General features: G+C 37.9%; 3 protein-coding genes across 9 annotated transcripts; 2 read left to right on the top strand and 1 right to left on the bottom strand.

The window, feature by feature from the left end:
* Positions 1-56,639: 56,639 nt before the first annotated feature.
* On the top strand, positions 56,640-101,783 carry RXFP1 (relaxin family peptide receptor 1; the record flags this gene model as incomplete). Its single annotated transcript, XM_080633547.1, has 18 exons — positions 56,640-56,688; positions 71,509-71,664; positions 83,077-83,181; positions 84,576-84,681; positions 85,960-86,031; positions 87,647-87,718; positions 88,794-88,865; positions 89,638-89,709; positions 90,361-90,435; positions 90,706-90,777; positions 91,705-91,776; positions 92,518-92,589; positions 93,790-93,861; positions 96,393-96,464; positions 96,698-96,927; positions 98,237-98,647; positions 99,146-99,364; positions 101,491-101,783. 18 exons carry the CDS (start codon positions 56,640-56,642, stop codon positions 101,781-101,783), a joined length of 2,292 nt encoding a protein of 763 aa, XP_080489673.1.
* Positions 101,784-108,001: 6,218 nt separating this feature from the next.
* ETFDH (electron transfer flavoprotein dehydrogenase) lies at positions 108,002-125,074 on the top strand. The gene is made up of 11 exons (XM_080627776.1): positions 108,002-108,231; positions 109,098-109,179; positions 109,443-109,561; positions 109,860-109,937; positions 113,111-113,257; positions 114,980-115,120; positions 117,102-117,245; positions 121,817-121,985; positions 123,492-123,674; positions 124,040-124,261; positions 124,563-125,074. The coding sequence occupies exons 1-11, from the start codon at positions 108,010-108,012 to the stop codon at positions 124,724-124,726; spliced, it is 1,671 nt and encodes a 556-aa protein (XP_080483902.1). The 5' UTR covers positions 108,002-108,009; the 3' UTR covers positions 124,727-125,074.
* On the bottom strand, positions 121,645-140,054 carry PPID (peptidylprolyl isomerase D). 7 transcript variants are annotated; one of them, XM_080627718.1, is made up of 10 exons: positions 139,939-140,054; positions 138,037-138,177; positions 137,501-137,607; positions 134,569-134,757; positions 133,377-133,499; positions 131,658-131,764; positions 129,152-129,293; positions 126,377-126,463; positions 126,250-126,292; positions 121,645-121,761 (listed from the first exon to the last, which is right to left on the bottom strand). In XM_080627718.1, the coding sequence occupies exons 1-10, from the start codon at positions 140,021-140,023 to the stop codon at positions 121,739-121,741; spliced, it is 1,047 nt and encodes a 348-aa protein (XP_080483844.1). In that variant the 5' UTR covers positions 140,024-140,054; the 3' UTR covers positions 121,645-121,738. The 7 variants fall into 7 exon arrangements, with proteins under 7 accessions (XP_080483844.1, XP_080483842.1, XP_080483843.1 ...); XM_080627717.1 differs by lacking the exon at positions 121,645-121,761 and adding an exon at positions 125,239-125,713; XM_080627716.1 differs by having other exon boundaries at positions 126,250-126,463.
* Between the last annotated feature and the right edge of the window lie 4,125 nt (positions 140,055-144,179).

The following is a 144,179-nucleotide window of genomic DNA, read 5'->3' as shown; positions in this document are numbered from 1 at the left end:
CTTACTATAGTTTACTGCCTGATATACTCTTAACTTAGTGAGCAATAATCCATTCAATGGTTTATTGTGAATTTCACAAAAAGGAGGATAAGTGAACTACATACATGTATTCATGCATGTATGATCTTATGTCTTTGGTGATATCAAGCCATGCTATTTTTTAGTGGATCATGCCATTTGTTTTAAATTACTTTTATTCAGCAATTGCCAGTCTTGCTGCATCCCTGGCATCTCCTTTGTTTAAGGGAAATAGTGGTACCATCAAGATGGGCTGATCCAGTAATAGACTTCTGCCCCTGAATCAGGATTTCACTTGTGTTTCTCATAATGTGTGTCATGTTAATTGAAGGTGCTGCCACTGCCAAACTGTTTGCTACTAACTGACACCTCACAGCAAAACCAGTGGATAAGATTATGAGAGTTTTTTGTGTACTTACGGGCAAAAAGTCAGGTAGATTAAGTTGCTGTGAAAAGGTCACCTAACACAATTCTGGGAGCTGTGAATAGCACCTTAGTTTAGCACATTAAGAAGAGTATGTCTTTGCTACTTCTTATCCCTCAAACATTTCTCTCTTTTTATTTTCCTTTGGTGAGAAGATTTAGCTTTACTTTTTACCTGAAGATAAACTCTTTTCAAATATCTGTGGATTTACTATGCCCTGCTCGGCTTGCAAATGTACTTGCTGCTTGTCCTATTTAACATAATTTCCTTGCCTTTATAGACAGCATCTTGAATTTATTAGAAATTCAAAATCTTGATTGCTGTAAACACAATTTTGCATATGACTTTTTTTCTTTATTGGCTATGTCTTAGACAATATTTAGTATGCAATGACATACTGCTGCTTAGGGCTGCTTAAGGATGTGATGTGTAAAGTTTGGAGGTCTCTTTCCATCAATCTGATAACTGGAGCTGAAAATGCAAGAAAATATCTCTCCACTGAGCGTCCATGAAATACACCCCGACCAGGATTTGGAAAACTCTTAACATTTCTTTCATAAGGGAGAACCAAAGCATCATGGTTGGATTCCAGCAAATATATCTTTGTTCACCTAGAATACATAAAGAGCTGCTAAACCATGAAATTGCTTCTGAAAATTTAAAACAAAGAAAATACTTCAGCAAAACTATCCCCTCTGTCTTACATTAACTTGTTATGTCTTTGTATGTGTTGCTTGAAGCATTAACTTTTGGATTAATGACAACTTGCTGATGGAAAATTATTGAGAGTATCAAAATTTAGGGCTGCCATCAAAGCATTACAAAGAATGTCACAGATCCAAGTGGCTGAGTTGTGTATATATAAAGGTGTAAATATCAATGTCTGTGTATAGACATACAGAGATACACTCTAAATTAGATGCTCATGATTAAGAAAGATCTGGGAATTGTTGCAAGAAGCTGTCTGAAAATGTCAACACAGTCATTAGCAGCAGCTGAAAAAATGTTAGAGTGTTCAAAGTTACTAAACAGTAAATGGAGAAATGTCACTATGCCAGTGTACGGCTTCAGTTCACTGATCTCCAAAATTCATGTATAATAGATTTTTTTAAAGTCATAAAGATACAACATAGTCTTCTCTTGTACACAATAATTCCGTATTTAAATAGAACAGGACTCCTCAGCCTGAATTATAGAACCAAAATGTGAAACTGAATGCCAATACATTAATAATATGAAATACATAAGTAAGGAATGATTAGTCACTGCAGGTTATGATACAAGAACAATTGAACACACTGGAAAGTTATTAGATGGGGTTTGAAATACTAAGGAAAATGACTTTTTCAAAGAAAGCATAATCTGCATTTTGAAACTTATTCTCTGAAGATGTAGTATACATTGGATTATAAATAAATCTGTGACTACAGCTAGTCAGAGTGGACCTATGGCTCAGGCTTTTAAGCCACCCTAATAGAAACCTTTTAGACCCAGTCATAATCACTCAAAGACTAATATTTGCAGACTGCAGCTACTCGACTACGTATTCAGAACACTTGATATTGATTTCATTAAGATGGTCACATCTTTAATATAAAGATAAGATATCTTTATATTATACTTACTTACAAATACTTATTTTTATAATTTAAAATCTGTTTCTGTTGACTAAGAACATTAAAGTAATATTTTTATTAAATACTCTGAAATATCCGTTCTGACACAGAACCTCACACAACCAGAGACTAATTCTAACAGATGTGTGTAACTCAGACTGCACTGTGCCTAATAAAAATTACACTGTTTGATGACATTACATCTGATGTGGCTTCTGTCCTGCTTCTTTGCTGTGCAGTAAGAAATCCCTCCATGGAATCCGCATGTGATCTCTTAGCACAGGTGGGGAACACTTTTGATTAGGGGTAATTGTGTTTTTTCTGTAACTTCTTTCAAAATTTGTTACAATGGTTTGTGTTAATTGTGATGGTAAGCACAAGGAAGAGTATAAATCAAAAGGCGAAACTCCAGAAGGCAATAAAACAGAAAATACTAAAGAGAAATTATTAAGAAAAGCAGAAGGAACAAGCTAGTAGAAATGTGATGAGAAATATAAGCAGAGCATTCATGTAGGACTTCAAGTGGAAGGACAATGAGCTTTTAATTAAGATACAGGAGACAGGCAAGTAATTCAAGAAGTATGGATGACAGATCAGACCAAGAGGAAGATATTAATCTTTTCAGTACACTTGTAGTAATAAAATTAAAAAGCAACAAAGTTACAATAACAGTTTCTGATTACCCAAGGTAAGGGGACATTCAGCATATCAGCTTGAACCTGACATGTTGAATTGATTAGGCTTCTAATTTAGGAATTGTGTCATTTCATCATAACTGGGCTCAGATAACAACTCTGAATCTGTCTCTTCTAGCCTTGCACAGTGAAGTACGGGATGCTGAAAAGGGAAGAGCCTTTGTGCGTTTCTGCTGTCTGAGAATGCTTTCAGACATTGTGATATGTCACCAGCATATTTATTTTCCTAGTTACTAAAGTAATAATTCCATTATTTATCCTTGTGTCTATTCTGAGAAAAAAAAAAAAAAAAAAGAAAGAAAATGAACTCGGCACAAATTTCCATTGTGCTTTAGAATCTTCATTTAGAAATCTGTGGGCACTAAGGCTGGCTAATGATGTTTGACCCTGTTAGAGAAGGACATAGCAGAAAAGAAAAATAGTGGTTTAGTCCTCTTATGGCTATGTGAATGACTATTAGGAACAAAATTAATTGGTTTGGAAAACATGTTCTTGTATGCAACAGAAAATAGTAATTTGAAGATTCTTTTCCTGGTACAGTTCTTAACAAATAGTACTGAACTGATCCATATACCATCAATTATTGCTAAGGCAGTATCTCATGCAGCTCTCCTAACATTATCAGAAAAAAAGAAAAAGTAGTTATGGGGGAGAAGATACTTCTGTTGCTGGTGCTGTGATCCCAACTGCCCCTTTTATAAAGGTAGGGAAAGCTGTGCATGAGGAAAATGAAAGAACTGGCCTGTTTGCCAACTTACCTTATCTTTTAACTCAGGCTCTACTACTTCTGTATAAATTCTGTACTTCCGTGCCTGCTGAAGCCATTTCTGAGATTTTTAAACATTTAAGTCCAGGCCCATAGTCAGTTCCTGGAAACAGCAGGTACGTGCCTGTGGACCACACTGGTGCCAGTAGGAAGGGATTAGCTTTTTTTCCAGAATTTTGTCTTTCACTTTAAAATCAGATTTAAAGCACGCCCTTCAGCTGGAGAAGTTTCATAAGAGGAGCCCTGATCTGAATAGGCTGTGTGACAGGCACACCAGTGGATGAAATTGCAGCCTTTTGACAGTCTGTCCACAGAGACATTAATAAGGGAGACTAAGATGTGCCAGTCTTGACAGGGGAGAGAGTCAGATGGACAAAATGTATATACCTGACCTGTTCCTGCAGGGTGAACTGGACTGGGAAAAGGAAAAATTGTCTTCTAAGAGAGGATGCATTCAAACCAACTTGACTGACAAGAAGCAAGAGCTCAGTAATCTTAAATAATAACTGTGGTTTGGTCAGGAAAAGATAAAAACTCTCTCTCAGTAGCAGAGCTGCTTTAAATTATTAGGTAAAATATTCTTAATTGTGTCCATGACAGGGGGGTTGGAGCTAGATGACCTTCAGGTTCTTTCCAACCCAAACCATTCTGTGATTCTATGATTTAATTAGAGCAACAGAGTTTCTGTGGATGGAGACAGAAAGAAATGCTGGCCTGGGAATGGGCAGCTATGAACACTTCTCAGAGCATCCATTCAGAAAAGGTCAAGCCTCAGTGGGCCCTGTGTCTCCTGGTGGTCGGTTTCCGTGTTTCTCTGTGGTTACCACAACAACATAATTGTTTTGTTGTAGTTCACTAGGGAAACAGGTGACTTGCTCTCAGTAAATCCCGGTTATTCGACTTTTATTCTTTTATGTGTTAACATCCTCTCTTTCTTTTGATTATTTGAATGTTTTTGAAATTAAATTGAAGAAATAAACATTCAATGCACATTTTCGTTTAATTGTGCAGAGGAATACAGTAAGCAAGAACCCCAAAAATGCATCTCAGACAACCTCTTTGGATTACTCTTCAAGAATATGAAGGAAATTTCCACCTCATAATTATTATAGGTTATTTGCAACAGTTATTTTCAGATCTTTATTATGCAAAATAGAGGCTTGTCTTTTTTATGTTGGTAATATATCCTGAAGATGAACTTTTTTCTATTCTACCACTGTATATTTCCCTCCTCTCTTTTTTTAATAATTTCTCCAGGCCTTTGCTTTCTAGGGTATTAGTTTTAATTTTTTAGCCTCTGAAGTTCAAAGCTGCCATAAACCTCTAGATATCTCTACTCTTTCTTGCCTGAAAGGTCAAGTCAGTATGCCAACAGCATGCCGGTTGTCCACTCAAGCAAGAGGAGCTCAAATGAACCGTATATTAAATCTCATCTACTGATCTACATGTGGCACTATACAGATACAGATATTGGACCAACAAACCAATCTGATTTTAAATTGCAATCATTAGAAAAAAAGTGGTCATATCTTTGAACCTTATACCATCTCACTTTTTGCAGTTAGTATTGCTTGCTATACAAGAGTTAAATAATTTCTGCTATGAAAAGCAGTAAGAATGAAAAGACTTCTGAATAAAATCTTCATATTATCTTAGCAAAAATCTCAGAAACTAGCGATTTCTATAGCTTGCTGAGACTTTGGGATCGTTTTATGTCTTTTTTCGTTCTTTCCTCTCCTTGCTTTTTTACAGTGCCAGCAAATGTTGGCACAGGCATTTTTCCCAATCACTGGAACCTACTTCAGTTTAACACTTCTCCTTTATTGACAGGTTAATAGAACAGCCTTATACTGCTGTGGGGTCCAAAACATTGTGGTCCTTCTCCAATTGAATTATGCCAGCAGAAGTCATTAAAATTGAAAAGCTGGACCAGCAAAACTGTGTTTTTCTCAGCAGAGCTTACATAACCCATTTACCACATCGGTACAGTGTAACATCCTTAATACACCTTCATGTATACCAAGAGTGTTTTGCTACTGCAGTACCCAACTATGCTGGTGTGGTAAAGCACTACTAAAACTGAATACATTTGAGAACACAAATGCATACTATTTCTCAACCTTAAAAAGCCCTATGTGGACAGAACAATACACTCCATCGCGAGCGACTTAAGCAAGAGGCGTGTTTTCCCAGCTCTTTTTTCTATTTGTTGTCCTCATTTTAGCTCACAGAATTTTTATTTGTTCCCTATTAACATTATTGTTGTTATTGCTGTTGTTATTTATATTCATAGTTGTATTTTGAAGGCAAATTTGTTTCTGTAGAGGAGATTTCTGTCAAAGAGATTTTATCAACAGGACTAGTTGCTTTTTCTTCATGTTTTGAAACAAAGTCAGCTTTGAAAAAGTCTTATCACCCTACTAAAGATAATGTTGCAGACTGTTAAATCACAATCTGATTACTCAAAGCAGGTTAATTAATCTTCAAATGTATATTTAATCCCACATCCTATGCATTTCAGCACAGCTCAAGCATTAAGTACATTAGTCATTACTTTTCAGTAAAAGGTGAAATGAACAACATATAAGATTTGAGAGGTATAAATTTTAATCAAAAGTACATTAAAAATATATCATTTGGGATCTGCAAGGCTGAACCTCCAGATGACTGGCTTCATTACAGCATTGCTGAATGTTATTATTACTTGACAGCTGTTCTGTATCTGACATGAATGAGTTACTGGTCGCAGCTCATGTCAAGCTGACAAGTCTCTACCTAGTAATTACCACCGACTGCCACAAATCTGAAATTTACTTTGGCGATTCAGTCCACAGGACAAAGATCAAACTAAAGGCAGAGAGGCAAGACAAGTAGGCAGGACAGTGCGTGCTGTCTTTCCCTGTGACGCATTTTCTCTTTCAGAGCCAGTAACTCAGATTATTTTTAATTTTTTTGTTGAAAATTCACATAGAATTTTTTTCAGGGAACTTTGAAAACTCTTCAGCAGGAAGAGGGTAGATTTAGATCAGACATTAGGAGGAAGTTCTTTACTATGAGGGTGGTGAGGCACTGGCACAGGTTGCCCAGAGAAGCTGTGGCTGCCCCATCCCTGCAAGTGTTCAAGGCCAGGTTGGATGGGACTTTGAGCGGTCTGGTCTAGTGGGAGGTGTCCCTGCCTGTGGCAGAGGAGACGGAGCTAGATGAGCTTTAAGGTGCCTGCCAACTCTAACCTAATCCATTCCGTTCTATCTCTATTCAATTCACTTTAGCAAAGTGCATTGTATTAGATGTCCTTTACCAATATATCCATTTATTTTATCCATTTGCTTTAAACAGGGACATTTCTACTAATGCTTCTTCTTTTGTTGCATCTTATCATCTTTCTGCTATTTTAGAGAGATATTATCAGGTTTTTATTTTTAAAAGAACCAATTTATAAACCCTTGGTTTGAGTAGAGCAGCTGTTAAAAAGCATTTGTCTGGTTTTAAAAGTAAGTTACAAAGTACTTTCTTTCTCTTTACCATCTTTTTTAAAGTGTAGCAATTTTCTCTGCCACTTTAACTAATAACAGGAGTTTTTGTTTTTCAGCTTGATGACCTCCTGTATAAAAAGTCTGCTTTCAACTACTCCTCATTGTAACGAAATAACCTCCTAACAGTTTTCACAGAAACATGCTATGATGTAATTCCTTTTGGATTATGATTACCGTAAGAAACTATGAACAAAAAATGTCTCACAAGCAAAGCAGTAACTAAGCATGTTTTCTTTGTACAAATATAGTATATTTCAAATGTTTGTATGTGAAAGTTTTTCTTTAATAAGCATTGTACTACAAATGTATGACATTGGTGGAAGATGTGCTTGTCCTGAGAGCCAGGAGAATATTTAAATTCACCATTCACACAGCTATTCCTTAACATATGAGAGAAATGAGCTCTCTACATTGCCACCTGGAAAAGGTTTAATTAGATTAGCAGCCACCTGTAAAGCCAATTAGGCTATTAGTTATAAATAAGGCACCTGACAAACACAAGGTTTCTTTTTTTAACTCAAGATTTTATTTGTGGTGTAGTGCTGTGTTTAGGAAGATCGTTATTCACAGCCACCCATTAAAACAGGTTCTTTGGGTTCAGCTCTTGGAGATTTCACAAAGCTATGTGATGATTAGTAAGTATTATTTAGAAGATAATAGTAATTATTTGGGTTATATTGTATCAGTCCTTTTCTTTAGTTGGAAGACTGAGGTATTTTAGTTGTGATACCATGTCTAAAATATTGCTAAGAACCTTCTGTGTTTTACATACATATTGCGAAGAAGCTGAAAGCTGTCTGTATACCTACAATAAACAAAAAATCAGTGAATTCCCTTACTGACTTTTTACCATTGCTTCAAGAAGAAATCAGATCTTTCAGGGTACAGTCTGAGAATGCTTTTAGTTATTAAAGCTACTTAAGTTGGAAAAGGAGTTGCTGTTACATATTTATGATGTTTTCTTAAAAATAAAGAGAAAGATGAAAGCAAGAAAACCCATTATCTTTTACTAGAAGAGAATTAGGTTATTAATTATGAATTATAAAGCCTCTCTAAACTAGGAAGCTTGTGAGTCTGCTGAATTTACAGGGAGAATCTTCAGAAAGATATAATGGAAGAAAAGCTTTACACAAAGAGAATGGCCTTTGAGAAGGATGAATTAAACACAAGTTACAGAAATCATTTTTGGTTTCAGTCTGTGCTACTTATTTAAGGGGATATATTTGTCACGCAACTTGATTTTCTTTGCAGAACGCTCCTTCACAGTTTTAAAGAAGGAGAGACAGCTACTAGGCACAACCAATGTGCTGGTTGTCACAACATTTCTTAATATAGAGGCTTCATTTCTTTGTTTTCTGTCTAATCATGTACTTTCAAGTGTAAGTACTAGAAAATCTGGATTTTAAAAGCTAACAGCTTTTGTAACTACTGAGATCAAAGTATCATATAATTTGAGCAGGTGCACAAGATTGTATACATAAATCTTGGGCATTACTTGCCAACTCTTTTGGAAATGTTTATTTACGTGTTATGGAAAGATTGGTTGCCCCTTGTTCTAAAATACCTGGTGCTGTCCTCAGATGTGAATTTGATAAGATAGTGGTATAATTTAATTAGGTATTGATTTGGATGATCATATCTTATGGTCACTTGGCAGCATTCCTTCTTGGAAGCAATTTAACCTGCTTGATAAATTCTGTTCTCTATAATTGCTTGAAAATCTATTCTGTGAAAACATTCAGCTTTCCAAAGTTTAACTGGGGATGAGTCACAAAACATCCAAATCTGCCTTCGCTCCTATCGGAACATTGTCCACCACGTGTAATTGAAGTTTTTGCATGTGAATCTTCTTGTGACACAAGAAACAAATCCCTAAGATCAAGAGTTAACTCATCATTGTGGAAAGAATAAAGTTGACTCTGAGAAGGTAACCTCTAAAGTTGCATAGGAATTTTTACTGCAGCAATAAAATCCTCTGTAAGTGGAATTTGTTAAGAACAGAGGTGTTCAACATCTGGCAGAATTAAACCTTATGCTTATGATCTATTTTTATTTTTACAGGGTAAAGGAGCCTTTTTGTTTACAAATCAAAAGCTGGTTGCATCTAGAGGAGGTAAGTATGACTTCAAAACCCAATGGGAGCCACATAAGAATTTTTTTTTCTAGGAGTTGGATGTTAGATTTTTCTTGTGCATTTTAATTGTGCCTTTATTAACCGTACAGTAGCATCCCACAGTCCTCAGCTGTAAGCTCTTCTGGCACTATGTGGCAGTGTTCAGGAATCGCCTGATAGTACTGAAGTTAGGCTCAACTGAATGGAATAACTAGTTGTTACTATTGTTTGAGTCAGAATAAAAGGTTTAGAAAGAATTAGAAAGGCATCAACACTATACAGTGTTTAGTCAGTTTTTATGGGTATTTTTAGTTGCTGTGTTACCATATGGGATAATTTAAACAACAGCTTATTGCTGTGCTTAATCTGAGAGACCACTTAATTTCCAAATTAATTCCAACCACTTAATTGCCAAAATGAATGGTGACAAGGAAAACAAAAGTTGTGCATAAAATTAACAGTGAATAAAGAAAATTTTGGACAAATATGAAAAATCAAAAGTTATATTTGCATAGTTATAAAGCTACTTATTCTCACCTCTGTATTGGATTTATGTCTATGAAACTACATAAAAGCAATCAAGTCTCAGCAGTTGGAGTGTAACATCATTCAAAGTTTTTAAGCAGTTACAATGGAAATACTGGTGCCAACACAGCCAATATGTAAACATTGTCTGTGAGGGTAACCACAGGCTTCCTCTTCCATTGTTTAGTTCTAGCATACAGACCTATTTTTCAACAACATCAGTGTTGCTCTGCCAGACAATCAGTCAAATATTTCCTTTCAAAAGCATTTTCATTCTGTCCCTCCTCCTGTTATCAAATGAATAAACAAGTTTATCTTGTTTGTAGAGAATGAAGGTGCATTCTGTTCTGCTGGTTACCAAGAAATAAGGTACGGAAGAATCCTTCAAGCATCCCCTTTTTGGATGCAAGCCCAGGAATATGAGCACTGGTTAGGTCTCTGCCCTCTGTAGTACTTAAAAGCCAAGTTACCATTCAAGCCAATGGCTATTACTCTAAGACCATACTTTGAATGAATAAGAGGATAAAATGCCCCTGGTTCCATCCTGTGTACTGGCTGGAATATTGGCCTGGACTAAGCTGTTGCTATGTCATGAGGAGATTGTAGGTTAATGTCAGATACAAATTCTGGTATCCATACATCTAAGGCAATATTTTTACCTTTGTGTTTATGCATGTATGTAAGAGCCAACATTAAGAAGTTCTTTTTATCCTTTCTAAACTCTTGATAACACTACAGATAGAAGACTGTAGTAGTACTACGCAAAGAGAAGCACCAAACTCCAAACTTTTTTTTCTATATTTTATGCTTTTTGCATTTCCAAATCTCAGCACACACTAATATGAGTCTAAGAGTTATTAGACAAAAGTAATCTGATAACATCTGTTATCTTGCACAGCTATCTATATACCTTCTCTTTTTGATGCCAAATGTTTTAATCCAAACTTTTCTTAAGATTAGCAAATACAAAGTGTACAGCCTCATCCACTGCCCACCAAATCCTGACATAAGAGTTTAGTTCCACAGGCAACACAAACAATGCACACTTACTTGCTCTATTATTCTCTGTAGATAAAGTAGAAAAAGTATGTAATTTTATTCATATCTGCCTAAAAGCTGTACATAAAGGTGTCATTATTTAAGAATTCTGTGTTGCTCAGGGCATTTTAAGTGTGGGAACTTTTTTTAATCACTGATCTCAGCCTTTTTAATCAGTCTCAAGTGATTCAAATTACTCCTACTGGAAGTATACACAGGAGAGAGCACTTCAAATATTCAAGGATGTACTCCAGACCATAGGCTCTATACAAGTGCTTCTCAAAAGGCCACCTGGCTCTTTTTTAAGTGTAATAAATATTCAGTTGCTAACAAAATGTTACTTGGAGCATGCTCTTCCTCTGTGCTAGGTCATCTCTAGCTGAAGGGTGTCACTTTAACATCAACCAACAGTGTGCTCTCCTTGTAGTATGGTTAGTAAAATGGTCTCCGTGCAAGGAAAAACAAAAAGACTCACTGAGATCTTTTCCGCTCCCAGAACTTTTCGCTCAGCTTTGGCACAGAAAGAAAGCAGAAGTGTGCTGTTCCCAGTGACCAGTAGGTATTCTAAAGTACTTGTAGAAACTTGGAGGTCTGCTGGAGACGTCAGTAATGTAGATAGATCTTGTATTTTGCTGTAGCCGGAAGTGAAACTCCTATACTTTCAGTATTGGAAGATTTGGGTCATTTTGACAGATTTTGACTTAGTCAAAATATATCTTTAACTCAATATATTTCAACATAGTGACCAATAAAGATGCATGGCTAACCGATATAATGTGAAAAAACTGTGTTAACCCTGACCTTGATCATAATTCTAATCCAATTCATTCTAATTCAGGAATTGTGTAAGTCCTTGAGCTATGTGAAGTTATTCTTCACCTCTCCCAGGTGAAATTAGTACACATTTCCTTTAAATTTCTTAAGTCTTTTTTCAGGTTTCCAGATCCTTAATTATTATTGACAAGAATGGGAAAAATCCAAAAGGCCATGCATTAAAATGGAAGACTGGAACTCCAGTTACATTTCTACTGATTTGCTTAATGATCCATACAGTATGAATACTGCAACAGATAATGGAGCAAATTTTGTCAGTTCTTTTTCACATCTGCTTTTGCTTACCTTTACCTATAAGCTTTTCACTACATTAAGGAACACCTCTGAAAAGCACTTTGTAGTTCAATTACACATCCTTCAGATATGTTGCTTGGAAAGTTTTGTTGGTATGCAAATTCTGGCCTTCCATAAAGGGAATAAGAAAGATGCAAAATTTAAAATAGCATATATAATGAGAAAACAAACTCTTAATCAGCAGTTTAGTACATCAGAGAAATGTTTACTAGGCTAATGATCCAAAGAAGGCTCATTCAGGACATGCAGGTGCTCAACTAAAGCATAGTTTCACATTTTATCAATATATGCTAATTAAACCATTATTAAAGAGCACAGTCTTTAACTGATATCTAACCATTAATGTAAAACAAGAAAATATTTTCTTGCTTTCAAGAAACATAACTGAACTTGCCAGATAGATAAACTAAGCAGATCCACATCTGAGCCAAGCTGCTGGATCTTGTGTCTTATCTAATGCTGGAACTGATCCAATGCTATTTGCACAACTTTTGATTTACCAGTTGTTCCATAAGGGTATAAGTGTTTTACAAGATCGTTTCTACAGAAAAGATATATTCCTTGTTGCCAAAAAAACGTCAACAAAATAGGATTAAATTGCGTTAGACTCTACTAGAGTATTAAATGCTTTAGCCTTCTTCATTCTGTATGTGCGATACTAACAAAGACATCTGTTTTAGGAATGAGCCCTTAATGCAAGTCTTATTTTTGGTGCAGAGTTAGAATATTGATTGCTTTCCTGTTTTCAGCACTAGAGAAGGATCTTTTTAGGCATAGTCTGAGAAAACACTAAAGATGCAAAAACATGAAAGTAAAAAATAAAAACAAAAGAAACAAACAACCAGTGTTACCTACCAAGTATATTGATGGTTAATTAACTAACAAATGCATTATTTTAAATTTTTCTTCTGATACATCTAAGTTAGCCCCTTCTGCTTCAAGAAAACATGGATGCCACTGTTTGATATCACAGAGGAGAGAATATTGGCACCACTGTATTGGAGGATAAGGGTGAAAACAAAACCGAAGTTTGTGTATGTCTTGGGGTGTATTCCAGTCCACATAGGTTTCTCTGCTGAGTGGGTCTTTTTTGCATTTCAGTGTTTCCCTGAAGTGCATTTAGGAATGTCCTTAATGTCCATCATGTGACTATTTAAACATCTTCTCTTCTGAGGAAAGAACAATGTGTTTCAGTTTAGTGTTCTATGCTTAGGAGTTCTGGTTTTAGGCATTTGATTTGGTGGTGTTTGCTGTTGATTTGGTTTTCGGGGAGGGGAAGATGATTACCATCTTTGTCATCTTTCTATTATCTTTTTTTTTTTTTTTGACATCTTCTTTTAGTCATGCATCTGTTGGTCAAACACATCTTTCCTTCTTGTGAGTGGCTTTGCAGCATAGAAGTCAAAAGTAATCTAGTGGTTAAAGGGCAGGGGTACAGAAAGGAGGGAAAATAGAATAGCTGAAATCCTGTTAGCCTCCTCCTTTTCAATTAGACCTGCTGCAGTATAGCATGAGCACGATAGAGAAGCAAATCAAAGAAATAAGCCTTTCATTGTAACAAAAATTGGTAATGGTTTGATACATCTTTCTTTCCCAGAGAGGATACTTCCTTCTTCAGAACTCCTGAAATTGGATCTCTCATTCTATCACCATTACGATTTCTCTGGTGCTTTGCTTTAAAGGTTTTATTTCTTTAATTTTATGGAAGCCTTTGGAATGTATTCTTTCAGAAATGTTTGGGTTTTACCTGCCATCTTTCTCTATGTGTGTATGTAACTTCCTCTGGCATTGCTGAGGTAGAAATCTAAGTGTTTACATAAATGAAGCTGCGTTTAGTTTGAAAATATATAATCTACCAAACTTTCAAGTGATAAATATTTAAATTAATTAAAATAATTCAGCATTAAATATCCCCCGTTTTAAATAAAGCAGCACTGATGTTGCTTTGCAAATCTCTTTCCCTTGGTTGATAGGTTTTGAGGTGGTTTGTGCATTTCTTTTGGATAATCCAGGGTTGCCTTTTCCACTCTATAAAGGAAATTGCCGATGTCTTTTCTCCCACTCTTGGCAATGAAGAAATGTGGCTGGTTTCCATATTTTTTACATTTAAACAGCAAAATCTGTACTTACAATCACAACTCTAAATGAACTAGCAGTAACTAGAAGTGTACAATTTTAACCATGAATGTAAAATATAAGGAAACTCAAGCATATATGTTATAAAATGCACTAAGTGCGCTGGAAAAAATATAGTCACCCAGTTCCTAGTATAAATCAACATAACTTCATTATTTGCAACAATGCTGGATCAGCCCAGCTCACCTCATAGTATGAGCTCTAAAATATTTGTTGATAGTGCACTTTGTCCCCTGTTGGATCAGTGTTTTCAGAATGTATTTTCTAGTGTGAGAAGAGAGTAACACTGCTTTACGCAGGTGTTGATATGTACCCTTTAATGAAAGGAAAACACAGTATTCTCTTAGACTGAGATTTCTGGGAGATATTATTCCTGAATAACTAAAGGAAGTGAGAGGGAGGAATCCAAATTGTAAGCAAACTTGTGTTCTGAAAGGCTTTGTTACTGCTAATCTGATGAGAAATGTAAATTATAATGTCCTAGAATTGATTCCTAAATTATATGAATGTCAGCATGAAAATATGCAGTTTTGTTGGTCTTAAGGGTTTGGCTGCGCAGGCTAAATTAATTTTTGCAAACACAACAGTAAAATGTAAATCTTCTGAGGGAGGCCTTGTAATACCTAGAAGACAGCTTAATGCTTGTTTGTTTGTTTGTTTGTTTTTTCCTGGGACTATAAAATTTTAATGTTTGCAGGAGAATTTTCATTTTCGGTAGATAAATAACTGAGCATCGGTCAGATTCACACGGGACAGAAGCTACAGATTTTTTCCTTTCTTTGATCTGAGGGCTGGCTTAAGTCTGCTCAGATCCCATCTCACTTCAATTCATTTGATGACTGTTTTCAGCAAGCCCATTCTGAAGCTGAAGGCAGGTACAAATCAGTGATATGGTCATATCAAAGGGTCTGCATAAGACAGATCTGGAAGGTCATGGCATAGCACTGGCTGTGCTGGCTGCCTGCTTCCTTAGGAGTCTTCTAAACTGTGGAAAAACTCAAGAAGCAGAATAAACAATCTTCTGTTTTCCACCTGCCAGTACATAGATAATTAATCTTAGAAAAAATGGTTTGTGATCTGAAATATATGTTGTGGAGAAATCTGGAGAGGGACTTTTTACAGGGACATGTAGTGATGGGGCAAGGGGGAATAGCTTTAAACTGGAAGAGAGCAGGTTTAGATTAGATATTAGGAAGAAGAGTTTTACTGTGACAGTGGTGAGGCACTGACACAGGTTGCACAGAGTAACTGTATCTGCCCCATCCCTGGCAGTGTTCCAGGCGAGATTGGACAGAGCTTTGAGCAATCTGGTTTAATGGAAGGTGTCCCTGCCCATGGCAGGGTGTTGGAACTAGATGATCTTTAAGGTCAGTTCCAACACAAACCTTTCTACGATTGTATGCAATTCTTTTCAGTCCATGGACCATTTCAAAATCATCTGTGAGACATAACTGCTTGATAGTAGGCTTAAATTTTCTGTAAATGATTTACACCTTCTCTAGTTAGTACTCCACAAATCAAAAACTGTTGTACACTTCCATAGAGAGGTTTTGCGATGTGTGGAAGGGGAAATCTGCAGCACAAAGCTGTTGTTCACACGTGACTTGGGCTGCAGATACATGAACAGATGCGCTATTCTGAACAGCTATGTCAGAACAGTTTGGAAAAGTTAACCTAAAGGTTTGAGAATATTGCAAATATTCATCCCTTGAGAAATAAGGATAAAAAAGGAATAAACCAAATATTTTTCTTTAGGTTATTTTATTCCCTCCCTCTAAGCGGAGGCAAACAGTTTATTCTCTAGAGCACTGAAAGGCTAGTCACTTGGAAAAAAATGGAGATGTGAAGAATAGCTAAATAAATAGAGCTAAAAATGTTAGATGCCTGGGGATAAAGAAGATAACAAAGCAAATACTTCTGTGTTTTTCAAATTGATGGGTAGTGTGTCTTTGTGAAGACAAGTGTATTAGTTTAAATAATACCTTATCTTTTGTGTAACACGAATTGTCACTGGATGAAAAGGAAAAAAAAATCAATTCAGACATTGTGAAAAACTGTGACCAATATTCAGCTTTTTAGTGAGCCACTACAATTCAGCAGACTGAGTTCCCCTGCTGTTGGAAGGCACTCTCCCACGCGTGCCCAGCAACAGGCAGCACCAGCTAAACTCTTCCCAGAATTGCCGAATCATGAGAGTCCTGCATGAGAGGACACTCAGGAGGTTAATGGTAGAGCGTATTCAAAGGTTATTATACAATGCTATTCCTAACCATCTCACTGGGGTAGGAAAGGTAATTGGATCATTACACATAGGAACCTGTTTCAAAAAATACCTTTTCTCTCCATGGCAGCCTTGTCTGGGTCTTTCCTGAAACGTTAAAAGGAATGATTTTTGAAACTTGCTTAGAAATCCCCAGGATAGATTTTCACCTGAACATTGCAAAAGTATCAGCTGGAGACATTTAACGTGTAGTATTTCATCTGTAACTTAAGGGCAAGGGGCAAATGAAGACTTTTTCAAGGTATATAATAGAATTCCTGTTATCTAGTCTCAAATGTCTCTCGAGTAGATTACTGTAGTTGCTGAAGCTTTTGCTAGTGCTGGACACTGAAAATCAGTATGTATTTCACACATTTTGGATGTGGGGCCCAAGAATGATACAGTATTTCTAAATTCTGGTTGATCATTTCAGGAAGCTGATGTTCAAGTTTCTCTAGCAAAAAAATGCCTAGCATTAGAGCCTTGTGATTTGCGATATGCACTTGCTGTTGGTCTTGAAAAGTCTGGAGATTTGAGGGGTTTTATTTAAAAACAAAAAAAAAAAGGTTGCTTTTTAACTACTTTCTTTGTGCTATTTTTTTTGTGCTGCTCTCAGTCTCCATGACGCCCATGGCCAAAACACATAAAAATTTGGAGAAGCGTGTTTGCAGGAGTGCAAATTTGACCTCTGTGTTCTACTGCTAATTTTGTCACTTTCTAATCTACAGTTAAATGATTAGGAAACGCTTCCTTAGTTGTAAATACAAATTTAATGAAAGATGTTCTAAATCATGTTCTGATTATATACTCAAATCTGCTTTATAAGACTTGTTCCTGCTACACAGGAAAAGTCTGCTTTCATTCACTTGATTCTTACAAACCACTTAGTATTCCTACAAACCAGTTAGTGTTCCTGCAATCCAAGCTGATTCCAAGACACGCAGAAAGAGAATGGAGGTTTGGCTGCAGGCCACTACATGGCTGACAATGAAGCCATTTGAACAGAAAGATCCTTTTTCACATACTGCACTTTGTGATGGAAACCAGAATTGTTGCTTAGATGACCTGACCCTTTTCACAATTGGGCCCAATTTGGTTAACTTTGTCAAGGACTATACATCCTAGGACAGCGTGTCCTCCTGATTTGGTAAATGATCTGTCCTACATTTTAGAGGTTTCAGAGCAACCTTTTATTAAAACGCATACGTTCTGTATAATGTAACAACAGAACCGAGGCCAGTCCTGGCTCCCAAGGGATTTATCTACACTAGCTAAAAGTTATTTTCCCTCTACACTGTGTAACTGTTTCTTTTATTAAACTTATTAAAACCACTTTAAGCTTTGATGTTCTGCAGCTTTTTGGCTAATGTTTTCGCCAGATGTTATTCATCCTCCTAAAGAATATATTCCTTCAGAGAAGATAGTGACACTACTTAGTACTTTATTCTTGTTTAAGTGCATTTAGAATGCATCAAAGTGACAGAGCTGGAGATGATAGTCTGCTATCCATTTTATCCACAGGACAGAAAAGAGCAGAAAAGACAAAAACTAATCTTAGTTTTTGCTTGTACCTGTGAGATGGTGGTTTGTTCCTTATACTCTTGGTCCTTCTTACATCCTCCTTATCTGGAATCTTGGCTGGTGTCTTCTTCTCTTAGCATCAATTTAATGATGTATTGCTATGAATATCCTTGTATCTATTCTTGCTGTAAAAGTTTATCAGACAAATAGATTTTGTACAGGCAGGAAACTAATCACAGAGGATGATCCCTTTCATTCTTCTGTGGGCAGGCATAATCGAGAGGCTTCTAAGGAACTGATTTCAAAGTTGTTCCTGGTAAAGAAATCTGATATTCTGTGAGGCAAGGGTTCTACATTGAGCACCAAGACATTTTTGGAAGCAGTATGAATGCAGTCTGCAGAATTATTTCAATGATAAGATAAAAGTTTAGGCTTCATTGAAAAAACATTTGTCTGAATTTTAAGACCATCTTATGAAGAACATCTAAATAGTCTTCATTATAAAACCAATAAATGCAACTTCTTACTTTGGAGATATGCATAACATTTCTAGGTTTTATAGTTGTTGTGAGGATGATGTTGCAAATCTCCACATACAAATACAAAGAAATTCATTGTTTCTTCAGGCCAAGGGCCACTATTTTTGGTGGAAGACCTCACATGTGCTGCAGGGGTTTATGGCTGGTGAAAGAAATTGGATTTCGGTTGCCAAAGAACAAACTGCATGTTTAAGTGAACAAAATACACTGGTCTTGTGGTTAGATATCATATTCTCCTTTTCTACACCAAAACTGGCTACGTGCTTGTTCGTTGTCTCTGTTACAATTACAGATAACTAATAGTTAAAATGTGAAGCCATGTACTGTAGCACCTTTTTTTTTAGAGCACCAGATAGTTTTCAGGTGGGATAGATTTCACAACAGACTTCACTTCTCTTTAAAGCACTGTTAATAATACAGCAGCTTTGTAGGTTTAGACTAGCATTTTCCACTGCCCTCACTACACGAAACAGTGCTGCGTTATCACTTCCAGACGTATAGCAAGTTCTTCTTGACTACAATCCGTTTTCTCATCTCTGCCATTTCTAACAGATAGAGGGTTCTACAACCTTCTTTCCATCATGATTAGAAACTTTCTTCTTACATCTGTCCCAAAAATGCATATGACCAACATAAGCTCATTTATTCTTAAGACAGTACTGGTTTATAGTTCTTTCTCTTTAGTGTTTAATCCAGCAGATATATCTAGAGGCATTAAGTTTTTATTCCCTTTGGCCTTCATTTTTTCAATATTAAATTATCCCAGCTTCTTTTCTGTCCTATTATATGAATAGACTGTGTATCACTTCTATCTGTCCTAGTAGCCCTTGCACTGCCCTAGCCTTGCACTGACATTGCTTTAAAAATTATTGCCCAGAAAGCCAAGTTATTTCAGGTTATTATTTTTAATTTTGTGTTTTCAACATAAGTGAACTTTTGGTGGGGTGTGTGAACTGAGAAGTGGACAGCAGAGGATTACCAGTCCTAAACTGGACTCACTAATCTGGACAAGGAGGCAGGTCTGAGGGAAGCAGAGGGAACAAAGCAGCTGTCTAGAAGCTGAGTAAGGGAAACGCAGGTAACACTTCAGGTGCAGTAGAGGAGCTGCCAAACTGTGATGATGGAAAGAAGCTGTCCTGGTAGGTGGGTGGGTTTGTGTGTGTGTGTGAGTCAGTCAGAGAGAAGGTATCTAAGTGACCCGAAGCAAAGCCAGAAAATTTAACCAAAGTTACTTTCTGCTTGGAGTTTTTCCAGAGCTGAGCTATGACCCCAGAAAATACGAATCTCTTACAGTGTGTGGAGTGGCTCTATAAAGGTTATTGCAGAATGGGAGGGTAATGTGATGGGACAATATGGCTATGCGAAATAGCTTTTTAATGGCTAGTATACTTTAAAAATTGAAGTACACTCAAAACAACACATCTGAGAGGTTCCCGGTGGGGAGGAGAACTGAAACTGAGCATAAAGAGTTATTTGGTCTTGATGTTTAAGAAGTCAAAATGTGCTGCAAGTATTTTTTCTTAAGAATAACTCTAAAAAGAGTCAAAACATGTTTGATTGAGTCTAGTCTTAGTCTGTAGTGTCACAGCCAAATTCTAACTCTGGCTATTAACATCTGCATTTTCCCTGTAACCTGCACTAGAAGAAACAAACTTCCCAATTTGTCTTTAAGATCTTGTGGGCCTTCTTGAACTTTGCCACATAATTTGCCAAAGGTACACTGCTGAGGAACGGCTGATGTAATTAGTCCATGTTCCTTTGAGATGGAGGAAGAGATCTTTGGAAGTACAGGCATTATGTAAAATGTTATTTTCTTATCTTCAGGGTAAAAAACCTCCTTAAGGATTATTTATGTTTAGACCATTGATAAATCTACCCTTTAATTACCAGTATGTGATAAATTTGATCGTGTTCTAGACTTAGCCTGTTCAGTGGCTGTTTGTATTTCTGTAATTTATTTTGACATATTCCTATTACAAAAATATAACAATTTACATATAGGTGCCTACTTTTCTTAACTATGAGAGCTGCTGCTTGTAAACAGAGTGTTTTGATGGCTTCAAGTAAGATCTAGAGTTCTAACAAACACAGACCACAGTTTTGTGTATTTGTATTTTTCATCAGGGTGGACTTAATAGGAGACAGCATTCATGTAACTCTGGAAATGAATACCAGCATCTAAGTAACAAAAGCTGGGTATGAAGTGGCTGGGTTATGCTGACCTAAATTCATAATTAACAGCTCTCCATTTACAAAAATTATACTGGGCCTTCATCTTGACTTAGTTCTTCTAAATTGCTCTGTGGGAGTTTTGCTCTGTGGAGCAAAAAGAAATTGTAAGCTATATGGAATTCATGGAGGCAAATTTTTAGCCTTCACAAGAGATAATAAATGGATATAAGTTGGGGCAAATAACAAGAAATTTAGTTAATCCTCTGCCTCTTTCTCCCCTCCAGTCACTACCACCACCCCTGCCAGCTCTTCAGACTCAGTCTTTTTCCTGGCACTGCAATTGAAGGTGCAGCTTGGTCTTCTGCAAATGCATTCTAGATATGGTATGAAATTAGTTAGTATGCTAGAAAAGAAACAGACTGAATGAATGTGAAGCTCAGAAGTGTTGCCTGACTTCTGGCAGCTGTTGTACCTGCCCATAAGCCATGTGTGTGATGTCAGCTCTTTCCCTCTGTCAGCAGTGGATGCAGAACACATGGGAGGTGTTTCAACATCCCTGTGCCTGTTTCTCACAGCCCCAGTTGCCGTCAAGTTCATGTTGAGTATCTCTGCAGAGTATGCACCAGGTGTATTTTCTGATGCTTACCTTTTATGATGACATTGTCTGGGGATTCTTCTCTACCCACACTGTTGTTTGTGATCTGAGAACACTAACAGCCCTCAAACATTTGACCTTTTCTGCTTTTCATTTCTGAAGAGCTAACAACAAATACTTCTCTCATCTAAATACTTCTTTCCCAAGAATCTGTCTTCTTTTTTTCCAAAGAAAATAAACTGTTTTCTTACTTTATAAACTGCTCATAATTCTGACTGGTGTTCTTCTGAACTCTATATTTGTCCTTTTCTCTAAGAACACATTTCAAACTGGATGTTGCCTTAGCCAAGCAAGATCCCACCAGTATCAACTAGAGTAAAAGAATAACCCCTTTCTCATATGTTTATTAGTATACCCTGAAGTGTCATGTTGAGATTTGCCTTTCTTGTGACAACTTATCTGCTTTGAATTGTTTAGTTCACTATAACACCAAAATTATTTTCTGCTTTATGGCTCGTAATAAGTTATCTCCCCCTGCTTCATCTGTGCTTCTGTTTCCTTCTGAAGTGTAGCTTTTTGTCTTTGTGGCCTTCCAACGCAGACCATTTCTGGACTATCTGTCTGAGATATCAGTATCGTGTTGATCATCCTCTTTAAAGCTATTAAAAAAATGTTGCCTGTTTTCTCTCTCTCTAAACATGCACCTCTTTTGTTATTCAAAGTACTAAATAATGGTAAACATGCAAACTCTTCCTCCCATGGGACATCTAAGGGCAACTCATGTTTTCGTTCCTTTAGGATGAGGGGTATACAGTAACGTTGTCCAAATCTTTTCACTTGCTTACACAGTTCTTCTTGATATTCTTCTAAAGTCTTGCCACAAACAGGCTATAGCTACACTTGCCCCTTTCCATGGCAGGAAGAATGATGTATGAAACTTCATTAAGACATAATAATGTGTCATGAGTCATAATAATGACATAATGCAGAAGTAGAAATAAATTCTGGTAACAGTGAACAGGGAGGGGGGAGAAGCTTAATTTAAGCTTTGTCTTAGAAGCTGTTTTTTTATTGTACATTTTTGGTTTGGTGATTTCGTTTTTGTAAGAGTTAGGATATGTGATACTTAAAGTTATTAAGAATTAATGGAAGAAAATCAGATTACTGTGGATAATTTACTCTTTATGCAAACTTGTAGTTCAATATTTCATATCTCCTGTTTTCTGCTACATTTGCCAATAATTTTGTGAGTAATGGTAACACATAAGCACACGCTTGCAGCAGAGAGGTTGCACCAAGTGATGCTTTCTTGCTCCCTATGTAGAAATCATTTCTACATTTCCAGGAATTTCTTTTGGACAGTTCACTTATTTTCTTGTTTGAGATACAAAAACCAGTTCTACAGTGTTTTAATGAGGCCCTTATTTGAACAAATTCTTACTGCCTTCAGGATATTAGTGAACTATGAGACCTTACTGATTTTATGTTGGAGTCCATCAGCTGTGTGTTGAAGGCTGGTTTGTTCTGGTTCCTCAGCAGTCAACATCATAAACAATATTCACTGCAGCAGTGAATGGGGTTAAAGTGACCATCTATAAGTCCATGTAAGTGAAATCGTTATTTATCTATCAGAATTTGTACCAAATTAGCAGTAATTTTTGAGATCATAGCTGAAGGAAAAAAACATGGGTTTATGTATTCTGTCTTTCTAGAATGATTGTGACTGAAATCAAAAAGTTCAGACTTACATTTGACCAAAGAGGAACAAGCTTAATTTCATTGAATTAGAAAACTGGAGTTATTTAATTAATTCAGAATACTCATTCTCAACTGTTCAAAATCCTTCAAATAAAAACATAACTATCCTTTTACCTAATCCAGGTTTTTAAAAAGGAAAAGAAAAGCTCAAATACCTTAAACTTCACTGCCATTTCTGCTTTAACTGGAATTTAATGAGATCTCCCTCTCTACAGGAATTGTATTCCTCCCTCAATGAAACTAACAAGCAAGAGTTAGCATTTCATCTTGTTTGCTAATCAGTCATCAAGCAGTAATTTTTTCTCTAGCTGCTTAATTCTAAGTTTCACACTCACTATGCTGGACCTGATAATAAGAAAGTCCAGGTAATTTAATGTTACTTTTATCATTTTTGTGTGGTTGGCAATTTAATAACTAAAATAATCACATAAGAGTTCTTGCATTTAATGTCTCAGCTATAAAACTTTCCATTCTTTAATGGATTTAGAGGGCAGTGTGCTTTCTTGCACTTTGTCAAACTTTTCAGAGCAACACCACTTCATTTTCAAGAGTCTTAAACCACGAAAACGCCGTCATCTGCTTTCTTTCAAAACCATTTTATGGGTTTTTAACACAGAAGACAGTTTCTTGGAAAACTGAATATGCAGTGTTAGCCTGCTTTACCCTGTGAATGTTAGGGTCTAGCCTGAACTACATTATGATTAATGATGACTGTTATCTATTACCTTTGAAGGAGATTTGATCTTCTTGCCCTATATCTACTCTTTTCTTCCCCCAGAGAGAAGGGCTATGAGTATATATATATGGCATTAATGTCCTGCTTATGTGAATTATGTTCAGAATTTTGCTGCATGTCTACATATTACATAGTTCATTTGCTTAAGGCTGAAAATGTAGTTCTTCTATCCATTGCCTATCCTGTGTCATGAAATAAAACAGAATTTCCTTCCACTGGAAAATAAGTAGCTCTTTTATTGTGATTAATTGGAGGCAACAGAGCTGCTACTGAATATTGTGCATTGTTAAATAATACAATGTTGTTATTAGAGGTTTTAGAATAGTTTCTCAAAAAACAACATGCTGCATAATTCCGTTTGTATAGTAGCTCCCTCACATTCTTGAAATAGAGGAAATATGATGCTATTTTGGGTTATTTGAGCAATTATGCAAGGATCTGAAAGAGTTCTCTGAAAAGAGCATTTCCAAAAGGATTTGCTATTTCACAGCAACTCACACTCTCCCCAGCATGTTTTGACATGCCATTGAGTAAACAACCAAATCAGTACATTGTATGAAGATTAAAACCTTCTGAAGCAGTTGCTCAACAAATGGTATGGCTCAAGAAGACAGTTTGATCCCTAGCTGTACAGGAGAGCAGTGTTCTGTACAATAAAACTAATGAAAATAGCAAACAGCTAGAGACTGTAATAACAGGTATGTTACAAAATCAGTCAGGGAAGCGTATGTTATTGTTAAAAGTGACTGGGCAATTTCTACTGCAACGTGGAGGGTCAGCTCCTCCAAATCAGCGAAGCCATCCTGCTCACCAGACACAGTGCCAACTGGCTGGAAATGCCAGCTACACTCATCAGTATCTATTTTCTTTTGTCATGCACTAAAGGTTGTCAAGAATTTTTTACGTAGATCTCAGTTTAATTTGAAGATCACAAATCTGAATACAGTTGTGCTGGATTTATTTATTTATTTAATGTTATCCCATTGTTTCCATATTGAAGATTTCTGAAGCCATTTATGCAGAGAACCAAAAAAAGATGTGTTCCTTGTGCTTATGAGGTTTCACATGTTGCTCTCCTGTCATTTTTAGAAGAAGCCAGCCTGTTTCTCTGGGTGCAGTTGGTTTGCTCTGTGCGTTGGCATAAGGGAAATTAAGCCATCATCCTCCTTCATTTTCATTTTCTTTGGGACTGAAATCCGTTTTTCTTTTACAGGTACATCACAATGGATGTGAGAAACAGGAACTGAAACACAGGCTGCATTTTAAAATCCATTTGCTACTTTTTATTTTAATGTGTGATTTCTGAATACTTGGACTCTGAGTAGGGGAAGGAAAGAAAGGAAGGAACAAAAGGTATTAAGCTGTAAAACTTAACTAGTGTTCAGTCTGTGATGTTTCCTCAACGGGGGTGATGTAGGGGGAGGTGCTCATCTCCTTTCTCTGGTGACCAGCAACAGGACACAAGGAAATAATCTGAAACTACATCAGGGAAAGTTTGGATTGGATATTGGGAAAAGGTTCTTCACTTGAGAAGGTGTTTGGTCACTGGAACAGGTTCCCCAGGGAAGTGGTCATAACATCAACCCTGCCAGAGTCAAGGAGTATTTGGAAGATGTTCTTAGCTGGATGATTTAGCTTTAGGTACAGCCTTATAGCTCCCTTCCAAATTGAGATATTTTGTGATTTTGTATCTCACAAATAATTATAAGGCAAAATGAGTGTAGGAGAACCTTAGTAAATTACTAAAAACAGCTGAGAAAGAAAATGTCCCAAGTTTCTATCCTAAAATTATAATTCTCTGATTTTCTTTGACAACTACCATTGCACAAATGTGGTGGTCATATAAAAAAAGAAATTTATACAGTAATAACTTGGCTATAAATTCTAAGCTGAGCTCTCTCATCAAGAATTCTTCTTTATTTAGACATGTATCCTGGATATAGATTTCTTTCTATTCCTGAACATTACTCTTTCACAAAACTATGGCTTTGTAACTCTGTTGCAGTACATTCTAAGGATTGCTGCAGACAGCATCATGAGTACAGCATTTCCCACTGTTACCACCTTATTGGCACTCAGGATTTGTAAATCTATTATACAGGGACATGTCAAGATTGAAGCAAATAAATCATTCATTGATAGGCTTTGAGGATAATTTAAGAATTTTATTTATTTATGAAAGTTATATGATTAAATTTTGAGGGATTCAAAAATTAATCATTCCTTACTCACAAGGAAAAATCAATAAAGACACACAAAATATCTGTATATGTTCCTCACATCATTTCCCTTATCAGTTCTGATCATCTGAGACGGTTCAGTCATCAGAAGTCTCCTCTTCCATCTGTGAGCTGACAGAGACTCCCTTATCTTTCTGCAGCTGCAGTCTCTTGTCTGGTTTTACAGCTGTCTGTTGAGAAAATTATGCCTTGCTCTTTCATTCCCTGCCTAAGCATTTGAAACTAACATCTTTCCAAGTATTTAAAAACTTGAGATCCTCGAAATAATGGGACTTGAAATCCTGAATTAGCAGGCATCCTATTTGTCCTGTTTCCAAGGAAATACCATTGTTTTCTAAAGTCAGAGTAGACTGGACTGGTTTTCCTAATCCCAGTCATTCTGTTGTTCACATATATCCTTCTGACAAATGCCAGAGCCTTGGTGACCTTTCTCTTTCCCTGGTCTGAAAGAAATGTGACAACAAATGGTTGACATGACATGCATTAAGAAATAATGTATTCAAAAGGCTAACAGTTTAATATCCTCAAACAATTGATAAACTGCACACAGGTATTCTTTTTTACTGGGAACTCCTGCATATTAACTGTTTAGTCTTTTTTAAAGGGTATTCTGTTATCATGAGGAAAGAAACAGTTTTATTTTATTCCATGTTTAACTTAATTTTACAGTGAATTATCTTGGAAGAGACAATCAGTAGTTCCAAGTCCCTGCAAAAGAAAATAAGAAAAGATATTAAAATCATGTCTACAGCCTTTTAATGGGTAGATATAAATGTGCTAATCACTTTAGCTCCAAAACCATCCAAGCAAAGGCACATCAAGTAGTAGAGGTCCATAGGGCCTAGATAAAAGTCCTTTTCAAATATTCTGTTAGTCATGTATATGAATTTACATTCTAAAATAGGCTTAGATATGCACAAGAAAAATAGATTCAGCTCTGGGTTATTATCATGAAATATTGTGGCACATCTATTAATAGAAAGCAATTTTGATATCTATTTATCTAAAATCAGTACCTAAACACGTCAACTTTAACACAACACTAAACTGCATGGTTTAGTGGGTGTGGAGGGACTTGGTTTGTTCTTCTTTGCATCTTGGGGTGCTTTTGCAACATATAGGTGAATACTGGACTTCAAGAGAGCAGCCCTGAGGAGAAAGACTTGGGGTGTTAGTTGATGAGAGGCTCAACATGAGCCGGCAGTGTGCACTCACAGCCCAGAAAGCCAAGTGTATACTGGGCTGCATCAAAAGAAGCGTGACCAGCAGGTCAAGGGAGGTGATTCTCACCTTCTGCTCTGTTCTGTAATCCTATGTGGAGTACTGTGCTGAGCTCTGGGATCCCCAACATAATAAGATCATGGACCTGTTGAAGTGAGTCCAGCCACAAAGATGACTGGGGGCTGGAGCACCTCTCCTACAAAGACAGGCAGAGAGAGGTGGGCTTGTTCAGCCTGGGGAAGAGAAGGCAGGCTCTGTAAAGACCTTATAGCAGCCTTCCAGTGTGTACAGGGGGCCTTCAAGAGACCTGGAGAGAAACTTTTTACAAGGACAGGTAATGATAGTACAAGGGGGAATGGCTTTAAACTGAAGGAGGGTAGATTTAGATTAGATATTATGAATAAACTCTTTATTATGAGGGTGGTCAGACACTGGAACAAGTTGCCCAGAGAAATGTTGTTTTCTGGAAGTGTTCAAGGTCAGGTTGGACAGGGCTTTGAGCAACCTGGCCTACTGTGCGGTTTCCCTGCCCGTGGCAGGGGGGTTTGGAACTTGATGATCTTTAAGGTCCCTTCCAACCCAAACCATCCTATGATTATATCTCAATATTCAAGTTACCCATGACAAATATATGAAAGAAATCCCTCTGCCACACTCACTTTAACTTTTTTAATTAGCTTTTTTTTGTGGCTTCCTGATTTGATCTGAGTTCCTTCCAACACTGGATCTGCAATGCCCTGATAATCCTACAAATGCATCTGTATTGCAGTAATAGGAAGAATCTTTCTCTGCAGCTAAGTGCTACTTAAAAAATGAGGTTATACACACCTGAGATATGTGTTATAGTAAACCTGAGAATAATGAATTCATCCACTTATCACAAGTGCCTTTGAAGAACTTTGATGTAACAAGGATCTAACAGCTTAGTTTTGCTGTCTCTCTTTTGTTGTGCTGTAAATATTCAACCTCTTTACATTTTGTAGTCAGAGTCAAAATGGTATGTCTTGTCTTCCAGTCAGAATAGTATTTTTCTACTCTGAATAGAAAAGCTCCCAAATCATCTACAGAATTATTAGCACATGGCTTTTTCAATAGTGTCTGTAACAACACAGCTGGTTTGGTCATGAGAGCAGCCTCCCCTTCGCTTTCAGGTTTTGATGACATTTCGTGAGAAGACTCTTGGGGAAATTTTTTTAATTCATATGTAGGGAATGCCAGAAGGAAATTAACTTCAGTCAGTCTTGGTGCATGATCTCAAAACCTCACAAAAGTCATCCTCAAAGATAAGAAAGAATCATGCTCTGTAGCTGAAGACCAGCTTTAAAAAACTCTTTGCTGATTTTTTTTATATAATTTTAAATATTTTGGCTTTGTATTCCTTTTGACAATAAGAAAATGTAGCATGTAGTTGTTACTGGTTTAATGTGCCTATTGCCGACTAGCAAATGCTTCTGCTTTCCTTTTTTTATAATGCTATTTGAATACATATACGATTTCCCTCTATTCACTACTCCATTATATATTGCCATGCTATAAGCATTGCCGAGGGGACACTGTTAAGTAGTAATGTGCAAGTAGTAAGACATCTCCATGTCCCCTTAAGCCTTAGCCATAGTGCTATGATGTTACTGATTAAAAAAAAAACCTAGAACGGAAGCCTGAAAAAAAACCCTAAATGTTTCATTTATGATCTGCTATAGATTTCCCACATTCACGTCTACTGATTTAGAAGGAAGCTTTTGGGTTATCTGACCAAGACTTATGATTGTGCAGATAACTATCATAAAATCCATCCCAGACTCACTGGTTTTCATCTTAAAATCACTTTGGTTCCCTTATTCAAACTTACTTGGAAAGCTGTTCTAGAAACTCATTGCAGTGATGGATTGGTACCTTTCAAATAACACCGTAATATTTCTCTTTAAACTTTTTCATACCAGTTTTAACAATGTATTTGCATGTGAGTGTGGTCTGTTAGCTTAAACAGGTTTTTCCCACTTTCTCAGTCTCTCACAAGGACTTCCATTCCTGAACCATTACCAAGTATTCTCAGAAAGTAACCCACCTACTTTCTGCCTGTTGTTTATGAGGTTAATAAATAGGTTCCTTTTGCCTCTTTTCTCCTAAGGCAGGTTTTCTATTCTGCTGGAAATAGCATTCAGTGAAATGCTATTTGGAACTCGGAATAGCCTTCAGTGCATGAGAAGAACTCTGAACAGCACCGCCTATGACAGTGTTAATATTTTCCTGATATACTAAAAATAATACTTCTGAAGAAAAATGATAAATTTTTTTCAAGGCTGCACATTTCACTATTGATAAAGAAACTGTGTTTCTCTTGTACTTTGAAATGGTCAAAGTGTAGACAAGCTAAAATCAGCTGCAGTGGTATCATTGGGTTCACCTGGTTAAACATAGTTTAAAATTCTCTAAAGCCACACAGTTAATGGTTGGGGGAAAAAGAAACTTTTTTCATTTACCCAAATCCAAATAATTCTGCATTTGAATCTACTGACCAAAGAACTTCGTTGTGTTTTTTTGGATGGAATGACCTTAATTTCAGCCAAATTCAACATGATTTCGGTAGCTGTAGCTTATAGCATGCCTGAAATTGGCCACAGGTTTCTTTTGTGTTTCTGCGAAACTTTTGGTCAAGTTAACTTGTTTATATGTTCTGAAATGCTGAAACTATTGATAGAAAAGACAAGAGTCCTGATGCTGATGGGAGCAATGTTCTACTATGACTTTTTTTCCTAGAAAACCTTAGTACAAAATAAGTTAGCACTGCTATTGGGGGGGGGGGGGGAGAAGGAAAGGGGGAAATCTTGTGAGGTTATGTGATGCTGTTTTCTTCCAGAAAATCCTTTCATAAAAGCAACATGAAACCTGGGAGTTTCATACAACAGAGGAAATAGCAACTACTAATTTGTTCAACTTGTTAAATTTGCAGTTGGTCTTTTTTTTTAGACTCTAAGCTAAAGCTGCTTTTAGGAACTTTTAGATATTCTTCATTTTATTTATTATCATCTCTATCTTAAAATTATGTTACATTCCAACATGCAGCTTTAATCCACATATAAATCTCCTGGTCACCTCACGTAACTCTGGGCATACAAAGTTATTTTTGTATCTGTACCAGATGTAACAGTGTGTAACAAAACACATTGTCTCTAAAACAAAGCTTATAGGAAGGAAACAGAGCTTAAAAGAAAGTGGAGAATTATTAAAAGCATGAAGTACTGTGAATAAAGATGTGAAGTTTAGGTTCTAGGGGATAGAGGAGTAATAAGTAAAACAACCAAGAGGTAAATATGACAGATATAAGGTGCAGACAGTCATTTATGGAGTTCCAGGTTTGGACAAAATAGATGAAAATGCAATCAGGGATGATTTTGGCAAGAAAGTTTCAATGATAGGATAGATCTCACACCAACAAAGTTGGTATAATGCGATGTCATTTTGAAAGAAAATAGGGAAGAAGAGACTAATAGAAAATTTTTCAGTGTAAGTCATAAGCACAACAAACAGCTGAAGAGTAACAGAAGCGGGGCTTTTTCACTTCACAAGGAAGCATCTGGTGATTTTCACTTCACAAGGAAGGATCTCCACCTGTAAGAACAGGTGGAGTGACAAAGACAGAAGCACTGCTGGAGGAGGCAACATATTATACATGGGAAGTAATAGGCACACTGAGGAGATAGAATCACACCTCAAACATTGATTTGAAGAGGCCATTAGTGTAGGAGAAAACAATTTCAAGGTATAAATAACTATGAGGCCAAAATGGAATCAACAAGGTATGGACCCTGCCCATGGGAAGAAAAATACCTTCAGCCCTGGTGGCTGTGAGAGGAGTGCACCCCTCAAACCAAGCCATGGGCGCAGGTCCCAGAAGTGGAACAAACAGCAAGCAGGTCTTGTAGCTTTCTGGGACAGATGGTTCAGATCCTAAGAGCCTGCAGTTCATGCAGACCTGGGTGAGGGCACTGGCAGCTCTGTTTTCTGTACGTTATGCAAGCCCCTTCACAGAGGGTAAAAGGAAACTGGGGACTGGAGGGAAATACAAGAAAGGCAGGGACATGAAAACAAGAGCATACAAAAGGGACAGCAGAGGAGAATATGTAGGCACTGATAAAAAAAGAAAGAGAAATGTTACAGGAAAGAGAAAAATGGGTTAAAAATTAAGGGAGTAGAATAAGGAAAAAAAAGGGTTTAGGAAGTAACAGGTTTCAATGGTAGAGCATACTATTTCTGTAAATACTCCGAGAACTATAAGGGAGGTAAAAAGAACAGTCTGTATCTGGTGTTTGGGAGTGAGATGGAGCTGAATAAAAGGAAAATTAATCACTCATGAAAAGCAAATGTTTTATTGAAAGCACAGAGTTATAATAAATGGTTTAATTAAACATTGCTTGCTAGGTATCTTGTGCATGCAAGTCATGCAAACATCTTCCTTATCTGTAAGCCATTTTGTTAACCAATTATTAAGTTTTGACTGCTAGTTTCTGAGAGGTAATATTAAAAAGGGAATAAGAGGCATGTCTGCCATGTCGGTGCCAATGCTCTTTAAAGCTTAGCTGCTGACATTATAACTTGCAAGCTGGCCAAATGGCTGCTATGCCCATTCTTCTTGATTTTCCCTCCCTTCTCCCTATCCTTTTTAAGGTTAGCAATCACACAGCAAATAGACACAGCAGAAGGATTTGTTTATGGAGGCCACACTTCCATACCACCTCATTAGTTTCCATTCCTTCTGAGAATGTTCAGTAGATGCTGCAGAAGGTCAATATCTTCTAAGAATAGTTCAGTACTAGTCTGAATCCTCTGCTAATTGTTCTGTACCCTTAGTCATCCAACAAACAGCAAACCAGGTTGTTAGAGAGTGTTTTTTATTTTACCTTGGGAACTAGGGTGAATTTTGGAGTGAATATTGATTTTTACATGCCTAAGTCCCGCTTTCGAAATTCTGTATTGGGGGGGACACAAAAGATATAGATTCTAAACCCATTTATTCTTACTGTGCTGGCTTTGTCCTGCATTTCAAATCATTTTGCTAAAATACAACTGTTGAGGCATACAGTTTTTAATACTAAGCTTTCCCATCTTTTCAATGGGGTTGAGGGAAAAAGAAGAGAAAATTAAATAGTTATCTTCAAAGCACCTTGCACAGAGCCAGTATGTGACCTGAAACCTACTTTGGGGGAGCTGATGAATAAAAATTGCATCATTTGGTTAGTATTTATACTAATTTATACTAGTATTATCTATTGCTATAATAAAAATTGTTGAATTATATCGAGATCCTTGGGACAGTGAGAAGACCATGCAGCAAGCTCACTGCCCTGGACTTCAAGAGAGCAGACTTTGGCCTCTTCAGGAGCCTGCTTAGTAAGGTTCCATGGGATACAGCCCTAGAGGGCAGGGGGAGCCAAGACTGTTGGTTGTTATTCAAGGATCACCTGCTCCAAGCTCAGGAGTGTTGCATCCCAACTAGAAGGAAGTGCAGCAAGAGGGCCAGGAGACCTCCTTGGATGGATAAGGAGCTGCTCAGGAAAATTCAAAGGAAAAAAGAGGCTCATAGAAGGTGGAAGCAGGGACAGGCGGCCTGGGAAGAATACAGGGATGTTGTCCGGGAAGCTAGGGACCAGGTTAGGAAAGCTAAGGCCCAGTTAGAATTGAACTTGGCTAGGGATGTTAAGGATAACAGGAAGGGATTCTACAGGTATGTAGCGAATAAAAGACAGACTAGGGACAACACAGGCCCTCTCTGGAAGATATCTGGAGAACTGGCTACCCGGGATTTGGAGAAGGCTGAGGTTCTTAATGACTTCTTTGCCTCGGTCTTCACTGGCAAAGTCTCTGACCGCACCACCCAAGTCTTGGAAGGCGAACGCAGGGACTGTAAGAATGAAGACCCTAGGCCCACTGTGGGAGAGGATCTGGTTCGAGGCCATCTTAAAAACCTAAACGTACACAAGTCCATGGGACCTGACAACATCCATCCACGGGTCCTGAAGGAGCTGGCAAATGAAGTTGCTAAGCCACTGGCCATCATATTTGAAAAATCACGGCAGTCAGGTGAAGTTCCCGACGACTGGAAAAAGGGAAATATAACCCCCATTTTCAATAAGGGGAAAATGGATGACCCGGGGAATTACAGACCAGTCAGTCTCACCTCTGTGCCTGGCAAAATCTTGGAGCACATTCTCCTGGAAGGCATGCTAAGGCACATGAAAAATAAGGAGGTGGTTGGTGACAGCCAGCATGGCTTCACTAAGGGGAAATCCTGCCTGACCAATTTGGTGGCCTTCTATGATGGGGCTAAGAAACTGATGGACAGGGGTAGAGCAGTTGACGTCATCTACCTGGACTTGTGCAAAGCGTTTGACACTGTCCCACATGACATCCTTGTCTCTAAATTGGAGAGACATCAATTTGATGGGTGGACCACTCAGTGGATAAAGAACTGGCTGGATGGCTGCAAGCAAAGAGTTGTGGTCAATGGCTCGATGTCCGGCTGGAGACTGGTAACAAGTGGTGTCCTTCAGGGATCGGTGTTGGGACCGGTCTTGTTCAACATCTTTGTCGATGACATGGACAGTGGGATTGAGTGAGCCCTCAGCAAGTTTGCCCATGACACCAAGCTGTTTGGTTCGGTTGATACTCTGGAAGGAAGGAATGCCATCCAGAGAGATCCTGACACGCTTGTGAGGTGGGCTGATGCCAACCTGATGAAGTTTAACCATGCCAAGTGCAAGGTCCTACACCTGGGTCGGAGCAATCCCAGGCACAGCTACAGGTTGGGCAGAGAAGAGATTCAGAGCAGCCCTGCAGAGAAGGACCTGAGGGTGTTGGTCGATGAGAAAATGAACATGAGCCGGCTTCAGTGTGCGCTCGCAGCCCAGAAAGCCAACGGTATCCTGGGCTGCATCAAAAGGAGCGTGACCAGCAGGTCGAAGGAGGTGATCCTGCCCCTCTACTCTGCTCTCGTGAGACCTCACTTGGAGTATTGTGTGCAGTTCTGGTGTCCTCAACATTAAAAGGACATGGAACTGTTGGAACAAGTCCAGAGGAGGGCCACGAGGATGATCAGGGGACTGGAGCACCTCCCGTATGAAGACAGGCTGAGAAAGTTGGGGCTGTTCAGCCTGGAGAAGAGAAGGCTGCGTGGAGACCTCATAGCAGCCTTCCAGTATCTGAAAGGGGCCTACAAGGATGCTGGGGAGGGACTCTTCATCAGGGACTGTAGTGACAGGACAAGGGGTAACGGGTTCAAACTTAAACAGGGGAAGTTTAGATTGGATATAAGGAAGAAATTCTTTACTGAGAGGGTGGTGAGGCACTGGAATGGGTTGCCCAGGGAGGTTGTCAATGCTCCATCCTTGGCAGTGTTCAAGGCCAGGTTGGATGAGGCCTTGGGTGACATGGTTTAGTGTGGGGTGTCCCTGCCCATGGCAGGGGGGTTGGAACTGGATGATCTTGAGGTCCTTTCCAACCCTAAGTATTCTATGATTCTATATAAGGAGATATATGCAAATAAAGAATATAATGACAACATTTGGTATGTAGATGTTGTCATGACGTTGTTTTATGACCTGAAATCATAGTGTTATGCACTGTCCCATATGCCTAACTAGAAACATGTGAACAGCTCTGTAATACTTGAAGAACTCAGGACTTAAGGAACCAAGTAAACATTAGAATGTACATTATGCAAAAATATTTTCAAATGTTTGTTGCAACTCCCCATCTTTGTTAGCAGAGACATACTGTTAAGTGTTGACAAGCTAGACTTAGAAGCTGAAAGGAAATGAATGTCAGGAGAGAAAAATATTGCATTTTTTTTGTCCCAACCATAATAAAGCAATCATTGAGGATATAATTCTTCAAAATATGATTAAACCTTTTCTATGGAGTCAGTTAAGTTCATTCAGATGAATCTTCCATTCCAAACATGCCTTTAATGTGCCTGAATACTTTTGGCTGAGGAGCTTGGTATTCTGTTCACTCTTGCACCAAATAAAGCATAAATCATAACTATCTCTTTATATTGGAAGTCTTCATGACTTACAACTACTATATTCTATTAAAAAGTGAAGCGGATGTAAGTGCTAAATGATATTCAAAGTGCCAAACAACATTCGAGTCAGGTGTGTCTCAATCAACACACCTGACAGAGACAGTAGTGTGAATCTCATGCTAAGATTTCTTGGTTCACTTCACAGACTCATATAGACATCGGACCATCATTATAAAAATTACCATAACAGAGGCTGTCATTTTAGTGCACAAGCAAACCCTTTGTTAGTTACAAGGTGAAAGATTTTTGCCTTTCTCAGTCCCAGGACCAAAAACTGCATACTTCACAGCAATCCATGTGCTTGTGTGATATACAAGAAACTGGCAAAAAGTCTGTTTGTTTGGGTTTGGTTTTTTTTCCTCTCTGGTTGTAAGAACAAAGGAGAAGGGGTAAAGAAAGTTTGGAAATTTAAGGATTTTAAGTCTTACTGTAGATAGGAAAAGGTTATTGCTTGAAGGATACTTTCTACATGGCTAGTGTGGTAGAGAGAAACATCGCTGAAAACAAAGATGAGCCCTATTCAGCTAGACTGGCAAGATGCTAATCCATTTGTGTGCTGATAAGGAAAATAAAAACCAAGTCCATTATCAACAAAGGAAATACTATGGAAAGAAAAAGATGGAACAAGCTGAGAAAATAAGAGAAGGTGTCTGTGTAAGCTAATCTTATTGAGTATGCTCTTACAACTGAGAAAGGCATTTCATTGGTTTAGGGGAAGTTGGCACTAGTTAAACAATGCTGCTGTGCACTGAAAATGATGGTGTGTCCCCAGAAGAAAAAAGAGAAAGCTTATGGACAATGCTAAATGATGCTCATGAGTGCAAGGAACTTCCTAGCAGGTAGCTAGACATTCAGGGGAAAATGGAAAGGACAGGGTTTCTTTATCTTGTCTGATTTCAATCTCTTGAATTAGTCAGAAAAGGTTCAGAGACATTAAACAGAATTTCTTGGATATGCAAGTGGAAGGAGCTTTACTTTTCCTGGCAAACTTCATGTTAATTATAAGAAAAAGTTTGGGGACTGAAAATCTCTGAATGGTTTAGTGAGAAGGTTATGATGACCCATTAAGGAAAAGTTTTGCAAGTCTGTCTGCGTTAATCATTGAACTGTTTATTTCTGTTCTCTTTGATTTTAATGATATATTAACACATTCTATAGCGCTGTGGGATATGTATTTTTCACATGCTACTTCAGGGAAGTGATTTAAGGGAATATCTGAAATCAAAATTCCTGTGTAAATCAATGACCTTCATCTCCTGTGCCTTTACATAAATTAAATTATTAAATAAACATAATATACTTTGAAATCTGGCAAAACCAAGGATAGGACTAACTTACAGATGGGTAGTTCATAAGTTCAAACCAGAAGTCTTCCTTTTCACATGTTATGATAACAAGCTTTGAACATATAGTGTCTATATGCAAACTTGCCAATGCCTGAGTTGAGATACAGGAAATCAGTCTTCTTTCCTTCTTTCACTTTGAAGCCATGTTTAGGTATTAGATTATTAACCCTTTCTCATTACCAGTGTTTCATACATTACTAAGCTATGTTGCCTGAAAACAAAATTAATTGAACCATCTAGTACAAACATACATATCGTTGCTATAAAAATAACTGATTTGGGATAATTGTGAGCATTCTTTCAATAGGCCAGGATAGTATCTTCTGGAAAAGGTATTCATCATTGCTATTCACCAGTGAGGTATGGGGAGGAAACAGAAGCACCTCAGCTAAATAAAATAACAAATGTGGCTTTGATAGCTACCACTGGACCTATCACAAGCATATCTCTGTGACATAGTGTAGGTCTGTGAAAAAATACTCCTTTGGAAAACGTGCTCCTTTTATTCTAATCACTTACAAAGAATTATCTTCTTAGGTATCTTCTACACTATATAAATTTGTCTAGCAAAATGTAAACATATGAGTATCTTCAAATAGGATTCTGAAACATGGCTTGAATTTTTGTTACCCGAAGCAGATGGTAGAAAAACAGTTGATGTGACTATCAACCATAAGCACAAGGCTTTGAGGTAGGTCTTTTTGTGTACTGATCCTAGTGGCTTTTCCACAAAATGCATGTTACCTCCTGTGAAAGTTTTAGGGAGTAGTGTGGGAGATCAACTTCCTTAGCTCTGTATGAAACAGCTGCTACTTGCCATCATGAATGCAATAAGCACAATTTTACTAAGGACCCGTTCAGTATTCGCCATTCAGCCTATGGTGGCCGAGTAATCTTACAGGAACAAAGACTTCTTGAGGATGTAGTTACATTACTATACAAAATGTTAGGTGATAAGTGTAGGTACATAATAAAGGCAAAATCAAACATTTTTCGAAGCATCAACCACTGTTCAGATATCAGACAAAGAAAATACAGCAAAGTTAATGAAAATTAACATAATTACTTCAGACCTAACAACATTCAAACCAAGACAGTGCAATTATCAGATGCTCAATATTCCTGGTTCATTATCTTTCTTTTTAATTAATCTCTATTACCAGAAATTACTCTGTTTAAAGTACATTCTGCTGTAAGACACTGTGCATTAAACAGTTATTAAATATCTAAAACTAGGAGATAGCCACTAAAACACATGAATGGACACTAATGACAAAGCAGCCACTGTCCAGACAATATAACACAAAAACTATTGCAAGGAATGCCAGGGTCACACTGAGAAAATACTGATCAGAAAATGATTTCCTTCAGTCCTTTCCCTTGCTAAGAGTTGTCAATATAATTATTCTTCCCCAATGGTTTTGCTTTACATGTAAGTAAACAAGAAGTGTGCAAAAAGCGGTTTAAAAAGGCCTTGCTTTCTAATGCCTTAACTTTGTATTGAAGTCCTACATGGATTTGGGATTTTGCATCCTTTGTTTTGTGTCTCCTGTGTGGTCTGAGATAATTTAATTACTTCTATGTCAAGGAAAGGATATGTTGCTGTTATTTAACATACACTTTCAACTAAGCACAAGAATACTGTATTTGAGAACTCTGACATACTAAACATTTGAAGACAACTCTTAGGGTAGGTGTCCTCTTTCTAGACATTAACCTCACTGCCCAGATTAAAGAAATGCTAAATTAGCTTAATAGCATGGACTTTTACTCAAAACAATAATAAAAAGAAGAGGTAGAGGTTTTAATACTTTACCATAAGTATTGAAATTTTTAGGAATGGAAAAGGAATAGGATTGTGAAATTCAAGTAAAGTTTAAAAAAAAAGAAAAGTTTACATTCATTTGGAAGATAAATTGCATTAAAAAGATATTTTTCTTGCTATCAGTGTGACGTAGATATTTATATCAGATATTCTGTGAAAATGAATTTGTTAACATTTTTAAAATGATTAGTATTTAGCACGAGATGCTGATTTTTCTTTTTTTTACCATTGCCAGTTAATATTTTATTTGGAATTTAGTATATCTTTTTATAAACCATATTGTCAGTGTTTTTATTGTGATAACAGGCTCAAACACATTGTATTCTTTATTTATGAAACAACTAAATATTCTATGATTCCCTATTAAAAACAGTGCAACTACATGATTTTATTTATTTATTTTTTTTATTTATTTAAATGCTAAAATCCTGGAACAATCTTAAAATGTTTTGGGTTTTTTTCTCTCACTTTCTCTAGTGTGAGCAGAGTAGTCATGTAGCCCGTGGAGCTACTACCACTATGCCCAGCAGCTGAATCACACACAGGGATTTGAAGCACAGCCCTCAAGAGAGAATCACGGTGAATTGATTTTTGATCAATAAGAAAATCTATTGAATACGTGGAGGCAAGAAGAAAGTATATTAATTAAGAAGATCCTGTAATCTTGTACCAAGGAGTCTTTTATTGTTTCTTTAGGATACTTATTATTATGACATTTTAAAAGAAAATAAACCTAAAGGGAAATTAATTAACTCCTTATAATATTGGATGGTTATAATTCTAGAAAGACAGCAAAACAAAATCAAAGTTATTTCACATCTCTGCCAGAAACAGATGTAAGTCTACAGTAACAGTATGTAAGTCTAAGTTCATTAAGTCTGGAAAAATGATGAATGGATCAATAAACACTGATTCCCCATCTCTATCAGTGCTGACTGTCCAGTATACCTGAAAGAGAGACAACATAGTGATTTTTAATGGCTTTTCCTCAGTCTCAGAATGAATTGGCTGAGGAAAACATTTGCCCAGGACAGTGCTGGGCTTTTTAAAGAGTCCAGAACAAATCTATTTTTCCAGTTCTGCAACTTTGTATTATTCCAAACCTAAGTGCTAGCTAGAATTTCATGCTGCCAAATCTGATTGCAGGATTGAAGTCATAATTGTTTAACTTTCCTCACAGAAGTATTGCACAAGATGTAATCTTTTTCATTCATCTATCTCTTACACTTAAATTGTGTATTCCACGAAAAGAGAAAGAAAAGAAAAAATTCAAATCTCCAGAGAACTCACTATAGCTCTTTAACCTAAAAATTTCCACTGCTATGTCACAGTAGTTCATGGCATTTTTCACCTGCAGACCCAAATATTGTTTCAAGCAAACCCTAATACTATTGCTATGTCAGGTTATCATGGGAAGCGTTTGCCACCAGTTTGAGAGTGACTCCTTCTTTCCCCTGCTTTTCTTTCTCTTCATTTACACACGGGAACCCAACAAGGAGCTGAATAGCAAACTAGCATAAAACATGTGCACCTGCTCAGAGTGGCTTTTGCACAGGTCCTGGAGGACACTGCGCATTTGTTGTGAGAAATGGATCATGCCAGGACATATGTTGCACTGTAGAGGACACACAAAGAGGGACATCTGCCTGGGAGACTCTGCTCCATCTCTTCCCAAGTAGCCACTAAAGCAGTTTTCCCTTTCTCTTTTCTTTGTCCTTTGTTTCTCCCCTTCTCTCTCTCCCCCTGCCCCCTCCCCCTAAAAAAAAGAGATTTTCACCATTAGAGTCTGTATGCATAATCAGCCATGAACCCTCCAGTCAATCTTCGTGCACCTAAGCCTGTATAAGAAACAAATAGGAACACGCTGTGATCACTCTAAAAATCCATCTTGACATCCCCTAGGGCTAGTCTAACTACAACAGCATAATGCTTCCACTGGCAAGTGGTGTCTTGATGTTAAACTGATTTTTTATATTCAGATGTACTCTGAGGATAGCAGTTTCTTTCCATGAGTTATATTACATCTCTGCTATTTTAACCATCATTTTTTACTTGCAATGTAGGTACCATGACTAACAGCTAGAAACGCAATGCAAAAAGTGCTTACCCAACATGAAAATATGATTGCACACAATCCCATATACCATGTAAAGCAGCAGATTTCAGGGTAACTAGCCATGTTTCTCTTACTCTTTACTAATCCTTTCTCTCTGAGTCTAAACAAGAATCAAAGTAATATTCGAAATACAAACAATTCAGAGGAACAATATTAAATAAAAATTATGTGTTGCTTTTATCAAAGTATAGAGACTTAACTTTATAAACTTGAATATTATTTATTATGCTTTTATTTTTCTTAATGGACTGTCTGCAGACTTTCTCGCTGAGGGAATGAAACCACACAGATGCAATTAGAAAAAGATTGAGTTGGAAGCAGGTGAAGTTATATGCCCTCAGCAGCCAATTATTCTTGAAAAGAAAACTTAAACCAAAGCATAGTTGTTCTCATGTTTTTGTTACGCACCGTTAAAATAATTGTGTACACCCAAATATTTTACAACCCAAACTTGAACAAGTTGTACTACTGAATGCATATTTAGAAAAGAGCTTTGAAGATAACTCAGTTGATTTTTTTCCAAGAAATATGCTTGATTTAAAGGTAGTTCTGGGCAAGAGTGTGTATGGTTTCCAACACAAGGAGACTATAATGTGTCATACTTGCTAAGCGGGAATTCTTTTTCCAGGAAAATACATCTGGCCTGTAAGAAAGGATGCAATAGGTGAAGAGAAGAAAAAAAAGAACATGCTAGGAATGCCAAGATGGTTGTTTTCACCAAATAGATTAACTCAAGCCAAATTGAAAGCAGTCTGGCAGACTTAATGTGCGACGTTAGAAAGAGCATTTGGTGAGTATGAGTAAAAATGTAAACATAGTTAAATTTTACTTTGCACTCTTCAGCAGTCTCCAATATTTTACAATGGCTGTCTAGAGCTTCTGGGCATGCATATATAGAAGCTAAATACCCTCCCACAGCTCACTATAGTCAGTTTATCTTCTCAGAAGAAGAAACTGAATAATCCTTGTAAACTCCACACTATTCACAGAAACGTGAGGTTCCTATGACACATATCTAGACTAGGTGCCTAAAGCTGGAGTACTTGAATTACCTTTCTCAGTTTCATCAATTTGCATTGGCTTTTTTTGAGAGAACGAGCTATTGACCCAAGTCACCACAAAGAAGTCATCTTCTGATTCTATACATGAGTAACCAAGCATGATAAGTCTGCTACCCACATTTTTCGGCTTGGCTGGATTTCTTGCCAGATCAAATTGTCTAGATGAAACATTTAAACTGACCTAGTACCTTTACTTTGGAAAAATCCAGATTTAGAGCCCAGTCAGGATTATATGACTCAATTTCACCTCTAGTTTCTGCATAGTAGAGTTAGGAAGCCTTCTAGATTTTGCTGTCTAAATCTTACAGGGCAGTTGAGTTTCCCCTGATAGCCTTAGTCAAAGAAATTATGGCAGAGCCACATATAAGCTTCATAAGCATGGTGTGTGAAGAGGTTATTTTATGTTATTTTTGTGCTGGGTCTGAGCCTGAGATCTCTTTAGAAGTGCCTTGTGAGAATAGTCCAGCTTTTTTTGACTGTTTCTTGAAGAATTTACTATTAAAGTAGACAGTAAGGATGCAGACATGAAATATACGAAGGAATGTTGAATGTAGTGATTTCTAGTTTAACACCATGCATAAACTCCCATTTCTCTAGCAGGGCAAACCTAATGGCTGTCCTGTCATCTCTCAAATCAAGAACACTTACCATGTGTGTCCCAAAACTTATACTCAGTTAGGAAGCTGCATGACATTTAGAATCCCAGAACTATGGCCAGACCTGTTGCACTGCCTGCAATTGTTTTTAGACTCCTACTGGGAGGGCAAGACCTGAATCTGTCCAAGATGGCATACATTAACTGACTAAATGCCTCCTCTAAGGGGACCAACAAATGTAGTGACTGTAAGAGAAGCTTCATGCAGATACCATGGAAAATTCACTGCACTGTTATGAAAACCCCTGAACAGTCCACAACAGTAAAAGTCTGAAGAAACCTAGCATATGAGTATTGGCAAATGTTTTCTGTATGACTGTGGCATGCTGCTTCTTCCACAGTGTCTGTGTTCCCATCATAAGTGAGCCTAGAAAACCAGTATCCAATATAATAAAACAGGTTTTATGTCTCAGGGTGGCAAAGGAAATGAGATATGCAGCACACAATCACTGTCCATGCCACATGGGGAGATTCTGAATGATCAGCCACCATGTCACATGCCATTTTGCTGATTTTGAAATACAGCAAAACACATTGTACTAATATACTTCAAAGCTTTAAAATGCCTGCTGATTGTATTTTTTATGCCCCTACAGAGAGGGAACTGCTAATCTGTATGGGGCATATTGTATCTGGCTAATTTGATAGATCATGTTGAAGAGAAGCTCATGTCTTTGCTGAGTAAAATTGCAATTTAAATGTAACTCTCTGCTTGTTAGTCTAGAAAAGTAGAGTCTCATTTAATTGGCTTGCATTGATTGTTTGCAACTGCTTATTAGTTTAATACAGTGTTTTGACAAAACTGTAGCTTTCTGCTTCCTTTCAAATAAATGCAAAGAGAATTTCCTACTAACACAGAATTCTGTTCAATCTCAATTTCCCAATATATGAATGTAAGAAGGATGTGTTTATAACCTCTGAAATTTGCTGGTTTTTTAAGCTGTACACAAAAGTGGAGCCTGAAAAATGAAAACGTGGAGACTGACAGAAAAGCATTACTTTTTTCTTCTTTATATACTGCTTGATCTATCTGTGTCCCAAGGAAGTACTAATGATTTTGAACAGCAATGAGAATGGTGCACCAAGAGAAGAAGTGAATGGCAGTCTGCAATATCCCTTACAGGCAATTAAACATTTATAAAGGATTATGTGCAACACTGAAGACAAATAGATTGGTTCTATCTGTATAGAGGTTTTGCAAACCTGCTGACCATTGTTAGTGTAGCGTTTAAGTAAAAATTGCCTTGCCAACTTACTAAGCAACTAAATAGTCTACAAATAGCACCTGCCAAAGTGGGGGAAGAGAGAAAACAAACATAAAACTGATGAAATAAGTGCCACTTGATTGCTTGGACTTCATCTGGTCTCATTTTCAAGAACCCCTGCCAAAAAGAAAAGACAAAATCTGACTGGTCTGAACATTGCCATTAGTTTGTCTTCAGAAGAGCGACAATACTCAAGAGCTTTGCTGAAAAAATGAGGCTCTGTTGACTGTTTCCAAGGAAAGGATCCACTCCCTTGAAGTTACAAGCTCTGCCTTTACTAGTGCTCAGTAACCCCTTCATTATGGTGTCATTGCACAACCTTTATATTTAAGTCTTTGAGGTATACACTAAGGAAAAGACACTTGCTACCTCAGTAATAGTCTGGTTAATAGGGGTTGTAAGAGCTCTTATCATGGTAATTTCTCCTTCAAAGCAAATTTTCAGTTGTGCTATTGACTTGATTAAAGTTGTTTGTTCTATTTTTACATCAGCCTTGCCTGCTGGCTCCACATAAATTGCACATTCACACCTGAAGGTGCCCCAATCTTTTCTTCATCTCTTGTTCACACTTTTAATTGACATCTCTTTTGAACTATTGAGTAACAATGCCCACTAAGTTATTATGTGGACTGTACTATATTTTAGGTTATTGTATATGAAACTTGCACTTTCATACACTGGGTTGGATTTTTGCTCAAAAGGATTTAAAAAGTCCACGCTAAAAGATATGGAAGTTTTTGGGGTAGCATTATTATGGCTTCATTCTTTGAAATAAAGAAAGAGTGTTCTTCCAAATTCTCAGTGGCATCTACACAGCATCTTTGCATATATGGGATTCTATATATTATATATATAATACATGCCATAACTATATATTCATACTTGACAAATGACATTTCAGGCTTTTATAAGCCTGTTATAATCTAAATAAAATATCCACATCTTAGCTGGAAAGTAGTCAAACTCTGATCAGGTAATAAGCAATAAATGTGTATTCCCTATTCTGAGCTGCAGTCTAGGGCTTCTGTGTGGCATCATGGTCCCAGATAAAAATCATACTTCAGCCACTGTTTGCCACGGGGGCAAATGAGACAAATTTCACACGTTCTAAATCCACAAGCAATAGCTGTAGGGAAGAGGGAATATAGCATGCATAATTCTACAGAAATTTCCCCCAAATGAGCCCAGATTATATGTGTGTTGACTAAAGCATGGTTTATGTATTTTATGTAAAAGGTTTATATATCTTCCTATGGTCATTTAGTACACTAATTAATTATTCTCATTATTAGAAAACCATGTATTATTTGTTGTTTTCACTTTACTGGCTTTCAGCTCTTAATTGTTGCTCCATATTACATCTTTCTTTGTTACATTAAATAGGCCATTGGTAATCAGCAAAATTAACTGTGATGGAAAGTCAGATCAAGTTACCTTCTGATCTCTATTTTGACAAACTAGAAAGAATGACACACTAAAGCTCTTCAATTATTTTTTTAGCATGTTCTCAGCATATTTTCCTCATTTTTAACACTCTTTTATACAAATTTTAATTTATGCAAACCATCAGGAAAGTAGGCCAAGTATTTACACACTTGCCTGTTTCCAGAGACAATCATTAACCTCTCTGATTGACATAGCCAGATGTTCAAGGCACTTTAGGGTGAAGATCACTGGGCCAGGACACCAGGAAAATTTTACTCTATTTACGTATGCCCCAAAATGTTCTTTACCTTCTTGACCCTTTTAGTTGCTTTTATATTGGCCATCTGATCACCTTGAACTTCTGAGTGAAAACATCTAGATAAAGAGCATTAAACACTCTAAAGCACAATTATGCTAAATAGCCCTCATAATACTTTCATCAGTAAGCACAGACCCAGCCCTATCCTTTCTTTTTAAATTAAGTGTCCAACAATTTCTTGTTCTTCTTGATGTCCCTTGTTAGTTGTACCTCATTTTGTCCTTTTGGTTATCTGATTTTGACCAGCATGCCTGAGCTATACCTTTGTACTCATCTTCAGCAATCTGGTTTCATTTCCATTTCTAGTATAGTCCCTTCTTGTATTAGAGGGCAACAGAAAGTTACTGATTAAACCCAGCTGATTCTTTATTACTCTGCCTTTGTTCCCCACAGAATAATATTGTTTACACTTTCATTCTAAATACTGCATCCCTAAGGGCTTGCCAGATTTCTTCAGCTTTTTTTTTTTAGATCAGTATTCCAGAAGAGTTCACCTATGAAACCTCTGATTTATGAAGTCTGCTTTTTGAAGCCTGCTATTTTTATTTCCTACTGCACCAGCTTTTGAAGCCAACGTTTTCCTGCAGCTGTATTTTCTCCAAACATGTCAAAAGTTTCAGCCCATTTTTGGTTTTGTTAAATTACATGTGACTGCTATAAAGAAGCAATAACAACTGAGTACATGTAATAAGCATACAGGGAACAATGACTGGCAAAAGGCAGCAGCTTGTCAAAGTGTTTTGTGGTATTTTTTATTCCACCTCATCAGGAAATAAACAGGAGAGGGAAACTTGTCCCAAAGGAAAAACTGCATGTCATAGCAGCGGAGTTGCCACATTTAAAAAGTGCATGCAATAGTACACATGGCTAACACTACATGAACCAAACTAAACTGGAATCTTATGCCAAAAAAACCCCAAAATTCATTTAAAGCAAAATAGCATCCAACCTAATGACTTTTCAAGAGTCATGCATGAAGAAAATCTCTCAGAAAAATACTGTGCCTTGAGTTCTTTTAGTAAAAATTACTCAGACATATCTTGCTTCGTGATGAACAGATTTGACAGAAATGGATTCCACAGAAAGAGAAAGCACAGATACCTCATGTAATATCTTGAACCTTTCATTTATATGAAAGCTTGAGAATAAGTGCTAAAATTCTGAATTTCTCTTCCCTGATTACTGTCTTGTACTTACACACAAAGTCTGGGCACAAGTTCCTAGAATTTGCAACAATTACCAAGAAAAACCTTCAAAACTGTATTTAACGTTTGACAATCTAGTCCCTCACTCCTGTGTAAGAATTTTGATGATATAATACTTTATTTCCTTTATCCAAGGTTGATATTAATAAAAATACTCGAATTTCCCAATCCAAGTCTTATTGCATTTGAGATGTTTCAGAAACTGGAAGTATTTGTAAAGTTATATACTTAGAGGATAGGGAACTATTTCCAAAATTAAAAATGAAAAGAAATTATAAGTGTGAGCCAGATGGTAAGATGGGACTGACTGTCATCTGATAGCAGTGCATTTCTAGAACAGTAGCATGGTGTCTTAGGCTGTTTCCTTTCAAAGTAATAAGCTTCATGAGGCTGCAGGATGATTGAACTTAAGTCAACTCACATCCCCAGCTTCAACATGGAGGGATTATTATTAGCAGCAAAGAAAATGCTATAACAATTTGTGGTTTATAGAGGGCCATTTCCAAGTGCTGCCTGCATTCCTAGAATCAGATAATAGATAAGATTATCAGTGTAACACTTGCAGGTGTCTCAGAAAAGTATTTCTCTATCTGTGCTGAAAAATAGAATCATTAATTCCTACTGGTCAGCTGCTCAAGATGAGGAGAAGAAACTCATTAAAGTGTCACCCATATTCTTATTACTTTCAAATTTTTTTGTGTTGTCCAATCCATGCAAGATTTTTTTTTAGTCAGTTATTATGACCACTGGAAAAACAGACCAAAGGATTAAACTAAATGCAGGCCAGAATACAGGGAAAAATAATGAACCTTCCATCAGACCTTGAAAAAATATGTTACACTGCATATTATTCTGAAAATTAACTTCCATATTTAATATTTCTTACTTGTTTTTTAATCTGTTCTATAAGGAAGTAGAATAAAGGAAAAATTTTATAGCAAAGGTCATGTAGGAATAAATTAATCATCACACAAGAACTACTTAAAACCTTTCCCTCAGAAACCTTTCTTTTTACATGTGAAAAGGCGTTATTCTCTCCTCTTTGTTGTTTTTATATTGTTCTGAAATATAATTTTTCTTGGCTTAGATGTTTTTGTAATTAAAGGACAGTATGAAGCATGTTCTGCAACATTTTCAGCCATGAAAGAAGCAACTATTGATCTTCAGGAGCTGTGCTCATGCTTCTTAAACATGCTGTAATAACCATGTTTAAAGAGAAACCTTCATCTGGATCAGCAGTTACTAATAAGAAACTGATTTGCAGCTTGCTGATGCAGGTAAAAGCGAAATGAGCAAAGTCAGTGCAAACATATTGTGCTGCTTATCTCAAGAAATTAACCACTGACCTGGTACCTAGGCATGGTGTATACTGCACACAGAAAACAGATGGTATTTGGGCAGTTCACAGGAGTGCAGTGTATTGCCTTTGTATTTCTCAGCATCCAGAACTGCTGGATAAGGTGTGGGGGCATGCAACCCTGCCTAGACCTTCTGGAGACCACTGATGGCCGTGTTGCCTTTGACTTTACTAATCAGCTGCTCCACAGCAAGTTGAGCGTCTGCTGATTAAAGGATTTGTGCTGAAAGCGAATGCCCAGGCCCTGACCAGGCCATGCTAACTCACCAGGACACACAAAACTGCTGGACACAAGATGAGAAACTGTTGGCTGCTCTCTCCAGTCCCAGGGCAGGATGGTCTGTAAGGCACTTCATTCTCCTCAGTATTTCCTAATGGCCACATCAGGAGGGTCCCTGCCTCAGAGGATGCCATTTTTACCTGCTTTCATTTCCCCAAGTCTTTCACATGGCTGTGAAGTCCAAAAGGTTGCAGTGGCAAAAAGTTGGTCACCGTAATTCTACAGTGATTATAGGGATATAGCATCAGCTATGACAAAATGTATTGATGTAGTTGATAAAATGCAGACAGTAGCCTACATGACAGCCAAAGATACTGCTTTAAGTTGTGTAGACTCACTTAAACCAGCTTTGCATTAACCAGGGTAAGTATGGTTGCACTGTGGCCTTAGGAAAACATCCCAAAACCCTGACTAGTTTTGCACTTCAAAGTATAACTGTTGTCAGTTGCAGCATTACTAAAATCTAGCTGATTTTTAAACAGGTACATGTTTGTGTGGATTCCCATCACATTTTTAGATCACAGATTGCAAATACTTATTTAAAAGGTGCTAATTTCCGGCCTCGTCCTGGAAGGACACCAACGTACCTCTAGCTGTGCTGAATGTTGATGGTCCTTACACTGAATGTATTCTGCCTAGGTTTTCAGATTTATACCCTATATTACTGGAATTCTATTTTTTATTCTCAGACTATTTCAGCACACAGTTATTGATTTATCTTTTACAATAAAAAATTTAAAGGCTTTATATATTGATAAATACAGCTCTGTAGCAAGCCAACACTACAACCAAGGCATCTAAATGATGCTTGAATAAAGCATGCCTAGATTGGAAATACAATAATTGTTGCTGCTTAGAAGTCTACCCATCAGATCCTATTGAATTTTTTTAACATTTGGGGCAATTACAGAGTCAAAACCGGCATAATATCTGTTAATCTGTATTTCCTCAGCAGCTTGAAGATCAAAGCAAATGGGTAGAAATGTAGATAATGAAAAAATCTACATTGAATTGTGTGAGATCAAAACCTGGAAAAATTTACCACATCTTTTCTTTTAAGCAAGCAATGAGGGCTTAAGCTAAAAAGGGCATCAAATTGTCGAAATAACATCTATACCAGTAAAATTCACTGCTAAATTATGTCTTCCGGACCACAGGATTCAGTTCGTTATCTTCAGGTTAAAGCACCTCTAAGATTCATTTCACTTCAACAGGTTCTAGAAACTAGATTCATCTGCCTGAGCCCTCTGAAGACTTGATTTCAGAGCACACCCATATACAAATATAGTGTCAGTCTCCAGACAAAGCATGATTGCCCCTGCTGTTTCTTTAGCATAAGTGTGTGTCAGCACCAAGCAGTACTGATTGTATTGCCTCCTTTCATGTCATAGCCCAGTGTTTAAAGCTTTTGAGCAGAATGTGGAAGATTTTATTCAATTTTCTCATACCTTACAGGGGCACACAAGGGATCAAGGGGAAGAGAATGAACAGTTTCTTTTTCTGAAGCTACATTCCTGAACAAAAAATAATCCGAGATTGAGCCAGAGAGCGCAAGATATAGCATGCCACTGCAATGCTAGTGGTTCGAGCACTTGTCTAGGATTTTTGTCTTATTATTCCTACCACAATGATATTTGCTAGAATTAACATGGAGATAATCCTGGGATAAAATACAGAAACAGCCTAAATGCTTTTTTAAAGTTATCTCACTATCTGTTAAGATTATACTGAATATTCTTAATGGTATTAGTACATTCAAGATCATGAGGAAAAAATATGAAACGGAAAAGAAGATTTTTATAATGTTAGTCAGCCAAACACTGGGAGAAAAAAAGCCCAACTATTTTTGCTTGAAATGCTGATTTTTTAAAAAACTTAAAAAGCCCTTAAAACCTTGTAGTCTTGGTAATTTCAGCTGTATTTTAAAGTAAAATCAGAAAAAAGAAAAAAGCTAACGATCATAAATTCCTATGGCTTCACCATGCAGTCTGCACAGTCACTTTGAAAATGTTTTCTCTACTTGTATCACTCCCAGTGCTATAGAACTGCATGATTAATATTGAAATCAATTCCTCATTTTAGCTCAAGCTGCTCATAGAAAGATTGATTTATTTCATGCACAATTTAGTTGGAGGAAAGGAAGAAAAGCTTACCTAAATAAAAAAAAAAACACTGCTAATATAAGCTCCTTCGCCACAGGCTATCAGCTGTTCCCAAAACCAAGCTCTGTCAAGCAATTTTCATTTTATGCTTCTCAAAAGCTGCAGTATTAGATGCAGATAAATGCTACATTTTCTTTGCTGATTGCGTTGAATGTGTATCTGCATAAAAGAAGAAATCTAAATAGCACCCGCAACAATGAACTCAAACCCCCAGTCAATTTAGGTCCTGGATATTTACTAACATTAGGAAAATGTTATTTCACTGGCCACATGTAATTATATAGAGATGACCTTGGGATTTCTGAATTCCAAAGTTCCCTTCCACGCCTTCTGTTCTGTTTCATGTAGGCTATTGCAAAAACACAAAATTAGAATTGTAAATTAAGGTATTAAAAAGGCACTGGATTGAAAATCATACCTGCTTCACGAAAGACAGGTTCATTTTAAGTTCATTTTAAGTTTATTTTCTTCACATCAGTGCAGTAGCAAACTGCAGGTACGGATAGTCTACAAATAATATTTCAAATGCGTTCTTCATTTCAGTGGTTCCTACTTTTGATAGTGTCTTCTCATATTATGTATTTGCACTTTAATAATCCCTGCTTCCTCATACTGTAACTCTCCTCTTCTTTCTTCTTGAACTTGAGGGGGAATGTTTGGGATTTGGGGTTTTTGCTTTTCACTGTAGCATGTGTTTATCCTACATGTCCTACTGTCTGTTCCTTTTCTTGAATCTCAGTTGAACATTTCCTCAACGCAGTTCATACTTTGCAGGAAATGTTGTGGGTTCACATGTAAAGGCATGGATGAGTAGGCAAGCTGTAAGGAATCCAGGAGGTTCTTGGAGTATGTTGAGGATAATTTCTTAAGACAGCCCGACTGTATGACCATTCTGGTATCACACATCTATTTTTATCTGACTTTGAAGTTGGCTTTGGTTATTCTCTAACACAAAAATTCTCATAGCTGAGTTATTGAAACACCTTGAATCCTCAAAACTTTACAAACGGTGTATCTTTAGAGTTGATTCTGTCAAAGTATGACTTAATTGTCAATGATCATATGTTTTGTACCATCTCATGTTAAAATGTATTGCTAGTGAGAATTTTAGAAACTTCACATCTTCCAGTATTGTATATTTAGCTATTCATGCTTGGGAAGTTTGCCTTTTCTTCTAGAAGTTTAGGTGCTGTAAACAAAAATTGCATTCCCCCAGACAGGAAAAAGATAACATGGAAAAAGAGAATGTCATGCTGAAAAAAAGAAGGATGTCATATACAATTCCTATGACATTCTCAAATGGTAAAGTAACTTACCAAAGCTATTAACATCAAGCTTATAATCATACACAATCATAGAAATACTGTTACAATCTTAATCAGTCAAAAGGCTGAAAATGGCTGATTAAGAGAATATATCCTTGACAAAGCTTATATGTTTGGTTATTTCAAAAGAAATGCGTTATCTACATTCCAGCAGCAGCTTTGAGTCGGGCACACTGGTGAGCTTTGATCTGATTTAGTCAAAACACACAGCTGGAACAGACATCTAGAGAAAACTGGGGAAAATGAGGGAGCAGTAAGTTTGCTCTGACTGAGGGCCTGCCTCCACACCAGCTATAGAAGGAGAGCTGGACAGGGTCACCAAAGCACAGCAGCGGAGAATATCTTTTGCATAAATTCTTCAATGAGCTCAGAGCTTTCTAGCTGCTGCTGCTTATTCACTATTGTCTGCAGCCAATCTACTGTCCCATTTACAAACAGCAGAAGTCACGTAAGGGACAGTCAGTCATCCCTGAATCCTTCCTCTGTCTGCCTTTTTCTTATGGAAAAGTGAAGCTCATTGTCTGTGTTCCTCTCTATAGCTACAGCCACAGACCTAGCTGGGCAGTTAGTATCTCTCTGCAGTTGAGAGCTGGCACTAGAGCCAAACTTTGTAGAATTGCTTTAGCTTAAAACAAGGTTGGCAGAACTGGTTTCTGTTTTGAGATGCTTGGTGGATATACGTATGTACTGAAAAGAAAAAAAATCCTGTTCTGTCCCTGTAATAAAGCTCTTCAGGGGAGAACATCTAGCTCAGGTAGTTTTTCTCAGCAGGGGAATGTCTCTCCCCTCTCTCCAGGTGCAAATGCCAGTAATCCAAGCTCAGCTGCATCTGTGCTGATAAAGAGGGTCTGGAAAGGGAAGTGAGAAGTCAGGAGGCTCTGCAGCAAAGGTACTTGTGCAGTTAGCTTGGCCTGTTGGGCTAGGTGCTTCAGGCTTTTCAAGTTTTGGGAGGTAAATCCTATTAAATCTGTGCAATGGAGGGGAGTAGTCTTTATGAAAAGATAACACCTTCTTACAGTACTGATGGAGTCACAAGTGTATGAGATAGAGAAAGGAACTGCAGTACAGCCTACTGTTTGGAAAGAGCTGCTGTAGGTGAAGTCTTGTCTTATCTTTCAGTGCTTAAGCTGCTTAGATGTTCTTCCATTTTTATGAAGAGGTACTTTAGTTTGCTCCAAACTCAGGAAACCTAGATGTAGGTGTTAAATAAGAAATATAATCTCCAAATGCAACAGTAAAATATAAGACTCTTGTTCTTAGTTGCACTGTCTGCAAAGGATAGTGATGGAGCTTTGAAAGCCATGTAAACTAAATACAATTAAGCCAATTATGTTCTTTTGCACAGTTAAATCTTTTGGATTGTAGGACTGACATACATAATGGAGGATTTACATTTTAAATGCTATGTTCTCAAGCCTTGTCTGCAGATTAATTATTCACATTGTTATAATACAAAACCTGAAGTTTGGTCATCAAATGGCTAAAAAAGAAACAGATTCACTTCTTGCAGTGTCATTTCTAAATATGAACTATATAGTCTTCATGACTGGATGGCAACATGGGCCTAGTTTTACTTTCAGTGCCTCATTCTGCATTTCTTGTGTTTCACTAGGGCAGCAAAACTGCTGACAGCCTAGTCAGCATTTTCAGGTGAAAATCTGTATTGCTTATTGTACAGCTTTTGGCTATAAGATCACCATTGGCATGCCTACTGTCTTGTGGGTCTTTGATCTGATACGTGACACAAAGATTCCTTGAAATTATTTTTAATTAAACCAAACAAAATTCTCACATTACTAAAGAACAGAAATGTCTCTGAGCACTCAGTACATGGAGCACCATGGTGACAAGTAGAGTTTTTATGCATCTATCTGCCCCACATAAACTAAAACTTAGAGGCACCTTTGCTCACATCTGTGCTGAGTCTGCTTGAAGCTTATCAGCTGTAACATGAAGCATGCTAGAATCAGAGTTTAAGGTAAGATATTGATTGACCTCCAAGGGCGTAGCTGTAGTCTGCAGGTAAGTAAACTTTTTCTTCAAGTTGAAAAGGAATTCCATCATTTATACAGTAGCAGTGATTTACAGCTTAGTCTATGCTTATTCTTAATGGTGATGCATACAACTATGGTTTGGTTACTTCTATGAATTTCCTTTTATTTAGCACCTAATGCAAAATATAGAAAAAACCCCACAAGATGCTGAAACTTCACTAACAAAACTTACGTGAAAGTGCATCGTGGTCGCCATTATTCAACTCTAAGCCTTGTGTAGTCTATTTAATTTCTAACACTTTGTAATAGAAACATGAGGTGACTCTTCTCAACAATATAATAGCCATAATTATTGTGATTTAGAAAACAGTTCATTAATGTCATCTGTTAGTTTGCAGTGTGGGTGGCACAAGGTTGGTTTAATATTTGGGGGCAGGAGGTTTCCTCCAGAGATCTGGCAAGTAGGTACTCCTTAGGTACTCTTTAGTCCAGTGCCAGATAGCTGTGAAGACAGGAAGTGAAATTGCGACTGTTTGTCAGTAACCAGTAGGGAAGTCAAATAGCACCTTTTTGATTACGGTGAAGTCAGTTTAACTTGCTTATTTCTTGAAACTCAGAGGTAAACATTTGCATCATAACACACACTACAGTTTTCTGCAGTGTTTTGGTGATTTCAGCTGTAGAATTGCTGTAAGTAGAAATACAAGCAAGTGCTGACCATTCTAATGAAGTCAAGCGTTTTCTCAAAATTATTTGAAACAAAGATGTAACTCTGATGTGTTATTTCTTTGCTGTGTAAGGAGTTCCGTATAAAGGCTATTCTTTTCTTGAAAAGGGAGTTCTAAATCACCAAAATATCATAGCTTTTTATGTTTTAGGCAGGAAGAATGTACATATTGCCTTTCTAATGCACAGAAGTGTTTCTTCCCAGAAGTAAAAATGCTTTCAAGTAAAGTAAGCCAAAACTATTTTTCAAAAGCTAGTAAAGTCCTGTTTAATGTTTTGTTCTAATAGTGAACTTGCCTTTCCTCCCTTTTCTGCTCTGCATTCCAGAGTTCAGCAATGTGTGTTTGTAACTCTAGCTTCTTGGTTTAAACATAATTACGCTGAGAGGATGGGCATGGAAGTGCTGCTGCTTCTTTATGCATTATTATGAATGTATAAGAAATTTAGAAGTTCTCAGTGGATTTTCCATAGAGCAAGTGTTCGCAGCAAAATTAACTTTAATGAGTATCCTTGCTAAAGGTCCTTGAAAAAAGAAGGCGGCTGAAAATGATAACTCCCATTGGGCCAGATCTTCAAAAAATGTATGTGGGTGGTATGTACTGCATTTTGGGGTTTTTTTGTTTACCTTGAGGTAGGAAATCTTCAGCTTTTGTAGTGGGTCAGACTTCCTCTTGAAGAAACAGGTTGCTTGGTTTATTATTATCAGGTAAAGATAGCCTATTCCAAAAACATATGTTGCTCCTACATATCATAAATAGAGGTGACTAAATCAGAAGCAGAAAGCCACAGAGAAAACTATACTAAAAAACCCCACAAACTTTCTCAAACACATCAGTTCTTCCTCGTCCTGCAGTAAAGATCTTTTATTTTATTATCCCTGAAAGTATATTTCTCTTAGCCTTTACATTCTTGGTACAGTTTCTTTTCCTAACTTGGAAGCCCTTTTCAGCTCAGTCATTAGCCCTTAGGTATTAGCTTAATTGTTGAATAGTTGTTTAAGGCAAGTGTGGTTTTACTTGATATGCTCCAAAACTAGTCCTGACCTTATAAAAAACATCTTCTGTAGGTCCCTAATGCATTCTGCCTGTATGCTGCCTAGCTTTGGTGTTGGTACAGTAGATGCCAATATACATCTTGGGCTTCCATAGATAAGAATCTTGTGGTTTAACCTCTTCTATATTTTTTATTCTTTTCACATTAGAAATCATGAGACTGCCAGTTCATAATATCTATTTTATAGACAACTTTTCCATAGCAAAAATGTGGACTCTACTTTTGACTATGATATAGATTTTTCCCTTTCTCTGAATTCACCATTTCATGTATGTGTCTGTGCATGCACATATTTCCTTAGTCTGAGAGGCTTTCTGCCTTAGGTATCTGGCGTAGCTGCTGACACGTTACCAATGCTCCCTGACCCTTGTCATGCTGGCAAGCTGTTGAATCTATCAAGCTTGTGTTTGATTGGCTTTTTGTTTAAAGAAAAAAGATATTAAAATATCTGAAACTCTTTGAGGAGAGGTAAAATTAAGCTTCTTGTCTTGAGTTCATCTTAATTGGCCGACTCATTTTGATGTATTTCCTGCTGTGTGGATCAGTGTTAGCCTTCACATCATAAAAAAGATTTTTAACCATATGACTGTAAATGTGATGGAGTATACTATGATCTACTGGTAACAGTAAAGTCAAAGGCCAGATAGGAATGGCTCAAAGTATTTAAATAAGGAGAAAATCTGTGAAAAATCTTATTCTCGTACTGTATACGTTTTGGAACATCCTCTTTTACTCTTTCAGAATTATTTCTTTAGCATTAGTATTGAAGAGTGGTTAATATGTAAAAATAGTGATATATTGTTATTGGAAATAAGTTAAATTTTGCATTTTTCTGTATTTCAGTAAGTGATCAGAATGCTACAGAGAGACTGTGTTTACAAATTTCACTTCCCCTTACTTGAGAAACCACCCTTTTTTATCTTAACTCTAGCAAATGTTTAGTTTCAAACACATTTGCCTAAATAAAACTGTACTTTTCAGGCCTCTCACATTATTGAGACAAGGAAAAAGAAAGGGGGGGAAGTGGGAGAGGAATGGACAGAATGGAGCATTGATGTCAATTCTCTAGACCTGGCTGTGTTTTGTGCAGCAGCAGCTTTCCTTGGGGCAGATCTGTGTCCACACACACAGCCCAGCCTTTGCCTACCGCAGAGTAGACCCCATTCTGTAAGGGAGAGCCTGAGGAGCCAGTGTGATCCAGGAAACTTCCGTCTGTGTGTGCCAGAGAGGGGGAGAGAGGGAGACCTAGTGCAAAGGAGAGTAAGGGAGGAAGGCAGGGGAGAGAAGGGAGTTTGCTTCAGGCACTGCTGAAGGCTGTCAGAAGCAGACTGTTCAAGCAGCGCACTGGCTAGTGTGTGATTTAAGGGACAACATTCACTGGCTGCATTCATTGAATTGCTGAAGGACAGATATGACATCCGAATGCTACTTCTGTATGTTCTTGCTTATTGGTACCAAGGGTAAGTGTACCTGGCTCTTTTTCTTGTTTTGAACATTGCAAAGCAGATAGCTGATAAACTTCAGTTGTGCATCTTTTAAAAACTGATATCTCAGTGTTATTTTACAGCTCTTCATGGCAATCATTCTTTGATCGAATCAAAGTGTAATGCAGTCTCTCAAGGTTACTAGCTATGTGTAGGGATTAGATTTATTTTTACTTAATGATTTGAGAATTACTATGAACAGCTATGAGCTGAAATTAAAAAATAAGAAACATTTTAAACACTGCTTAAATACTTGCTGTAAATATTTAATGAAGGCACATATAGAACTGTCTCTTTTCAGATGCCGTGAAATCCACATTTTAGACTCAGTTCAGTAGTTTGCAGTTGTACTGTAGCTCTCAAAAAGTAGACTGTGGTCAGGTAGCAGGAATTTTTACCCTCTGATTCGGCATGATAGACAATAGAGCTTGCAAGATGGAGACTGAACTGAATCTAAGTTTTCCTCCGGCTGCAAGTCACTTCATTGTGGTGGGAGCTACACCTGACCTTCTACTTACTTTAGTAATGTTTTCTTCATTTCATCTGAGTACCCTGTCTGTAAGTGCTGCTTTGGACTTGGGTAAAGCTATCGCTGTGAAGCTGCTGATACTGATCTGTAGGTTGGATTTTCCTAATGGCTATAATTTTCTCTAGTTGTAATTTTATGTTAAAATTTGCCTCTTTTGTGCAATATCAATACAATAGTGAAATAGCTACTGTTTGCAATAACAAGTGTTTTGTTAAACTAAGAGGAGCATAAGGTTGAATTCTGCTACCACCTTCTCTGTTGAACAGCAGCTTGCTCTCTCTTCTGCTTTTAAATTAAACCTTTTTGAGTTTATGTGTGCTTACTCTGCTGCTTAACATAAGATTTGTAAGGGATATTGCCCTCCTGAGGAGTTTGGGGAATAGAGTTCCACTCACAGGTATTTTTACAGTTTCAAATCTTAGTTAAATCTGGGGAAAAACTCTAACCAGTTCTAGGATGTTTGGAGGAATATGTAATATGTGAGCTGCAAGCGTAAAAAAACAGTGCTATTAATTAATTTGGAATGAAGAACTCTATGATAATGAGATCTTATCAAGCCTGTGAGCAAAGTCTGGCTTCATACACAACCATGTTATCCATGCGCAATAATCCAATATTTAATGGTAGTACTTCAAGGTATGCAAAATAAAACTAAAAGATTTCAACAGATTAAGCTTTTCCTATTACTGTTTTTAAACCCAAACAGTCAAATCTTAAAACATGCATACAAGATGCGCAAATCATTGTTGGCATAATTTCTACTGGGTTAAATTCATCTCAGCTGTGGAATTCATGAAACATATTGAAATACGTTAAAGCATATTGCAAAATAGGATGGCAGATGAGGACTGTGAATGACTAAAGGCCTTCTAGTATTACAGTTGTGATGGCCATTGCCTTTTTAGGTGTTCATTGGTTCAACATATGTAGCATGTTATAACATTTACAAGAAAACCATATGGCTCATCTACATTGGTTAAAGAGAGAAGCAGTGCACTCACAGATTAAAGCACTGGCATGCCTGGAGTCTGTGCTGCCTACTAGTACTGTTTTCCTCCAGAAACAGTTCCTGTTTAGTGCCATTTCTGCTAACCTCGGTCAGTGCACTGTTCATAGCATCGCTGCCTTTCAGAGTTTTAGCCACCAATCTGAAGCATAACCACATCTCCAAGTTGGCTGATTTCATCTGCACAATTGATTTAACCTTTGTTCAAGTTTTTATGCTAGCTGATATTAAAATAAACACTCCTGGAGTAAGTATAGCTGTACCTAGAAATTGGGTTTGTTGTTTATGGACTGCTACAAGTTCAGCTGCCCAATTTTGCTGGGGGAGGTGGGGTGGTTTTGCTGTGGATTTTATTTCTGCAACACTCAGATGCTCATAATTCTTTAAAAATTAAAATGAGAAATGCCTATCATAAAAAACTACTCTTGCCTGACCCATCCATACCCATTCAGTCTACATCTGTCTGGTTTTCCACTCAACAACTAAAGCTGCACTAAAATAACTCCAGTAGCTCTTTTATTTTATTGTCTTCCTTCAAATTCTTGATTACATCTTTTTATATGAAAGCCTTTCCTTCCAAAATCCAAATAATCAAGCTAGTCCAAATAATCATGCCTTTTATGCAGCAGCAACTCTCAGCAACTACCTTACTGCTTCTCGTGTGGATTATATTATTCCAGGTAGAGGGTTTCTTTTGAAACAAAGCAGCATATGTACCATGGTTTTCACCATTGCAGCAGCATCAACAGTAACATGGACAAATGTAAATTTCACACTCTGATTGTTTAACTGGCAACATTGAATGGGTAGTCAGGATAAACATCTGCCTGGGTGGCTCACCCCTTTGTGAAGCTAGCAGGACACATAGGCATGTGGCTGATATTGCACTGGCTGCTGCCACATCTTGTTTCTTAGTAAAATAATCAGCTGTAATCACTGCAGCAAGCATAGTGTACGTTTGTGTCTTTACAGTCACTTTGATTAGCTCTCTGGGGACAAAAACGATTTTGTCCTTCTGGACTTTGGCTAAGTGCCAGACTCTCAAACAATTCATTAATCAATCATTAGGAAAAACAGAACATTTGTATATAAAACTATTCAAACTGAATTCCAACAGAGATTGGGCAGGCTTCTTGTGGAAAACAATTGTGGCTGCTATTTTAACCCTGTATGCTCTGTGCCCCTACCTGAAGTTTTCCAGTCCTATTTCTGCTTGTACCTACAGTTACCCTTCTCTCCTCTTTCTTTTCTTCCCCTCATATATATTTTTTCCTTCCCTTAAGCTTACTTCAAAATGAAGGGAAAACTGTCTTAAAACCATTAGAAACTTGCTAGCCCTTCCGGTGCTGCTTGCACGTGGCAGCTGTTTCCAAGGCCAAGACGTCTTATGCTGAATGCTTTCTGCCAAAGGTAAAGGGAAAGAGATCTTCCTGAATTGTTTGAAGTGTAAGTTCATGATTTTGCAGGAAACTGCTCTTGTTTACATAGCTTCTAACAAATTTTAAGATCCCTTCCAGGTTCGTAAATGGGAAAGTTAAATTAAGTCAGCCTTTGCCCAAGCTTAAATTACCATTGTGTAACAATAAGTTTTGGTCATTTCTTTTCTTCCATTTAATTTGGGCATTAATCTGACTGGCTTCCCTGTGGCTAGAAGAATAATGTGCATCTTGTAAATCTATGCGTACAACAAAAAAAAAAAATTCTCTACAGAAAATCAGGGATGAAGACTAAATTTCCTGAGGAAAATTTCCTTTAATGTCAGTTAGGAGGTAGTGAAAAATCAATGCAAAAATAAAATACAGCTCTGAAAGGTAGATCATTGCCACCTGTTCAGGTTGGGCTTCTTGCAATTGCTGCATGGCAAGGGTGCTTTCACCTCTCCATTGGGTGACACCAGGGGCTGTCCAACTTGCAAACCTATCTTGACTGTTTATAGCAACTCTACCAGGCTTGAACCATTTGCTCTGAAATTTTATATGCAGTATGGACTTTTATTCACTTGGAGCAAGAAGACAAAATTTACCAAAATAATTTCAGTTTTTCATAAATTGAGGAATTGGTACTTTGACGATGTTGAAGGATTCTGGGAATCTTGTATTAAGCAATGCCTTTTCTTAAAGGCATAAGTACTTCTGCTCTTTCCTCCATAAAATCGCTGTGTCTGACAGAAAGTCCTCTGACAGACCATCCCACTAGAGCTAATGAGCCTGTTCAAGCCTAGTTGCAGTAGCATAAAAATTAACCTTCTCTAATGGATGTTACTGGATGTTAGAAGCCAGCGGGAATCTGATCAGAGAAACTATCATCACTGATCACTTCACCGGTGATCTCAGTGAAGGTTTCCTGGTGATGCCATGTGTCCCATAGTCTGAAGCCATCAAATTAGACTTTGAAGCTAATGGTTCAAGGCAGGGTGGTGTAGTAAGCTGAGAGGATCAGAAAGTCCTATTGATTATGTCTGAAAGACAAAGAAGGTGAAAATATGTTGGGAAGGACTGAACAAGGAGACTGAAAGCAGGTGCCACAGGAAGAGGTAGGTGGGCCAAGGGGGCAGACCCATGAGGGGAAAAGCCTAATGCTACTTAGAAAGGGACAATGGAGATCAGAAAGGCTATTAGTCTAGGAGGCTAGAGACTGAGGAAAGGAATGTGTGAGAGGGAGCCAGCAGGCAACAGTGAATTAACTAAGGGAGGACAAGGAGCTATGAGAGTGGGGAGTGTCTAAAGAATAAAGTCAGAGGATGATGAGACCAGAACTAGGACCCTATGTGGACAGAAGGGGATGAGAGGGCGGGAAGCAGCTAGTGATTAGGCAAGAAAGGATGGAAGTGAGGTAAGCAGCCAGGGCAAGGAAAAGATGAGACTGACCAGAAAAAGGAGCTGTGCTTGGTGTGGGTGAGCACTATGCTACAAAACTGGAAGGAAGCTCAAGATTGCACTTTTGCTTATTGTGTCCTTGCAAAATACCCTCTTCTCCTTAACACCTCTGCCCAATGGATGGTAATTAATGTTATTGAACCACTCTACCCTTTTAGACACTAAAGGTCTGAAGAGCTAAAGGTTCTGAACTAATGATGCAACACGGTGTTATGAAATGTTGGTAGAAAACTGACTTCCTCTTTTAATAATCTGGGATGTTACTTGTATCAAAGAACTTTATTAATTTTGGAAACTCAGTGCTTAGGAATCGAGATGAAGGATGCAATCTTTATTTGACCTATGTGCACGTACTATGCTCTCTTCAGGCTCTAGCTCAACAAAAATTTGTGCTTTGTATACTGCATTTGAAGAATGAATCAGAAACAGTGAATTATGCTGCCTGTGTGACCCTTTATTCATTTGCTGTAGAAGATAAAGATAAATTGTGAGTGAAGCTGGGAATTACAAAATGATGGCTATGTGATGAAAGCAACTGAACTCTACTGTGGAAAACTGATTTCTGTTCCTGTTTCTTGCCCCAGACTGTGAAGCTCTAAATACTTTGTAAATTGATAATAATTATATGGCAGGTTTTCTAGAGTTTTTGGCTTGATCATCCTGATGTGGCAGCGTTCATTTCACAGCTGCCACTTGAAATCTGTAAAAGCTGTGCTTTAACTCATCTGTGAAGCTGATTCGGAAAGTAGAAACCTAAAATTGCCAGAAACACTCACCACACATATGTTAATGTCTCGGCTCCCCATCTGAGCAATAATACCATATTCTAAACTGTAATCTAAACAATCTGTGAGGATTTAAAAATGGGAAGTCTAATTATTGTAGGCTTATGGCTGAACGAATGAGGACTGTAATACTGTAGCTTTTAAGTGGTTGGACCATAGACTAAGCAGCAGGATGTCAGTAATCCATTAGAAGACTAATCAAAGTGTAGGTAAAATGCCTGTAGTATTGTATGGGGGTGTGATTGTAGAAATGTATGAAATTTAAAGATCTGTGACAGAATTTGAATGTATGATACTAATAACTGGTGTCACATAAAGTGACTTTGTATATGCAAAGAGGTAATGCAGAATATTATGCTCACTACCTGCTGTGTTGCCCTCAATGCTCATGGGGGATCCAGCGTGCAGTGGATTTGTGTGACAGGGTGACATACAGATACCAGGAAGAATGACTGATGGGAAAACATGGGTTTGAATGAGTATCTGGAGCCACCAGCTTTGGTCCTGGGAGGGCAAGTTGTCCCTGTATACATAATGGTAGGGGAAGAAGGTGGGCAGGCTGTGGAGAGGAAGAGCCCACCAGCAGCTGATCCTGAAGGACTTGTAAATGTGAGATCACTTAGCAGAGTTTATCCAGAAAGGATGTTAAATCACTCAGCCCTTTATACCACAGGTCATTGTGTTCCACCAGTGCACTCTCTACTCCCAAGGCTTTATTTGGTCAAATTTGGTCAAAATGTTCACTCTCAGTCAAGTAATTATTTCCTCCAGAGTAGAGCAAGGACCACTGCGGCACTACAAATGGCAGAGGCTGTACAGTGACTGAGACTCTAAGATGTGAGTAGGTTTGTCAAAGCAGGTGAACGTTGCATCTTTCTCCTCTGTTCTGCAAAGAAAATAAAAGCACTGACTTGATCTGGGAAGTAAGTCTTTTTCCCATCATAGACCTGATTGTCAGTGCTGTGCTGAACCTGAGGGGAAAAGCACAGTGCTTGGAAAGCTTCTGGTGGTGTTCTTTCAATTAGAAATCTTTTTTTTTTTATGTTTTACTTCGATTTTCAGTTGCTATTAAAAAACTAATATATATATATGAAATTCAAAAATAGGTGAGATAGCAACAGACCACACCTTCTTTGGAATCAGCTACTAAGAACACCATCCTTTAATCAAACATTAAGTTCTGGCCACAACTTAGTTAAAGCCAAAGTTTACACTGCATGGGAAAAATGAATTTTAAAACCAAGTTATTGTAGGTCAAATGCCTTGATTAGTCTAGAGAAATTAATAGTAATACAGTTGACAAAGATGAGAATACACTTTCAGATGTCATTTTCTGATCTTCAATTCCATGTTAAAACACGTGAATTAACTGTCTTACCTAGGAACTACAGACTCCGGTTTTCAGACACTTTCATTCTGTTCTGGCGTTGAAATAACACTGCAAGCTTCTAGTTCTTTTGGTATTTTCTTCATATTTCAAAACCTGTTGTATCATAACATTAGTTTCAAAGCATTTCTCAACTCATTCCTTACAAATTCCTCCTGTGGCTGGTTTGAAAATATTTTAATTTAGAAATGCTGCTAAATCTTTGGTACAGAGTTTTCAGCATCATGCAGAAGGATAAAACCTCTCTCTTCTTTTCAAATACATATCAGAAATGGCTATTAAATAGTTGGGCTTTTCTACACTCCTAACAGTTGTATGTCACACGAGGGTCTTCTTTTTCTTAATATGTTTTTAAAAATAGCTATTTTTTCTAATAAGTACTGATAATTTCTCTAGCCTGCTCACCTACACGTTTTTAGGTTTTATCATTATTTGATTTTATTTTAATTTTTTCTTTTTTAAATCATTTACATATTTGCTGCTTTCACATCATCTTTTAACCAGATTGGTTTCTAGCCCACAGAAATAGTCCTCGTGTTTATGGATGTGCAGCTTTGGAGAATATTAACAATATTTTTAAATTATCAGTCACATCCACAACTGTTTTAAGTGTGGGGATATGATCTTGTAAGTTACAAAAAATGTTATTTTGATATAATTGCCTTTCTAGGAATTACTTCTTTATTGAAATAAGGTATCACAACAAAATGTGTAAAGTTAGATGTGAAATTTTAAGATTTGCTCTCTGGACATGTCCAGCAACATCTTGTATGTTTTATGTAGGGAAACATTAGGAGCTAAGAATATTTAATGCATCTTCACTGGGTAAGTTATAGGTATTTGCTTATACAGAGCATGGTTTCACTTGCGTTAACAGTGAGAACACACTCAATGGCAGGCACACACATCATCATGTGTTGATTTAGCCGGAGTGGGGTCAAAAGGAAGAAAAGGAGGAGCTATAGACCATGTGGAGGCAAAATCCATCAGTAATCCATGCAAATGTACTGTTTAGCTGCATCTAAATACAGAGAAAGACTTCTGAATATAGTTTCTCACTATCTTTTTTTTTACCTTAGTTGGGAAAATTAATATCCAGGTAACTTACACCTATGTTCTGCTGTGCAACATTTCTTTATATACCTAACAATTGTATAAAATCTGAAAGTTATCATCTTAAAATCTATAACTCTCAATCTGCATGCACGTGCAAAAGAAACAATAAGCCAGATGTCTCCAATCATGGTTCAACCAGCAAACATTATTCACTCTAGGAAAGTCAAAAATCCTATTAGCTTGAGATAATTTCTGTTTTATGATACCTTAACTGACGTGTCACGATTTATAGCAGTGAGTTATGTTTACTCATAATAAAATACAGTAGGTATTGGAAAACTTGTGGTTTTTAAATTGAACCAAATATTCAGATGTATTTATTTAAGCACAGTGCCCTCAAACTGATTTTTCACATAATAGTTCCATAAGCTCTCAGGGAACAAAAAAAAGACCTCTAAACCACTTTCAAATTATATTACTTCAAAACAGAACAACTGTGGGTTCCATTTTTATAATACTTGAGGACAGGGGGACCTTACAGATTTGTAGGGCAAAGCAACCTCCCAGATTTGAACTTGTAGTTGTATGTAAAATTTAAATTCTTGATAGTTATAAATGGTTCTTGGTAACAAAAGTAAGTGAATAAATAAAATGTATTAAGTAATCCTGTCTTGGACTCACTGAGAAATACTATATTGTTACAAAATTAATCTTTAGTATGCTTCAAGCTTCATTTCATATTATGCTGGCTTAGTTACACTGTAAGAATGATCATTAAAATCCTTTCAGCCTTTATTAGAGGCCCAGTGTATGAAAAAAATAGATTATGTTTTGTATTTCAAATATTAGGGCTCCCAAAACAGTTTTTCCCATTTCTTTCTCTGAAGTCTTACATAGAAAAAGCTTGCCTGAGAGTATCTTACAAAGAATATTGCAGCTTGTTTAGTTCAAGCAAGTCAGTAGCAAAATAAGAGACTAAAGAGCAAAAGAAGATGGAGAAAGAGAAAATAAAATCTCCCACTGCCCCCCTTCTGGTTCTTTTCCTCAGCCTTGGGTCGGGCTGCCTGTTCTCAAATCTGTTTTTCTCTCATCAGTGGTTTTTTGTTGGTTTTTTTTTTTTCCCTGTCACAAGGGCATTCTGAAGTCAGTGTGAAAGAAGTTACAGCTAAGTCATGGAACTTGGGAGGAGACAAGAAGAGAGTTTTGCCCTTTTTGATCTAAGAAAAGCTAGGCAAAGTGTTACTTTGCTTAATCTTATAGATTGTTTTCTGTTGAGAAGTTAATGATAGTCAAGTAATTCTTTGCTGTTCTGCTCATTTACAAATAATGTATTCTCAGAACATCATACAAGTAGAATATCAGCAACAAATTCGCTGTTGCTGCCTGTCTAATTTCACTCCCTTTTTCATTGTAGCTTTTTCTTAGTGCTTTGCTAAAACTATTTTCTGTCTTATCTCCTGGATTTCTTTTTACTTCCATGCATGAACACAAACTCCTCTCCTCTGTATGGTATTGTGTCATGAAAGTGACCTAAATCTGCCTTTTCTTTATGGAACCTTAAGACACATATTACAAATGTCTGTTGTTTGTCAATGCTAATAATTTAGTTCTCACTAATCAGTGTTTCACGTTTGCTTACTTTACGTATGGCTGACTGGGTTAGGTTGTGCAAAGCGTCAAGTCTGAAGTTAACTTCTTTACTGTAAACTCTAATTATTGTCATTTTGTATTTAAACTAAGAATGCTGGTTATTCAGATGAGATGAATGATTGTTGCTTGAGGGACACTAATTTATTGATAACCAGTTGTCCTTGATCCTCTTGGCTAAAGTGCATTTTAAATTATTTGATTGCTCAGAATTAGAAAAACAATATAAAGCAACTTCATTAGGTTACTACTAGGTGTGTTATGAGACAGAAAAATAAATGTAAGATACATGGCAAGTACTACTATATATGAAACTTTTTTCCTCTAGGATTATGAAACATAAAAAAATGCCACTCCTGGTGTGAATATTATTATTTTTTATTCATGTCTTCAAATCATTAACTTACAAAGGTATTGTTTCAAAGGAGGAAATTAAATCATTATTTTAAACAGAGTTGTTTTATTTTTGGGACTCAAAGAACCAGCCCAATTGGAGGCCTCAGTGAAGAAGAATCAGCTCCTATGAGAGGAGTTTTCCTTGATCTTAATGGCTAATCACTGCCTTTCTGGGCCTTTCAGCTGGGATGGTACTGACAAGTACTGTGTATTTAACACCTTTACCTTGGTGCCTTCATTTTTGTTCTGCATCTAATGCCACCAAAACAAAATTCTAGCTTTTCATGTGTCCAGCTTTAAACTTCATATTGCACTGCTTTGAAAAAGAAATTAATGAAATCAAAGGGGTTACACCAATGCAAGACAACACTGGAGCAAAAGAAAGCCTAAGTGATTTTATTTTCTCTTGGAAATCTCATGTCAGAATATAGAGATAGAACTTCTAATACTTCAATATTATTTACATTCTGTGTATGTGGGGACAGGAAGAAAAGGGGAAGAGGGGTGCCAAAAAGTTTTGGCTCTGCTCATTAATTTGTGTCTTAGACATTCTGCTGAACTATTTTGTAGCAGATCCTCTGGGAATGCACTATAAAAATTGAGTTTCCAGACAAAATTAATTACAGTACATATGGGGCTTTTTCAAGTATTATCTCTTTCAGCTTTTTCTGTTCATCAGAATCTCTTTATTCTACGTTCTGTGTAAGCAGAACAAAAAGACAAATTAGTGAAAGGTATAACAGCCAATCCTCTGGCAAGGTGCCACATGACCAGTCTGAATTGCTCTACTGGTAGTTTCTGGCCCTGAAGTAGATTTATCTGGCAGTTATACAAAGAAGATCTTCCAGCACTATAGCTAGATTAATTAGACTAAATTATCTGTGGCATAACTGATAACTAACTTCAGTAATGTTGTTATGAGATTGGAGTCTATATTTTCAAAAAGATAGTACAAATTTTCTGCTTTGGAAAACACTTGTGAAATGGAAGCATTGTGAAATCCACATCAAGGCATAAAGGTACAAGATGAGATTAAGATCCAAGATAATGATGAGATTAGCAAGTCATATACATCTTTTGTGCTAAAATCTTTTGTAGTATATTGTGTTTAATGAAAGCAAATATTTTATATAGTCAGTCATAAACTTGCGTGTTTACTACATATTCTTAAAACATATAACATGGTCTACTAAAGAGAACTGTAATTTAAACAAAACTGAAAATATAATTCTGGTTTCAAGAGCAACATCCAAAATTTTAAAAATTGCTTATGTTCTAGAAATGAAGCTGTTGTAACCATTTGGAATTCTGAATAAATGACACTGTCATTTTCACCTAATAAAATATAGAATAATATAAAAATGCATGTGCTATGCAGATATTTAGAAAATGCTAAAGACATCAGGGCTGAACAATTAGCAAAGGAGGAAAGGAGCAAACTACTGCAAAGGCAATGTAGTGATAACAGTATAATTATACTCCCATGGCGATCTTGTACAAATGCTTGAATCTTTTAAGCTACTGATGCTTTGCCTCAAGGATTAATGTTAAAGTATCTCTCACCACTGAAGCAAGGTCTGTTTTGGGCTACAAGTTTTGTCATAAATTGCTCCAAAGTTCCCTTGTTTAGTGGGGAGAAGCTGAATAATTCAGAAAAAAAACCCAGAAAAATTAACATAAGACTGAACTAAATATTATTCATTTCAAAATATTATTGTAATGGACAAATTCAGTCAACAAATTATTTCAAAAAAAGTAAGATCTTTTCAAGATGTTATATATTTTTGGTGTTTTTTCTTTATGTGTTGATTAAAATGCTTCTGATCAGAGTTAATCAACCATTTGTCACTATTATTCTTTGTAAATTGTCAAGTATCCATCTTTTAAATTAAAGGAATTCATAGTTATAAACTTGTTTTTAGCCTTGTTCTGATGATTTATATTTAAAAATAAAGGCTACAGGCCTGCGAGATGTCCTCCTCTGTATTATGGTAAAAGTTTTTCAAAGCCAGTTCATGTGCCCTCCAAATACCTTTCAGCAGAAGAGAATTCTTTTTTAATCAACTGTCATCTTATTCAGGCTAGCACAAAAATGATGAGCAAAATCGATTTTAACTTTCATGTTTTCTTTGTTGACTCATTTTGTTTTGTTTGAAGAAAACATTCTGTTTCTAAATAAGCATTTCAAATGAATATTTTCATTCTTCTCTTCCTTTAGCCCATTTCCCACTGTGTCTAGATGTACGGCAAATAAAACAAGTTATGAGAGGGCAGGAAAGCTCCCACCACTTCATGCATTTGCATTGGTCTCTCCGAAAAACTGGGGCTTTTGTAGGTAAAATAGTTTTCCATCATGGTAAGTACAAGGTGGAGTCTTCAGTGCCATGGTCAATTCTCGGTCCTTATCATCTAAGGACTTTTTCTAAAATCAGCTGGATTTCCTCAGCCCCAGTACTTTTAAGCTGATAACTTTCACAAAGTAAACATGTTAGCTTATTTGGCTGATGGAATTTGAGTCTCATTTTGGACTCATGACAATGGGTCTTCATGAGATCCAAATTTTTAAAAATATAAAAATATTTTCCTGGTTTTATGATATACCCTTATTTGAACCTATGTGCAATACAGTTGAGGCTGTTGTGACTAGCAAATACCAAGAAATAAATAATGGTGCTTTGATTAGTTTAATTGCTTATGACTCCATCTAATCAGCCCAGTATTGTTCCCTTTACAGAGTCATGTTCACTTGTTTTATGGAAGCTACAAGTAATGGTTAAATTCATGTTCTTCTAGTGCACATGTACCTTATTTGGTTTCTCAAACAGCATTTGTGACCCATCTTTGCTTCCAAGACTTTGTGCCATTTTTCGAAGAATGCACAAAAACACTGAGCTTGATGAGTCAATTTAGTTGGAAGGAAAACCATGTTCTCCTGGGAATATCTTGTTCTTGGCTTTCCCAAATACATTCTCTCTTTTGATTTCATTTTGTGAGAGCTTTCAAAGGGGCTGTCATGTCCTTTCCCCAGTGATTCTGCATTCATGCAGGAGGAAAGAGCCTTACCATCTTATACTAGATGACAATCCAGCTCTTGCTTACTCCTTTAAAAAAGGAAAGCAGTGATAAATTAATCTTGTATTTTAAAGGCTAGCAGGAAAGAATTTACCCATTTTCTTCAAGTTAGAGGAAGGATCACAGATGCCTGACTTAGCAATAAATGCCTTGAAGCAGCAGGTCTGGACAATCTTAAAAGGTGTATAACATGAATTCTTGTTTTCTTTTTGAGAATTGGGGGATGAAGACGCATTTGCATCTTGATATGCATATGGAACAAAGACGAAACCTATGGATTAAAAAAGGGGTACAAATTACCATTTTTCTTCTTGATTTAACACTGATGTGGAACATCCAGTGGCATTACATGATGAAATAATCATTAATCAATATTTTTTAAAGCTATTCTATTGGGACATTTAGCTGCTAAAAAATAATGGACAATGAAACAAGGTACTAGAGGACTGGTTCAATTTTTCATACTGCAAAATCAAGAACAGGTAGAAAAGTTGACTCCTTTAATACTGCATCACAAATATAGTGTGGTAGCTCATTATCTTGGCATGGTAGACTTCAGTGTCAATAAAGTTTGTATTTGCAAAATAAAAAGCATAGTTATTTGCTGCTCTTGTTGCAGTGTTATCTTTATCCATTTTCCTCACATAAAAGACACAGTTTTAATTTCCTTAATCCAAAAAAGAATTGCTTGAATATTATCTAGCATTTTACAATGGATTTTATTGTCTTATCTCCTTCTACCTTTGTCAGCTTTGCCAAATATTTCTCAGAGGGTTGGGGGTTTTCCATTCATAAATCTCCCGTAATCTGCAGGATCCAAACTTCTGTCTTTTTCTGCATAAACAAAGTGATGTTAACAAGGCAATGGACGAAGACCAGTGCTTTCAACTAGGATGAAGCTGTTAAGAGTTGATGCCTTGTTATCTTCTTTCCCAGGCAGATATTTACACGCCAGGGTAATCCAACATTGCACAAAAATGAGTAATGCAGAGATTCAGAATAGATATCATCAAGGCTATAAATTTATAGAGAATTCAAAACAAACACAGTAAAGGATTATGTACTCTTTTACAAAGAATTTCTAAACTGTGACATTAAATCAGTTAATTATTTGACTAAGTAATAATAATTTCTGGAAAAAGTGGTGGTGGCAGAATTTGTCCCTCAGGTGCACTTGAGGGATGGTAAGGCATCATGTGTCTGCAAACCTGGGTATTTGGATCTGCTGTAGTACAGAGAATTGAGACCTCCTGTTGCCCTGGCTGTCACTCATCAGCATTCCTATACCTTTCTCCTCAGCACTGCTGGAATGGAGTCCCTGTATTTTGTGGAATTACTTCCTGTAAAGCATGGTGTAACAGAACAGCATCTATGTACATAAACTTTAGACTGATAGAGTCTGAACAATATCTCCAAAATTTTTGAACCAAGCTGACAACTCTTCCGAGAGGATTCATAATGGCAACTTCATGTCATCTTATTTCAGCAAAACTGCGTCACAGATTTGATCCTACTTTTCTTGTTCTTTGATCCTTGATAAGTTTACATCTAGTAATTGCTTTAAAATTGCAATACATTTAAAAGCATAGAATTTTGACTTTGTATAAAAGGGCTTATCCATCTGGGTCTAAAATTGCAGCACAAATTAATATAATCCGTATCTGCACGGTTTATCTGGTATGTTGCTACAATAAATTGATTTCTAGTGCAAAGTAAAATAATCCTTTTAAATAGTGGCCTTAGGTCAGTTGTCTCACTTCATTAACATATCCGTCTTATTGCTAGGACACATGGGGAGGCATTACCTGGTTGCTTTATATCAAAGCAAATTTTAATTAGTTGATGATATGGATGGTTTTTGCCAAGAAGTTAACAAGTTCTTAATATATTATTGTAATTGCATGCCCAATGAACTAATATGTATTTATCGCTTGATATTTACATTCAAATGCAAATGAGTATCTATAAAAGTGCAATCTCAAAGATCTTTCAACATTAAGAGCACATCTGAAAGTAAGTGTGTTCTTTCTGCTTCTATTTAGTCAACTGTGACTCTTTGGAAGATCATGTTTCTGGAGCTGGGATCATGTGCCCCCTGGGCTACTTTCCATGTGGCAATATCACAAAGTGCTTGCCCCAACAACTTCACTGTAATGGTGAGGATGACTGCGGGAATCGGGCCGACGAAGAAAACTGTGGTACGTGGTTGAGACTTTTCTTTGTGTCTATCAGCTGCAGTCACTGAAACCCATGTAGTGCTCACACTAAAATAGAGTTGTAGTGTTAGGAATAGGAAGTTAAATGTTTTGCAGAGTATACAACAGGTCTTTGGCATAGCTAATAAAGCCACACAACAAGCCATTTGCTAGGAAAGAAGGATGAACCACATTTTTGTTTGTGTATGGTATCAGTTTATCCAATTTCATCCCTGCCTTGAACTTGTTTGCACGTGTCATTTTGATGTGTACAAATGGATGTAGGTAATCTAGCAAACATCTCCGCTGAGGAGCGGTAGATGTATGTGCTAACAGAGTTTGTATGAAGCTTAATGAACTTCATGTGGGAAGCATAACTTAGAAGACTTTTCAAGGTTTTTCAGAAAACATCCATGTCCTAATTTGGGAGAAAACAGTGACTGTGTGAGTGTGCTGTGCAAGCTGTGCTGCTGCCAGGCTTTGGGGTTTGGAAGTGTCAAAATCTCAGGGAATTTCATGGACAGGTCATTGCTCCCTGCTGTTTCGATCCTTGTCACCCCTGGCCCTGCCAGATGACAGCCAGGAAAGTGACTTCGCTTGTAACCTTTACCCCTGCTACTGAGTAGGGCCAGAGCACGGCCTTTGCACTGGCATTTGCCTTTCCATCCTGCTGATCTGTGAGAATGGCCTCAGCACAGCTGTACTCTGTGCTGAACAGTATGTCTTACACAGTGCCTGAACACAGCTCAGAGGGTGACATAGACCTGGGATAGTCTGGGAAAGACCTCCTTATATTTTGTGAGAAGACAGATTTGCCATTTGGTTGTGAGCTCTGAACATAGGGAGAGAAAATTGGTCCTAGCATATTTTATTTAGTGGTATTGTCAGCTTCCTACCAGCCTGGTTAGTTTCAAAGATACTCTCCAGAGATACTGATCCATGGCAGATGGGGAAACTAGACTTCCTATTCCTTGGTAGCTTTCCTGTAGACATGGAGGGCAGCCAGATTCATGGTGCCCTTCTTCACACACCGCTTCCAGCTCCCTGGAGCCAAGCAGGTGAACTGTTTTGCTGTCCCAGCTAGGCACACTGCCATCAGAGCTGGCGGTCAGGAGGGGAGAACTCAGATATTAAGTGAAACTTCCAAGTATGCTATGTATAACAAAAGGAACTTTCTAAAAGCAGTTTCAAACAAAATATCATAAAGACATTTTTCCACAAGCATTCTCCAAAGTCAATGAAGTTTTGAAAATGGTTGTTCTCACTGTGTCTGTGAAGCTCATTTTGTACCTGCGTAGTATCTTATTCTTATACCTATCAAATTTCAGCATCTTACTCCATATGAAAGCCACTTTTAATTCTAATCACATCATATGAACCTGCAGCTTTTTCTAGTTTTATGTTTTTGCTGATGCCACAAGCATACTTTCCATTGCCAGTAATCAAAATTATGAACCAAACTGGTTCTTGTATTCTTCTCCTGTAATTATCTTGCCCTACAGTGGCAGAAACTAACAGTGGTGCCCCCTTCTGTTTGAAAGTCCAACCACAGTAAATGCATTTTTAATCCATGTTTCATTTCTGTATAGTACCAGAAAGTACAAGGACTTGCTGAAAGTGTACAGCTTGATTAGATGGCAATTAGGATATTCACAGTTTTGTAATGGGATGTACAAGACAGTATAGCCTGCAAGACAATTCATCTGTGATATTGAATCCTCTTCTGGGTATAGTAATCCAAGAATGAATTAGCCTCAATTTCTGAAAGCCTGAATTACACAAGATGAAGAGTCATTGTATTAAGTTACTGGGAATATCATGCCATCAGTATTTTTCTGCTGTCTTGACCCCATATTCTCATTTAGAAATGCGTGCCATGTATATCATATTAAGGTCATATTTAGCAGTAATGGTTTCTCAAAAACTTGTGTTGCAGTTTGAATAAAGGAAGAGTTGCTTCCCTGCCTGAGAATATTGAATGTCCTGATGAGATTTTTTCCAATGCCCCTGAACTGTAGTAAGCGTGGAGATCTTTGTAGGATAGGTCTGTTTAGCTCCCAAGACAAAGAAACTATCCGGCTATTTTTGTTTGCTGCAGTTTCTCAGGACCGCATTAGTATCCCCGCCTTATTGCAACACTTATATCCGGTTCTTTCCACTCTTTATTTTTTTTTAAATTTACAACTAGTTTTCAGTGTAAATCATTGCTCCTGGTTACAGAAAAGCAATTAAAAAATAAAATATTCCACTGTAGTAATTGTTGCATGCAGTACCATTGGAAATTTTAATCTTCTCCACAAGGTATTCAATTAAGTAGCCCAACTGTTAAATTCTTGCACACTTTCATCTTGCATAATTTGAATAAGAGCATGAAAGTTGCCGGTCTAAAACATTCAACCCAAAAAGTGTGGGGAGGGAAAAAATCAGCACAGACCCTGAAAGGAATTTGGACATTTTTAATATTTTTTAATTCATGTATCTCAAACACTGCTTTACCAACTGCTTTACCAGTGATTTCTTCAGTAATGATAAAGCACTACCTTAAGCCTACAGAAAAATGCTATAGTGAAGACTTGCACACACCTTCTGTACAAACTAATAGCATAACATAAGGAAACAAAGCAAATATCTGCCATAGACAGTAGTTCTCTCTGTGATGGAAAGGACCATGCTGATGAAGAAGAAAAAGAAAAAGAACAAACACTTCTTTTGAAAAACATAATGCTGCTGTTGTGGATGGAGGGAAACAAGAACAACAACAAAAAAAAAAACACCAGGTACTCTAAATATAAGAAAATCCAAAGTCCAGCTGCTCTATACAAGCCCTTAAGCATGCTGAACATTAACAGCAACTGCAATTACTGAAATAACCCTCTTAAGAAACATCAGTGAATGAAACAAGCAGAGAAGCAATCAGTGTAAAAAACACATGTAGCTCTTCTAAGAGAGTTACTTTATAAAAGTCTTTAAATGCCCTTGAAACAAAAAGCAAATGGCATCAGTACAAAAGAGACCAACATGATAGAAGCCTCTGAATGTACTTGTAGCCAGTGACTCCATCTTGTAGCAATTTTGTCTCTTTCCTTTTTTAATGAGTAAAGTTCTCTCCTTCACCACTTCATTCCCAAAGAGATATTTATTGTGGTAATCTTTGAGAGGATTTGCAGTGTTAGTCCTGTTTAATGCACTGCATGCCCGGTAACAGCAAAACATGATTAGAAGTATTTCAAACTAAACTAAATCCTCACTGAGAGATGCGTTTTCAGATGTGCTGTAGTCACTGTTCATATCCAACCAAGGCACGTAAAGATTGGCTTCATGGTGCGTTCTTCAAAACTGATTCCTTTTTCACTTCCACCATGCTGGGTTTCCAAAACCAGTAAAATACTGTGTGTGATATCCTGATGAGGAAGAGCTTGAGGCAACGTAGTAAACCGCAGTAAGAGGAGAAGTCTGTCAATTTATCATGCCCAAAGTGATGGGAAGCTTTTTGAACTAACCTTAAATGTGCATGGAAAAATGCAATCTTACTTTTTGAACTTGAAAACATAGTCCATCAAGAGTAGTGGGTGTCTCCGCAAATTTGTCACGAATATGATGCTTTTAAATAAAAATGATTTATTTAAAGTTCCATACTTTGTAATGAAGGCTTATGGGTTTGAGGATTTTCCTTTTTTTAGGCTCAAGTGTGGCAGTAAATTTTTCCCTGCTGTTCTGCCCCACACTCACCCTTTCTGAAGCACCAAGTTCTCAAAAACACTGAGTGCATTGTTGAACAGTTTAGCCTACATCACATATTTCACTTGAAGGGTTTTTTTTTTTAATCTGTTACCAAACTCAAAATGTATGGGGGAAAACCCCCATATATATACATATAGATATAGATACAATTAATATATATGTATCAGTTCTAACATCCTTCTGTACTCAAGCTCAGTCCTACTGAAGATTGATTTCAAACATGATGGTTTCAGGCTAATTTTCAAAGGAAGAGCTTTTTCTCTTTCTTTACAGCTGTAACAATTCTGTAGCTACTTGCTGTTTACAGATGGGAGATTAGAACATTTGTTTACTTCACTGCTTTTTAAACATGAGCAGGAAGGATAAATATCAGGCATAATCATGAATTCTGCTCACCTAACGCTATGGCAGCGTTGACTTGGGAATAGTTCCTGAAACGAGTATTTCTTACATGGAAGACATTGCTGCTACAATGTTAATGTATTCTAACAACTTTCTAGGCAAAACCCTTTGATGCCCAATGGCATAGTAAAAATGCCAAGTACGTATTTCCAAGTACATATTCATGGAAAGAAGCATTTTGGAATCTCTGTTTTGACAATGATGCTTAATGATAAGCAAAGCTAAAACTGACAGTAAATAGAAACATGACTTGATTAATGCAAAACAAAAACAATAAAACAGTGGCATTTATGATGTAGCTTTGCATGGAGTCCACATGTGGTTTGTTATCTTAAACTGCGTGTTTGCTTAGATGAGCAAATTCTGACACATGAAAAATTGCAAAATATATGAAAAGTTAAATCATAACAAAATGTACTCCACAAATTTGGACAGAAGACAAGCAAGATTGCCAGTAATCATCTATTTTTCAAAATACCAACTCTCCGAGTAGCTTTAGAGAAAAATATTCCTTAATCTTAAAATTCCTAATTCCTTAATACTAATTAAGTAATTAAATTTTAAAACTTACACAGAAGCACTTTATTTTTATTTATTTTTAGTTCTCTGATATGCCAACAGAACTCAGGGCTAAAAAAGGTTCAGGGCTGAACTTTTATCCTAGATAAGTGTCAACTTTCTCTGAATATTATTTTCCTAGTATTACATGCAGTGATAAAAGTGTAATGTTACCAGCCTAACAACATTTGTGTAATTACCTCTTCTAGATACACCACTGAGTCAGTTATTTTGTAGTCCTATTATGTTAATTACAAAGGTCTGTAAAAATTCAAATGCATTTAAATTTTAAATCATTGAGAGATTGAATATTTATTTCTCTTGTGTGATATTCTAAGATCTTTGTGGAACTGTCCCTAATATTCCAGCCATTCTGTTTGATAATCAACGTGATTTGTTCCTAACTGTAAATTAGCTGTGATGTTAATACGATGACAATTCTTGGGGAGAAGCCTTCCAGTAAATTGCAGTGTAGTTTACCTCAAGTTTTATGTTCCAAAACCACCCATCAGCTCTTGAATTTAGTTTGGTACAAAGTTGTAAGTGGAGAAATATAAAAACAATCAGATCTCAAAAGTCACTCAGCTTTTCTCCTTTCAAGGGAAAGTCTGGACTTTACATTCTACCTGGACACTTTGAAAGCATATTTTATTATATGTCTTGAAGTCTAAGATTGAGCCCTACTACTTTGTCTCTAATATGTTTAGCAGTATGTGTCAACATCCTGTAGTTACAGGTTCTGAAAATCCTTTGGCTGTCAAGTACAGGTGCACTCATTTCTTTATAAATATGCCTGCTTTCAGATTTAAAAGTTTTTTCCTAACTTCGATTAGTGCTTGATAGTACCTAAACATGCAGTCAAAAATCTATGTGGTTGGTTGATTTATGATGTTCTGTTCTAATTTAAAATGCAAACAATAAGACCAATATAAAATCTTCAGTCACACCACCTGGGCTTTTGACCACAACATAGATATGTGAAGCAAGTCTGAGCCTGATGAGAACTGATCTGGGCTGACTCCACTAAAATCAATGGAAAGGCTCCCGCTGTCTTCAGTGAGCAAAAAATTATAACTTACTTAAATTAGGAAACTAATGAAAAGCTCAGATGTTTAAAAAAAAAAAAAAAAAATCCCCAAAACCACAATGTTTTTTACTCATGTGTTAGCCTTCCAAAATAGTACTGGATATGACTGTTTGGAAGCACTGCACTAGCAGTGATTTTCTTTCTTTCTCTAGATAAGCTGAAGAAATCTAGGTTGTGATCTCCTGCAATTTGTAACAGAAACAGGAGATAGATACAAAATACGGTATCTTCCCATGCAAATATCTAAATCTCAGAAAAAAAATGTCTTAATACTTCTTTTTTTAAACTGAATTGGGAATTGAGTAGATACGGTTTATTATTTGTTTAAAATTATGGTTACTGTCATTTCACACTCCTGAACAGCTCTGATGCTTCCTCTCAGAACTGATTCTTGAAATAGGTTCTTCATTTATTACTAGTAAATCTCTAGGGTAAATGGTTATGTGCGAGTAACACAGGTATACGTTCATATTTAGAATTAGAAGTATTTTAACTTAAGAATTTTTAAAAAAGCAAACACCAGAATTCTTATTTATTTCAAAACTAAAGTCAGGTGCATTGAGTCTAATCCCTTGCACTTCTGTAGACCAGATTCTTTCACCATGAATGGGGCATTAAAAAGCCAGTGACTACTGTTACATATTTGACTACCACTCTACTTACTAGCAATAAACGGGCAATGGAAGGAACACCATGCTAGGGTGTTTCATTTTATCTCTTTTCACAAGCAGGGTATTTAATTATGTAGAGTAATGGAACAAAGTAGCATGAGCTATTTTGAGAGCATAAGTTTCCTTAGTGTTTAGAAATTTGGCTTCTGGACAATTTTGCAGATAGTTCTGCAAAGCTGATTTTTTGGCAGTTAGGCAATGGTTGTAGTGTGTCTGCATTTGTTTTTTAATCACAGTGTCATAGCCACATTTTTCCAGTCCAGTGAAGCGAGAACAGGCATGCAGATTTAATTTAAGATGTTTCTGACTCTCCAGAGGAGTTCTTCACTGGCTAAATATATTTACCATTGTGTTGCGCCCAGGCCTGAAAGGTCTCCAAACAAAAGGCAGCATTCAGCTCCCCAGTGGTTAAGCTCAGTTATAGATGTTCGTTAAGTTCTGTCTAGCTCATAGACTGGAAATCACAGAGGTTTCTGAAAGAACTGGGGCAGGGAGCGGCTGTTTGAAGTCTTGCACCTATTTACCTTTAAAAGCACAGGCCTCATCTGTTACTGTGCGTTGCACAGTCATCAGATGACTGGCTTGCCTCATTAAATAAGTTATAACACACCGCTTCTATTTTTAAAAGGGCCTACAATAAAATTCAACAGGATGAAAGTAATAACAATCTATATAGATGTCATGCTGTTTTCTTATGTGTTTCTTTGAAGGTCTATAAGCTTACAGAGATTGCAGTTCTGTAGGTTCATCAAATCATATTCTAGGTTCCCATAGCAGAAATCTGCATTTCTATGGGATGTTTCAAAACACTTATACAAAAGTTACATGTTTTAGAATCACAAAATTGCTCATAAAGGGTAAGAAATATCAGAGGGTGAGTTTCCCATTTTTGTCTCAGCACATTGCAGAAGGGCTCGGTGACTTTTTATTTCAAATTAATACAAATAATGAATAATTCTATAGTTAGTCTCAACTTTTCCTGGCATGGCTTTTTTTTCCATCATACTTAGAATGTGACATTTAAATGTATGAGACACCATTCAGTTTTGAGCCCTACATAGTAAATTCTGTTTATGAAGCAAAAAGAAAATGCTTGGAAGTCTGCAGCATGCTCAAAATGTGGTAAATACTTGACAAAAGATCAGATTTTCAAGCATCATGGGGAAATTTTTCATATATGGTCAAAATTTATTGTCTGTCATTGCCATTCATCCATGGTATGTGGGCACTGTAATAATCAGGTTTACACTGATGTGCAAATGTCAGCAAATGGAATAGTTTGCTGAGGTTCTGGGGGGGTTAATTTAATCATTGAGATCTTTGAATATTGTTAATAACTAAGAGGAACTTTTGCATTTCACTGGACTTGTGTCTCTTCTGTCCCGGATAAAGGGACTTTCAAGCAACTCACATTTTTATAGATGTATTAATTTCTCTGCATAATAATCCATGAAGACATGACCAAAAGAAGGCAAAAATCATATAGATAATGTCCTGTTCATAAGTTTATTAAATAAGAGATACATCTTTAGTTTAGCAAAGCTGATATTTCTTTGAATCTGTCACTGAAAAGATTATTCAAATCTGTAGTTTGTCAGGATTAACATACCCTTTCTCATTTCTTTCCCACCAGAAATAGTAATTGACAACTTTTAGCCAGGAACAGTGTATTAATCTGTAGTCAGATAAATCCAGTTTACAATTACTTATTTCACTTATCCTGTGTAGCGGAAGATTTCCTGTTGCCTCCTTTTCTCAGATCTCCTTTTTTACAGAAGTGCAGCCAACAATCTATTTTAGAACCGGCTTGAGAAAAAGTTATTTCTCATCTGAGCTGTACTCCCCCAAATGATAGATTTGGGATTTCAAGACCAGTACTATTACCAGTCATTCCTTAAAGTGTTTGGAGAACCTCGTCTCGACAGAGGTAAACAGGTCACAAACCTATCATATAAATTCTAAACGATCACAAAGTGATTTACAGTTCTGGCATTAGTGCTTCACCAAATGGCCATACTAAATATAGTTATTTGCATGATACGTTCTTCTGGGATTCGACCAAAGAGTTTGTATAAAATAAAGACTGTCCCAGGCTTGGCCACAAACCTTGGCCCAAAGCAAACATTTTTGAGGGTCAGAAAACTTCCAATAACTTGTTTTATTGTGTTCAAATATGCCTTTGAATTTCTAATAGAAAGCGGGAAAATCGAATGCCATGAGAAAAAAAACAGTCTTCGAAATGAACTCACCAGAAACTCAAGACAACTGGAATGCTTCCAGTACAAAATAATCCATCTTTTCTCTTCTCTGTGCTTTTTTTTCCCTTTCTCTTTTATGGCCACTCAGAAGTACACAGCTGCCTCTTGATTTCCTTGGAAATGCTGGTGAACTTCCCCTTCATAGTGAGCTGCTCCCTCATTCTTATTAATGTAGAAGGCACTGCTCATCCTTTTTCTCTGCAGATGTGAACTGAAGTGATGGTCACCTCTTGTACATGCTTTGTCACATGGCAAAGCATTTTAAAAATGCTAAAAGGTGGAATAAAATCTCATCTATCCATTCTTTAGTGTCAGAAGGAGGGAAAATGCAGGGAAATGCAGAAAAATGATATTTTTTATGTTCATTGTCTTACAGGAAGATTAGATTTTGTGGCTTTTAACTATATATTCAGAATCTTCAGGTAAGTGGTTAGTTGTCCAAAACTCTATGAATGTAATTATGAATTAGAAAGTCAAAAATATTTTGAGATTGTATTCCTGACTGCAAAATACTTATTTGGTATGATTATACTCCAAGAATAATCTCATTTTCATTATATCTTGACTGATTTCTGTTAAAAAATCCTCAATGAAAGATTCCTTTCTTCCATCTTACCTCCTCTGCATACATTGTATTCTGCACTGGTTTCTTCATGCTTCAGTTGGTGGGTCATCTTGCAAATGAAAGTCAATGGATGTGCTCCAGTTAAATATTGAGAAATAGTGATTGGGGAAACCTCATTACAGCACTAACTACAGGGCAGATCCGCTTGCCAAAGGATCTACTTCCATCTCTTCATCAATTACAGATTCCACTTTGCAGGTAGTCCTAAAAATGAACTTCTGAGCACTTAAAATAGGCAGGAGCAATATTTCTGCAGCTTTGCCAACACCTTTAATTTTGTCCAAAATGCATTAGGCCTCCTCTGAATATCAGTGTAATGATCTGAACTGGCAAAACTGATATTGGATCAGAGCATACCAGGTGCTCTTGAGGAATTTAGTGAAATGCACTTAAATGCCTTTTCTATGTGGGAAACTGGCATTCTTGTGAGACATAAACTAATTCACATTAATTTCCGAGTTTAAAAGGCACTTTTCAAGTCTGTCTTTCCCATTAATAGAGCAGTTCCTCAAGACAGATTTTTGTTTCCTTTGAATCTTTTATCTTTTGATTTTATGCATAAAAACTACTAACTAGATAAAAGATAGTTTGGCTGAAGTTACTTAATCTTTCATAATATCTATAAATCAGCTTTTCAGCTTAGGCAGCGAAGAGGCAGACATCTCTCAGAACAGCTCCATCTGCTGACACTCTGTAGGCAGGCTCCAGGAGATGCTTTCAAGGTAATTTCTCTACCTAGCTGAGAAAACAACTGCAATGAGACGAAAAATGAAAGGCCATTTCAGAATGGGAAAAGTTGCAAAGAAGTAAATGCATTTTATTTCCCCCTGGCTATTTTGAAGCCAACATATATAGTAGTAATGTTTACTTGAATATAAAGATTTATAGAGAAATATCGATGAGGGATTGTATTTAAGTTTAAACAATTACCATGTAAAATTGGTAAGGGGTGAGGAGTATTACTAGAATATAATAAAGGTGAAACAGAGTGTAATAAATAGCAAAGCAGAGCCATCCTCAGAGTTCTCATATAAATGTTGTTTGAGAGTAGGTAACAGTTTCAATTATCACTGGTGCTTTGACTCACAGCTAGTGGGTGCCATCCAAAGGAGCATTTCTGCTACTGGCTCATATTCATTAAATGAGATGCTTTAAACCAAAATGGTATGGGCAAAGCTGAAGAGAGTTCAGATTCAAATTAATAAAGCTAAAATTGGATCACAGCTTCCAAAGGAAAGTTTGAGGGTAATCTCTCAATATCTTCTTTTCTTTCTTGTGTTTATTCCTGCCCTGTTTTGGAAGTGGTTACCTGATCGGTAGATTTACTGATATATGACAGTATATGACAGACTTCTAAGTAACAGATCTGTAGTTATTTCCAGCACCCCTGTATCTGGAAATCCCTATTTGTGGAAAGAAACTGAAAGATCTACTCTTCACTTTTTGCCCCCATGGCTATAAACCACTCTGTGCCACTACATCTATACATAGTGACCAGACTGGTAATATGGAATACTTTGTTTAAGAAGATGAATATTAAGCTTAACTTAAACATACTGACTTGACTATGTTACACCACATCACCCATTCTCTTGAAAAGTAGTGATCACTTGGCCTTCATCTAGATTTTCAGGATGGAAATTATAGGCTGTGATAATGTGAGACAGCCCTCTGAAAGAAGTAGTCAGAGTCCTTGCAGTCATTTGAGCTTTCCTAGACTGTGAGAAACCCACATGTTTAAGGAGGTAGGAAAATAGGGTTGCTTCTCGTTTTTAGACTCCTACATAAACAAAAAGTTCTGAAATGAACGATTATATGATTTTGGTACAACTGTCACAGAAAATGATGAAGATATAACAAGCTGTTACAACTATGCAGTTCATAATCTCTATACATGCATGTGATTAGGCAGAGGTATAAAAATAAAGTAATTTAATGGTCTATGAAATGTCCTGAAAGAAACACATTTTATTTAGATAAACCTTGATGCACCTAAATTTAGTGAAGGTAATTCTACCTTCTATTTCTATTCTAATGTGACTTCTATTTGTGGTTTGCTTATTTTTTTATTAGAGGACTACAATGGATGGTCTCTGCAATTTGATAAACATTATACAAAGGACAAATACAATAAAATGAAATCTCTGTATGCATCTCAGACAAAGACACCTGAGTGCTGTAAGTAATTACAGATATTACTTGTGTGATTATTATTGATCATTCCTAGAAAGAAATACGTTGCAAATACGCTTATGTCATGGTTTAAGTGTAGTCAGTAACTAAGACCCACGCAGCTTGCTCTCTCACTCCACTCCACTTCCTCCCCACCCTGCTCCCAGAGGGATGGGGAGCAGAATCGAAAGAATGTAACTCCCATGGGTTGAGATAAAAACAGTCCAGTAACTAAGGTATAACACAAATCACTACTGCTACCACCAATAATAATAATGATAAGGGAAACAGCAAGGGAAGAGAACCACCCAGCACCTGCCGATACCCAGCCGGATTGAGCAGTGAACTCACCCTTCCGGGTAACTCTCAGTTTACATCCCTGGGCATGACGTGCTGTGGTATGGAATACCTCTTTGGCTAGTTTGGGTCAGGTGTCCTGTCCCTGCTTCCTCCTGGCTTCCTCTCCTCCCTGGCAGAGCATGAGACTCACAAAATCCTTGGTCAGACCAAACAACTTAGAAACAACTAAAAACATCTGTATTATCAGCTCTGTTCCCAGGCCGAAAGTCAAAAACACAGCACGGCACCAGCTACTAAGAAGGAGAAAAATTACTGCTATTGCTGAACCCAGGACAGCTTATCAGAAAGAGAAATATATGGTTCAGTTTCATTTATAGTAAACCAGAATTTACCTCAGACGAACAAATGTATCAAAGCTAATATCAGTTACATTTAGAGTGATTCATTTTCTGTAGGAGAAGTGTCAAATATATGCGAACTAGGAGGGCAATATAAATGTTATCTGAACATATCAACGCTTCTGGAAAGTCCATGAAGCATCCATCTTTCAGAGTGAAACAAAAGCAACATTCCTCCAAATTCACTTCTTCATTCATCAAATGACTTTTCAAATCCCTTCCATTTCTGTAGGCATTCATCCCTTTTGGATGGATTTTCTGATTCTGCTGTCTACCATGAGCACTAACTTACAGTGTAGAAATAGGGTGAAAGGGAGCAAAGATTTCCTGACACATTTTCATCCCATTTTCACTTGGACAGAACTCTGCTAATTCTAGTAAATATGAGGACTGGATAACCTGAAAAAGAGAAACAAAAAAATCCATGCCAGAGTCCTGTGTATCAAGCCTACAACTCAAGAGCTTTTAACAAGTTTTTTCACAGAAATCAGAATGTAACATTATCTTTTTTGTGTCTCTTTATATTTATTGTTAGGGTTTCCCAGGTCTAAATCAATTATGTAAAAACAGGTGCTTTAATTTCTGTTCAACTCAGCCTCGTATGTCTATCTTTTGTTCTATTACACTGTATTTCTTTTCTCCACGTCCCATCACACCACTCATCCCACCTTTTGCCATGACCATGCTCTTGTTCTCACACAGTGGCTGGTGCTGTGCCAGCAGAGTGCACCTGCCAAAGGCTGGAGATCTTCTGTGATGCTGCCAAGTTGCGTGCTGTCCCGTCAGTCTCTTCAAACATAACCATAATGTAAGTAGAACAGAAAAGTAGCCTCTTGCTCTGTTCAGGACTGACTACCAATCCTACAACATTTTCACAACTACAGCCTTATAATTATGACAGGTTGGCTCAGCTGGTGCTTGTGAAAGCATAATGTGTGTCTGTTGATAAATCCTTTAGTATTTTAAGTACAGATTCTCCCTGCACAAAAGAAGAGAAAAGGAACCAAAAAACTCTGTGTGAATTGATCGTTTCATGTTTGTAACTGTACTTGAACTAGCAACAGTTTCAAGAAATCTAAAGAAATCTTCAAAAGTAATGTTTCCTTTTAAGACACAATGCTTAAGAACTTTTTCTATGATCTTGGTAATATTCCTAATCTGTATTCCTGCCAATAATCAATATCCTTGAATTCAGTGGAACTACCTACTTGAGCAAATCTCTCTAGTTCTCATTTCATATTTCTGAATACACCATTATTTAAAAGAATTTAGTCTGGGTTGGGTCATCATACAGACCTGTATATGTAAGTCAAACTCTTTGAAGGGATCAGGGAATGGTTGACATTGCTCTTAATTTGCACATTACTGTTTGTGAAGCTGTTTTCTGTGTGACAAGCAGAAGGCAGCATCATGTGTCCTTACCTGAGGGTTTTCCCTGTACAGTAGGGGTATGAATCTTTCTGTTTGGTACCAGTTTGTGTTCATTTGTGGCTGACATTCTCCTTGTTGTGTCCATGTTCAAATACCACCGTACTTCATAATGAAGGCTGATATGGAATGTCAAATATATATTTAAACTGGCTGTTGGTTCAGGGTCAACAAAGACTTCAAAAATAATAGCTAAGTTCTAGCTATAGAAAACTCAGTAAATTGGTTCAGTTGAATTCAGGCTAGACTCTCTTCTAATCAAAACATGCCCTGAATGATTTTGATTCTCAACATGACACTTGAGTTGGTGCCAAGTGGAGATGGGGGCATAGGGACACATGCACTGGGAAATCAGCTCTCTGTGTATTTGAGATTTGAAATAAATCTGTGGTTTAATGTGTACTCAAATCTTTTTAACTCTTAGATTTAATTAGAATTTTGTCAGTTGCTCTGGTTACATGGAAGAGTATTTTTTACGATACAGTATTTGGCTTACTGCTTAAATAGATACAAATATTCAGATAGAGGTAGCATATTCAGATGTTTTCATGTTGCTTTTACTAGTTAGCAATATAAAGCTGCTCTTACTGAGTAATAGAAGTGGCAGCACTGTAGGAAGCTGGGAGAGTAGTTTTACTCTGTGCATTCATTCCTACAGGTCTCTTCAGAGGAATCTGCTAAGGAAACTTTCTGCTGACACTTTCAAGAAATACCAAGACCTTAAATACCTGTAAGGAGTGCTGCAATTTAATACACCTATTTTGTGTCTTAAATATTCATCCTTTCCCATACACATACACAGAGCTTAACATCTAAGTGACAACTGTCCGTTTCCACTTCAAATTCTGTTTTGTCTTACCACTCATCTAATTGAGTAACTCATTTGGCTATATACTAATCTGGCTATTTGGCTAAAATAGTTTGATTTGACATCCCCCATTTGCAAAACCATAATTTCCGCATATTCTGTTTTGTACCAGAAAAATGCTAAACTTTCATCATGTATGAAGGAAGTTACTTTTATAATGAACCAAAGTTCATGAAGGAAGTTACTTTTATAATATGCCAAAAGTAATTAAAGTAATTTAATCCATATATTCTGCAAAACAAAAACCTGGAAACTTTAACTTCCCATTGTCATGTGATGCTCACTCACTCCTAATTATGTCCTAATCATGTGACGCAACACACTCCTAATTATGTCTGGTAACAATTTAATAACACCAAAACTAGCCAAATTGTTATGGCAACACAATACTGCACTTTGTTTTACGATGTCTAACATATATGTTGTTCAAAAATCACAGCCTTTAACAAGTTTTCTTTGTATAGAGGTACTGAAAATCAGAATTAAATGCAAAATTTAGTAGGAGTAGGGCTCGAAACTTAGTGGAGTGTGTTAGGGAAAGTGTGCTGTACTGCAGCACCATCTCGTGTTCACAAAGTTAAGTGCTATTATGACCTTACAGTCTTGAAAGGTCCGTTTTCATTAAAAGAAATACATCTATATCTAGCTGTACAAAATATTTGCTTCTAACCCTGATTTCACACCTTTCTGATCGATAGCTGTAAATTTTCAGAAAGCTCTTGAGCAGTGTTTGACACAAACCCACTTTTGTAAAAGCCAGTGTCAGATTTCTTATTGCTTTTGAACAAGAATGCTTCTGGATGCTTTATTAACTGTAACTTGACTAAAAGGATTTGTAGTTAAACATTAACCAGAGACTAAGACTATAGTACTTAAGTGTTATTTGAAAAGGATTTAATGTTTGCAGTTGATAATTTTTTTTTACTCATTATTTCATCAAAGGGGTTAGAAGGGAAAAATTTGTAGTCTTTAGTTTACAGATTAGTGAGATTTGTTTTATGTTCTTATTATATTATTGTAAAAATGAAGCATTTTTAAAATTCTCTTATAGTATAAACAAAAATTCAAAATACATTATCATTTTGTATTTGCCATGCAAACCTTTTCTTGTAGTAGTGCTAAACACAAAGTTCAGGAGACACAGGTGAGAACTTCAAGGTCAAGGCCTAAACCAGGAGGTCACAAACAACCACTTTATTGTTCATCTGAGGCAAACCAAGTGTTCCTTTGAATGAGTTTATTAAATCTGCTGGGGGGGGGGGGGGGGAGGGTATTTCTTTTAAAACATCTTTGCACTCTTTGCAGCTGTAGCTGTGAATTGTTTATTATCAAATTTAAGGTGTAACAACTTTGACAGCTTCTTTTCAAGTATAACATGTACATTCAGTTTAGTTGATAGATTTCTATTGGCTATTTATGCTTGCTCTGACTTTGTGTGCTTGGAGAATTAACTCTTGTTGGTTTTGTATCTTCTTAGGTATCTTCAAAATAATAAAATCAGAGCTGTATCTGAACGTGCTTTTAAAGGTTTATTCAATTTGACAAAATTGTAAGTATTGCTTTTTGAATATTGAGGTAAAAAGCAGCAGGAAGAGCTCCAAGAGTTGTTATGGAGGTCTCTCTCTTATTTGAGACAATGTTAGGAAGTTGCAAAATGGTCCAAATCTTTAACTCAACAATTGGATTGAGAAAGCAGAGATAGATTAAGAGCTATCTGTGCAAGCTTATCTGACAGGACAACACTTTGAAAATACAAGTGAGCTCCATACTTCACTCCTATTCCCCAAATCGTCGGATTGGAAGAAGGCGACAGTATATAGCACCTTATTTACCCTGCAGAAAGTCAAAGAGACTAAAACAAAAGCAAGAGCACATGATGGTTGAAAGCTGCTTAACATTACATTTTGGTTTACAGAAGCAAACCAAAGTAACCAGTATCAGTAACCAAAAGAATGCTTTTAATTTGGCAGCAGCTTCTTGAAAAGCGTTTCTTAGCTTTTAAGGAAAATGCTTAGTAAAAGAGACAACAAATAAATTGCATTGTTTGGTCCAGGTTTTTGTTCCTGCAATGTTTTTAAAAGGAAAAATTTAGAATGTTTACCTCTTATATTTCCGTCACACGTGTGGTTTACTATCTGTTATTTCAGCTGCTATTATTACCTACCCAGATTATTTATATCATCCCTCCCCTTTCTTTTCTCAGCCTTTCTTTTTCCATGATTCTGGTATCAACATTTATGATTAATGTCCTTGGCAAAGTCTGAACGTGATCCTGGGAACATTAATGGAATGAATCTGTCCAGGTTTAAACCATGACAGAATCACTCTGCAAAAGAAAACCGGGAAGGGCCAAAAATATGACATAGTGAAAATGTTTAGCTTGCTGTGTTTTCCTATAGGTGAAACAAAATGTTCTACATAATTGCTCTGAAAGTCCTCACCAGTGAGAGTTTCACTTTGCTCTCAAAGAAGGGCATGAGAATTACTATAATCAAAACAATAATTATGAATCATTTTAATTGTATTCTCATAAATTATCAATGGGAAAAAAAATCTTAAAACCAGTTCTTATGCATCTGATACTAATTAATCTCTCCATTTATCTTTGTTTGGTCTTGTTTTAGATACCTGAGTAACAACAAAATAACTATTTTGAAGCCTGGTGTCTTTGCAGATCTCCATAGGCTTGAATGGCTGTATGTTGTTTTCTTATTTTTTTGTTTATTTTCTCAAGGAATAATTGAAGCAAGGCAAAGAAATATTTGGATTGCTTTCACTGATGTGCATAGCAATATTTTATACTAGATAATAACTAAGGAACTCCTGTTACATTGTACAGGGTAAAAAATCAGTTGACTGGTGAGAACAGGAACCAGTTCTTGGGCATTAATGGCTCCAATGACTGATGACTTTTAAAATACGAGATAATGTTTATTAGTAATTGCTTGTTACAAATCAACACATAAATCCACTACTGTAAAACAGTAAAAAGAATTTTTTTGAGGGACAGTTCTTTCCCTGTAAATACTGCTTGAAATATGCTTTATTACTGTTTTTCAGACAGATGAAAATGAAACACCAGTTCAGTAAAGTTATTCAAAATAAGCAAATAATAAGATGCTTTTGGAACTGATGCATTGCCATAGAACACCATTATGTGGTGCTGCTTTGTTTTCACAGATAATCCATTCAGAATATCTTGATCTAAGAATTTCAAAAACTCACAGAAAATGTTTTTTCAAAATTGAAAGCAATTATTTTAATTTTTTTTAATTATTATTAAATTAATCTGAAAATAAATTAATTAGATGAATGACCTGACCTGCTAAGGAGTAGTGTGCTAATTTTTTAAGTACTTTGAATGGACATTTTAAGAAATCCACTTCAAAGTATGTTAGTTTTTATCATCTTTCAGTTTAAGACTGCAGTCAGTTATCAATCTGATACATGCTTTGCTGTAATTTATAGGATAATTGAAAATAATAGGATAAATCGGATCTCTCCGTTAACATTTTATGGACTCAAATCACTTATTCTCCTGTAAGTATGGAATAAGACCCAAAAGTTTTATTTTAAAAGAACAGAACAGAATGGGCAGTGATATATAAAACCTTTTTATAACAACTGTGCTTGCTCAACTCGGAGTGCTGCCAGTACACATACAGCTTCTTCTTGCCACCAGACAAAATGTGCTGGAGTAGGAGGATTTTGGCAGCAGTGGACACGCAGTGTCTGAAAAAGTATAGGGAGAATGGTGGGAAAGATGGTAAGAAGATAATATCACTGAGAGGGCAAGGAGGTGGCAGCTGCAGCCATGGATGTTGGTTGTCTTCCAGTGCAGGAGGCAAGGGCCTCACAGCCCTGTCCACAACCCACTGCTGCCTGGTCCAGGCCCAAAGACAAGAGACCATCCTTCCCCTGTGGCCAAGAAGGAAACCTCCTTCCATATTCCCCTTCCTCTGTCACCCATAGGAGTTACATGTTATGACTGAATAGTCAAAATATTTGTATTGACTGGCTATGTTTTATTTAAATGGCTCTGAAGTGAACATCTTTACCTGGTAATCAATAAGTCAAGGATAAAATACCACTCCAAAGAATGTAAAAGTACATACATAAGAGACCTGAATATTTTCTATAATGTAATTTTTGGCAAATATAGCCAGCTATACTATTTCTCTTTTTTTTCAGCGAGATGATGAATAATTCTGTTGCTCATTTGCCTGATAAACCTCTGTGCCGATATATGCCAAGGCTAAACTGGCTGTAAGTCTACCTTATTTCACTAGCAAAATATTACTTTGTTGTCTTTGTATGGCACTTCCATGCCACATTTTCTAATGGGGCACTGAATCTTACAGCGTGCCTGCTGGGTCACTGCAGGGTTGATGACCTGAAGTCATCAATTAAGTGTGCAGAAATATTCCCGCCCTCTTCTGTGCAGTCATGAAGTTCTGGTAGTGTTTTTCTTCAATTACCTTAGAATAACTGCATGATTTTTTTTTCAGTGATTGATGTTTTGTTTTTATATCCCAGGGACCTTGAAGGCAACCATATCCATCATGTAAGAAATGTCACTTTCATCTCCTGCAACACTCTAACTGTACTGTAAGTAATAGGATATGTTAGCTAGCCAGAGTGAGATATGCTTGTGCTGAACAGTCAAGTGATTCATTACAGCTACTATAAAAGTTTCCTGAGTATCATGGCTATTTAGACCTCAAGGACATTAAATTAAAATGCTTGGTTTTAAATTAGTGCCATATAGAACAACCACTCTTTACATTTATAGCAAAGGTCAACACTGATATATGCAGCTAAAGTTCACTGAAGCAATTTTGACTGATATTAAGATTTAGAAATTTTCATTCAAACTTTTTGTTTGGAAAAAGAGGCAAAAAATCTCATAATAAAAAGCAGCAAATATACAAAATACATAGCTTGTTTCTTCATTTTTAAGTGTTTGATTGGCTGGTGTGCTGGCTAGCTCATCACTTTCAGAATACTCCCCAAAGCTTCTTCTGAAAGCCCCTTCTAATTTTTGAGAAATCAGTAGGCTCCACAGTAGCTGTCACTTTCAATTTTTAACTCATGTGCAATGCCCATAGTCTTGGCTTTCCATTTGCTTTTACAATACAGGTTGTTGTTCATTTAAGGAGTAAGTCCAGTGGCAGATAAAATAAGGGTGAAGGAGAAGTTACATGGCCATGGACGTGTGTCTGTGGTGTGGTTAGGTTACTTAATCTTCTGTTCCACTTAATGCTCCTCCTGCTGTCAGTCAATTTATACCAGCCTCACATGGGTATATATATGTGTGTATGTATACATCTGCACAAACACCTGTGTGCATAGGCATCAAATGTTATTTATCAAATGGTAAAATGGTAGGCTTCTAGATCTGATTAGCTTGTTAACTGAATTGGGCAAATTTTTGAAGATGCAGACAAGAGAGAATTTTTCAAGTCTACAGAAAGTTTTCTCCAAACCCAAAGTGATGTGCAGAAGTAGCAACAGAAGTTTGTTTTATTCTTTCAGGGTGTTGAGAGAAAATAAAATCAGCTCTTTAAGTGAAAACAGCTTTTCTTTCCTACAGATGTTAGATGAATTGTGAGTAGATTTCTTCTTTTACTTGTCCAAGTCACAAAGTTTTGTAATTTATGTTGCAAATACCACTTTCATTCTTTTTCATATACCATGCTTTGGAGATAGCACCCATCCTCAGGTTTTCTTTCTATATATTTAACAGGAAGAAATAGTCAATAAAATACATACTCTCTATCAATAATATCAGGAGGTTTGCTCACAAGATTGTTATTTTCGCTGAACAGAATAATCTTACATTACCACAGTCTAGCAGGATGCGTGTGCTTTCCTTATTTTAGACCAGTTTGCCAGTTTCAGGCAAACTGAGGCCTTTCTTCCTCTGTCCACAGTTATTTGGATGTATGCTTAGTGAAAATAAGGAGTAAAGTAGAGAACTAAGACAAAGATGTGCTGGTTAGCTTATGTAAAAGAATTCCCATCATGAAACCGTATGTTTAATTTATTTTGAAGTTCCTACAATCCAAGTTAAGGGTATTTTCTTTCTTTTTGATGTGAATAAAATACTAATAGATTATGGATATAATGGCATATCTGAACTAGACAAAAAGAGATCTGGTGGATCTAGCTTCCCACCTTGTTATAGCAGCATTCTTTTATAGTCCAAGTTTCTGATAACCTATATCATGAATAATATCTTATTTGGCAAATAGAATAAAACTTGAGTCTTCACATTGCAAAACTGTTGAGTAAAATTACTGAGCCTGATAAGAACTTATTGTATCCTACCTGTGGCTGTTTCTGCAGAGATTTGGCTAGCAACAAGATTGAATCACTTCCTCCATATATATTTAAGGATCTAAAGGAGCTTTCACAACTGTAAGGATTCTCGATTATTTTTATTATATTGAACTGTATATTACTCATTTGATATAATGCTTTCAGTCATGAAATTTGTGAAGAGCACCTTGTTTGTATGCCTTATTTAAACCTTGCCTTAAAAATACTAATCCCAAAAGTAATCCTATGCAACTTTTATCCCTGAATAGTTTTGTAAAGGGTGTGTATTTTCGTGTCCCAGAAGATAAGTTCAAATTGTACCTTTTTCTAGATCTTTTCAGTGTATATAAAGTCGCCCATGCTAGTCATGAGAAATTAGTAATTTTATGGGAATGTTTAATGTGATATCAGGATTTGGATCTAAAAATAGATTATAAACATGTAAGAGCATCATACAGGTGCCTTGTTTGCAACTGTTTTCTTCCTGTGAAAGAGTTCCAAAAAGCATAAGGTTTTTATAAAATGGGAAAGTCTGCCTCTGTTTTTCCAATATATAGGGAAATGCTGCTGGAAAGTCCCAATCTTTCTCACATAATCTGAAAGATATCACAAAATTGTCCAGAAGAGAGGAGGTAGTGTGTGGAATAACTTCTTTTTGTGCTTTCTCAGCATTGTTGGGATCTAGCACAATACACTAGGGCAATCGTGTGTACAGCTGCATTTACTGAGTTTACTCATTTTAGTTACAATATCAAAATGAAAACATAAAGAACAGTTATAGGGAGAAGAAAAAGGGGATGTACCTAGAAACTCTTGCACAGAGTGACAGCATCTAAGGCTAATGTCTATTTTTTATGTCCCACTGCCTCTGTCTCTTGAACTCACATGAATGATTACAAAAAAACCCCAGATTTTAACAACTAGCAAAAGCAATTGTAATTTATTTCTAACTACATGCAATTCAGCTAGATTGTTTTACTTGAAAGACAAGTCCAGGAAGTTTAATAACAACATATTGCTATACTCAAAAACTTTAAGCATCAGGTTAGGGGAGGCAGTTTAGCGTGTGTGTGTGCATGTGGCAATAGCATACCTGTGAAGTATCCGACTAGTCTTTCCACTGGCTTAGCATGCTGAATAGCACTAAATGAATGCTACCATTTGCAGTTGTAACTGCCAATTGTACAAGTCCTTCTTTCAGGGCTGGAAAATTGAATGGGTTACGTAGTTTGACTTTATTTTTAGAACAAGCTCTAAGGAAGACGTACAAAGTTACTTATGTCTGTGTTGTGTTTACAGGAACCTTTCTTACAACCCCATCAAGAAAATACAAATAGACCAGTTTGATTTTCTAATTAAACTCAAATCCCTGTAAGTATTACGGGTTTTTTTTATTTTGGCTATATTTTCTTTGTGGTTATGCACATTTCCTTCAGAAGGATAGATATGATCCAGAATATGTTTTAGAAGGTATTGCCCTTGAAATAGTTTATAGTTATGTCCATGATACCTAACAATTTGAGCCGAAAAAATAATTACTGGCAATACTCAAATTCTCCTTCCTGAAAATACCAGTTTCATAATGGAAATTTTTCCAACAAAAAGAGATGATAAATACGTCTTAGAGAGAGACATTATCTTTTCTGCTATTACAGAACAAGAGTAATGTAATCCTCATTTGACCTTGCATAATTTCATCACAGAGCTTAAGGGTCATATTGGGGCTATTAACACCTTGATGGGTACCATTAGGATAAGACAGGAATTATAAAAGAATTTGGTAGAAGTACAATTTGGGGACATACCCCCATTCTTACAGACTCTACTGCTAACACCATGAAAAGAACAATATAAACCAAGTATGATTAAGCTGCCCTGTCAGAAGGAAACTTTTACAAATCTTTTAAAAGAGTTTAGGAGAAGTTTTTGTGGGTACACTAACACGGCAGCTCTAACTGGAATTCTGCCAGCAGAGATCTTCCTAAAACTGTGTGATAGTGCAGTGACAATCTTGCAAATCTGAAATTAGCCTGTGGTAGATTTAAGTACATCTTCACAGGCCACTGCATGTCTGTAAAAACCAGCTTGGTAGACCAAAGCACTGGTTCTTGTCAGATCATAGAATCATGGAATAGTTTGGGTTGGAAGGGACACTTAAAGGTCGTCTAGTCCAAACCTGCAGTGAGCAAGAACATCTTCAATTAGATCAGTTTGCTCAGAGCCCCATGGAACCTGACCTTGAATGTTTCCAGGGATGAGGCCTCTACCACCTTTCTGAGCAACCTCTGCCTGTGTTTCACCACCCTCATTAAAAAAAAAAAAAAAATACTTCTATCCAGCATTAATCTCTCCTCTTTTAGTTTAAAACCATTACTCATTGTCCTATCCCAACAGGCCCTACTAGAAGTACTCATGGAAGTCCAAAAAGAGATGTTTCCTTGGATGCGAGCTTAATAGGAGATTATGATCTGACCCCTGAGCTGTAGCCAGCGGTGAACATACCTTTGTAGATCAGTCCAGCTTCTTCATAGTGATTTTGAATCCAGTGGCCAAATTCAACTAAATTTGGTAAATAGCTAATGACTTGAAAATACTAATCTGTACAAGCTTCATGAGAATAAACAGCTGAGCACAGAAAAAGAATAATTAATTACCTCCCTAATAGTCAGGCTGCAGCATTTACTTTATCCATTTTTTAACACCAAAGAACTTGTACAACACAATGACCACAACCTTCCATGTTTTAAAGTTAAGAAAGTATCTACATTTTGAGATAGATCTATAGGAAACTGTATATTTCAGCAGTTTGTAGAACACCAGTTGCCTCTTTGCTAGTTTGAAATAGTAAGAATATCTGGGGAAACCACACCCTAAGATTCAAAGATTCATTGCAGTTTAAATAAAACTAACACACTCCCATACTGGGGATTTTTTTCTTATCTCCTAACTAAACTGCCTACCAGCCCACAGCAACTAACCAGTAAGACTGGTACTTTTCTCCACTTCTGCCTAAATGTGCTCAGAACTCACATGAATATGGCACTCAAAGCATTGAACAGTGAATTTAAATTGGCTCCCCACAAGGAGAACCAAAGATCTCTGACCAGTTGCACATTCATTCAGTCAATGGATGGGATGGACTGGTTGGACAAGGCTAGGTTGGACAGAGACTTGGGCAACATGGTCTAGAGTGAGGCATCCCTGCCCATGGCTGGGGGGGTGGAATTACATGATCTTAAGGTCCTTAAAAACAACTATCATATGATTCTATGACTGGAAGAATACAGAAACTGAAGTTCTAAAAGAAGAATTTGCAGTTACTGATCTAGTACTGCAGGGGAAATAATAGTGCTATTTTCAATATATTACAAAATAATAAAAATAAAATAAGAAATCACATTTACGCATCACAAGAAAGCCAGCGTTTTTCCTTACATGCCCTGTTCCATGTCCCAGCTTCCTGCTGCTCTTGACACAATGAAGGCTGAACCCCTGCAGTGGATTGTTTGTCTAGTAGAGCACTCCCTGGGACAAAAGACAGAAAAGGCACGCAAAATATTACTATTGGAAGAAGTTATTAGCTTCCCAGAGATGATGAAAGAATCAGTAGAACAATACTTTGGAAAGGCAACATAATAACCGGAGCTTGCACTGCTGAAAGCAGCCTTCTTCATGATTTTAGGAAAAACAGCAAGCTTATTAGAATTAACTGCAATTTATTTTATTCCATTTGAGCTTTTATGCAGACCTCCTCTTTGAGTTTCAAAAGGATGACAGATTAGAGGCAATTCAAGTTTCTCTCCAGTTTCCTATAACTACAGAAGCACAATTACATGTTCATACAGTTTGTTCTTTTACTACCGAGTTTCTATGGCCTTTTACTGAGAATTTATTGCTTACAGTGGCTTGGAAGGCATTGAAATTGCAAACATCCAGAGGAGAATGTTCAGACCCCTGAGAAACCTTTCCCACATGTGAGTAGCTTATTCCAGTTTGCTTTCTTTGGTCTGAATTTTACAATTTACAGGATACTGGATAACTCAAAACAAGTGTCTGAAAAGCAGCACACGAGCAGTTGTCAAATTTGAAAAGTTTTAAATCAATTTTTATCCTTTCAGAATATGTTTTCTGAGTAGTTACTAGAGTTTTGATATTCTGGTAACCAAACTAGAACCATTTCTTGTCTGTTTTTCTTTCTCACACCCAGATATTTTAAGAAATTCCAGTACTGTGGATATGCCCCTCATGTGCGCAGCTGTAAGCCCAATACTGATGGGATTTCATCCCTTGAGAATCTTTTAGCCAGCGTCATACAGAGAGTGTTTGTTTGGGTTGTGTCTGCTATCACCTGCTTTGGAAATATTTTCGTTATCTGCATGAGGCCTTATATCAGATCAGAGAATAAACTCCATGCCATCTCAATAATGTCTCTCTGCTGTGAGTACTCCATGCATAAAAGAATATTGCTTTAGTCCACTCATAGCATGTATGACACTTGTTATTGTAACATAGTGACATATCTCCAGCACTGGATTAACTGGACTTTCATACTGTTGAGAATTACAATACAAAATGCTGTACCTTATGCACCAGGAGGTCTAGTTAAATGCTGCATTTGGCAGCTGATAAATTCCAAAGGTTTCATGTCTGATTTTTAATGCTGTGGGTATTGTGTCAAATTCCCACTTTCTTCAGAAGAAGAAATAGAATTGCAAATTTTTCTAAGGCCTATAAGCCTAAACTTTACTATGCATTTTTGAATAAATAGCAATTCGCACATGAAATCTTGTGCTCAAGATACTCTATTTTTTGCATGGTAGAAGGTTACTTATGCAAGTATAGAAAATCAATCCCCAGTATTAAGAATAGGGCGGGGGAATTTTAGTCCTAAAAGCAAGGCAAGTTTATGGATTAACTGTTTGGGAGCATAGTCACTACAATCTTGAATACCCTGTCTCAATACAGGAGAGTCTATAAGTATTAGCAAACAGTTGGACTTCATGATATTAAAGGTCTTTTCCAACCTAGTTGATTCTGTGATTCTATTTCACAAATACACTTAGTTGCATTTTGAAAGGTAGTTGTCAACAGTGTATAAAAAGATTGCAAAGTTTTTAAATACAGCATGTCAGTGTCAGTGATTTTGAAACTTTGTTGTTTCCATGGGAGCAATTTGAATAGTAGGCAGAACTAGCCAAAATGTGAGAAGCCTTCAGGTCTGCGTTGGCAGCTACTCTTCCCTTACCAGACTTAGAAGATTATGTGCATCAGTTTTGAACTAGCATAAGGTGGACAAACCAAAACTAAACTTTGAATCCAGCAGAGATGCCCTACTCAAAGCAAATGATCTAAAGCCAAATGTCGATATCAAAAGGAAAAAGACCCAGCTAAAAAAAGTTGCAATAATATTTCTATAAATGAAGCCATATCTTTTTCTGCTTGCGAACCAATTTTATCTGAACTTCAAAAAATAAGGTTGGAAAAAAGTATGAAACATAGACTGTCAGTCCAAATGAAAATTAAAAAAAAAAAAAAAGGTGGGGAGATAGAACTGAATTATATTGCTTTAATTGTACTTCACAATAGCATTCCAGCTATAATAGTGATTTATTTTATATCTATATATTAGCTGACTTATAAATATGTACTCATATATATGTGTTTATGTCTGTTTTCCAATATACATATACACAGAGAATGGGAAATTCAGATGTGTAAATAATGATGTTGAGCACTGTGCCCACAGGTGCTGACTGTCTGATGGGAATATATTTATTTGTGATTGGAGCTTTTGATCTTAAATATCGTGGAGAATACAACAAGCATGCTCAGTTGTGGATGGACAGTATTCATTGCCAATTGCTTGGATCGCTGGCTATTCTGTCTACAGAGGTGTCAGTCTTACTGTTGACTTACCTGACTTTGGAAAAATGCATCTGCATAGTTTATCCCTTTAGGTGTTTGAAGCCCAGAAAGTGCAGGACAATTTCCATTTTGATTCTTATCTGGATAATTGGGTTTGCTGTTGCTTTTATCCCACTAAGCAATAAGGAATTTTTCAGGAACTACTATGGCACCAATGGTGTCTGTTTTCCTCTTCACTCAGAACAAGCAGAAAGTGCAGGAAGTCAGATTTATTCTGTTGTCATTTTCTTAGGTAAGTTGCATTTCTTCTTTATATATGATTAGAGCTGTAATTGAACTTAATTTTCACTCAAATAAGATGGCTTTGCTGTGATGCTCACACCTCGTATTTAGATGTTCCATTAAGCACTTAAATACTTTTTCCAGTCTGAATATTTTACTATATTTAGATACTTATTTATCTTAAAATGTATGAAGGATTGAAAATGTAGAAAGAAATTTATGGCTATTATGTTCCTGAATTAATAGACTTTGTCAGGAAAGCAGAGACCAGAGGAGAACTATGTTGTTTGGATCAGATGGCAGCTATTTGTCAGGTGTCAATGAATGATATAAATACCTGAATAAAGGCAAAAATTCCATGCTCTGGTGGAAACAGACTCTGTTAACTTAATTCGATGGGGCTAGCAGTTTAGGTGAAACATTCTTCTTTACTACTCACCCTGTAAATAGGTGATGTGGAATTGCCATTATGTTGTTAAATTATAATCAATTTTAACTTCTTAAACAGGTGTAAACTTGGCAGCTTTCATCATCATTGTGTTTTCCTACGGGACTATGTTCTACAGTGTTCACCAAACAGCTATTACAGCTACTGAAATTAAGAATCATGTTAAAAAAGAGATGATCCTTGCTAAACGTTTTTTTTTCATTGTATTTACTGATGCACTATGTTGGATACCCATTTTTGTTTTGAAACTCCTTTCTTTACTTCGGGTAGAAATACCAGGTAAGTCCTTTCTTTTGTGAGGCTGTTTTAACTGTATGAAGAGCGTTGTTTCTAATTGATAAGAAAAAGAATTTAGTATACTGAACTATATTACTATAATGAACTATATACATGTACATAGAATATAACGAACTATATAGTTTTACTACTGAATTGTATTGCTATATTTATATCTATATAATATATATTGATATATATTATATATATTAGTCACCTTTGAGTCAGAAACATGCCTCCCCCAATATTCAAATCATTCATGTTTGTCTCCATAGAATATTTATAAAATATATTTGAAAGCCAAGGCTGAATCACATTGGCTTTCCTCCTTTTATGGCTTTTGCCTGTTCTGTTGCCTAAATAAGGCTCAGGACAATTCAGTGCTTCTTATCTAGAATTAACAATAGAATTGTTATCCTGAAGTAACTTTCTTCTACAATTTGGTACTTATAGTTCAAAAAACATCTCTCTTACCTTCTTCATGCTATGAATATATTCCCATGTAAAAATAACATAACCTAAAAGATTAAAAATTGCACCTTATTTGTTTTATTCTCTTCACAATACCAGTACATGCCAGAAAAAAACCAGCCCTGTTATGTAGGGCTTGTAAACCCTGTTAGAACATGTGAACATGAACATTACCAGCAGCAAGAGCAGATCCAGACTCAGTGTACAGATATGTGTCACAATACTACATTGGTGAGAAAACATTTTGTCTCAGAGGATGGTCTGATGTGTGGTATCGCTGCTCATGGCAGGGGGGTTGGAACTAGATGATTTTAAGGTCCTTGCCCACCCTAACAATTCTACGATTCTATGATTTTGTCTTCCGTGCTGACCAGGAGTGTTGGGAGTCAGTCACCTTTTCAGAGTTTTGACTGACGTTTCAAATGTCTGAAAGTTACATTGATTATGTCAAATATTTTCAATTATTTTAAATCTTCATGAAGTCATCAAACCACCTATGAAATTTAAAAAAAAATAGTGTGAAAAGTAGAAAGCAGATGTATTCTGAGTCAAGAAACCTTGAAGAAATCTTCAAGGTTCAGCAAAGGGTGATCTTGCGTTTAACAAATTAATGTGCTGTGTTAGATAAACCAGATTAGACAGTAATTACTCATTTCATAAAATTAGACATCACAGACAGTTGCCTGAATTAACAGAAGTTTTAAAGCTCGTTTGATAGTATTCTTTTTCTTTATGGGTACACTGTGACAGCTTTTGAATTAAGCATCCTCTTGTTTCCAAAACTGTAACCAATGTGATAGGCATCAATAGGAATGTATTGATATTGCAACAAAGTTGCAAAGCTGGGAGGCAGAGAGGGCGTTAATTAAATTGGGGAGTTCTGTAATTGTTTTATAGCCAAACAATGCAATGGAGGGCACCCACTAACATCTTTCAGCACTTTAATCCTGTCCCTTCTCTGCCTGCCCCTCAGGTAACGCAGCTCCCAAACAGTAAAGATGAGAAAAGGATGCTGTAGAAATGCACACAGACTGATATAGGCAGGAGAACAGGAAACCTTCAGAAAGGAAGATGGTGGCAACACAAATTCTACTGAAAGGGCAAGAAGGAAATAAGGAGGATGTGTATAGCCCCCTTTGTGGGGGGAAGACAGGAGAAGCCCTGATGCAGAGCAGAAAATCAGCCTCTGAGGGGATACAGGGACTGGAGGATACTGCTTTGCAGGATGAGATATCAGGGACATCGTTAGGACTGCACATCACTAGACATGGGAAGAGAATGGGGAACAGAGATCACAGGAAGAGACAGGGAACAAAGCAGAGACAAAAAGTTTTAGGGCAAGAAAGTGGGATTTAGCAAGAGCAAAAAGTGTGCCAGGGCAAATAGGAAGCTATGGTACAGAAAAGTGAGGATAAATGGAACCACTGGGAGAGTAAATAATGTCAAGTTTTGCAGAGAGTCCTGGAAACAGGGAGGTAAGAGGGCAGTGGAAGCATAACAGTGAGAAGAGGACCTGTTGTGACATGAACTTAGCCTAGAAGTGCAAAGCCACCTCTCTCACCAGATAGCTGTGTACCTAAGCATTAAGCGCTTGCATGAATTAACAGTACAAACGCTGGAATGCATATTACAGCTTCCTTTCTTTTTCCCTCCCTCAGGTACCATAACTTCTTGGGTGGTAATTTTTATACTGCCAATAAATAGTGCTTTGAATCCTCTTCTCTACACTTTGACTACACGACCTTTCAAAGAAATGATTCATCAGGTTTGGTATAATTACAGACAACGAAGATCTAAAAAAGGTAGAAGCGGTCAGAAAACATATGGTCCATCATTAATTTGGGTAGAAATGTGGCCAATGCACGAAATGACTCCAAAGGTAATGAAGCCTATGCTTTGTACAGACTCATCTGATGCTTCGGTGACCTCGCAGTCAACAAGAATAAATTAATACATGCAAATACATTTTGAATTTTCACAGTGACATCTGCACTGTTAGCTTCACATCTGTGGGCTTATGGCTTTACAGCAAAGAAGAAAAAGGAGGGAGGTATGGCACCTGGGCCCATGTGAACTAACGCAGGGAGAAGGAGCAATGTATCTGCAGGTAGAACTAATACAACAATAATTTCACCATCTCACAATGGTACCTGATACTTTGACAACTCATCTTAGACCAGAAGGAGAAGTCACATTGGTTTTTTTCATCTCAGAGGCCAGGAGCATGGAAAAAAAACCAACCTGAATTGTCATTTAAAACATCTCACCCTGAAAGCAGAATGTTTCAAAATTATCTATCTTTAGGGAGAAAAAAAAATACTATTTTCATTAAACTTTTTATTTAAATTCCCCATTTCAACAGCTGATTTTTTTTTAAGAGTTATTTGATTTCCTCAGTAAGAATTTTTTCTCTCCACAAAGTTTCTGACTAGGTCTATTCAAGCTATTAGGGAGCAACAGCCCTATGAAAAACATGTACATTTAACAACTAGACCAATTTATATGTCAAAGAAAATAAAGTGAAAATTTTAATCCTTTTAAAAATTTACAAATTTTTAACAATTTATCAACATATAAAAACAGTCCTGAAATTGTAATGATCATTCTAATTTAGGCAGAACCAGAACTGTAGGAAGGAAAAATAAAAGGGATTTTCTCAACTGAGTGTCCCCCAGCGGTAGCTGCTGGAAGTTTCACCCCTTCAGGAGAGGATCCTTCTCTGAAAGACTGGACTTGAGTATTCCAACATCTCATGCTGCTCTCTTCCTCACTGGTTTTTCATGGGCTACCATAAGTGGCCTCCCACAGCTTGCAGACTTCAACAAATTTCAGTCTTAAGATGTCTATCTCAGTGCATGGAATAATGGGAGATGACCATTTAGAAGATTATCAATCTTAATTTCAGTGTCATTTCAGTCACCTTGTGCATCTGACATGATGCGTTATGGTTAAAATGATTCAAGGACCACAGCTACTCAGCGCTTTTTGGAGCATTATTTTGCTTCCCAGTGTTACAAGGGTGAAAAAAAGTTATCCCGTCTGAAACAGTCCTCTAGTGGCAGCTCCTTCGCATATACTTCCTGAAGAGAACCTTTTTCCATTATGAATTGCTACAACTTCCCTTCTATTTTCAGTACCATACTAACAGTCCAATGGCCTAGAAGCCCACAAAGGTAAAAAGAATGCTGTGGTTTTGCATCGATTATTAGAAGCATTTTAAAATGAAGTTAAGAGATACTTCCAGCGTTTGCACTTGACTTCTTAACAGTGTAAGAAGTAGAATTTAAAGTGTGACACTTCACACTTTAACTGTTTACAGAACTTTGGATTATCTTGAATGCAAAGATTGTTAGGCATCTTGTTTCCACTACTGTATGTTTTATTGAAATAAAAGATTATCTGTTGAACAAAATGAGTTATTTTCCAACATTTTGCATTGTGGGGTTAAAAACAGGTAAGTGAAATCCTGCCACATGGATTACCTTTCACTGGGACAATTAGAACTCAGCTTAACAGAATGCGCACACTCTGAGGGACCAAGCCTTATCAATGTCTGTAATTGCTTCTGGTGAGATCTGGAAGGATGTCTGTCCCCACCATTGCCTCTGTTTTTCACTCAACTTGATTATGGATATATTCAATGTCATATTTGCTTGTATAAGTAACATAAGAATATTCATTTTGGATTTTTAGGAACATCTTTATTGCTTTGCTAAGAAAACTACAGTTTATCTTTTTAAAAGTCATTCTACCAGTAAAAATAAGGCTGACTAGTAAGTCATGGTAGAGCCATGTTCTCCTGCAGCCTGCCATTGCATTTCAGCATTACTCTTTTCACAGTGCTCTGGTAAAGACACAGGAGTTTCAGTATAGGTATTTATTACAGATTAGCAATCTTGCAGACCAAAAGGTTCTGTTAACAGTAAGCTCTAGACTAACTAGTAACTGCTCAAGGCAAAGATAAAAAAAACAGGACCAAATACTGAAAAAGCTTTAACATGTTTCCCAAGCAATATATTTCACAGGTTCTTTTCCAGCTGATGGAAGCTTTTACTTACAGTCCAAAATAACCCATCCTATCAGCAAACAATGCTGTTAAACTTCTATCAGGCAGAGATACACGGTCCACCATAAGGCACTTTATTACAACAAAAGATATTGTAAAATTGTTTACAGTAATGAAACATCTTGCAAAATAGCTGTAGCTTTATAGAAACATACTGCAATACTGCTAAAAATAGTAAGGTTTGGGATATAGGGCTTATCTAAAGCTTGTAAATGAGACACAGCTTGCCACATTATCCCATCCTCAACACGAACAAAAAGTGTGTTTTTCAGTTCAGAGGGTTAAGCCAAAGTGAATTTCAGCGAGTGAAGTTACTTCAGAGAGTTTCTCTGGAGTTGGCAGAGTTTATGCTGGTGACAACTCTTAAAAAGGAGCTGACAACACCTCCTCGCAGGACACCACTTCGCCACCAATAACGAGGTTTAAATGTACCACACATACTAACTTTGCATTCAATACGTAAAAGAGAGGAATTAAAAAAGGAAGGTTAAAGTATTTCGTGTGTGAGATTGCTTGAACAGCAACGGAAGAGTCCTGAAGTCAAAAGTGATTCTCTAAACAAAGTTATTCTACTCAGTGACTTACACACAGTACCCATACGAGCCATCAAGTACTTCTGAGAGACCTCCGGGCTCACGGGGCGCCGAGGGAAAACGGAAATTCACGAGAACTCCCTTAAAGGCGCCGCTCAACAGAAGGCGCGTCGCAGCCCGGGGAGCCGCGGCCGGGCAGGGTCAGTCGCTGGGCTTCAGGGACTCGTACCCCTCCCTCAGCAGGTCCCGCCATGTTCTGAGAAACCGGGCGTTTTCCGAGCACTTGGTGGCGAGCTCCTCCACCTGGGCCGACACGGCAGACGTCGCCTCCAGGACCTTCGCCAGCGAGCAGGCGGCCTGGAGAAACGGCACAGAGGTTGGAGGGCGCCGACACCCGTCCCGCGCCCTACGTGAGGGGACCCCGCCGCTCCCTCCCTCCCTATCGCCGCGCCGGCACTCACATCGCTGATCTGCATCTCCACCTCCTCCAGCAGCTCCCGTGTGTCACCTGCCAGCCACTCCGGCGACCGCAACTCCTCACTCCCGCCACACATCTCCCCAGGCCCCGCCTCGGCCATGTCCCGCTCTGCTTGTGGCACCGCCCACCGCCCAGCCCATCCCGCGCCGCGCCCCGCCTCCCGCCCGAGCTCTGCCGCTGGCCCCGCGGCGTGCGCTGGGGAGGAGCGCGGCGGAACCTCCGGGTGCGGTAGTCTTTCCTGCGGAGCGCCCCCAGCAGTAGTTGATCCCACCACCCCAATTCCTCCGAGCGCCTCCCGTTCAAACACCAGACGAGAATCGGTTCGTAGAGCCATTGCCCCGTGAGGGAGCTGAGAGGGATCTTGCCGCCGGGCACTCTGGGAGCTGTAGTCCTGCCAGTGAGGGGGGGCGGGACGGGGGCCTTCTTGCCGGTCGCTGAGTGCGCAGGCGCAGCGTGGCAAAGGGCGGTCTCGGGGTCCTGAGGGGAGTGGGTGTTGTCGCTATGCTGCTCTTCTGCTGCCCGTCCTCCAGCCGAGGTAACATGCCGGCTCGTGCCGGGGCGTCTCACTTTCCCCAGGGGATAGGGCTGGGGCTGCCGCCTCCCGACGGGAGGAGCGGGCCTGGTGAATGGCGCGGCGGGGAATGAGAGCAAAGGTCGTGGCTGGGGCGCGCCCGAGTGTCCGGGCGGCGGGGGCCGCGGGGCCGGGAGCGGCGGGGCTGGCGGACGGTAGTCGGTGTCGGCGGCAGTCGGTGTCAGCGTCAGCGGAGGTATGGCCGTGTTCCCTCTGCCCCGGCGGGCTCTGACCGGTTGAAGGTGCCACTGAGCCCGAGGGCAGCCCTTACGGGAGCGCCGGACGGGCCAGGCAGGGGGCTGCTGCGCCTCTGCGGCGGGGGCATGAGGGTGGAATTATCCTTGGAGCCATACTAGAGGTTACCCTTTTTAAGCGAGAAAATAAAACAATTAAAGGCAGTCTTGCTGACTAAATAAACAGCTTCCTGACAGCAGTTAATAAGAGCTGCGGGAGCGTAAAGTGCCTTCTTAGAGATTGTTTGCCTCGCCCAAAGATTTCACGTCGCGTTTACTGAGTCCTTAAGCTCTCAGCTCTCAGTAGACTGGTAGCACCAACTGAGTTCATTCACTGGAGAGAACTGGCCGTTCACGGTTTGGACCTACCTTTGTGATTATCAGCCGTATTCCGGGTCGAATTTCACTTCTTTTACATGTGTGTGAAACAACTGGCATTTTTAAACAATGCTATGTAATTCTTAGTACTGTCAGTTCTGTTCAGATACCTCAAAAATTAAGGTGTCATGTTCTATTATATCTGTATAGATGTAGTTGTTTATCGTGCTTACAAAATGCATTGCTTATTCTCAGACCCTGATTGCAAGTAAAAAATGATTCAGAGTCATGAGGTAGTATGATAATAATTTTTATGTTATTGCTGGTTAAGTACAAAATTGCTGTTATAAAACGGGCATAGATAATACTTAACTGCCTTGCTGTGCAGTTATAGTGGAAAATGTTTGTGCTCGCCTTACCAGATGCCATTCTCAACAGGACCTTTCAGTTGGTGATTTTACTTTGTGGCTTTGCAGAAATACTTTGTATCCTCCTTCACCCGTGAAACTAGAGGGAAGGAATCATTAAAGGAAGGGAAAATACCTGTCAGGGTGCATTAGTTCACAGACCTTTTAACTGTAACTATTTTTCGTGTTAACCATAGTAGTTTTTGTGAAAAAAGAAAATGAGACAAGAATGTAACATGTAATAGCCCTGTGAACAGAGCCTTATTTTGATCATTTTAAACTTTAATTTGGTCCATTTGCTTGAAAAGAAGTTCTGGCTTGTTCTTACAGCAATTACCATCTCTGCAGCTAAGATCAAGGTTAACTATATCCATTGTTCTGGCTTTCGCTAAAGCATACTTGGGCTTCAGCCTGAGATTTTCTTGTAAACCATGACACTTGTAGACCATGTTCATTTTAGGTGAACTCTCTAGCGTCAGTAGCCCAAACTCTGTGTCTCAGCATGTGTTGAGATGTCAGGAGAGATGAGCCTAGGGAGGGGCTGTTATATTTGTTGTATTTGAAAACTCAAGAAGTATGGAAAATTGCTGATTTTGCAAATTTGTTTCTTGTTTTAGCAGCGTATCAGTGCTTTCGTGCTCTCAAGTTGATAAACAGAGATTGCCTTCCATCACTGCATATCCCAAGATGTGCATCTACTGCCTCTGTGCCTCGCATAACTACACATTATACAATTCATCCTCGGGACAAAGACAAACGATGGGAAGGTGAGCAAAACAATTTGCATTATTTAAAAGCTCCTTTGTTATTGCTGTTTTACAGACACTGAAATATGTTGCTGTCTTTATCTTCTTACAGAAATTCTGTACTCTTAAATATAGTACTAATATTCCAAATTAAATTTTGTGGTGTGTGTCTTTAGTGCTATAAAATGGCATCAGAATAAACTTTCTCCTAGTTATGTAAGTAAAATATATAAGCGGCTTTTGCTTTAGTGACTTATCCCAAGATTTAATTCTATCAGGTACGTGCCTGCTGGATTTTTTCAGTTGTTCTCACAATGAGCGTTTGTGAAAAAATAAGATTAATACATATCTCTGGGCATTCCAGTCTCTACATTCAGCAATTTTAATGGCTTCAATTCCAGAAAAGAATGATTAATTAGAATAAAATTAAGTTGCACGTTCTGGCAAAAGGTTTGTTGTTTTTTTTTCTTTCTCCCTTACCGAGAGTTTCAGTGACCATCTTTGATACAGCTGCCCAACTGGGCTCTGAATTTAAACATACTAAGATAACACTTGTGGTGGATAGAGATTGAATACATGTTTTTATGGTGTATATAAAAAAAAGAAGCTAATTTTACTTTGGGGTGCTGATGTCCTTCTGTGCCTCTTCCAAGTACTGAAGTGGGGATTCTGTTCAATATTTAGCTTCCTTTTATGCAAAGTAATACTTCTGGGATACCCAGCAGCCAATGTAACAGAGCACAGAGTGAGAGAGAGACTGAGGGAAATTGGGTATTGGTTTATGTTATCTTTTTTTTTTTTTTTTTTTCTATCATAGGGGTAAACATGGAAAGATTTGCAGAGGAAGCTGATGTTGTCATTGTTGGAGGAGGCCCTGCGGGTCTCTCTGCAGCTATTCGACTCAAACAGTTAGCTGCTGAGCATAACAAAGAGATACGGGTTTGCCTGGTGGAAAAAGCTTCTCAGATTGGTGCGCATACGCTGTCTGGTGCCTGTGTTGAGCCAAGGGCCTTAGAAGAACTCCTTCCAGATTGGAAGGAGCGGGGGGTATGTATGAGCATATTAACCTTAAATTAATTGCTATCTTCTGATGAACTGCATTGGTACTTCGGTATCATTGGTACTTCTTACCATTTAAAAGTACACTGATGTAGCAAAACAAAAAAAGTCTGTTACCTCTAGTTTGGCAATGTTAAAGTTTTATGTCTACACAGATATGCTGTGGCCTTTGCTATTTCATGTAGTAGTTTTACTACATATAGGCAGTATGTCTGGTGCATCCTGGGATGCACTACACTGCATTTGTGCAGAGTCCAGCTCCTGTGCACAAGCAGCAAACTGTGCAATTCTTAGCAATGTCAGACTTCTTTCTGTGCAATTGTTCTTCATAGTCTTAGGAAATGGCATGTAGTACACTTACTTTTGTGTGGCGTTAGTGGTGTAACAGAGACCTAAGGTGCTTTTAGGAGGGCTGATAGCAAGAAGTGAGCTGCCATCTCTGCCAGAACAGCCATCTGACTTGCAGCCAGCTGCCTGCTGTCACCTGGGAGCTGCGAGACGGATGTCAGCTGGTTGTTTTGTCTTACTGGACTAATCATACAAGTTGGACTGCTTTCTTTAGAAAGGTCTAGAATATTGATGAAGTACAAGCCTGTGTGCAAACTGTAGAAGTTATTTGCAAGGCCCTGGTCCATTTTTTTTTGTGTCAGTAGTTGTGTTGATTCTTGCATGATGGCTGCCTCATAAAGTACTTAATCTTCTTTCTTGTGATACCTGCCTACAGAACTGCTTTATTAAACCTTTATTAGACTGCCAGTTGGATTGTTTTGTTTGTTATTGTTGGATTGGATAGAAAAACATAACTTTTCTGGTTTTTTAGAAACATACTGCTTCTATTTTCTTTTTTAATGTAGGCTCCACTTAATACTCCCGTAACTGAAGACAAGTTTGGAATTTTAACAGAGAAATCTAGAATTCCAGTGCCAATTATTCCAGGTAAAATTTAGTAAGGTGGTAGAGAGTCATCTTTCTTTGTGTCTTTTTCAGCTCTTTCATTACTCAAACAATTTTGATTCAGTGTAGTACAGCAAGTGTATGTAGAAGTAATGACTTAGTGATAGGGTCTATGTAGATGATGGTTATGATAACGCAGATTACTGTGAAGATAGTAGTTGTAGAAGATATGACATCTGATGTATACAACTTGTGTCATTTTGCTTGTTATTCTGTGGTTTATCTGTGTATGTCTTTCTGCTTAGGACTTCCAATGGTTAATCATGGAAATTACATAGTACGTCTGGGCCACTTCGTGAGCTGGCTAGGTGAACAAGCAGAAGCATTGGGTGTTGAGATATATCCAGGCTATGCAGCAGCTGAGGTAATAATGACATCACTGCAAATATGAAAAGTGGTTTTGGAACCCTCTTCACTCCCAATTATTTGTGCAATCACAAGATTCCTGTTAAGAGACATATATTGTGAAAATTGTGTTTCAGTGTCTAAATCCTGGCCCAGATCCAGCAAAGTGCAAGTGGGTTATACAGTATGTTACATAGTCTTCAAGTTTGACCATTAAAGACATAGAGCTTAGAAGTTCTGTATTATAACTTTTTATGAGTAGATTAAAATGACAAATCATTAAATGTTTTTGTCTGTTTGTTTAAATATTTCCAAAGGTTCTTTTTCATGAAGATGGTAGCGTGAAAGGGATAGCAACTAATGATGTAGGCATTCAGAAGGATGGAGCACCTAAAGTAAGTAGCTGTCTTCTCCATAACTAGGGGTCTGATTATAGAAATTGTGATATATCTGCTTCTACTGCCATCAGTCATCTTGCTGCTGGCTAAGAAAAAGTGTAAAATTCAATACCTGTCTTCCCTTTCTGTAGATAATTGAGCAAGTTGTGGCCTCAGAACATTGTAAACTTCTGAGATTAGTAGCAAAAGCCTTCGCAGAAAGGAGATTTGTTTGGGAGTGACTTGAAGGTGTGTTGGCATGTGTGAAATCAGAAAACAAAGGGAAGAATTCCAGGCAAGAAAGGCGTGAAGATGAAATAGAAGCTGTTGTGCAGCTGGTAATTAGCAGTGTGTAAAAGAGTGTATTTCTGGCTGATTATCTTTAATATTCACAACTGCAGTCCCGTTTGTTGACAGTCTGTCTGCCTCACTGGGGCAAGGTACACACTGAGTCTTTACACTTTTTGCTGGTCATTCATGTTTCTGTGTCTAGAAGGTGACTCCCTGTCCTAAGTGACAGACTTTGATTTTTAGCGGAATCCAGAGCCTGCAGTGTGTCTTTTCCCTATGCAATACATAGGGAGAATTTGGCACCACAGCTACTCAGAACAGTTTTCTCACAGAATTATTTGGCTACAGAAATTATGGGTACAAGCTTTTTTGTAAGAATTACATTCTTTCATGAGCTTTCTTATTAGTTATGTAGTTTCAGAGAGGTATTTACTTTCATATGAAAGCATGGGCTATTTTCCCTATTTAAGGCAGGAAATGAGAATAAAAGACTTGCTTTGAGAGAATATAGACAGTGGAGGAGGGAAGAGTAAGTAGTGGCGGGGGAAAATACTACTTTTTTCCAGTATGATATTGGCTGTCTTGTGTAGAGGACAGACGTGCTCCTACTTTCAGGTGTACGTTTTCTCCAGTAGGAGGCGCGGGTAATATATTTAGCTTGCTGCTGTGATACAGATTTATTGGCAATTTGGTTTTAAAATAGGAAGGAATTATTATTTTAGTATTTATTTTAAAGCATCCACAAAATCTAGAATTTTTTCCGTTTATTCTGGGTGTGTCAGGGTTTAAGCCCAGCCTGTAACTCAGAACCACACATCCACTTGCTCACCAGGGATAGGGAGGAAAATTGAAAGAATGTAAACCCCACAGGTTGAGATAAGAACAGCGCAATAACTAAAGTATAATAAACTATTACTACTAATAATGATGAGGGAAATAACAAGGGGAAAGAATATAAAACTAAAAAGGGAAAGGAAAAAAACCCCAATAAATAGAAGTGATGCACAATACAATTACTCTCCACCCACTGCCTGATATCCACCCCGACCCGAGCAGCGATGTGGGCCTTCCGTGTAACTCCCCCCATTTTATATGCTGGGCATGACGTGCTGTGGTATGGAATACCCCTTTGGCTAGTTTGGGTCAGATGTCCTGTCTCTGCTTCCTTCCGGCCTCTTGTGCACCTCCTCACTGGCAGAGCATGAGACACTGAGAAGTCCTTGATCAGGGTAAGCATTACTTAGCAGCAACTGAAACATCTGTGTGTTATCAGCATTGTTCCCAGACTAAAGCTGAAACACAGCAATGCACCATCTACTAGGAAGGAGGAAAAAATGGCTGTTACAGCTGAAACTGGGACAATGTGTCTCTTAACTTCTTTAATGTACATAATTAGTGTGCCACCACTGCAATTTTTTGAGTATTCAAGTGTTTCAGCTGTCAGTTAGGTCAGTTGATACTAACTCCAGTGTATAAAGATTCAGGTAAATAGATAGAGTTGTATAACCTTCAAGGCAAGAATATCTTCAGTGTGTTTATGCAGTGCCTAATCAGACTAGGGTTAATGAATAGGATTTCACCTTGCAGTCAGCACCAATCAAACAAAAATGCCAGTGATAAGACTGTGTAGTAAAAAGTTGCACAGTGATTCTTGTCTAGATGCTGGAGAAGGATGTTAACTGAAATACAACTTTGTCACGTTGTGGAAACATTTCAAATTAATGAATTTCTGGTATTTACAGTGTGGAATTGTAGTTAATTCATTTATATAGATTTACTTCAGATTGGACATTGTATGTTTTTAATATTTAGATCAAGTAGTAAGTCCCTGTAGTTCTCTTAATATTTTGTAAGATAATTCATGTAAAGATTGACAATCAGTAATTTCAAGAATATACCAAAAAATCAGCAAAATATTGTAAGATAATTCCTGCATAGAGGGAGCATTTTCATTTGCTAGCCTTTTTCAGAGGTTTCCAACCAGTAAGACACAAGCAGATTGCACCTGAGAAACAATTCAAAATCACAGCAGGAAGTTTCTCCTGGACCAATTGCTTACCTTGAGATGGTTTTATTAGGTGCTGCTGGGTATCTTAATCCAAACCTGTTTTTGTTATCTTTTTCAACATTAAACCTTTTGACTGAAATCAAACTTTTTTCTTTTAAAAAAAATTTGTTTTTTCCCCCCCTGCAATTTTATATATATTTAGAATCTTGTCTTTTTACATTGCAGATATAATCTAGTAATATTCTCATCCAGTGCTCACATATGCAGGTGACATGCTCATACACAAGTATGCTGGTTTCCCTTACCTTACTCTCAATCTCAGTGTTGGAACTTTTAATGAGTTTGGTTTTTTTTTTTCATAATGATACTTCATGTTAGTTTAATTTTACTGTAAGTTTTAACATGTAAGATTGGTGTAATATTATAGTAACATTATTCTAATGTAATGGGTTCTTTCGGGGGCAGAGGTGATGTAGGTTTTTCAGATCTGGTGTTTAATGTCTGTGGGGGGACACAGTGTTTTATTATAATAAGCAAATGAGCAAAAATTAAAGTGTGAAGTTCTAGATTAAGAGTCTGTGTTCTGTCACGGTTCTTTTGCATCATATAAATGATCAGATTTGGTATAAATATCCTCTGATCTAGAAGAGATTCAGTAATAAATAGCGATCCACTGTAGCGTTTGTTTTACTGGAATCACACAGCAGGATTTGCCAGGGATGCATCACAGTTATTAGGTGAAGACATCTGACTAGAGCCGCAACTTACAATGGCTATAGGTTCTGGACAGTGCCACAAAGGAGTGTAAAATCACTTTATTGCCTTCTAGTTTCTTGCTCTGAATTTGGTGCGGCACAGATCTAACTGCTGATGAAACACTCTCCTTTCGCAGGCTACCTTTGAAAGAGGCTTGGAACTCCATGGTAAAGTCACAGTCTTCGCTGAAGGTTGTCATGGACATCTAGCCAAACAGATGTACAAAAAGTACAATCTAAGGGAGAACTGTCAACCCCAGAGCTATGGCATTGGACTGAAGGAGGTATTACCTGCATAATTGTAACAATTAAGGAAAATACTATGAAACTATAAGGTAGTTTTTGTTTGCTTTCAAGTTAATCTGTGTAAGAAATGAGAACGATAGATTTTGAGTTACACTTTCAGACTTCAGAATCTTTGCTATTCTGAAGGTCATCAGAGAAGATATTCCCTGAATGTTGTGACTCTTGTTTCAGCTGCTTTTTCTCTTACATCTGTGTTATAACTAAAGATACCTGTGAATACACTCTGCTAATGTCTTAATTTGATTTCAGGTTATGTTAATTTGTGAAATCTGTTTTCAGTACTAAATGAGAGAGGGATTCATGCTGCCCAATTTTAGGGGTCTTTAGTGCCTGAGAAGGGGAGGAAAGGCTTTCTCTGGGTTTTGATTAGAGAGAGGAGCTATTCCAGATGAGTCATGATCTCTGAAACACCTTCTAGATGAGTTTGGGGTTTTTTTACCCCCTAAATGCTCTTCACTGGACTTATCAGGATAGAGATCCAGTTTGCTTTTTAAAATATTTTTTTTCTCAGGAAATATCAGTCATGAAAAAGAGCTGTGTTATTTAGAATATGGTCAGTTTGACTATAATATGTTCTTTATTACTCTAAGAATATGCTTCCAGTAGCAGAATATTTGTTAAATAATTAGTTTGCGCTTCTGTAGAGAATAACACATAGTCTTAGTTACTATTTCTAACGCCTAAGTTGTCATTAAAGCATGGGGCTTGCTGTAGAGTTCCTTTGCTTCCAGATGAGACTGCTTCAGCAAATAGTACAGTCCAATAGGAATGGTTCTGTAAGTGAAATAGCTGATGCTGATGAGCTGATATCCCCGCTATGCACATTTCAGGTTTATTTTTACGTAGGACTAGCTCTGATCTAATCCCATGGACTGAGTCCCTTTTGTGACTGAAATGCTTTAGATGGGCTTCTGGAGCCTCTTACAATTTATTTTCATGTGAAAGGAATCCAGTTCATGCCTTCCTGTACGATGGCTGCTGTATGATGTGAACCAAAGCACAGTAAGTGGGAGGAATCAGGAATCATGCTCAAAAATACACTCCTTGATCTAACCCGAAACATTAGGTTGGACGTACATTCCATGCCCTTCTGACATTAGACTGCACCTGGCTCTGTGGTGAAGAGATGTTTTGTGAAATGAGCAGAAAATTGACTTGCTAGTGGAAATATGAAGGTGCTTCTGTGAGTTCACCAAGGGTCAGATCAGCACTGGAGATGTGTAGGAGAGAGCAGAGAGAGGACAACCTGTTTGACTGCAGATATTTAGGTCAACTCAGGCATATTGTTAAGCCTTGACCTTGTGAGGAAATTGCAGTGATTCATATGAAAAAATAATGTATTTAAAGAAAAAAAACACAATGTAAGTATTGCCTTCCTTAGCAGAAGTATCTATTGAAATCGCTAATATAAAGCATAAAATGACAATTTTGGGTATAGTACTGGAGCCTCAGTCACGTTTTCTGATGCGCAACATTTCTAGAAAGAGAACTATTGTATTAGGAAATTCTTCAATGGTAACCCAAAAAAAAAAATGTACTTATTACCTGGTATTTTGCTGTATGAATTTATGCATTGGTCATAGCAGTAAATTAATTTTCTTCTATATGTAATTGCATATTTTTATATATATATAATATTATATTATTGAAAGGGCACTACTTTGCAATGTAAAATAATTTTTTTATCATCTTTATTTCAGTTATGGACTATTGATGAAAAGAAATGGAAACCAGGAAGAGTGGAACATACTGTAGGCTGGCCTTTAGACAGGCATACATATGGAGGATCCTTTCTTTATCACTTAAAGGAGGGTGAACCTTTAGTTGCTCTTGGATTTGTGGTAAGTGAAGCTGGTTTTTGCATGCTTGCTTTGTTGTTGTTTGGTCTTCTTTTTTATGCAGCTTCTTTTCTCTGTTTTAATATGAAGATGAAAACACAAAAATAGCAACAGACTAAATTTAGTACTTTCTCAATCTTGCATGCACTTATGTCCATATTAGAGAAGGTTAATTTGTCATATGAATCTATTTTAAATCAAGAGTCTTTCATTAAGAACAAAATGGAAAACTTAGAAATAATTTTTTTTTTGCAAACAAAAAGAGTTTTGGTAAACCCAAACCCAAATCATCAATCAAAACCATGCTCACAAGATTTTTTGCAAGTTAGGAAATGTCTAAATCGTGCACACTTTGTACAATTCCATTTTGTCATGTGTCAGTCTTGGGTGTAGCTGCTCTTTGAGAGAAGCATGTAAAGTGAAACTACTCTGCAGTTCCACAAGCAGCATTCCTTTTATTCCCAAGTTTTTCAGTATGTTCTTGCCATTCATATCACCCCTGTTTGCCTCCCCCTGTTTAGCAGTTGTCTCTGAGTTGAACAGGCAGCTGCTTCTTTCTTACTGCCTCTTTATGAGAAGAATTAAGATCACTGTAGATGGTCTTGTGTCATTCTGCCAGCCAGTGATGCAAAGAGCAATGGTAGGAAATGTTTTTCTAGCACCTACAGTCCTAAATGAAGCACTTATTATTATTATGTGCATGTGCTTCACATGCAGATGTTACATTAGTCAGGCACACGATCTGGGCTTTTACCAGCATAGGATTTAGGTCATGCTTTGACCTTCTAAATTTCAAAAGGGTCCCAGAATGTGTGTGAAAACTGTATTTTTGTCTAATGGTTTTGTAGGAAATACTGAAACAAACTTGTTAGCTTTTCTCAGACATGCATACTTATTCTGTTCAGATTTCTAGTCTTGGAATTAATAAGTAGAGACAATAGACATTTAAATTCTGTTTGCTTTTAGAAAGATAGAGAGCTTTGATTCTTAGAGAATGGTAATCATGAATGTTCATATTATCTCCAGTTCACACAGGAGAAAATCAACTTTTGTGTGAACATACAAGCACTTTTTATCTTTGAATTTTACACCTATGTCAGTCTGAACTGATTCTTCTAGCAGGATTATCTTGCAATTATTTTGCAATCATTAACTTTTATCTAGCAAGGAAATAAATGCAAGCAGTGCTCTAAAAGCAGTCAGCTGCCAGAGAAATTAAGGCAGAAATCAGCTGTTTCTTGCTGACTCATGATATGTGTTGTTATTTGCCTTAAATAAAGGTTAGAAACCAAAAAGCTCAAAAGAGAAAACTTGGCAGCATGAGTCCTTTTAAGAGTATATTAAAGATTGGAAATGCAGAGTATACCTTGGGACAAATTCTCACTTACGTAAAATAGGAATCTGGGCATCCAGCCAGTTGGCAAAAGACTTTTTCCTTCATTTTCTGCTTTCATCACTGATCCCCTGTGCTTTATTAAAATGGCTTACCTAATTGGAAATGATAATTGACTCTGCTAAATGATGTGAAGAACTGGTTAAATATGTGAGCACAAGGACATAACTATCTAGAAAGAATTATTCACCTCTCCTTCCAGCTTTTCTAGGGCAAAGAGGTTTTGAAAGACAAATTTAAAACTAGTTTTCTCCCTTATCCTGCCCATTAAACCATGCTTAATATAATTGCACTGTTTTATTTCAATGACAGATGGAAGATGTTTACAATGCAATTAAATATTTTCCATGCTTCAAGTTTCAGTGGGCAAAGAACAGTCTTGTAGCAGCAAATTCTCAGATATACTTCTCCTGTCCTATTAACAGAATGTATTTTTGGCAGTAGTTTCTCTAAGTAGAAGGATCCTGAGGTTGGTTTAGTATAAAATAGGAGTGAAAGAGTTGACGTAATATGCAATTGTTTTCTTTTCAAACTTCTTTTGCAATTTTGTGGTTTGTTTTCATTAATGTTGCGCACTTTTCTTTTTTTAAGGTTGGTTTAGATTACCAAAATCCCTATTTGAATCCATTTAGGGAGTTTCAGAGGTGGAAGCACCATCCTACTGTACAGCCTACTTTGGAGGGTGGAACAAGGATTGCCTATGGTGCCAGAGCATTAAATGAAGGTGGTTTACAGGTAACATTTTTATGATTTTTTTTTTTTTTTTTTACTTTGAGTTCCGTATAGCTGTGATTTTAGTGCAGTAGATTTGGGTTGTATGGGAAACACCTGAGCTATAGTAAAGTTGATTAAAGCCAAGAGTTTTTCTGGACAGAAAAGCCTTGTTATCTTGCTGGATACCAGCTGCTGAGATTTGCTAGGTTTAGGCTCTGTCATACTAAAAATCTTCTGACATAATCACTTTGTTTCTAAATTAAATACAGATTCATAGAACTGTTTAGGCTGGAAAAGACCCTTAAAATTATCCAGTCCAACTGTTAACCCACCACTGGCAAGTCCGCCAGTTAACTATCTCATTAAGTGCCACATCTACATGTCTTAAATGCCTCCAGGGATGGTGATTCCACTCCCTGGGAAGCCTGTTGCAAAGCTTGATAGCCCTTGCAGTGAACAAGTATTTCCTAAAATCCAGTCTAAACCTCCCCTGGTGCAACTTGAGGCCATTTGCTCTCGTCATATCATTTGTTACTTGGGAGAAGTGACCACCTGCCTCCTCTCTCCATCCCCCTTTCAGGTGGGTGAAGAGAACAATAATGTTCCCCTCTGAGCCTCCTTTTCTCCAGACTAAACAAGCCCAGTTCCATGTATTCACCAAGACTTAAGTTCAGTTGAAAGGGTTGGAACAATTTGCAGAAGAAATAGTTTTGCTTTTATATTTAATAGGCAAAGTCCTTCCAACCTTCTCATGTGGGAATCATGGAACGCAGGACATGGCTGCATGTCCTGGGCTCCTATTTGTAGATGTGCCTTTTGGTTTGGAGTTTAAAACTATCCTGAGTATTTGTGATTTGCAGCCTGTGTCTGGGGCCATTCCACTTTACCCTCTGATTACATTGTTCTTCCTTTTTGAATGTCTTCTTTAATATAAACATGACTTCATGCAGTTTTTGCAATACAAGTGGAATTTCAGCAGCAGTGTAACACTTGTCTCAGTCTTGTGGGTTAAGCTTTGTTACTAGTGTGCATACCTGGGACTGAGTCATGTGGGTTTGTGAAGCAATTTATTGATTAAATGTGATTATTTAATCAATCTGCAGGTTGGTTACTTGGTCCGTTATGAAGTGGAAATATGTCATATTACGTTGTGACATCGCTGTTTTACTAGCTTATTTCATAAACCACTGTCTGACCATTATTAACACAGATAAGACACAAAATACCAAGGTGTTTTAATCTAGAGTTACATGTAAGATGAGCTTCTTCCACCCTGTGCACTGATTTCTGTATCACAGATAATCATTATTGAATATCCTCCTTTCATGAAGTAGTAGCCAGATTGTGACTTCAGTTACATACTTCTTATACTGCTCAAAACATACAGCTGAAAGAACGTGGTAGTTTTTAAGTCACTTACAGACATTGTGATAAATTACACACATTAGGATGACAGCTCTTGTGCACCTCTGCCTAATCTTTGGACTTATTTGCTGGACTTAAAACAGCATGTACCTTACTTTAACTGTTCCTAATATAAAAGCATGGGGGGCAGTTGTTCAGCTTTTGTTTTTAGTTTTACTTATTTATTTCCTGTAGGTAAAATGGTCTAGTTAATGGTGAAGTCATACTTTAAATGGCCTTTTTTTAATACAAGCTTTCAGTAAAGAGTAAAAAAAGCTTTATTGGTGAATCACTGAAGATTTTAAATTAGCTCTTCTTTTGCATGTGTTGCTTTGATTGTAGCAATCTGACTCATTTGCATCACTAGAGTCCAGGAATATTTTCTTACGTAAGTTGTTGAGTAGCTCCAGTTTTCATTTTGGTGGCAATGTTGCATCAAATAGAATTACAGAATGGTTTGGGTTGGAAAGGACCTTGATAACATCTTGTTCCAACCCCCTGCCATGGACAGGAACACCTTCCAATAGACCAGGTTGTTCAAAACCCTGTCCAACCTGGCCTTGAACACTGCCAGGGATGGAGCATTTACCACTTCTTTGAGCAACCTGTTCCAGTGCCTCACCACCCACACAGTAAAGGACTTCTTCGTTATATCTAACCTGAACTTCCCCTGTTTAAGTTGGTTACCCCTTGTCCTGTTGCTACAGTCCCTGATGAAGAGTCCCTCCCCAGCATCCTTGTACGCCCCCTTCAGATACTGGAAGGCTGCTATGAGGTCTCCACGCAGCCTTCTCTTCTCCAGGCTGAATAGTCCCAACTTTCTCAGCCTGTCTTCATATGGGAGGTGCTCCAGTCCCCTGATCATCCTCGTGGCCCTCCTCTGGACTTGCTCCAACAGCTCCATGTCCTTTTTATGTTGAGGACACCAGAACTGCACACAATACTCCAAGTGAGGTCTCACGAGAGCAGAGGGGCAGGATCACCTCCCTTGGCCTGCTGGTCATGCTCCTTTTGATGCAGCCCAGGATACGGTTGGCTTTCTGGGCTGCGAGCGCACACTGAAGCCGGCTCATGTTCATTTTCTCATCAACCAACACCCCCAGGTCCTTCTCTGCAGGGCTGCTCTGAATCTCTTCTTTGCCCAACTGTAGCTGTGCCTGGGATTGCTCCGACCCAGATGTAGGACCTTGCACTTGGCATAGTTAAACTTCATCAGGTTGGCATCAGCCCACCTCACAAGTGTGTCAAGGTCCCTCTGGATGGCATTCCTTCCATCCTGCGTATCAACCGAACCACACAGCTTGGTGTCATTGGCAAACTTGCTGAGGGCGCACTCAATCCCACTGTCCATGTCACCAACAAAGATGTTGAACAGGAGTATAGGTGTATATAGGTGTATAAAATTACCATCAATCTCAGCTGGTTTTGTTGGCTACAGGTAACCTTCTGACCATAGTTTAGTCTTTAACATACAGTGAAGCTATGTTGGTGTGAGAGAGGGAGAGCACAAGCTCTTGGATAGTTAGCTGATTTTGTAGCTGATTTTTTGGGATATGTGGAAGGAGGAACAGGGTTTAATAGGCTACATCTACATAGCTTTTATTTCTTCTGTTTATTAAAATCGCAAAATCAAGCACTTAAGAAATTCCCATGCAACCTCTGTTTTGTCTCCATTGTATCAAAAAACTTTGAAAAGATTTCAGAGTTTTGTAGAAAACAATGAAGTGTGGCTGTTGTTGAGCAATGTGTATTAAAAGTATCAGAGGAAAAAACTTCACATTGGTGACCTATGCAAGTGTCAAACATTAGACTCACTTAAAAGATTTTCAACCCTGAGCTGAGCCGAGGGAAGCAAAATAGGGGGTTCCTGGTCCACTGGCAGTGAGGATGCTGCACAGAGCAGGCATCTTCCCTTCCTCTGTCCTCCAAACCAGCATTGTTTTATCTCTTTGCTGCCAAGAGGATGGTGACTTCTCATGGTTGAAAGGATTAAGTTGTATTTTCAGCCTAAATTACCTTTGCTATAAACCAAACCACTAAGTCTCTGATTAACCAAATTGCCCAAAATGCATAGGAAATGCTGTGTGTTACAACTTTATTTAGTGACTACTATACGAATATTCAGAAGTAACCAGCCCTGGGTGAATAGTAAACAGATGACAATCGAACAAGCAGAAGAAACAAAATGTTTGTTTCAGATTATCTTGAATTCCAAGGGATACTTTATTATTTGGACATTTTTCATTGATTAAAACTACTTGTTTGGGGTCAAACTATTTAGACTATTAAAAATGAATTATTTCAGCAGCTTTAATAAAAGCAGGATGCTAGATTCACAAGGGCTGCTGAGTACTGAAGACTTTCAGAGGAAGGCCATGTTCACAACTTACCTTCAGCAATTTGAGACCTGGGATATGATCACAGCTTTCTGCTCTAAATTCTGCAGTCTGTGTTTTGAAGCTATTCCCTGTCTAAAATCTTAATCTCATTGGATAAGGGTAACTGTCTTGATAGCTGAGGTATTCCTTACCTAATATAGGCATATAACATAGTATATTAATACTATGGACCTGATGTTTGCAAATCATCTCTTAGATTTGTGAGTTGACTGTAGTCAATGACATTGTTTCTTACAGAACAGGGGGTAAGGCAGTGATTTTGCACTGAATACCTATTTGTTGACTGCTGAGCAACTTCTAAAATAAGTGGGGAGAAGGGGAACAACAAGGAGGGCACTCTGCAGTTACATAGGAAAGATGTGTGGTAAAAAGCATTGGGTGGTAAGCTGTGAGAGGAGAGGCATGCAACTTACTCTGTTGGAAATGGGAACACAATTATCTCTTTAAAAAAAAAATATTTAAACTTGAAGGAGGAAAATGGTATCGGTGGGTGACATTACCACAGTCTTGTTGCAGATAAAGCAACTAGAAAGAAGATACGAAGAAAATGTTGTCTTGTCATTTTTTTATACTCAGCCCCACTGCAATGTCTGTGTTCTTATTTGCTTACTATGCCAAAATTTCTTGGCAAGTGAAGTAACTCTGGTGTATTTTTAGAAAGTGCACATGCAACTTTAAAAATGTGAACGACACTCAAGCCTCATGCCAGTTTCATTTCCAGAAGGTTATTTTCACTGTAAAAAAACAAGAACAAAGAAAGAAAACACTTTTTTTCTGCTTCTTCTTCAGTCAATACCCAAACTCACCTTCCCAGGTGGAGTATTAATTGGTTGCAGTCCTGGACTCATGAATGTTCCTAAGATCAAAGGGACACATACCGCAATGAAGAGCGGCATGTTGGCTTCTGAAGCCATCTTTAGCCAATTAATCAATGAAAATCTCCAGTCAAAGACAAAAGGTAAGATTGTTGTACCTCCATTTGCAATTACCCTGTGTTCAATTACAGTCACCAACAACTTAGCAGTAACTAAATGTGTCTGAATAAAATAGTTGGAAATGCAAATAAATCATAAAACGGGTGTGCTGGTTTGAAAAGACAGCTATTGTTTATTTACTATTTATACTGTTGAATGATTTAAGAAAGAAATTAAGTTCTGTTTAGTTATTCTTAAGTATTGATCAAGTTTGCTCTTCACTCCTAATTGCAAGAATACTTTTTTCCTTCAATCTTCTTTTTCTGTCTTTAATTTGATAGTATTCCAAGTGTGAGACTATGTATATTCTTTTTATGTGTAACACTGGCACACTGAAGTAATGGCCTGATCCTGACCACATTTATTTAAGCCTTGGTTGTTCCCTTAAATCTGCTAACAAAGGCTGTACAGCAAGAGAACCCAGTTAGAATTTCAGTTGTTCTGGACATGGATGCTGTAGCCTGGTGCCTCATGATTATTATTTGTAGTGTCCTAGTCAGCTGTTGTTCATCTAGAACGTGCAATACAGTATAACAGGTTAAAATGCTTAGAACCCCTCTGAAGTGATAAATGCTCTTACTGGGTAGTGTGCCACTCTTGTTTGGTTATGGACAGGTTTTATATGCTGTCTCCAGTTTGGTCATGCAGTAGAATATTAGAGCCCACCTTCTTCTCTGTGCATGGATAATAAGCTTTCTTCAGAGCCTTACATGCAACAGAAAACGTGGACTGAAGCATGTTTTCATGCATGGGCAAGGCTTAAAATTTACTACTTAGAACAACGGCAATGAAGAATGGTGAAGGGGAAGCTCTCAGAATATTTTCATTTGAAAAAACAGGGTTTTTTTTCTAAGATAATTACTTGACTTTAACTACACTGCAGTAGATGCATCATGTGCAGGTATCTAGTATGTGTAAAGAATACAGTCAAAGAGTTAAAGTCAAGTTTGTGGTCAAATATATCTCATTAACTTGCAGGTTACAAAGGGAGAAAAAAATGTTCTCTAGCACTGGCATCATCCATTGGGCTGTAGTCATAGTTACCAAAATCAGAATGTTTGTGGTTGCGTAAGTTGTAAAGAAAAAGCTTTTGAACTTGACAATTTTAAAACTACCAACCTGGCTCATCCCAGGTAAACTCTCCTGGTCAGTTCTTGGATTCTATGAGAACAGCTGTTCTCCCGTAAAGGTGCCAATGTAGCCACCTGGCCAGTTACATTTTACTGAGGTCTGAGGCAATTTAATGCTGCTCATGGGTCATTTCATACAGGCCATAAAGGAGCAGTATATACCTGCTGATAACTGCCAGCATAACAGATCTCTACAAGAGGCTGAAATAAGTTGACTAGTATATACCCAGCTTCCTATTCTGAAATTCTCATTTTGCTGCCTTCGTTGCTAACAGTTGTTTTATACAGCCATTTTTTTTTTTTACTTCAAGGATAGTCTTTATGTGCTGTAGGTACCTAACCAGTAATGTACTGCCTTAGGACTTCATGTGCAAGAATATGAAGAGAACCTGAAAAAGTCCTGGGTCTGGAAAGAACTGTATGCGGTTAGAAACATCCGACCATCCTGCCATAGCGTACTTGGTGTGTATGGAGGAATGATTTACACCGGTATATTTTACTGGCTGCTGCGAGGAATGGAACCATGGACATTAAAACATCCAGGTAATTTCATTCTCTCCTGAAAGAAGGTACTAAATTTTTATGTCAGTCTTTGCTGGTCTCAGTTGAAGCTGGAGCACATCTGGTCAAGTGGTGAGTGTAGAAAAGAAATGGATGATAAGTCATTGAAGCAGACTTTGTCATGATGTAAACGAAGATATCAGAACACTGTTCTACATAGCAGAGTTTTTTGTCTCAGAAAAAAGGTTACCTTGTATGAAATACTTCATTCTGATGACAAGGGAAGTTAAAATAGCTTTAATTGCATTGTTAGTTAAAATAGTTTAATTGACTTAATTAAATGTTCTTGAGTAACTGCAAATTAAAGTTATTCTATATGGAAACTTATTTATTTAAAACATACTTAGGACCAGATTTTGCTCAGCTCAAACCAGCCAAAGAGTGCACGCCTATTGAATATCCAAAGCCTGATGGAAAAATCAGTTTTGATCTCCTGTCGTCTGTGGCTTTAAGTGGTACAAACCATGAACACGACCAGCCTGCTCATTTAACCCTCAAAGATGACAGCATCCCTGTGAGCAGGAATCTGGCTGTATTTGATGGACCGGAACAAAGATTTTGTCCAGCAGGTGGGTAACAGAAATTTGTCTGAGCTGGTTTTGGAAGGTGAAAGACTGAGTACTTCAGTGTGCACCTGGCCTACTACTTACTTCATGCATTCTATCCAAATCCTCCTCCTAGAAAAGGGTTCAAGTGCAGGTCTTAGTATGTTATGTGAACAGTACTTTCATGATGAAATAATTCGCAAAGATGGAAGGCAGGTGAATCACACTAGTAATACACTTCCCTCTTTGCACTTGCTGGTTAGTAGAGCATACGTGAGGGGGAAAACTGTTCAGTGAAGTGACAGCTCTCTCTTGCTCTTCACAGGAGTTTATGAATATGTTCCCCTGGAAACAGGAGAAGGATCAAGACTGCAGATAAATGCTCAGAACTGTGTCCACTGCAAAACCTGTGATATTAAGGACCCAAGTCAGAACATTAACTGGGTAGTGCCTGAAGGTGGAGGAGGACCAGCTTATAATGGAATGTAAACTGACAGGCAGTCTATTCAATGACTTCTGATCACCAACAAATAAGCTTGGGAGTATTTTATGCTGCAGTGTAATTAAAAGTACAGCACTAACTTGAATGTGTAAGAGTTTGAGGCTAATGTGCTGTTCTGAATTCTAGATATGACCGTTGCATTAAATGGAAAGTCGGTGCCTTCTGGTCAAACCCTTAGCCTTATTTAAATAGGACTTCTTTACAGGAGTTGTGTGGCAGGCAGAAGAAAGTTCTTCTCAGGACTGATGCAGGAACTTTGAATCTTGGATTTATTGCTGAAGTTCAGTGATTAACGAGCTATATCCAGAATTATGGGTATGGTGGAAGAATTTAGTACCTACCATTGAAAAAAGCATTCTGTATCTGGAGTGATTTACTATATGTAATCCTACCTTGCAGTACAGGGGGGAGACAAAAACAGCGACAACTTTCTACACTGATGTAAAGTGTTACACATTTTACATCAAATTTACAGTTGAGATTTTGTTTTCCCCTGATGGTAATATGGAGCCCATCTGCAATACAACCTGTAAAGTGCTTTAAAAAAAAACAAGTGTAATACCTGCACCTTTGTTCTATGTAGCATTTTTATTCCGTAAAAGACATCAGGCCTCCTCTAATAAAAATTCTATCAGAAACCGCCTAAATTGTCTTGGTGTGAAACTATGCTTCTTAGGAAGCACTGTTAAGCTGCAAAAACACACCTGAGTGGCAAAACACAAGTTACAGCTTGAAAATAAAACCACCTTTGAACAGTTTGTCTTTATTATTAGACTTCTGAGTTGTAAACACTGAAAACTGCAGCACAGGGCAAATGAATGAAGCGGCTCCGTTTATCCTTTTGCATGAGTTAGTGCATAGATTTAGAAGTTTAGGAAAAAAAAATCAAGCAAACATTTTAGCATAAGCTGCCTTCTCTTTCTCCTTCTGGGCTTTTATCTTCTGCTTGATTTTGAGTGTTTCCGTCTGGATAGCTGCTTAGAAAGAAAATCCACGATACAGTTATGGTAATCTCTTTAGATTATGTCTCTTAATATGTCAAGACCAGCTCATACCGCTGGAACTTACCTATGTTATTTCATTTAATAGAACTGCATTAATCTTCAATTAGGTCAGATACACTAGCAGCAAAAAACCTTGTCCCTATGATAAAGTAACCAGGTAGAGGAGGATGTGGCAAGCACAGTACTGGTGCCAGCACAGAATTCATGTGCCAAAAATCTTGTCCAATTAGACCAGGAAATTAAATTAGTAAGACCGCTGTAACACAGGGAGATGGTTCAGGAGGCATGTTGTTGACCTACATCAGCAGGTTACCCAGAGCAACAGAAGCATCACTGCTGTATAAAATCAGGTGAGAACACTTCAAGAGGGCTCTTGTCAGTGCTGCAGTTGTTAGAGGCCAGCATTTTGGGCATGGCACCGGTATGAGTTCCTACAAAATACTACCCTGGTTAATTTGTTACATTCTTAAAAGTAAAGAACTTGTAAAGAAACAGTTTTACTTTACCTTTGTCTTCAGGAGCAATTTCATTAGCCTTTTTAAGATCAGCCTTAAATAAAAGAGAAACATAAATTAATGTTCTGATGAAGTGTTTAGCTAAGATAAAAATGCTACTAAATATTATGATCATTACCAATGCCTGATCGAGATCTTTTACTCCCTGCCATCCTTGAGCCCGTCTGTAGAGAGCTTTAGTATTTGCTGGATCTATTTTAAGAGCCTGTAAATTTAATAAAATTGTCACGTTAACATTTCATATACTTCACAGCCTCCCATCTCCACAAATGGCACAGTTCACACCAGCAGACAGTATCTCCAGTCGGTTTGAGGGTAAGCTGTCAAAACATTAACTGTGTAAAAAGGAATGCTCTAATGTAGCACACTGAATAGCCAGCTAATCAGTTTTAATACCATTGCACCAGAAGTGGCCTTTTGTGAAGGGCAAGCATACATTGAGGATAAAATGGAATATCTGTGTATGTATGTGCTCATATATGTATATATATGTTACGTCTCTGTTAAGGCAAAGTTGTTACTGCAGTTCAAATTATGCTAACCTTGAGTCTCACAGTGTAAGTCTGTATTGCAGCTCCTTCCTTCACACCAAAAAAAAACCTTCAAATGGTGTCATAAATAAACCACACAGATTTCCTGTAAAGCTTTTTTCACTGGAGGCTAGAAAGATGCATCCAAGCAATCCATCCCATGCTTCAGGAACCTTGCCAAGTTCCAGTCATTATGTCTCTTTTGAGCTGAACAGTTTCACTAATGTGTATATATGCCAGTTCTAATATGGCAATATCAAAATAGGAAATGGTGGCTGGGCAAAGAAGTTGTTCCACTATTTATGATCACTTATTTTTTTGAGGTACCTTAGTGAATTTGGCTAGCTAGCTGTTTCCTTTTCTTGCCTGTGAAGATCACATTCTTTTTTCTTACTGCAGATAGCTCTACAGTGTGTCTTTTTATTATTTTAAAGAATATATTGGAAATCTGTTTGCATTAATGTATGGCTTCACTGATTCCACTTACTAACGTTAAATCGGTAATTAAGAATTACAGACACTGGACAATGCATCCAGATTTTTTTACATCACTTCAGTACTGGCTTTTAATAAAAAGACAGTATTACTTTGGGCACCCCTCCTGATCTCTCTGCTATAAAGCCTGCATCCTCTTCTGTGTCAAGAATTAGGAAATGAGGTGTCTGTATTGTGTACACATAGGTAGCATTCCTTGGTTTTAGCTTAACCACTGTGCTTACAGCTATTTTAGAGTGAGGTTGGTTTGACCATGTTCAGCCATTTGCAATTCTTTATTTACACCAAATAACACATGTATTACAGGTTGTTAATTTAAATCACTGTGGGCCTTAGGAAATCACAGAAGTAAAGTGTATGGTTTTTCATTAACAATTGCTTTGAACTCTCCTAGTTAACCTTAGGAAACTGGTGTTATTAAAATTCTGATATGCTGTTTAACACTTGCTATGAGATGTAAGCTAAGTACCTTACAGAAATCTGTTGCAGCTATGGAGCTGCCTTTATCTAACAATTCTGTAATCGTAAAGTGTGGGGATTTTTTTCCACAGTGGCACATATTGTGGTTAATAATTTCCATCTGTAACATTTAAATGCGGTTTCAATTTTTACCATTCTCTAGATGACAAATATCACACTACACTGTTGTTGGTTTTTTATTTTCCTCATTCCCCATTTGTCCATTCTAAATATAGGTTTACGAAAGTTTTCCATGTGCTAACACTATCAGCAGGCTAGAAAGCAAGCCAGCTCTCTGAAGACCCTCACACACAGATCATAGAATCATAGAATAGTTAGGGTTGGAAAGTTCCTTAAGATCATCCAGTTCCAACCCCCCTGCCATGGGCAGGGACACCCCACACTAAACCATACCACCCAAGGCCTCATCCAACCTGGCCCTGAACACCACCAAGGATGGAGCATTCACAACCTCCCTGGGCAACCCATTCCAGTGCCTCACCACCCTCACAATAAAGAATTTCTTCCTTATATCCAATATAAACTTCCCCTGTTTAAGTTTTAACCCGTTACCCCTTGTTCTGTCACTACAGTCCCTGATGAATAGTCCCTCCCCAGCATCCTTGTAGGCCCCCTTCAGATACTGGAAGGCTGCTATGAGGTCTCCACGCAGCCTTCTCTTCTCCAGGCTGAACAGCCCCAACTTTCTCAGCCTCTCTTCATACGGCCGAGACTCCTGCTTTCAGCATGAAGCCCTGGGAGGTTCTGCTCAGGATCCTCTACTAACAGAGAAGAACATTCTTCAATCAGTTCATTCAAAATTTCAGAGTTTTACTGAACTATTTAAAGTTTCCTCAAATGTACTAAATTCTGACAGTATGTCTATGTCACTGTTCCTTCCCCTCCACCCTTTCATTCTATTATTTTTCAATGTTTCCATATTTATTATTTCCTTCTTTTCTCCTATTCACTGATTTCATCTCATTCCTAAGCCTACCTGAAAAGGGTTTTAGTTAGAATAAGGTACAAGACCATCAATCTAAAAGCAAGTAGAATGTTTTGCTCGTGCTAGTCTTCCAGAGAAAAGTATTCTTCTTTCACTGAAGACAGTTTAACTTTGTAATATAAAAATCAGCTCTGCAAACCAAACTGACAGCGACAGTGTGCATTTTATCTGGCAGTAAGCAACACCGCTCTTTTGTTTGATTCTAATGAGTCATTTTCCATTTCAAAATCTTTTTTAAAAGCCATGTACTGGAAAAGTTAGTAATAACTTCACAATCAGCCTTCCACTTTGTTTACTTTCAAAACATAAAGCTTGTGAGAAGACTGTAAAAAAGCTTTGCAGTTTCAGTCTCCATTTTCTATCTAGGACAACTGTTCATCAAAATACTAGACATTAAATTTACCTCTGAACAACTTTCAATGGCTCCCTGCCAATCCGACAGTTTTAGTTTACAAGCGCCAATGTTTAGAATGCAGGTCAGAGCAACAGTTTTTAGCTTTCGTTTGTCTGCCTCCTCTGCCAGTGCTTCAGAAGCTTCTACATACCTGCAGAAAAACAGATTTACAAAGCACATATATTAATGTTGCAACTCCCATTTTGTTCTGCCCTTAACCATCTTTCTACAGGTATGTGCAAACTGGCCTATCCAAAGTTGTTTTTTTAAAGCAGCTTCAATTCCACCCATCACAAGTATCTATTAAACTAAATATACAAGACCTATCCTGACAAGAAAGATTAACTCCTTGGTGGTGAATGTTTTCCTGTAACTCCCAGTCCTCCACTGTACTAACAGCATTCTTTTTCTTAGACAAATGCACTATTTAGATGGCATGAAACCATTAGGATTTCTCTCAGTGATTGTTTATTCTCAAAAACATGTTCTCATTAGTGGCAAAAAGTCAGCACTACCACTGCACCTTCCATGTTCATGGGAAGCTTCATCTCTTCTTCAGCTCCCTCAGCAGTATTTTAATTGGTGTAGGAAGCTATGGCTAAAATCAGAAGCTAACTTTACCTTGTAAAGGAGGGTGGTTTATAAGCATTAATAACTCCACCTTCTTTCCACTGCCTTCACAACTTTCTTCTTGAACTTCAAAACTGACACTAGTTCAGGACTGAGCCACATCATTTAGAACATCTCTGTTTCACAGGAAAACTGGTAGGCAAGCTGTATCTCATTCTTCTTGAATTATGATGTGCTAATGCTATCAGGTTTTATGTCAAGTTGCATACGTTCACATTTTGAGCATGCCATGATTAATGCTGTCTTTGCAGATCAGTGCCTATGTAAGTTCTGGTTTTGCATGCCTTATGACTGTTGCATGGTATGTATGCAACTTTGGATCACAGAAATAAGCAATACTTAAAAAGATGAGAACCAGCAGACAGAGAAAAGGGCAAAAAGCTAAGGAGAGTTATGTTCAAAACGAACATCTCTAATATTTATAAATCACACCAAAACATGAAAGACAACAGGAAGTAATTTTTTTTTTTGGTCAGTTCTTACACATAAAATAAATAAATAAATGTGCTTAAGCACCAGTAGGAGAGGAAAAAGAACATAAAGTTATAATGGTTACTGTTGGTAAAAAGAAAAAAACCACCACTGCCAGGATGGTTTGCTGGTGAGTTGTAGTTAAGATGTAGGAGATACCTCGCCTAGAGCTATTCTGTGCCTTTCGGTTCTGATGCAATGCCAGCTAACATACACCACTGTACATAAAGGTGTATACATAAAATACAGAAAGTATTAGATTTTAATACAAAACAACAGGGTATGTCCACAAAAATCTGACCTATAAAGATCAAATTTGTTTACCCCACAAAAATTAGTATCCTTTCAATCCACAAGGACAAACAAATAGGGACCAAATAGAAACCGTCTACTCAGATTTGAAGAGCCTTCACTGGGTGTGCTTAAGAGTAAGCAAGGCAACTATTTGTAAGGGATGGCATAATTATACCCGATACTGACCTAAGAATGGGAAGAAGAAATGGACAGATACAACACACAAAGCCCTAAAGATCCATTTCAGCCTCTTTTCTGGGTGATTTCTGAAAGGCTTACATAGAAATCCTATTTACTTTAGGTTTTCTGTTGGTCTATGAGGGGCTTTTTGAAGGCAGGGGGAAACGCTGCATCTTGGGTTAATATCTGTAATTAACAGATACACTTTTATGGCTCAGAAAGACATGATTTGTTTGAATCCCAGTCAGTTAAAAACTCAGCTGAAGCATTAAATATGCCCAAATCCTTTTTCTTTCGTTGTTGTTACTGCTAGTTAACCAGTGATCATTGAGAAGGTAGGGATAAAGGTCAGTATAACTTGAAAAAAAAAATACATACAGGAGAAGCTCATATACATAAAGCAAAAAGCATGAAAAAAAGAAAGGAGCAGTACTGAAACAAAAGCAAGACAGCCATGATTTTGAAGGCATGATTCTGAAGTATACATGGAGTCAGGATGGTGGTATGAAGCCTCAGAAAATATAATGGCAAATTAATAAGGGTCACATTTGGGGTACTCAAAGTGACCCATTTGCTAAACCTACTGATTTTTAGAAACTGGAGAAAAAGTATCTCCCTCCTTTCCTGTCCATTGACTACTCTGTCTACTATTGTGCTTTCTTCCCAGTTACGCACCAGCACACCAAGAGTATTAAAAAAGAACATTTAGTCAGTTCTAAACTATACTTCCCGCCTATAGCCCTTACCTACAGCAATGAGTAGAAGACCTGCTTGAGTAAGTAGCTGAAAAACAACAAGATCTTTTCCAGATTTAGAAGGCTCTTTGTTTAAAAAAGAAGAGAGCACAGCAACAGGTACTTTTTAAATGCACATATCATTGCTTGATATCAGTATTAATTTGGGTTACAAGAACTACCTGATTGAATGATGATAGCCTTACCGTAAACTTTTACTATACTTTTTAGCTGCCAATGCCCAATTTTGCGATTTGAAGAAAGTATTTCCTATATTCTTTATGTCTTCTGCTATGGCCACAATCTTGTCAACCTAATAAAATAGATGGAAAATATAAAGTATGAATGTACTTATGAAAGAAGTCTTGAATAACTTAATGTTGAACCTGGTCCATCCTCTCTCAAAGATTATAAAATCTTAGAATAAAAACATTCCAATTGTAGTCAAAGACTAGCTTCAAACCACTCCCATAAAATTCTCTACTTTATGTAACACAATAGTCTGAAAGCTTAAATTCCTAATGGGTTTTCTACAGTATAAAGGGTGAGAAAATACCAGAAACAACATAGCAGTTCAACTCCTTCCCCTAGATGCTGCTACCCACAGAGAGCTATATATAAAGGTGTTGACCGTTACTCATGTAAAAGAAGACATGTTAACAACCAAAGTATTCAACCAAGACTGACTTATTCTCCCCAGAAAAAACTTGTCTTCTGCTTCTCAGAATCGCAAGAGTCCCCTGAACTCTGCACATACTCGAACTAGAGGTTTTTTTAACACAATTCTTCTATCAAAACACTTAAAACACCTGTAGAAGGAGAAAAAGAACAACTGCCTGTCTTTACTGAATCCATCATTTCTATTTCCAGAATGGCATACATTTCCAGTATTAAGTTACTTTTCCAGTGGCAATGAAAGTTTATTATTACTGCTGTCTATGGCACAGCTGTCTTAAGCTCTGTCAAATGTACATATTGCCATTTGTAATGCTATCTGTTTACCCTTCTACTCTACTAGAATCAGTGACCTCGGAAAACAACTGATTACAGCATAAGACCAATGTCATCATGGTTTCTGTAATTAGTTTATATGAACTACTTTAAAATTAAAGGCAGGCACCTGCCAACTTCAGTTCTGAACCACAGCAAATGCTATCCTAAAACAATTTCACAGGCTGAAGTTGTTTTCAGTGGCCTTATACAAGGAGTGTCTTGGTTTCTCACTGTAATGTTTCTTTACTATTCTATTTCCACTACTCTATTTGGAACCTACACGTGCAGCCTCCTTTTTCTGCCCCTCTGTAAATTCACTGATTTACAGTTTATCTATTTCACTTCATGATAAAGTAAAAACCTGCAGAAGAGCTGCTTTTACCAGTCTGCTCCCTAACTCTCACCATCAGGTCTTCCTTCAGTTTGAACAACCTGAGCAGCAAACAACTACTGGGAATTGAAAACGACTAGCTCTGATGTAGTGAAAATCTTTTTTAAAGGTTGATCTTTTACTATTTCTAGTAAGTGAAGCAAAATATTTTTAAGGATGGATATTTTAAAAGTTGCACAGAAAAAGTGTGTAAGTACAACATTTAGTCATCTGCAGGAGGGAGTTCCAGTAATTGCAATTTGTCACTACAGCACAAACAAGAGTAGAAAGAAATGAAGGACAGAAAAAAAAGTGCAGTGACTGTTAAATAATTGTTTAAGTTAATGGGGGGAAAAATCAGCTGCAATTAGTACTGGAAAAAAGAGAGAGCAATCCACTCCCACAGCATTCTCTTTCCTAAAACTGACTGTCACCATTTAATCAGGACCTTGACTGATTCCTAAGAAAAAAAGGCTTAGGGAACATCATCACAGATACCATGTAACTGAGATTACCTACCAGGTTTACATTCTGTAAAATACCTTAAAAGAAAAATACTTACATCTTTCAAGTCCATATCTGAATCTTCAGGAAAATCTGGATGAGCATCTCCAGATCCATCCTGGGGCACAATTCCCCAGTCATCTCCTTCCTTTAGCTCTCCACATTCTGCAATGATGCACAACTGAAAAAATAAAGTATAAACAGCAGTGTTAGTTATTAAGACAGCTTCCCCCCAAAACAAAGTTACAACTGATGACTGCTCTTTCAAATTCAGTAAAAATGTTTTCTCATCAGTTGTTTGGGTGCACTGATTTCAGAAACCCACCACTTCATCAGCCTGTCCTCATCACAGAATCACAGAATGGTTTGGGCTGGAAGTGACCTTAAAGATTATTGAGTTCCAACCCCCTGCCACAGAAGAGACACATTCCACTAAACCACGCTGCTCAAAGCCTGTCCAACCTGGCCTTGAACACTGCCGGGGATGGGGCAGCCACCACTTCTCTGGGCAACCTGTGCCAGTGCCTCACCACCCTCACAGGGAAGAACTTCGTCCTAATATCTAACCTGAATCTCCCCTCTTTCAGTTTAAAGCCATTCTTCCTTGTTCTGTGCCTACATGCCCTGAAAAAAAGTCCCTCTTCAGATTTCAAAAGGCTTTTGTCACAGAAAGCATTATGTTCAGAGGAGCAGCATTCCATGAACACCATACCCACGCTCCATGGAGAGGCTGGAAGAGGAACTGGCAGCAGGCTGAGCTGCAGCAAAACACAAGACATGGAAGTTCTAGTGCATTAGAGAAGACGGTTCTTTCTTAATCTACTAAGTCTTTTAAAGTTACAGAGGTACTAATTTTTCAAACCACAGACTGAGTTGACCTACACACCAACTGCTTTTCCAGAAATACAACAAGAATTACATATCCCTTAGGTAGGCTTGTGAATTCCACCTGTTAATTTCACCACCCACCCTACACTTCTAGCTGTGCATTTCCACCTTCACCCTGGTAGAGGCTTCCACCCTCACAGCTGTGTTGAACAGTAAATAATTTTTTTGTGCAGGGGAAATTTACAGCAAAAGAACAAAAGCATCTGTACAAGGACAACAAAATGGAAATTAACACTGTTCATAAAAATAACTGGCTAACATTTAACAGTTGTAAACATTACACCAAGCATTTAGAAGAAATGAATATACATCATATAATGGAAGAATAAACATCATCTGTAGGTGCTCTGGATTTTACTTACCTTAGCAGGAGTTTCTCCTTTCACTTCAACATTTTCCAGTATTTTAACTACGCCCATTCCTTTGATCACTTGGCCAAACACTACATGTTTCTTATCCAGGTGAGAAGTAGGAACCGTTGTAATGAAGAATTGAGAGCCATTAGTACCAGGTCCTGCATTTGCCATGCTCAGCAGCCCTGGTTTATCATGCTGCGTTGGAGGAAAGAAAATCACAACATATAGAAGATCTACTATAAAACCATACAGAAGATCCTGTAAGGCAGTTAATATATACAGCAAGGACAGCCATAACGGCAACTTGGTAAACCAGTTACGTATAGTTAGCAATTAATTTTACCCATCATGACTGAAGAGGGCAAATACCCAGCTCTGCACCTTTACTTGCCACACAGCAGTCCAGCAAGCAGAGCCACCTGTGTGACTTGATGCTGTAACATCTGTCTGCTTCTGGTACACTCAATCCCTGCAGTGCTGCCAAGTTTGGACAGATCACCTGAGAGACGTGAAATTCCTCCCTGGATTACTCAAGACTACTGGCCTTGAGAAACAAAGCTAAACACCACTTAAACCAACTTTAAAGTTACACTCTCAAGATGAGTATGTATTGTTAATTTTATAAAGGCTGCTCACGCAAAGTATGTTGTAGAACTGTGGGGTTTATGGGTCTGTGGTCTTTATTATTTAAAGGTTGGGGGAGTAAGGGGGGAAGGTTAACTCCCTCACTTTCATAGAGAGCCAGTTTTTATTCTGTTGGGATTTTTAACCATCTAATTATTTTGGCTTATGCTACCAGGCCACAAACTAACAAAAAATTATTAAACAGCCCACCATGAGAAAATATTGTTTATCTTGTTTCCTGCAAGAACTTTTTCCTTCTTTGAAATAAGAATTATCTTGTACCACCACACAGACTACTTCATTTTCACTTGTACTGCAAAAATGTACTTTTCATATGTCTTGTGATTCTCTTGTTAAACTGGCATGACACAGCCATTAAGATGTTATTCTCCCCAAGCTGATCTGTTATTAAGTGTAAGGAACTCTGTTTAACGTAAATCAGCATGTTATACCACGCATATATACTGAAGCATGCAAACTGTGGTATTCCTAAGAAACTTGATATTGTGGGGAGAAGGGGAGGGAGACCACCATAGCAAGTGTCAGACTTCAAGGAACATCTCTCCCAACTGTAATTAAATCTATGATGAATGTTTGGGCTACATTTCCAGCTATTGCTCCAAACCTGGTAATGGACTTTGACACCTGACTAGTAAGAGTATTACCGTATTTTTTTTCCTACAATATTGTTTGGAGGCAAACACAATTGCAGTCAGGGCTTTGTTTTAGACACGGGTCAACAATGCCTGTAATTTTTTTAGTCAGTATTATTGAGGAGTCATTCATATGCTATCACATAATTAGACATATGAACACAGCTAATGCCAGTGCTGAGACTGTTACACGTACAGCTCCAGGTGTCTTGGCTGTTGTAAGGAGTACTTGAAAAACATGTTATTTTTGTTGTTTCCAAGTAGTACTCCTATCCAGGTTCAAGGTGTTCACAGTTCAAGCACAAGGGATTTTTTCCTGCCACACAATGAGAACACAGATGCGCACTCAGAAACAATTATTATGGTTGCAGTTTTTCTCCAGAGCAGCTAAGTCTGCTATCCCCAACATGTAAGTCACAGTGTACAGGTAGTACCTAGATTTGAAGATCTTCAAATACTGTTTAAACTGTAGGCTTAAAGTGCACATACCTGCTGCACAGCATGGTAAAAAGCAGTCTTCTTCCCTTCCTGGAACAGCCATTTTTAAAGCAAAGTAAAATGCTTAAAATGCTAAAATGCTTAAAAAAGATTTTTTCAAAAGTCAATTTATGTCAAAAGACAGACTCTGGAGGCATCAACTGCATTTGATTTTGATAACAACGAGAAGCCTGAAGAATGGTAATGGACATTTTGAAAGCTATGCCTTTGCAAAAGAAACAAGAAAAGATACAGGATACACCCTGAGAAAACTGCTGATCTAAAATTGTACTTGTGGTGTAAAGCACAGGCACTTGCAGTCTCGCTGGTGTCACTAGACGCTGATTTTGAGGACAAAGACTGTTTCAGAATTTCCTGCTCTTGCGGTGCAGCTCCTGCCTCTCTTCATGCTGCTGGGCTGACAAAACTGCTTGTGGGACTACAGTAATGGTTGCTAGCAATGAAATAGTGAGCTCTGATACAGGAGTGGGAATAAGTAATGGAAAGAGTAGGAATTTCTGTCATCAAAGACAGCATCTCTTAAAATGACATCCTCAAATCAAGGCCTTTGCATATTCAAAAACTTGCTTTGTTCACAGCAAGTTTTTCTAACATTTTGAGTGAAAAAAGGCCACTCGTAAACAACCATTTACTTTTCGTACCATTGAAAATAAATGTAGTGGGGAAAATGCCTTCTTTTATCTTTTGGATTAATTCTGCAATCTACCATGGGTTCGCTGCTTCTTAAGACAGGTATTTATCACATCTAATCTCCTGAAAGTTATTAGTATATGAAAAAAAAGGTATAAAATCCATTTAATGCTAACATACTGTATATATCTGAGTAATAAAATTTGCCACTCTCTTATAATAATACCCTTAATTTGATGAGAACTAAAATATTGTTTCAAATGAATTTCTGATGGTGCAATTAAAAAAAAAATTGAGCTATGGCTGACTTTGTTCAGTGAGGTTGACCTCATTTTGTGTATTCATACATGTATTTGCTCTGTACTCAACAAAGACTTTAAGGACAAACTAGTTGGGGCTTATTTACTGCATTCGTTTGACTGCTTAAAAATACTTGAACCTCAGACTAAACAGCGCTAATTCTGAACTTCAAGAAAAACAAAAATCATTGAAACTTCAAAAACTGAACACAACTAGTATTTTCAGTGGAGTACCTTATAATGAAAGTTTTCATCTTCAAATTTTTCACCATAGATACTTTCTCCACCTGTGCCATTTTGGTTTGAGAAATCTCCACCCTGGACCATAAACTGCTTTATAACTGTAAAAGAAAATAATTATAAAATATAGCAGCAAGGCAGGAAAGGCACGAAATAAAAATAATTTGGAGATGATGAGCAATCCCTGCCAGCAGCACCCACACTTAAATAAAACCAAAACCACCCTTTATTTATTAAGTGTCCCCTAAGTACTCCTTTTCAGTTGATATTTAATCCTTTACCTGAAATTCATTTCAACCTACTCACAGCGCAGACTAGTTTTACTAACTTAGTACTGCATTTAAATTTTACTATTGTCAATGCATGGTAAGAACATCTTGCCATTAGGAGGCTCAGAAAGTCAAAAACTTTACTTTCAGTCAAGCTATTTCTTAATAAGTGCTCCAAAATATTATTTAACATTATTTCAAATACTGATAACATAGGACTTCCGTTACCAACAGGAAATGAGAGGATTTCATAGAACTTACTTCTGTGGAAAGGACATCCTTTGTAATGGAGAGGTTTTCCAGTGGTAGGCCCCGTTCCTTTCTCTCCCGTACATAACGCACGGAAATTTTCAGCAGTTTTAGGTACAACATCAGCAAATAATTCAAAGACAATGCGTCCAACTGAAATGACAGACGAATTAAGTATATTTTTAAGTCCCATCCTTGGCATGGTGATGCATTACTGGGCAAATGAAATCAGTGTTTCAGACTTGACTGTTACACAATTTGCATTTTGGGGTTGTTCAATGGCAATTGCTGGCATAGATACTGTAGATTTTTAGCAAGATTATCAGCAACAATGAATTCCACTATCGAGAACACTTTAAGGGGAATAAAGACAGATTCTGCCAAAACTGTCAAATGCATCTTTTGCCACGAAAATGTACATAGGAAATTACACGTGTATTAAAGCCAAATTACATACTTTAACATGTATACTTATGTCTATTTTAACATATGTATGTAGTTTGTTCAATCAAAAATAGACAAAATTTAAAAAGACTGGTTTGCCTTTTATTTGATCAAAAAGCTTATGCCAAACATGTATACTAACCTTACTCCTCATTCCCTTAAACCCCAGTTTTACTAAGACACAGTAATACCTGAGAATGAATAATAGCTATTTACAGTTACAGATGCTGCAAGCAATTGTTAAATCAAAAAATGTACGTGTTTTAACTGAAGGAAGTGAAACCTGTGTAGCTAACAGATCCTGTAATAGTTGATAAATGGATTCTGTGTCAGACTCTCATCTTTTTGCAAAGTGGCTTCTCAGGGAGCTGTTTCTCACTCCTAGCAGCTGCCATCAGTTGATGATCCTGTTTTCTCATCAGCCTCACAGTCAATTAGTTAACATAACTTCACTCTACCGGAAGCTAAATGTAAATATATTAATTCTAATTAATACAGGAATGAAAACAAATTAGAGAACTGAAAGTCAATAACCACAAATCCTCTTGCAGACTTGCTTTTATTCTTTTGAGCAGCAGAACAAATACATGAGAGGTGCCGCCTTGACATAAACGGCAGCATCTACCTTCACCCATGCGAATGCTGAGAACCTGCACTCTCAAGTACCACCCCAGCTCCCATGTTGTTTTCTGATTTCCATTTTGACCATCCGCACAGGTTTTCCAGTGACCTCCTGCAACCCTGGCGACGGACGCCAAGGGAACAACCAGGCCCGCCTGAGCTTTCACCTCCTTACACCACAGCTGCCCGGCTCAGCGGGTCCTCAGTGACTGGGTGGTCACTGTCGGAAGGCAGAACCCCTTCCTGACCAAGGCCGAGCCCTTCGGTGGGGTAAGCACGAACAGGGGAGCGGGCCGCGGCCTGCACTCACATGGCGCCGGCTGGTGCGCGGCTCTGAGGGAAGCCTGTGGCAGGGGTCAGCGGTTGCGGCAGAGGTTCCCGGTCCCCCGCATCCCGCACGGGCGCTCACTCAGCTGGGAAGCCCCGATGATGGCATACCTGTGCAGCCATGTGGCCCGTTTCCCTCGGGCCTGTTGGTTCTGGTGGGGAAACCTCGGAGGGAGCGCCCAAAGCCCCCGGGAAAGCCCCTCCCCGTCCCACGGACGGCCGTTCACGGCGGGCCGTGTTTCTCCTCCTCCCCTGAGCCGGCTGTCTGTACTCCCAACCCGGCGGACTGCCGCCGGCGCGATGAGGCGCCACCAGGGCCCAACCCTAGTTGTTCCTCCCCGTCGAGAACGTTCCGCTCCGCGGCCTGGCCCGGGCATGAGCCACGCAGCTCCCGCCCGCTCCCCACCGCCCCGCCCGGCCCCCACGCGTTCAGCACAGGGGTATCCCAGTCCCCCCCGACCCAGTCCGGGCCCCACCGCTCCAGTCTCGCCGGGGTCCCCTCTGCTCCCGCCCCCTCCCCACCTCGCTCGCCCCCGATGTCCACATCGAAGAAGGTGCGGGGGTTGGAGGGCTGGCTGGGCCGGGCGACAGGCGACGGGTGCGACATAATGCAGCTGTCCGCCGGTGCGGTGGCTCCGCCTGCTCGGCCGCCCGCTATTCCGGCCGCCGCGGGGTCAGGGCCGCTCGCCGCTCCTCCCACCGGCGGGGCGGGTAGGTGGTGGAGAAGGACCGCGGGGCGGGAAACCTCGTCGCGAGCTAACGATGGCAGGGGCCGTTGCTGTCAGGCGAGGACGTGGGAGCGGGGGGCTATGGTGGTGTCGCCGGTGCCCCGGCACGGCCCCGCACCGCCGTCGCAAGCCGCTGGTGGTCTGGCTGAGGGGCCGCCCGTGGTGGCGGCGGGCGGAGCGCTGCGCGGGGTCCCGCACCGCGGAGCCAGGGCACCGCAGATGGCCGCAGGAAAGGTCTGCCCTTGCTGCCTGCCTCTGAGCAGCCTGAAATGACTGGGGGTAGTGTGCAAAGGAAGAATGCCCGCTTCTTTCTTGAGTTTTTACGCACACAGAGAAGGCCTGGAAAGGCGGGTGAGGAGAGGGATTTCTAATTTTGCCTGGGTTCATGTTTTGGGAGAGAAATGCAGACTTTGTGAAAAGCTGCAACCCCTGGAAAAATGGGCACATTGTCAAAAGTGACTATCACCACATGACTGTTCAGAAACCCCGAATAACTCCTGTTTTCTTAAGGTCTGAAAACAAAATGTGTTTCTTCTCGAAGTGTGAGTATCACAATAACTGCTACAAGGCAGTCTCTTTCAGCCACTTGCATTGACCAAGGGATGTGAATACCATCAGAGAACTTTGCTGGGCTCCTCAAGGTGCAGAATTCCCAAGTGGATGAATGGTCAACACGGCCACATCCTATGCTCACTGGCATCAGGAAGGCAAGGTATGTGTTGAGAGAAAAGCAGAAGGGTGCTGGGCTTTGACTCTTGCAAACTTACAGCCTTTTGGGGAATGCTGCTGATCAAAAGAAGCCTCTTCATTCCTTGGACTTCTCTAATCCATCCCAGAAAACTCTATATTCATCTTTTGATTCATTGTATCATCCAAAGGCTTTCTCCTTTAATTCATGTCATATTTGTATGTTTAGACTTGAGTTTCACGAAGCTGTTTTTCACCTCTCTCTGTGTTCTTAATATTAGATGTGTCAGAGGGTAGTTGTAATTCCCAGACTGAAAGAGAAGTAGCATTGATATTACTAACACTGTAGTCCATATACTTCATCACAATCATTCCCACAGCCTCTGTACAGATGTTGGATAGAAGAGGTGATTGGCACCATGTACTGTTGCGTATTGCATCTGGGAGCCCTTAACAGAAGGAAAAGCCATCTGCTACCGTCTGGGAATGCTTAGTGAGGAATCAGTGGAACCATGCTAAGGCATTTCTCTCTCTGAGCCAGGTCATGCAGCTGTGTTGGAGGTTTCACATGCTCCACAATGTCAAAGGCCACCAGAGCTCTGAGTCACCTATAAGTCACCAGGCATCTGGCTGTGGTCACTGGCTGAGATATTTTTATTGTTACGCTCAGCCTAGGTGAGGTGCAGTGGTGTGGGAGAAGTGATCTCAGCAAGGCAGTTGCTAGCCGAGTACGGTCTAGAAGAGATTTCTTTAGCAGACATCAGAGTAAATTGTGTTTTGTTGAGTGTGTCCCCCGCAAGAGCTGTTGGCAGCTTCCTCTCAGGAAGAAGCAATGATTCATGCTTCCAGGAGCAGGCTTACACAGTCGCTGCAGGTTTTTTTCCAGCCAAGTTGGAATAGTCTAGATTCTAGATTAGAAATTCATATTACAGTAGCTGCTCGGGAGTCCCTATGTGCAAGGTACTTTGCAGGTACAAAGAAAGAGGCAGTCCCTGTGGTAATTTGGAGAGGTGAGCTAAATGACAGAAATCAAGCAACTTTCTCAGTGTTAGTAGGAGATTCTGGAAAATACGTGAGCTGAATGAATATCTCCCAAGCACAGCAGTAGCATAGTTACATATTAATTTATCGTCATTGACAGATTGTAAAAACAAGTATAGTGTCACTTTGTCAAGAATTTACTGAGTGATTTTATGTTCAAATTATTACATTAAGTTATGCACAAAATTGCTAGCCTAATGCTGCAGCCTGATTGAATGCAAAGATCAGAGAAAGCAAGCAGCCCATTGTTTTCACTTCTTCTCTTCCTGACTAAAGAAGCTATCATTGATAAATGCTTAGAAATGCATACATATTTTAAAACTTGCACTCTGTTGAAGACACAAGAAGCAAATTTATTTCATAGTCATTCTAGCCTGTCAAACAGCATTCATGAAAGAATAAATTGTAAAATAAAGATAATTGTTGATCGTGTAAGCTAGGAAAATTGTTGCTGATTGTGTAAGCTAGGAAAATATTTAAACATTCGGATTAGGAGTTTTTGCTTTTTGTTTCATTTTCTTGCTCTTTTTCACCTCTAAATCTGTATTTGACACTGTGAAGAAAGTAGAAGCTTAAACATGTTCATTCCACCAGAAGGTGAGTGCTTTGGCTCAGTGCAGAACTGCCTTCTCTAGGGATATTAAAAGCCATTTTGGTTTGTATAAGAGCAGTTTTCTGTTTGTGGGGTTTTCACTGAACTGAACTGTAGCTTCAGAATATGGTTCAGTGGAGCCTGATGGGATCCACCTGAGGAGTGACTGAAGCACACACCTCACTGGCTTTTCAGAAAAGGTATTAAGAGACTTTCAATAAGCAGGTTTTTGCTAACAGTCTTGGTAAGGACACTTTCACTGCCTTCTGTGAAATGGAGCAGCCACTGCTGTGTGTCAGTGCTGTGTGACACACAGGGTGCATCATGTGCTATTCCCATGTGACCTGGCACATCAAGCGTGTCGTCTTCATGAGAGGGACATGAGACAGGAGAGAAAGAAATAAATCTGTTTTCTCATCATTAGGCTTATTATTTTCCAGCTGAATCAAGTCTCTTTCTGCATAAAACTGAATAAAGAGGTCCTAGATGAAACCCATAACGAGCAGTTACTGACTCTGAGATGATTCCTCTAAGCTGAATTAAAATGCAATGTTAAACAATGAAAGAACTGTATGTACTTATCTTGGGATGTTTTAAAAAGAAAAGTGTCTACACAGAGCTGACATAATATGACAGAAATTGAAAGAAGTCATGCATTTACTCATCACTAACTTTCAGATACACTGATTCTAAAGAAATAGTTTAGCTAAAAACCAAGCAAAAATAAGCAGACTTTTTAGCTGTATATTTTAGCTCTGCTTAGAACATGTTTCAGAGGCAAATAACAAAGAGTAACATTTAGGACCTGAGGAGGTATGGTAGAGGGTGCCTATGACTTCTGCTAACAGTACAGCCATGGCTTGCAAGGAGAGGCCCAAAGCATTAGCGAGCTGCTGGCCACAGTTGCCACAGTGACGATGTGGGATGACAGTTTTGTTGCTGAATTCCTGCCCTCACTTCTGATACAAATGTATGTCCTGTATATTACTGCACTTTCATGTAAATGCATACTGCTGTTTATCGTAGTTATCACCAAAAGGTATTAAAGGGCTTGTTCAACCTGGAGAAGTCTCCAAGGAGACCTTAAAGCTGTAGATGTCCCATCCCTGGCAGTGTTCAAGGCCAGTTGGACAGGGCTTGGAGCAACCTGGTCTAGTGGAAGGTGTCCCTGCCCGTAGCAGGGGGGTTGGAATTAGAGGATCTTTGAGTTCCCCTGGAATCCAAACCATTTTATGATTCTGTGAAAATATCATGGAATAGCCAGGGCCGGAAAGGACCTCAAGATCATCCAGTTCCAACCCCCCTGCCATGGGCAGGGACACCCCACACTAAACCATGCCACGCAAGGCCTCATCCAACCTGGCCTTGAACACCGCCAAGGATGGAGCATTCACAACCTCCCTAGGCAACCCATTCCAGTGCCTCACCACCCTCTCAGTAAAGAATTTCTTCCTTATATCCAATATAAACTTCCCCTGTTTAAGTTTGAACCCATTACCCCTTGTCCTGTCACTACAGTCCCTGATGAATAGTCCCTCCCCAGCATCCTTGTAGGCCCCCTTCAGATACTGGAAGGCTGCTATGAGGTCTCCACGCAGCCTTCTCTTCTCCAGGCTAAACAGTCTGTCTTCATATGGGAGGTGCTCCAGTCCCCTGATCATCCTCGTGGCCCTCCTCTGGACTTGTTCCAACAGTTCCATGTCCTTCTTATGTTG

This window comes from Psittacula echo, assembly GCF_963264785.1.
Source record: "Psittacula echo genome assembly, chromosome: 1".
Taxonomy (NCBI): Eukaryota; Metazoa; Chordata; class Aves; order Psittaciformes; family Psittacidae; genus Psittacula; species Psittacula echo.
This window is presented reverse-complemented; position numbering and strand designations above follow the sequence as displayed.

Coding starts and splice junctions, on each gene's coding strand:
- PPID (XM_080627714.1), bottom strand. CDS start 140,023: ATGTCGCACCCGTCGCCTGTCGCCCGGCCCAGCCAGCCCTCCAACCCC. Junction 129,294..131,657: donor AAGTATAGTAAAAGTTTACG/GTAAGGCTATCA, acceptor GTTTTTCTGCAG/GTATGTAGAAGCTTCTGAAG. Junction 126,464..129,151: donor CCATTGAAAGTTGTTCAGAG/GTAAATTTAATG, acceptor TTAAATTTACAG/GCTCTTAAAATAGATCCAGC.
- ETFDH (XM_080627776.1), top strand. CDS start 108,010: ATGGAAAGATTTGCAGAGGAAGCTGATGTTGTCATTGTTGGAGGAGGC. Junction 109,180..109,442: donor TCCAGTGCCAATTATTCCAG/GTAAAATTTAGT, acceptor CTTTCTGCTTAG/GACTTCCAATGGTTAATCAT. Junction 117,246..121,816: donor TAAATGAAGGTGGTTTACAG/GTAACATTTTTA, acceptor CTTCTTCTTCAG/TCAATACCCAAACTCACCTT.